The following is a 119,968-nucleotide window of genomic DNA, read 5'->3' as shown; positions in this document are numbered from 1 at the left end:
GTCTAAGCTTTCACACACGGAAACGGGAAAAAAATTGCACAATAAAATCAACACATGAAGAAGGAAGCAAATAACAATACACTCTGATCAAATGGAGTCTATTCTCGGAACACAAGCTTGGTTTACTATTCAAAAATCATCAGCGTAACTTGCCATATTAATAGATTGAAGAAGAAAATCTACATGGCCACATCAATTAATGAAGAAAAAGCATTTGATGAACTTCAACACACATTCATGTCAGAAACTCTCAGGAATAGAAGGGCTCTACTTCAACCCAGTAAAGAATATCTACAAAAAACCGGCAGTGAACATCATACTTCATGGTGAGAGAATGAATGTTTTCCTCCTAAATTCAAAAGAAGGCCAGAATGTCCTCTTTCATCTCTGCTTTTCAACTTAGTACTGTAGGTACTAGCCAGTGCAGCATGGCAAGAAAAAGAAAGAAAGACACACAGATTAGAAAGGAAGAAATATTCATGTCCATACTCATGGATAGCATGACTGTACTCATGGATAGCATGACTGTCTGCATAGAAAATCCCAAGAAATCTCTAAGAAGCAATTAATAAGTGGCAATTACTTTAACAAAGTCTCAGGATACAAGATCAACACAAAAACATTAGTCATCTTTCCAAATATTAACAATGAACAACTGGAAACCAAAACTAAAAACACAATGCCGGGGCTTCCCTGGTGGCGCAGTGGTTGAGAATCTGCCTGCCAATGCAGGGGACACGGGTTCGAGCCCTGGTCTGGGAAGATCCCACATGCCGTGGAGTGACTAGGCCCGTGAGCCACTACTACTGAGCCTGTGCGTCTGGAGCCTGTGCTCTGCAACAAGAGAGGCCGCGACAGTGAGAGGCCCGCGCACCGCGATGAAGAGTGGCCCCCACTCGTCACAACTAGAGAAAGCCCTCGCACAGAAACGAAGACCCAACACAGACAAACGTAAAAAAAGAAAAATTAAAACAACAACAACAACACAATGCCATACACAATGCTTCCAAAACATGAAATATTTGATTATAAATATTTTAATAGAGGATCTGTATGATACAACCAAACAAGACCTAAATCAATGGAGAGACATATCGCATTCATGGATTGGAAGACTCAACATAATAAAAGGTCAACTTCCAACAGAATTTTTTTGTCAACATGGACAAGCTTATTCTAAAATGTATGAACAAAAGGTAAAGGCAAAGGAACCAGAATAAGTAAAACAATTTTGAGAAAGCAGAATATAGTTAGAGGATATTAAGACCTACTGTAAAGCTATAAGTAAGACAGTGTGCTATTGGTGGAAGGATAGATACATAGTTCAATGAATAGGATAGAGAATACAGAAATAGACACATGCCAATACAACAAACTTTTTTTTTTTTACGTAAGTTAAAAAGCAATATAAAAAGCAAAATCTCTAGTCCTTATAATAACCCTAAAAGGAACACAAATCTGTTAAATGACTAAGCAAGACCATACAGTTAGTGGCAGCACCAGAATCCGAACACAGGTCTACCTACTCTTGCTATGACTGAGCCTCTTCCTCTCCATCTCCTAAATGTCACTCTGAGTTGAAGAGGGGAACGAAATGGGAGGCCACCGTGATGCCACATCCCTGTGCTTTAACAAGTATGTTTCCTTTATATACTGGACCATCTAGTTCAGATTTTATTTGAAGCAAGTTTTGGCTTGCTTCAGTATGTATTTCATTTTCTATTTATTACCCTCTTTCATTCATGGCAGACAGGCTCTAGAGGTCCTGAGAATGTCTGAAACAAAGAATGCTATAAAACACCTTAGTAACTCTCGAAAATGCTAAGTGGACCCTGAATCAAAACTTCAAGTTTCAGAGAACTTACAGCCACTAACGATCTGCAAAACAAACAAATAAACAAACAAACAACCCCACACCCTAGCAACTCTCAACCTTGGATCAAACTACAATCTGTTGGAAGAGGTATTACTGAAAAGAGCTTGAAAGGGCAGCCTAAAAGGCAGAGGGTACAGAACATGGGCCATGTCCCTGTAAAGGGAACATGGTTCATATTATTGTGAATCAAGGGGCTGGTTCACAATACTGGTTATGATGTTCAAAACTGTCAATCAAAGAGAGGTACATTATTATATATTTGCTTGTTGCTATTGCTTTTCTGATTAGAAGATACAGAGTCACTTTAGGTAACTTCCATTTAATTTAATATTTGTCTTCATTTTATATCCAGGTCACATTTTCTACATTAAAATATAATCATGCTGACTCCCTCCACCCCCTACACCCTCAGAGAAAAAAAGTGAAGAACTTTACACAACTTGAAAGAAAGATGGAATGCACAGAGAAGTTGCTATTGCACCCAAGTAACAAAGAACACAGAGAGACCAAACAGTAGACAAGTCAGAAGTGCATAGAAGACAGCTCAGGGCTCGCAGCAGGAAGGAGGAGGAATTAAAAGACTAAAGCTTTTAAATGCTATCACTTGTGCCACAAGATTACCCTGAAAAGGCAGATAGGTCAGAAAGCAGGACCAAACAGGGGATTTTCCAAAGGCTGCTATCTAACAGAGTTTAAAATATCCACAGATTATATATATAAAAACAATTCCATACACAGAAGAGCTTTCTCTTCCCCACCTTGCCTCTAGCATCCGGTCAACACTATAGAAACTTAAAACCACTGTTAGCATGTCCGAATGTAGAACCGATATAGGTTTTTTTCTTTCTTAAAAAATTGTATCCCAACTCTTTCCAACCAACAATTCTATTAATTATTTTCATTATGATTCCTCTGCATGGAAACCCAGTAAGGGATCATCAAGACAGGGCATCTCACTACGATCAGATCAATGCCAGTTGGGCAAAAGCGACAAGATTCTGTGTTACTCAGAGGGAGGGAGAACGGTAAGACACAGGAGTTGAAACTTATCCGCACCAAAGAGGAAAAGGAAACTCCTTTTCTAATCTATTCATTAAACAGGAAACAGCAGGTGGACAGGAAAAGCCGTCTGCCTAGAGCAGACCCAGAGGCACACCGAAATCTAAAAACAAGTGCTCAGCAAAGCATCTTGGCTCGGAGAGGAAGCGTCTTTCAGACCCTATCTTGTCCCTAGTTTGGAGATCAAAGCATCAGAACTTCAGATAGTGATACTCTGGAGGGGGTGGACAGGGAAGGTCTGAGAGACCCAAATAATGAGGACACTAGGCAGCTAACTACACCACTACGTACAAATACACACATCAGTACGAAAACCTCACCTCCAACCCTCAGCTACTTTAAACAAAGCATTGCAGGTCCAGGTTTTCTGAACAGGGGATATTTTAAAGTCTGTTAGCAGTTTAAAACATTGCAACACTGGCACAATATGTTACCTATTCTTTGTTTTTAATTACAGGGCAACACAGTAAACTCCAACACAAAGGTGGGGATGGGGGAGTGCAAAAGGAATAAAGAAAACAGAACCAGTATTTCACAAGAGCATCGAGCCAGCGATGAAGTAGCAGCTACTGCTTTGCAGACTCTCGAGGGTAGAGTTCGCTCAAGGTGCTCTGAGGGATTCTCTTCAGCATTTCTTTGGGGAAGAGTCGGAGCAGTTGCCAGCCAATGTCCAAAGTCTCATAGACAGTGCGGTTTTCGTAAGGACCTTATAAAAAATTGAGACTAGATGAATAAAGGCCAAGTACTTCCAACTTATCAGCGTTCTTCAAAATTTATTGTTATGGGTCTAGCACTGTGAGCATGAAGTATAAAAAAGAGACACAAAGCAGTCAGGTCTCCCAGGACTGGATGTGACCAAATGTGGAAATGAGGGTCTAGACAGTAAGTACCCCTGGGAAACAGAGAAAAGGGAGAAAGTCCGCAGGTGAGACCTTGGGCGCGTGCGTGCGTGCGTGCGTGTGTGTGTGTGTTTAACAACGGGTGGGATCTAAAAACACCCCACTGAATAACGGAAACTAGACCCAGAGTTTTGTCCAGAGAGTAGTGAGGAAAGCAGTTTCCCAGCAACACAGGCTGACCTGAAGGAGGCTAGTACAGATACTTAGAAGGCCTTAAATGCCAATTAAGCACCTGAATAGGTCCACGTGAAAGTTTTCAAACTTGCTATTGCTATTATTATTTTTAATAGCAGAATCATTCTTATCCTGCAAATAAATCTCATTTTTTAACTAAGGAGTTAGAGTGGCTAGAGTTCTGCATTCTTTTCTCTACCAGAATAATTTTTATCTTTTTAAGATATTAAGCTTCTGCATAAATTTTTTTTTTTTTTTTTTTTTTTTTTAGAAAACCCAACAATCCTATGTTCTGGGGATTTTAATAGTACTTAAAAAATGTATCCTACAAATAGAAAAGTGCACAAATCCTAAGTGTGCAGCTGATGCATTATTCCAAAATAAACACATCGTTTGTAAGTATCACTGAGGTCAAAAATAGAGTTTACCAGCATTAGCAGGGGTGGCAGGGAAGAGAGCAAACAAAACAGCTTGAAAGCCCTACACATGCTATGTAATAAAAACCATTATAGACTTTTTAACAGAAGGACAATCAATAAAATTAATACTAAATTTACCCCGGCAATGGCACATAGAGAGTCAGGGAGACTGGTGAAGATGCTGGCACTAACGGCCAAGGATGATGGGACAAAGGTCTAGACTAGGTCTTGGGACACAAAGAGTGGTCAGAGATCAGCAGCTTCAACATCGCCCAGGAACTTGTCAAAATACAGGCTTTCTGGCCCCACCCACACCTACCGAATCACAATCTGCACTTCAACAAGATCCCTGGTAGATTCAAAAGCATATTCAACTTTGAGAAACACTGGCCGAAGTTTTTTTCATAGGAATGGAAAGAGAACAGGATAAGATGTTTCAAAGGAGAACAATGCAAATTAGCAACTATTTGATGACTGGAGAATAAATGAAGAGGCTTAAGAATGCCCAATTCCTGAGCTTGGGCTAACTAGGGTAATGGTCATGCCAGAGGTAGACAGAAATTGAAAAGGGAATTGCTAGGCAGGTGGTCAGTTGGGAAAAGACTTTGGTTCTCACCACGCTGAGCCAGAGAGGATGGCGGCATAAACACAGGCTTCCTAGCTGGAGATGTGGGATTAGAGCTTCAGAAAGAGGGTAAAGGCTCATACACAGCAAGTTAGTCATCAGCATAGGGGAAAAAAAGCACAGAAAGAACAGGTAATTAAGCCTTTGGGAACATTAACAATTAAGAAGCAGGAAGATAAGAAATCAGGAGGATGAAAACGGATGGACTGGGAAAGTCCAAAACCCCCAAAGCCAGAGGAGAGCATTGCAGAGAGGTTAAGAGCGAGGAGAAGTGGCAATGGAGGTAGGAGAGCAGAAGGCCGGTTGTGAGGAAGATAAAAAATAAGACAGGAGCTAAATAAATGGATAAAGAAATTGAAGGTAGAGGGGAAGGAACCAGAGGGCTAAGAACGAAGACATGGCAGGCGGCTGAAAGAACCTCTTCTCTAATCAGAAGGAAAATTGTATGGAGACCAATGTAAATTCTCTCAGACTAGGAAAGAAGTCCTCAAAACTACATATGATGCTGTTTCTATTCATAGGAAAATAGTAATCTTACCCTGAGCAATGAAGTTCCTCTCAAACTTCTGCAGAAATTCCAAGTAAAGCACATCATCTGAGGTAAGGGCTTCTTCTCCAACTACGGCTTTCATGGCCTGCACATCCTTACCAATAGCATAGCATGCATACTAAAGAGAAAAAAAGGTTTACATGAACCTTTATAAACGGTAACGGTACTCTGGGCATTATAAGTGTATTGCTGTAGCTATCTTCACAGTATTTCACATTATTTCCAAACATAATTCACATATGCAAGTATTGGAAAGACTCTATTATACAGCAGTCTCACTAAGGAAGGAGTCTTCAGGCATGCAATACATAGACATTACTAACACTCTACAAAAAATACACTCCCTCAATATATCAATGAGCTTCCATTTTGTAGAGCATTTAAAAATCACAACTTACACAATAGGAGAAATCCATCTCTAAATTCTATTCCAAAAAAAATATCTGGGTTATCAGTAGGTTTATTTATCATTTCTACTTTAAGGTCAAATGTATTTTTCTTTAATTATGCTTGGTATACAATCTCAGGACCATAGAAACCAAGGATTTCATAGAATATACACAGCTGTATCCCTTAGCGTTCTGGTGATTGCCTAATATGTTAAACAAAAAATTAGTTAGAATAGTCTTTCAGAAATACTCTATAATAAAGGTTACTAATAAAAACTTAATCGTCTTATGCCTTTTTAATTTAAAAACTACCTCATACAGCATTAGAGGTGGGTTTCAAGCATGTGATCTTTAATCTTTGTCATGAGCAGTTATCCTTATGAAAAAGACTGTTTGGCTCTAATAAATGTTTCCGTATTCCAGTATTCTATATTATATATTCTATATTAAAATTCTACTTTGATGGGGGGAGAAGAAAAGTGATATGGAAGAAAGACAAGAGGTATAAGACAGCAGCATGAACTGAGAAAGTATTCATTTCTTTGAACACAATCCTGGAGAAAACATACGTACCAGCTGGTTAGATACATCGGCGTGATCCTTTCTGGTCATACCTTCTCCAGTAGCAGACTTCATTCACCGAGACAACGAGGGCAGCACATTAATAGGCGGGTAAATCTTGGGTAAAAGGGGAAGGGGGAAAATATTATATTTAAGTACAAAATTCAAGCTTTACTGGTAGTAAAGGAGGATTTTGAAACTCATCTTTATTGCTTAAATTGCATAAAACTGCTACATTTGTTTCCTAGATGATTCCTAATATCTCTTCCTGGTAAAAAAAGGAAGTAAGAAACATTGTACAGGTTAAGATTTCTTTTTGAGAATCAAATCCAAAAAGTAAAATCTACAAAACAGTACAAGATTCTATTAAAAAACGGAATTTTCAACATCTGCCTACAGTAGCAAATCCAAATGGTCTTCTGAACTCTGGCTCATAAAATCACACATAAAAAGATTAACAATAATTTCACCTAAAAGCTGATATCAGAAGCTGGCATCTACTAAAGAACCAATAAAAAATCTGTTTTTGATTATTCAGTCATAAAAAAGAATGAAATCTTGCTGTTTGCAACATCATGGATGGACCTTTAGGGCACTATGCTAAGCGAAATAAGCCAGACAGAAAAAGATAAATACCATATCATCTCACATATATGGGACCTTAAAAAACAAACAAAAAAATGTCAAGCTCACAGATAGAGAACAGACTGGTGGCTGCCTGAGGCAGGGGATGAGTGAGCCAAATGGGTGAGGGAGGTTCAAAGGTACAAACTTCCAGTTATAAAATGAGTAAGTCATGGGGATGGAACTTTCACAGCATGGTGACTATGTACGTTAATAATACTGTATTGCATATTTAAAGGTAGCTAGAAGAGTGGCTCTTCAAAATTCTCATCACAAGAAAAAAAGTGTTGTAACTATGTGAGGTGGTGGATGTTAAGTGGACTTATTGTGGTGATCACTCTGCAACATATACAAACATCAAATCATGACATTATACACCTGCGACCGATGTAATGTTACGTCAATTATACCTCAATTAAAAAAATTTTAACAATAAAAGACAAAGAAAAAACTCTGAAAAATCTGTTCTTGTATTAATAACAAAAGTGTGTGTGTTTAACAACGGGTGGGATCTAAAAACACTCCACGGAATAATGGAAACGAGACCCAGAGTTTTGTCCAGAGACTAGTGAGAAGAGCAGTTTCCCAGCAACACAGGCTGACCTGAAGGAGGCTAGTACAGATACTTAGAAGGCCTTAAATGCCAATTAAGCACCTGAATAGGTCCACGTGCAAGTTTTCAAACTTGCTATTGCTATTATTATTTTTAATAGCATCAGTCTTATCCTGCAAATAAATCTCATTTTTTAACTAAGGAGTTAGAGTGGCTAGAGTTCTGCATTCTTTTCTCTACCAGAATAATTTTTATTATTATATATATTATTATTATATGTGACCTGGAGGGAGTCACTCACTCTTTGAGACCTTGTTACAGGGAAGAACCAAATCTGACTACACGTTGGATCTGTTTCTTTGACTTTAACCTTTGCCTTCCGCTGCTTTTGTTCACTAAAAGGATACTTTCTGTACATAATGGCCTGCCTCGGGGGAACCCTGTTCCTCTGCCTGAATGTTAAACCAAAGTGCCTTTGTTCAGGGAAACATACGGACTCTGTCCACCTGTGGATGGCTGCAATTAAAAAGAAATTAACACATCCCCTCCCTGAGGCTGGCCATTCCAGGGGATATTCGCAAAACTTACGGCCCTTTTACTTTACCTCCTCATCTCCTCCCCATCTCTGTGCTATAAAAGAAACTAGCATCCAAACCCCGATGAGATGGTTATTTTGAGACTTTAATCTGCCGTCTTCTCGGTCTGCTGGCTTTCCGAATAAAGTCGTATTCTTTCCCTCAGTGCGTCATCTCTGATTTATTGGCCTGTCGTGTGGCAAGCACAGCAAGCTTGGACTCGGTAACAACCTTAGTTTATCCGGATGCGGGTGCTTTGTACCAGGTGAACTCTAAAGTTTTCCCTTCTGTAGATAAGTTTACCTCAACACGTTCCAGAAGGTAAAAGAATCATCTCTCCTTCTGCTTGATTAAAGTAAGCAAACATCTACCTAAAGTGCACTTAAAATATTTGCTTTCCAGACATTTATGTAATATATTCCGCCATGAAAATCTCAAGTTGTGGTCAATGTGTTGGAAAAAGTATGCACTTAATCCGTATTTCCAGTTTGGGTTTATGGCTTCTTGGTGGAAGCAAGTCAGGAGAGTCAAAAGCAGAAAGAGATAACCATCTCCGTGTTTCCCACCACCTTCTCCTACAGCAAGAGGGAACCCACCTGCCCCATGGCTGAGCACAACTACACCACACAGGAACTCACAGCGCCTGGCCCTGAAATAATCCGAAACCCAGGGCCAATGCAGATCTGTGAAACTGGGTCCTAAATGCTGCTTTTAATTGACATGCTTCTGTTATCTGTATTGTTTAGACAGCTGCAACGTAAGCATGATAGAAACATTGTTGAAATCAAGTATTTTTCAAACACATTGCTACAGTTATAGGCTTTTACTTTTTTTTTTCCCTCCTGCTTGAAATATTATTAATCTAGGATGGAACACAGCTCACCCTTCCTGTGTAGCGAAAGTACAGCTCAAGTTTCTCAATACTCTTTCTTTCCCAATCTTTCTAAATGATCAGGAAGAAAACATTTTAGAAGACATCTGGGAACATATCTTTTGCTGGCAAAGATGTTGAAAACAGAGAAAAAGTCCGAAGAAAATTACTTCCAATGACATCAAGACCATATTTTGAAATTGTTACCGACCAGGGTTCTTGGCGTCCTTAAACAATCAAAATTGATCAAAGGCCAGACAAGAAATTCAGGCAAGGCTTTATTGGGGCCCCTGCTGCAGCAGGGGGGAGCGAGAACAAACAACAGGCTCCTTTGCTTGCGTGCTCCCTAAGCGGGGGCGAGCTTGCTGCTTAGATGGCAGTGGTCCCCAAACCTTTTTGGCACCAGGGACCGGTTTCATGGAAGACCATTTTTCCACGGACCGGCAGGGGGTGGGGTGGGGGGATGTTTCAGGCAGTAATGTGAGCGATGGGGAGCAGGAGATGAAGCTTTACTCGCTCCCCTGCCACTCACCTCCTGCTGTGCAGCCTGATTCCTACCAGGCTGCGGCCTGGGGGTTGGGGACCCCTGTTATATGGCATGAGGGCAGGGGTGTGTCCAGGGGTCGGGCCAGAAGGGTGGCTTAAGTGGTTTGCCCACCGCTTAGGTGGTGGTGTGTGCAGGGGGCACGTGCAGTACCCTGCTTTTGCTCTGGGATCTTCAAAAGTGGCAGTTGGGTTTTTTGGTCTCTTTGTATCTTTTGTCCAGAATTTGCCCCAACTGGGCCTGCACGTCGTTATTTTTAGTCCCATACAGTTTCTTTGTTATTTCGTTGCTTGAGGAGAGGTGTGTCGAGGTGCAAGCACTGCAACACTGCAGCAAAGGGCCCCAGGTCCCAGCAAAGGGTCCCAGGTCCCAGCCTGTCTCAAAATCAATATATGGCTGTTGAAAACAATACTAGAACACTGCAAATAAAAGTATGTTATTTGATACATGGCACAAATTTAGTTCTGACAAATGAATTGGCTTCTAAACTTCAAGAGTAACACAAAAGAAGAAAATGAAGTATGGTTAGTGTTATTAAGGAATGCCTCAAAGGAGTGCTGGGTAGTGGGCATATTCTATCAGCAGCTTCAAGGAATTAAATAAATTAATGAAATTAAAGGAATTAAAGTGTTTAACTGTGAGTCTAGACTGTTTTAGGACTACTGGGAGAATAGCACTAACCCAGTGGCCTCCTGTATATGTTGAAAATAGTAATATGCAAATTGGGTCATTTGTACAAAATTTAGGAAAACTTCTCATTAAGAAGTTCCATTGACTTAAATTGATACCAATATGTGTTTAGTTCAACATTCAACTACTTCAAATGGTAGGGAATTCCTTTAACCTACTGTTATGTTGAAGCCCTAACCCCCAGTACCTCAGAATGTGACTGTATTTGGAGAAAGGGTCTTTAAAGAGGTGATTAAGATAAAAGGAGACCATTAGGGTGGGTCCTAATCCAATCTGACTGGTGTCCTTACTAGAAGAGGAAATCTGGACACAGAGAAGCACCAGGGAAGTGTGCACACGGAGGAAAGACCATGTGAGGACACAGCAAGAAGACAGTCATTTGTCAGCCAGGGAGAGAGGCCTCAGAAGAAACCAACCCTGCCAACACCTCGATCTGGGACCTCTAGCTACCAGAACTGTGAGAAAATAAATTTCTGTTGTTTAACCGTCTGAATGTGGCATTTTGTTACTGCAGCCCGAGGAAAATAATACTCTTAGCTTCTGGATTGGCCTGTGGTGGCCTTGCTGAGTGACTGGGATCGGTGAGTCCCTTCCGGCTCAGCCACAATCCGTTATACTCATGACCCTCAGGGTCTCACAAGGTTTGTACGCTGGGTGGATGCCATGTTGGCTACCACTCTCTAAGTCGGCCTTATTTCCAAAGGAGTTTAAGTTCCTCCTCAGACCATCACTGACCAGTCTAGTTCTGGCAAGCAGAAGGCACTCGGTGGCATTGTTGAAATTCAGGAAGTTTTCAAGTTTAATTGTGTCTGCCAGTTGAATTCCCGGAAGAGTTTGTGTCTGAGAAGGACCACGATGGTACCTCCTAGCTAACTCAGACCATCCTTAACCACATTCCACACCGTCCGTGCCTAACAGACACTTGTTCACTGACTCAATTTTCAGGGCCAACTGGTCATTTCTAGGCCTTTCCATTCTTTCTAGCACAGGCTCCTTGTTTTTTCCTATAGAGAGGGCCAGTTCAGAGGTGTCCTCTATGAGTCATCACTCTTAAGGACTCAGGGAAATCACCCTGAGTCCTTAGTTTTGAAATGTGGCGTCACTTATTTTTGAAATGTGACAGATTAAGCGCCTTACTAGGGAATGACCATTTCTTAGGTAATGAATGAAGGGCCTTGGTCGTGCCCTCCTCAGGAGCAGAGCCTCCAGAGCTTCAGAAGGACTTGGTGTGTTCTGTCCACCTTAGCACAGGACCATGCTGGTATTTTCATGTAAGAAACTAAGGGTGTTAAATCAGATCATCTTATTAAAATAATAGAATATAAGATTGAAGGTAAGAAAGACTGAAGGAAAGGAAGAAAAAAAATCAGAACCAAAAGAGAGAACAGTGATAACATCGCAGGCCTGAGTCACCATCCTGAGAAAGGCTTGCTGGTGTCTAGGCACCTGAATTTTGGGAGGGCTTTCACCACTCCCAGAATTGAGAAGAGTGGCTCACTGCTGCCTAAGATGTTTATGCAAACAATGTGGGTGGTGCTGAACACTTGCTTTCCTTCTGGAATCTGGGATTTTGATATGTACCAGGGAGAGGGTGCCTACATGACCATCCCCCATAAAAGCCTGGGCTCCTCGGCTGAGGCTAAGCTCCCCTGGTTGGCAACATTTCCCACATGTTGTCCTCACGGCTGGAGGACTGAAGCGTGTCCTGTGTGGTTCCACCGGCAGAGGACTCGAGGGAGCTTGCCTCTGGTTCCCTCCAGACTTTGGTCCACTTGCCTTTTCCTTTGTTGACTGTACTTTGTGTCCTGCTGCTGTAGTAAATCACAGCTGTGAATATAACGCTAGGCTGATTCCTATGAGTCCTTCCAGTGAATCATGGAGCCTGGGAGTGGCGTGGGGGACCCCAATACAGGAGTGATCACGGAGAACTGCCAGAGGCAAAGAACCCAGAGTGGAATGCAGCCTGGAGACATTCCCTATAGGACACAAGTCACCTCACCTCCATGAGAACTGCACAGAACAAGCTCTTAAGATAGCATCCTCCTTTCCACCTGTCACAGATGGGCCTTTCATAATAACAGGAGATCTGTTCTGCATTTCCACACTTTCAAGTAACAATCACAGGTCACAGGAAGACGCGTGACACAACATACTTATGTATTCCAAGCGCTTTATCTAGTAACAGGGCAACTCTACGAGGCTTTCTCAAGATTTGGCTCTTTCGGTGATTTCATTGCTTCTGAGAATGAGATGATTATCTTGTGCTCAATAAAACATACAAACAGATAAATGTGTTAATGTCTTTACTAACTGTTAGATTTGGGTAGACTAGTATAGGCTATGTGTGGTAGGATTAATTCTTAGATTTGCCAAAGTCCAAAAGAAGAGAGCCAGGTAAGCATCAAACTTCACACGTGTCATCACAAGAAAAAGAATGTGTAACAATGTGAAGTGATGTTTGTTAACTAAACTCACTGTGGTAATCATTTCACAATATATACATACATCAGATCATTAGGTTGTACACTTTAAACTTACACCATGTCATGTGTCAATTACGTCTCAATAAAACTGGAAAATAAATTTCACGCTAATGGTAGACATCTTGAACAAAAATTCCATTTTCAAATAATTTGTGAGGAAGAGTGAAAGCCACTGAACAACTAAACCCTTCTGAGACATTCCGTATGGATTTTTAACCTCTTTCAAGAGGCTAACTGTCCATTTTAATATTAGGGAAAAGTAGACAATCCTGCAACAGTGGAATGAAAAATTCCTCCATTCAAAATTTTCTTCTCAAATCAGAATATTTAGATTTATCCTACACTATGTTTGTAAGGGAAACATACTTACTACCACAAGATTTTGCTCTCATTTATGCAAAAAATAGTAGCTCTCTTACAGTGTTTGTCACAATTCCGATTTCAGAGGAAGTGTTAACTTAAATAGGATTTAGCCAAATATGTTTAAAAATATGTCAAGATCGGGACTTCCCCGGTGGTCCAGTGATTAAGACTTTGCCTTCCAATGAAGGGGGTGCAGGTTCAATCCCTGGTCAGGGAGCTAAGATCCCACATGCCTCAGGGCCAGAAAAGCAAAACATAAAACAGAAGCAATATTGTAACAAGTTCAATAAGGACTTTAAAAATGTCCACATCAAAAAGCTCTTTAAAAAAAATATGTCAAGATCAAACAGCTGTTTTTAAACTAATTGTGTATTTAAAGCTGTTTTGGTAGTTTTAGTGACAAAATAGAGATGCTTTTTTCTCAGCATTTTAAATTTGAGTTAGCAATACTGTTAAACCAAAATGATTAGGGTCATACGGTTCACACTGTAATTTCAAAATTAACTCTTACACAAGAGAAGTTAATCTTAGAATAGGACAAAGAAATATACATTTGAAAACTAAGTTTAAGTAAATGTGAAATAAGTCCTTTGCAACATATAATTGCCATTTCATAAGAAAAGTAAAAGGCTGTGTGTTAGTCAGAGCAGAGGTAAGACAATTCTCCATGGGTTTCTCACATTTCTGCACATCTCACAAACAGAAGCACCGACAGCCCTTTATTCTCAGCTATCTTTCCAAGGATGTTTAGATAGAAAACAGCCTTGTAAGATAATGTCTTCTTCCAGAGGTAAGGGCAAGCATGCTCACCTCCCAAAAGATTCTGGTTCCCTGAACTCTTGTCTTATAACCCGCTGTGCGTGCAGGCATCCATCTGGGCCTGTCCACACAGCCCCTGTGTGCCTCAGGGTCAAGGAGAACCAAGGCAAATATTCGGATGCCCATGCTGGCTGCAGTGGTTTATGAGTAACCAAGTAAGTAATAGAGTCCTTTGTTTCTGACCCATAAGTCTTCTGTCTTCTACCTGCATCCATGGAAAACGGCAGCTTAACTTGTTGCAAATAGGGCAAAATCTCAGATACTCCAAAGTTCTGGATGGAAAGATTAAAGTTCATCTCTCAGAAGACTTACTATAGAATGCATATGAAAAGGTCTATGACTAAATAATCTATTTATTTCAGGTCACTATGCAAACATTTATATATTTTAACATATTGATCTGCTCAATATGTTAAAATGTATATGTATGTTTGTGCTCTTTTGTTTTTTATTGATGCATGGTTAGAAATTCTTCTTTGTTTCCTTTTTAAAAATGGTATGTATTGCATTGTTTTTTGATAGAAAATAACAAGAAAAAAAATGTAGTCTGGGGTCTCACTAGTCAGAAAATCCCTGGTGACATGAAAAATAAATAATAGACATAGGCACACTTGGCTAGAAAATTCAAATAGTACAGAAAAGCTTAAAGAACACAGAAGCCACTCTTTCCAACCCAGCACCAACTTAACCATTTTTATGGTTTATTAAAATTGTCTGGGCTTCCCTGGTGGCGCAGTGGTGGAGAGTCTGCCTGCCGATGCAGGGGACACGGGTTCCAGCCCTGGTCTGGGAAGATCCCACATGCCGCGGAGCAGCTGGGCCCGTGAGCCACAACTACTGAGCCTGCGCGTCTGGAGCCTGTGCTCCGCAGCAAGAGAGGCCGCGATAGTGAGAGGCTCGCGCACCACGATGAAGAGTGGCCCCGGCTCGCCGCAACTGGAGAAAGCCCTCGCACAGAAACGAAGACCCAACACAGCCAAAAATAAATAAATAAATAATTAAATAATTATTTTTTTTAAAAAAAAGGAAGGAAATTCTGACGCATGCTACAATATAGATGAAACTTGAAGACATTATGCTAAGTGATGTAAAGCAGTCACAAAAATGCAAATACTATATTATGAGATATCCAGAGTAGTCAAACGCATAGAAACAGTAAGTACAACATGGCGGATGCCAGGGAGTAGGGAGACAGAGAAATGGAGAGTTGTTTGATGTGTATAGATTTTCAGCTTTGCAGGGTGAAAAAGTTCTGGAGATTGGTTACATATCCATGTGAATATATTTAACACTATTGAATTGAACACTTAAAAATGATTAACATGGTCATTGTTATGTGTATTTTACCACAATTTAAAATTTTTTAAAATCAAGTTCCAAAAAAAAGAAAGAAAAAAAAAAACCTTTACCCAGATATCACCTGCCTCCTCCCCTCTAGTGTGAATTAACTACTCCTTTCTTCATGGCCCCACTTAATTCCTGCACATACCTCTAGTAGCGTCTTATCACATTTTTGGTAATTCTTTGTTTGACAGGATAAGGGTTACTGTCCCATGAGTGAGATGAATACCCATCCACTTCTAGGCTCTTGACCAGAAGCTAAGAAAATATACTAGGGTCTTTAGTAAGATGGAGAAAAGAGACAGTAGCCCTGACGGCATAATATGCCACAGGGGATACTCAAGAGTATACCTTGTATGTGTAGAGGTGTCACTCTGAGGCTAGATCTGGAGGGGCTAATGTCCTTCAGCCATCCTTCTGTAAGCAGCATCTGAAAGGCCTGAAGAGCACGTCCTCCCACCTCCAACAGATGAAAACATCTCCTTCTCTATCATGAGTCCAACCAACTGAAATGATTGGCCACACCCAGTCTGACCTGTTGGCAGGAAGAGAGGAAGATACTCATTTCAGATAGAGCCAAGATAAAGTAGCTTATGTAACAGACAAGGTACTCTGGGGCCACATAAAGAACTGTTTTGCTGCCTCCCCTGAACTCTTTGTATGTACACTTGATGCCTAACAAGATTTTTTTTTTTTTTTTTTTTTCTGATAACGGACTGGACCTTCCTACCCTTCCCAGTTCATAGCCAAGAGGTAACACTTGTTTGATCTGTCTTCCCTCCTAGATGAGGAGCTCCTTTAGGGCATGGACCACACCTTATTCGTCTTCGTATCCCCTGTGTGCACCAGTGTTGGCACATAGCAGGACTGGTACACACGGCCTGCCCAACAAAGGACTGAATGGTTAGAGTGAGGGTGTGGTGAGTCATTACAATAATCCAGAGAGAGGCTTTTGACAGAGCAACTACTCCACCCCTAGAGAAAGGACAGTCTGAATAGAGAACCACAGGGAAGATGTGGGTCTGGTGGCTGTGGGGAGCAGAGGGGGCATGAGAAGAAAAAGTGGTTCGTTATAAAGCCAAGGCTGAGCAGGCTGATGAAGTTTATGCCCTCAAGTCTCATGTTCTGTTGTCTCACTGGTCTAATGACGGGGCCGGCGTTTATCTGGTCGTCGGGCAAGTGTCCCTTCATTCTATAATTTCAGCTCCAACTAAAGCAACACCGTAACACTGGCTCAGTGGCCACCATTCCACAAGCCACATACGTTGCTTCAGTTTTAAATTAGGTATTGTTTTTTCTGGCTGATTGGACTGATTCTGGTCTACTAACAATGAGATGCTCATGTATGGCTCTTTCATGTAGTCAGTCCTTGGTAATGTTTTTCCCTCTCTTGTAACGCTGGAAAGGATTCCTAACAAGTTGATCCAAAAATCAGCTTTCTTTGTCAACATAATGGTATCCTTTCAAACTCACATTTATAGACTTTGCAAGCTGGAAAGAAGAACAAAGCTTACTTCCTGGTAAGGAAATTTGTCCCCAGAGGACGGAGTTGGGTCACAGTGAATTAGAAGTAGAATCCAGAGCCCCTAGCTTCCATTCGTGGCCCCTGTCCTTCTGCTATCCGCCGCAGGTGCAGCCACAGCTGCTTGGGACACGGCCAGCTCGCCCTCCTCTGCACTTCGGTGCGATCAGGGCTCCCTCTGGAGAGCTCTAAATTATCCGCGTTGGGAGGGGAGGATTGAGCAGACACGATTCTTCTGAGGTTAAGTTTCCTTGGAATATGCCAGGTGATGTTTTTCTAAAGCTCCATCTCAACGGTGCTGACTTCGAGGCTTAGCAGACCGTGCAGAAACGCACTAGTTAGCGGAGAATTTGCCACAAACAGCTGCGTGGCCGATGGGCCGCGCAGTGGCGGCGCACTACTGTATACTAACCAGCCCCCAAACCATTTATTCATCATCTAATAGGCATTATTTGAGCCCCTACTGTGTGTCTGGCTGCAAGCTGTCCAATAAGGAGTTGAGCGGCTCGGGGCTTTGTGACCACCTAGAGGGGTGGGATAGGGAGGGTGGGAGGGAGACGCAAGAGGGAGGGGATATGGGGATATATGTATACGTATAGCTGATTCACTTTGTTATACAGCAGCAACTGACACACCACATTGTAAAGCAATTATACTCCAGTAAAGGTGTTTTATAAAAATAAAAAAAAAAAAAAGAGTTGAGCGGCTGCCTGCAACCCGCCCCCCCCCCCCCAGGCCCAAGGAGCCATAGGAACCGGGAGACACAGGGACTTGTGATTCTCAACTCAGATCTGGCCTTACCTTGTGTTGCGACCTGGGGCAAGTATTGTAAATCCTCCAGCCCGTAGCTTCAAAGCAAAAAGAAGTCTTTTCAAAAGGGAAGGGTATTTCTGGGAACCGGAGAAACAGACAACAGCTGCAGAAGTGCTGTGAGCCCCTCTGCAGGCTCCCTGACCCGGGAACCACCGCTTACCCACCCGCGGGCGGAGGCTGCCCGCTGCCTGCCGAGCAGGCTGCCCCGTCCGGCCCCGGGGAGCCCGGGCAGCGGAGGCCCAGGGGGCGCCTTTCTCTTTAAGAGCCCCACAGGCGATGCTGATTGGCTGTAGCTATGCGGGTCTTTCTTCCCAGCTCCCTCCCTCGGAGCGCTCCCTCCTCCGCCGCTTTCTCGGCTTTTTCCACACCCCCCACCCCCACCCCGCTGCGTACCCTCCAGCCCCTGGCGCTCGCCTCTGGTTCCTCGCCGCAGAGTTCAGCCCCAGCAGCGGTAGGGGCGACTCGCTAGCAATAGATGCCGGGCGCCAAGATTTGCACCCTTAAGCCGCGCTGAACTCCAGAAGAAGAGAGAAGGAAGCAGAGAAGCCCCGGGAAGGCGGGGACGGGAGGTGCGGAAATCCCCGCCTAAAAGGCAGAAGCCGTCGCCCCCACCAGAGAGCTCTGCGCCGGCTGCTCGCCGCTTGCTGCCGCTGCCACGAGCGCCCGCCTCTCCCCAGCCATGCCAGGCCCGGCCGCCGACGAGGGGAAGGTCCCCTTCCGCACCGCCAAGGAGGAAATCCGTGTGGGCTTGGGGGTCGAGGGCTCGGAGGGCGGCGGCGGCGGCCGGGAGAAGCCCGGCGCGCGCGGGCGGCGGCAGGACATCGCCTGGAGGAACGTCTTCCTGCTGAGCCTGCTCCACTTGGGGGCCGTGTACTCCCTGGCGCTCATCCCCAAAGCCCAGCCGCTCACTCTGCTCTGGGGTAAGTCCCGCCGGCCCCCCTGCGCCCCGGGCACCGAGGCGAGGCGGCGCCGGGGCGCGCGGGGGCGCGGGTCGCCGCTGGCTTCGGGCGGTGCGGAGCCCCTCTCCGCTCGCCTCCCCACCACGCTCCCCGGCCCCCCGGCCTGCAGTCGTCTGGCCTTTGGGACAGGCAGGTATTTCTGTGCTGGTATTTTCAACTTCTGCCTCCCCCGCTGTCTGCTTGACTAGGCGCCTTTGGCGGCGCCTGGACGGACTCGGGGCCCTTGGGCGCCACCGCTGTGCGCAGAGGCGCACCGGCTGAACCCGGGTTCCAGGGCGGGAAGACCGGTGGGCTGATTGTGTCGCCCAGGCGGGTCCCAGGGGCGCTCCTTTCTGCCGCCCTTCGGCTTCTCAGTCTCCTCTGTGGGCCACGGACCTTGGGGCCGAGTTAAGGACAAGAAAGGGAGTTGCAGCGGGGGTGGAGAGACCGGGCACCGGATCAGTCTTGATGTTCGCGCAGGAGATGGAAGACACCAGTTCCCTTCCTGCCCCTTCAAGGCCCCCATCCCTGCCCCCTCCGTGATCTCTTGTGCCCAGTTGCACTTCTATGGTCCCAGAAGTTTCTCGGCGAGCACACCAACCCCGCGGCGAGAGCGCTCTGCCCCCGGCACAAAGCTTAGACCGTGGCCGAGCAGATCCCCTCCCGGACCTATTCCTTCTGACCAGTGCCTGTCTGTCACCGCACCTGTAGCTCTCCCTCTCGCCACCCTCTTTCCTAGCACCCCCAACCCTGCCGGCATGGGAGGGAGCCCAGGAGCACCCCCCCTCAATGTCCCCCACCTCCCGGGGCCCGGGGGCCGAGTGCCTGCCCTACGTGACTCCAGTGGCTGACCTCAGAACCACTTCCAACACCCCCTGCCCCAGCAACTGGTTTTGGCCTCAGTCCCTGCAGTGGCCACGTTAGCCGGGACAAAAGGCGCTGGCCTTGATATCCTGGGCTGAGAATTGGACGAGATGATCCAAGAAGCCCTTTCAGCTCTCCTCTCCGAGATCGCCAAGGAATGGCGGCAGGAGAAACACAACCTACCTTTATTCCCAGAGGGGAAGAGGAAGGAAGAAAATAAGAAAACCTCTTTCTGCAAGGCGTCTTATTTAGCATAGTGCCAGCTCCAAACGCCTGGGTTCATAATGGGGCCACTCGTTTCCAAGCCTTCCCCTGAAACTCTGCAGTCCCTTCTCTCGGAAGCAAACTCTTCCAGAAGATGGGGGCCTCTTAGGGGAGTGTGGCTGAGCAGAGCTGAGGAATGATGAGAGGGGCGGGGCGTCTGTGGGGATCTGTGAAGCCTCCCAGAGCCGCCTAAGCTTTGGGTAACCTCCCTGCTCAGCCCTCCCCTGCTCAGTACACCTCCTCAATTCAGTGTCCTTTCCACCATCTTCTTTACTGTTATGTGTTGGTTTCATTCTCCCTGTCTTCCTTCTTCCTTTACTTCCAGATGACTAGATCGTGAGATGCTCAGTCATTGCTTCATGGACACACTCCCCCCACCTGCCAACCAAAACCCTTATTGCCCTGGATCCTCCAGGGAGCTGCTCCCTCTCCACCCCACTCCTTCTCCCTGTAGGGGCAGGACTGTGCCTTTGGACTGCAGAGCTCACCTGCCTCCAGGGGATTGGGGCTTAGCTTTAATAGCAGCAGTGTCAGAGAGCTCAGGGAGAAGTGAGCACTTAAAATATTGTCTTACATGCCTGGAGCTCCACAGACCCACAGGCTCCATCCCTTACAGCCACCCACCCGCTGGTTCTGGCATCCCACCAGGAGCCACAAGGACAAGGCCCCCTCTCCAGGTTTGCCAGTCACCTCTGCCCTTTCCAGGCCACTCACCGTGGTGGAGACAGAATCTTTCTTCTGAAAGACCTTGGCCAGAAGACACCGTCCTCGGCCTCAAACTCCTCCAGCTTCCCCGGAGAAGTCAACACACTGCAGGACTCTGGGTTCCCCTTTGTGGGTGATGTTGCCAAGCCCATCCTTGTGCCTTCCTGCATAGTCTATTGCCTTAGCTACTTTTGGTCAGTTCCATTCCCTGAATCTTGATTCACTCCCTACCTGGGTTTCATTGCTGCCCCCCTCCAAAAACCAAACAAACAAACAGAAAAAGAGCCGACAGTGGTGGATATTGTAGTTTCAGGATTCAAACTTGTGACTTAGAAACATTCCAAGTAAGTGAATGTTATCTGATGGATATCTTGTGAGGGAAGAAGTGAGGGAGAGAGACAGCTAAGATCAGTGTGCTGATGGCTAGAATCTATAGGGAGACTGTTGATCAGGGTTATTTTCATTGAAAGCCTTGGTGCCTTGAGCTTCAAATTTCTCCCCACTGGATGCCCTTTTCATCATCTCTCCCACTGGCTCTGTGTAGTGTTAGGACTGAGTTCATGCACCAGTGGGCTGTTCATCCACTTCAGGGACCTGAGTTGTCAAAGCAGTAGGCTTAACTAGCCCGTCTATTATTGCTTGCCACCCTCCACCCCAGGTATGGTTGCCCTGGAAACAGGAGGCATCCATGCAGAGCACCCAGCAGAGGATGTTTTAGGTGTTCAGTTGTGCGAAGAGTAATTTGCGTGGCAGATTATGAAAGATGTCATCCATGAAAGATCCCATCAAGTTGTTCAGTCCAGACCTCCTCCACTGCCTCACTCCCCACCTTTTATGACTCTCCGTGGGCCCAGAGCAAGTTGTTTTCTCTTCTTACCCTTGCAGTTTTCTGAGTGGGCAGGCTGTCAGAACGGAATGCTCTTGGTGCCCGCAGGTCCTGAGGGATGAGTTTATGACTTTTGAGCACAGAACACGACCTCCAGCTGGAGGAAAAATCTTCACCTGAAGCCTTGAGCTCACAAAAGTGCCTGCTTTGAGGGTTTTTGGCCAAAGGGGCAGTTTGTTCATGCCCTGAATCCCAAGACGAGTGGAATAGGGGAGTGAGGAGCTGCAGCTGTGGTGTCGAGGTCAGAGTCCTGGCGCCTCTTCCCAGCAGCTTTGCCCTGTCTCCAGGCGTTCTGGCCCCTGGTTTCCAAAAACATGAGGGACTTTTCTGGTTTCCCTTGAAATGTCATCCGAGTCCCCTAAATATGCCTTGGTGACATCATGACAATTTCAGTGACAGTATCAGGCATGCAAAACAGTAACATGCCCTGCTCCCTTCCATCTTGCCCCAGGGCAAATGTGACCATTGCTAAGGTAGATACAGGATTCTCTGGTGCCCTTCAGGTTGCTGGAACACAGCCTATGGTGAGGAATCTGAGCGGTGGCAGGAATTGACTGAGGCAGTCTAGCAGGAGGGAGGGTCAGGAGAGGCTGGGGTTTGGAAGGTACTGGTCCATCAGTCAAATTCTGTCCAATTCTGAGAGTTGCCCAAAGATGAGCTGTCTTCTGTCAGGCCTTGGGTAACCTGAATCCACACCTTCGATGGTCCTGATGTCGTTGTTGTGCTTCTTTTTCCACCAAATCCCTAACATTGTTGAGGCACTCCAAGAATGCGTGGCCATGGACTTCTGTTTTACCTCCGGGTTTGCTAGGGTGAGCACAGCTCAGAAGAGAAACAACTGAGAATGTGAATCCCTGCTCTCCTACTTACTTACCAGCTGCATGGCCTTGGGCAAATGAACATCTCCAGACCTCAGCTTTCTCACCTGTAAAATGGGTATATCAATACTTCTTGGGCTTCCCTGGTGGCGCAGTGGTTGAGAATCTGCCTGCTAATGCAGGGGACACGGGTTCGAGCCCTGGTCTGGGAGGATCCCACATGCCACGGAGCAGCTGGGCCCGTGAGCCACAATTGCTGAGCCTGCGTGTCTGGAGCCTGTGCCCCGCGACGGGAGGGGCCGCGATAGAGAAAGGCCCGCGCACCGCGATGAAGAGCGGTCCCCGCACCGCGATGAAGAGTGGCCCCCGCTTGCCGCAACTGGAGAAAGCCCTCGCACGAACCGAAGACCCAACACAGCCAAAAATAAAATAAATAAATAAATAAAATCAAGTAAAACTTTAAAAAAAAAAAAAAATACTTCTTGCTCATGAAGTTGTGAGAATTAAATTCGATAATAGGTGTAAACTACTTAGCACAGTGCCTGGACCTTGGCTGATGTCCAGTAATTGTTAGCTGCTCTTATTATTATTGGTCCTGATACCGGTTTTTTTCTTTAGTAGAAGGAAAAAAGGCCCTCTTGCAGCACAATCAATTCTACAAAGCTGGCACACAACATGGCTTCGTTGCCTCTCTTGCATAGAAAAGATTGCTTTGGCTTGGGAAACAAGGGTTCTTTCTCAAAGTCTCCAAAGAGAAATGAACACAGATCCCCCTGTCCCTCCTCCCTCCCCCATTCCCTTCTCTTTCATCCTCTCTTCCTCCTATTTTCCTCCAGAAGGCCATTATTTTGTAAAGAAGAATCTTTTTGTTCAGCTGATAACTCACCTGGTCTTTAGTGTCTTCTTTGGGGCTTTTTGAGCAGAGCCAGTTAAATTGCTGTAAAAACAGGGCCAAATCATTTCTCCTAAATGTCTTAGGGTGTCAGTTTTGACTTTTTTCCCCGTTTTTGTCTCCTTGAATTATCTTTTTTTTAAAAAATCTTTAATGCTCAAACTACTAAAAAACTGAAAAACATAAATGAATCTTCCTTTTAAATCTTGTAATTCCCAGCCCATTGTTGCAACTCTTGCATTTTTAATAACCAGGCAAGCACTAAGAGCCCTACCCCAGGCTGGGTGGAGTGCAGCGAAACCCGAGAGAATGGTGTGCTTTTGCTGGCTTAATAGTCCCAACAAGCATAAATATAGGTTGAAGTTAACATTATTAACTCGGTTTTTTTCTAACAACACTGGTCAAGGTCACTGCCAACTGCACTGTCATCCTGAAATGTGAAGTCGCTCTGCAGAGTGGAAAGCAGAGCGGGAATCCCAGCATTGCCACTTAGTTCAACTTCTGGCAGGCCCCTTTCCGGTGTGTGAGCCTCGGTTTCCTGGTCTCTGAAATAGGGATGGTAATACTGAGCTGAAAGTTGTTTTAAGAATCAGGGCAAATGTCAAACTGGTGCCAGAGGCTAGACATGCAGTGCCCTCTGTTCCTACCAACCCCACCGTGGGCCAGGCGTCAGGGAACCCGCAGGGCTTCCGTGTCTGTTTGTCTGGGACTTGGAGTTCTCGTGGCTCAAATATAAGGCATAGCCTTTAAATCCAAATAGATTATCCTGACCTCGTGTAACATTTAGTTCTCATCTTGTCCTGATTTGTGTATTGTATAACATCATAATAATTGCTTGGAAAAGTCACTGAGAGATTTACAAAAGGGTGACACCGTCATGGTGGTTTCTCTGAATTTTTATAAAAGGCAACATCGTCTTTGGTTGGCATTATTCTTGTCGAGCATTTATTTTGACATTCTGTAGTCTCTGGTGTGCGGTCTCGCCATCCCTCTGCTGTGACATGTCCTGCTTCTGTGGAAGTGCCACCCTGGGGTTAAGAGTGTGGACGTGAGAGTCAGAGGATCTGGGTTCAAGGCCCAGCCCACCAGCTATAGCCTTGGGCAGGTCGCTCACCCCCCGTAGCCTCAGCGTCCCCAGCTGCACAGTGAGAAGAGCGGTACAACCAGCAGCATGTCGCAGCTGGAGTGAAAGGAACGAGAGTGAGGCACTTGGCCCTCGGTGCTTCCCTTCGCGCCTCCCTTCCTTTAGCTCCCCCTTTGGTGGCTGGGACTTGTTCCGGCTGCCCCCTGGTTGTCAGAAAGCCCTGGTCAGGGGTAAAGCAGTTGGTTTTCTGAGTTTGTTTTCCCTGGCAATGGGTTGGTGGCCACCCCAGCAGGGACCCGCTATCCTCCCTCATCAGTGTCTGCCGTTTGTTCACTCTGAGTGTGAACGGCCACGAGAGCGCCTCACAGCTGCACGTGCAGTCACATATTCACTTGTCCACTAATTCATTCATTCTTTTCCTTTTCAACTATTGTCAAAAGATATCAGAATCACTTGGGGCTCTTTTAAAATATTCAGAAGCCTGGGCGCACTGCCCCGCCCCCGGACCTACTGCACTGGAATCTCTAGGAGTGAGGTCCTGGCTTTTTTGAAAAAGGCATTAAGGTGTTTCTGATGCACAGCGGGGCTGAGAACCATTATTTAATTCCCTTATCCATATTCAGTTATGCTTATTACTCACCCATTACTTGCCAGGCACCGACACCGTCCCGACTTCACGGCACTTAAGGCCAGATGGAGAGACAGACGGGTGCACCAGTGAGAACCGCCAAGGCAGCATTAGCTGCAGGTGCCAGCCTGGGGGAGTTGGGGAGGCTTCCCGGGGGAGGAGGTGGCTGGACTGAGCCTCCAGGAGGCCCGAGGCTGGCTGGCCAAGGGGTTTGGGTGAGATGGCACTGTAGCCACAGGCTACAGAGCTCCCGAGGGGAGAGGGGAGAGCCAGTCAAGGACCTGGTGGTTCAGCGAGGCTGAAGGTGATCAGGGCCCAGATCCAGGGCAGGAAGATCCAACAGGACCAGGAAGACTGGGAGGAGATCAGGCTTTCGGAGGGGCTGCCCTTCAGCCTCTACCTGCCTCTCACCTCCTCTCACCCATCACACACACCAGCCTCTCTTGGTGTATAACTTGTAGACCAGACACATGGCAGCGGGATGAGTGAGTCTGAAGATTTTCGGGAAAGACCCTGAGGCAGACGCCTTGGAGCAGGTGTGCAGTGGGGCCGGGCACCTCTCTCAGGCTGGTCAGAGCTGAGGGAGAGCTAGAAATAATGTCTCAGCTGGGCCTTTGATCTCACAGATTCAGGGGTATTGTCCCAGGACTAAATTACTAAAATGCCCCAAGGGTATAATAGCACAGGCATACCAGACCCAGGGCTCTCTCCTCCTCCTGTGTTCCTCTTTCTTGTTTCTCAAAGGTACAGGTGTGTAGGGGAGTTCTTCTCACCTCACTTCCTCCCTTGAACCTGAGCTTAAACAGCTGGTTCTCACTACCCTCCTCAATGTCCTGCTTCCCACTTCTGCAGCTTATTACGGAGGGCTCTGTGGGTCCCTGCAGGCTGTGGTCCAGCAACATCACCTGGGAGCTTGTTAAAAAGAAAGACTCTCAGACCCCACCCTGGACCTATTGAATCACTACCTGCACTGACTGATAAGGTCTCCAGGTGACCCATCTGCACTGAACTTAGAGAATCACTCCCTCAAGTCAGGCCACAGGCCGACGGGTCAGAGAAGCTGCACATGGGTGGGATTTGGCAACTCTTTCTTTTTCCGTTTAATGGCCTCCTCCTCTTTGCCTCCCCTCCTCCCCTCCCGCCTCCTTGTAGCTTATTTTAGAACATGTCGGGATCCTGCTTCTCTTGCCAACAAAAGGCTGTTGCTAAAATCTTTCAGCCAGCAGCAGTGATGTTTAATTCATGGGCTAGAAAATTAATTTTATTTTCATGAGTAGAGCTGGAGAAAAATAACAGGAAGTCTCTGTGCATGGCCCTTGGGAATTCAGCATGTCTGTTTAACTGGTAAAACAGTTAACAGTTCATTTACCAGATGAACTGGTAAAGGCGAGGGGGCCTCAGGAAAGGGCCACCTTCCACAAAGGATGCTTTTGGCTGCAAGTAGCACAAAACTCAACTTAGGATGGCTTAAAAGATAAGGACAATTTCTAATTTCACTGGTAGGTAATCCTAAGGTAGGGCACTTGTGGGATGACTCAGTAATAACATCAAAGTGCAGGTTTCACTTCTGCCATGATGGCCTTGTGGAATTTAGTTTTCCTTGTGGTTACAAGGTGGCTGCCAGAGTTCCAGGAGTTACAACAGTGTCCTACAGAAGAAGAGAGAGGCTGCCCCTTCCTGAAGTCTCATCAGAGAGAAACTCCCTCCTGGTCATCTCACAGCTGATGTCTCCTCAAGTCTCACTTGCAGGATTGTGTCCCAAGTCCCTTGTTAAACCATCACTGGCAAGGGATTCAGGATAATCAGTGTTAGCCACTGAGCCACATGCCACATGAGGCGGGGGTTAAGAGCCAAACACAACCCAGGCTCTGGGGGAAGGGAGCAGAGGGCATGGCTGCTGGGACAGCCCACACCTCTGCTCCCGGGCCTGCCTTTACTCCCTCTCATGACCTTCCCTCTTTGGTGTCCCCTCCATTCCCTGGAAAGGCTCTGATTTCCTATTTTAGCTCGCTCTTCCCCTCTACTCCCTACCCGCTCCGCTTGTCTCCAGTCCTGCTGTCATCTCAGCGAGGTGTAAACGTCGGCCTTTTCCGTGAGGCTCTGCGCTCTCCCGTAGCACATCTGCCTCCCCAGAGCCTGGCAACGGCCTCTGCTCAACACACACTGTGCTGGGGGATGGATGCAGGAGGAGACGAGTGAATGAGTTTAATCTTTGTGTGGCCTTCCTTTCTAAGGAAAGTTTTCATGTTGTTTCTTAACTTTGAAGATGTTTTTGCCCCTGTAAGCGAACTTTCCATGTGATTTGGGGAAAGGACTGGGGAGCGAGAAGCCTTTCTCAGTGCCCCAGGAACCTGCATGCCCCTCTGCACCCGAGTCCACCTGGGAGTCACCCTGACCTCAGTGGGGACCTTGCCGAATTCTCTATCGCTCCTCTGGGTTTTTATGGGGTGAGACGGGGCTGGGGAAGGTTGCTCTGGGCACAGGGAAGTGTTAAATGCCTTGTGGGAGAATGGATTTAAAAAGAAAAAGATGGACAGTGAGTGACTTAGAATGTGTTCTTTACCAAGGTTTTCCATGGTGACACACTTTCCTCAGGCTGATGAATGGTTTTTTTGGCTGGTCATTGTCTTCATCGTCCAGGTGACGCAGAACGTCAGTGATGACGTCACGGTCAGATTTCTGTTCTCTTGCCTCAAATTTTACTTAAAAGGGCATTTAAAAGTCCACTTAAAAAAAAAAGTCCACTTAATCTCACCCAGCAGGTACTCTTTTTTAAAAAAAAATCAATTTATTTATTCATTTTTGGCTGTGTTGGGTTTTTGCTGCTGCACGCGGGCTTTCTCTAGTTGCGGCGAGCCAGGGCTACTCTTCATTGCGGTGCGTGGGCTTCTCACTTCGGTGGCTTCTCTTGTTGCGGAGCACGGGCTCTAGGCGCGCGAGCCTCAGTAGTTGTGGCACACGGGCTTGGTTGCTCTGCGGCACGTGGGATCCTCCTGGACCAGGGCTCGAACCCGTGTCTCCTGCATTGGCAGGCGGCTTCCCAACCATTGCGCTACCAGGGAAGCCCTGCCCTTAAAATGGAAAAAAACCCAAAAAATCCAATACCAGTCGACTTGGAAATGAAGAGGTACAAGAATAGAGTTTAGAACTCAGGTTTAAATTTGTTTTCTTCCTGTATCACTGTCTGTTGTATGAATACCATCATGCCCTCGCAATTTGGCTGTATTGGTTTTAGCTCGGTTCCCTAAAGAGACAATGACTGTAAATGCAGCCTGTGACCTGAATGAGCAAGGCCATCTCCCAAAGCATCCTCCACCTCATCGTCAAAAAACATTTATCAAGCAGGCAATTAATTTCCTATGGTCTTGAGCCAGGCACTGTGTAAAAACACAGAGACCTGGTCTCTACCCTCCTACCTTTTATAACTCAGAGGAACAGCTGTGATTTTCCCCAAGTAGTGCATCCAATTTAATGTTCTCTTGGCATGAGTAGAAGTGGAAAATACTCTTACTTCTTTAAAAGTTCTATGCATGAAATTAGAAATGAATTTCTAAAATGTAACTTTCCTGGAGTAGTTTGTCGGTTCCCTCCTCTAACAAATACATTCATAAGAAGCTTTTGCAGATGGTTACAATGAAGATCGTCTCTATTCTCAGCCTGTGAGTCACTGGAGTGTCCCTGAAAGCATTTGTTTTGCCCTAGAGTCTCTATAAGCAAAAGAAGGTATTTATTAGCAAGTGTGAATAATGCCCAGATATCTCCCCCTCCCATCGCCCACCCCCAAATCCATTGTGTTTGGCTCCCTGGCTCCTGACAAGTGGGTGAGTCATTAACATTTTTGAGCTCTGCTTGAATTACTCGGGGGTCTTGACTCCATCTGTAGCTACCCTCTGAGCATAGACTGGGTATGAACCTCAACTTGGCAGAGCTCCCAGGAGGGTTGGAATAAACCATAGTTATTAGAGCTAATATTCCTTCATGCACAGAGCTGGTAGTCAGTCAGTGTTCGCCCAGTGGTTAAAATCATTGGATAACTGTGCCTTCCCTGGTGCTCCTGGAATTCCCAACAATCCAAAAGCTAAAGGGCCAATACCTGGCTCAGTTGCAGGGCTTAAATCTAAAAATAAATCTGTTCTGATTGATTGGTTTTGATTGGTTGGTGCCCTTGTGGGTTGTCAGGTTTTTTTTAATTGAAGTATAGTTGATTTACAATATTGTGTTACTTTCACATATACAGCAAAGTAATTTGGAGATATATATATATATATATATATTCCTTTTTTGATTCTTTTCCATTATAGGTTATTATAAGATATTGAATATAGTTCCCTATGGTGTACTCAAATATTTTTAATATCATCTCTGCATATGCATTTTCTTGTTATCATATGATTCATATAATCTTCAGCTTCTATCCTTTTCTATTTTAACTGAATGAGAACTTTGAAAAAATCAGTCAGTCATTCTGGCTTAAATTTATATCCTAAATCATGTAAGGAAAGGTATTAGGGCCCAATCTAAGTTCTGGGGTTGAAAGTAAATCACCTGTCCTAATAAAAACTTCTTTTGTGATAGAGGCAATGTGTGTCTAAAAGGTGATTTTTATTCTCTAGTTTATAATTGCCTTTATGTAAGATTCTCCCCGAAAGATTTGATATTAATCATCAGAAAAAAATAACATTGGAAAAGTCAGATTGTGAAGGTGTATCGCTAAGTGTTGGGAGTTGGGAGGACAGAACGTGGAGGACCTTACCGCTAATCCAGGTGGTACTCCTAGCTCACAGGTCATTGCCCATGATGTTGTGGACGGTGTCTAGGCTCCCAGCAGCCCAGGGTCGGTGCCACTCAAACCATACCTGAGGCTTGGTACAGGGAATTGTTTTAATGATAGAAAATTTCAAACATACATAAAAGTAAAGAGAATGGAGTCTCTATCCCCACACCCACCCCTCACCTGGGGATTTTTTTTTTTCGTAACTTTTTACTTTGATATATAATTTCAGATACATAGAACAGTTGTAAGAACAGTACAGGGAACTCCCATTTACTCCATGCAGACTGAACAATTTCCATCTTATCCCATTGGCTTTATCATATTCTCTATGTGTATATGTATACATATGTGTGACTACTATTTTTTCTGAGCCATTTGAGAATAAGTCGGAGATATTGTGTCCTTTTATCTCTAAATACTTCAGTATGTATTTCCTAACAATAAGAATACAACCACAGTACAATGTTCAAAACCAGGAATTTAACTTTGATATTATCTTTTTTTTTTTTTGCGATGCCCAGCAGCATATGGGATCGTAATTCACCCACCAGGAATGGAACTGGCCCCCGCTGCTTTGGAAGCACAGAGTCTTAACCACTGGACCACCAGGGAAGTCCCAACCTTGATATTATCTAATCCACAGTGGATAGCCGAATGTCATCAGGTATCCTAGCAATGTCCTTTATAGCTCCCCCCCCCCCTTTCGGATTAGATTGAAGCAAATTCAAGACAATTGCATCTGTATATACTTAAGTATCCAGTATTAGTTGGGGTAATTCTGGCTACATTGTCCTCATGGAAAACCTCGGGGGCCACCTTTCCCCTACCAACTTCCCCCAGCTCTTTGCGGGAAAACATTTGTGAGGGGCAGTTTTCAGAAGCGGGAAGGGGTAGAAACTGAGAAGCAGACATAGGTAATGAGCGAGGCAGTAGTCCTCAGGCTGGTCTGCGGACTGTGTATTGGGGGTCATCTGAGTTGCTCGTGCAACGTGCAGATCAGGGGGCTCTACCCAGACAGGAGCTCCACCCAGGCCCTACAGGATGAGAACCTCTGGGAGCGACCCGGACTCTGCATTTTAACAGGTGCCACGGGTAGCTCTTATACCCTGTGGGTTGGAGGTGCTCTGACCCGGAGGCAGGTGACCTGGGAGTGATGCTGTGTCCCTAGCAGTTTAATGTCACATCCCCACACACCTGCCCCATCTCAGAACAGGTGCAAGGCTGTTACATTGCCTCCAATTCCACTAGCCCGAGATTCCTTAGGGTTGATAAGAGGCAGCATTTGGGGAATGGGAATAGCTGCAGGGGCTCCTCTCTCAGCACACAGCTTCTTACACAGGGCTGATCCCGAGGGGGTGGGAGTTTCACTGGAGAGAGGAGAGTTAAAGCGGAAGGAGACTGTGATCGGACCCGGACCCGGACCCGGAGTGCTTTGTGGTGTGGAGTGAGCTTGTTTTCCCGGGGTGGGGTGGGGGTAGGTGCTTGGATCATCCCTGGGGTGGAAGGCTGTTCAGAAGAGGTGAAAAAAACCCAGGAGAAAGCCTCAAACAAACAGCCCTAGGCAGAAACCTCCACCTGCTTGGAAGAGGGCCCTGAAACCTTTCTTACGACTGCGGAGGGGACTCAGGTGCGGCAGCCAACTGCGCAGCCTCAGCGCCTCCCTTGCCCGATCTTCCCCTCCGGGAAGGCAGCCCCGGTACGAGTAGCGGTGGCATCATTATTATTATTATTAATCATTATTAGTTCTTAGACAGGTAAAACCTTCCAAGATTGAACCAGGAAGAAATAGAAAATATGAACAGACCAATCACAAGTAATGAAATTGAAACTGTGATAAAAAATCTTCCAACAAACAAAAGTCTAGGACCAGATGGCTTCACAGGTGAATTCTATCAAATTTTAGAAAAGAGCTAACACCAATCCTTCTCAAACTCTTCCAAAAAATTGCGGAGGAAGGAACACTCCCAAACTCATTCTATGAGGCCACCATCACCCTGATACCAAAACCAGACAAAGACACTACAAAAAAAGAAAATTACAGACCAATATCACTGATGAATATAGATGCAAAAACCCTCAACAAAATACTAGCAAACAGAATCCAACAACACATTAAAAGGATCACACACCATGATCAAGTGGGATTTATCCCAGGGATGCAAGGATTCTTCAATCTATGCAAATCAATCAATGTGATACACCATATTAACAAATTGAATAAAAACCACATGATCATCTCAATAGATGCAGAAAAAGCCTTTGACAAAATTCAATACCCATTTATGATAAAAACTCTCCAGAAAGTGGGCATAGAGGCAACCTACCTCAACATAATAAAGGCCATATATGACAAACCCACAGCAAACATCATTCTCAATGGTGAAAAACTGAAAGCATATCCTCTATGATGAGGAACAAGACAAGGATGTCCACTCTCACCACTATTATTCAACACAGTTTTGGAAGTCCTAGCCACGGCAATCAGAGAGGAAGAAGAAATAAAAGGAATACAAATTGGAAAAGAAGATATAAAACTGTCACTGGGGCTTCCCTGGTGGCACAGTGGTTGAGAATCTGCCTGTTAATGCAGGGGACACGGGTTCGAGCCCTGGTCTGGGAAGATCCCACATGCCGCGGAGCAACTAGGCCCATGAGCCACAACAACTGAGCCTGCGCGTCTGGAGCTTGTGCTCCGCAACAAGAGAGGCCGCGATAGTGAGAGGCCCGCACGCCGCAATGAAGAGTGGCCCCCGCTTGCCACAACTAAAGAAAGCCCTCGCACAGAAACGAAGACCCAACACAGCCAAAAATAAATAAATTAAAAAAAAAAAAACCGTCACTGTTGCAGATTACATGATACTATACATAGAGAATCCTAAAGATGCCACCAGAAAACTACTACAGCTAATTAATGAATTTGGTAAAGTTGCAGGATACAAAATTAATGCACAGAAATCTCTTGCATTCTATAGACTAATGATGAAAAATCTGAAAGAGAAATTAAGGCAACACTCTCATTTACCACTGAAACAAAAATAATAAAATACCTAGGAATAAACCTACCTAGGGAGACAGAAGACCTGTATGCAGAAAACTATAAGACACTGATGAAAGAAATTAAAGATGATACCAACAGATAGAGAGACATACCATGTTCTTGGATTGGAAGAATCAATATTGTGAAAATGACTATACTCCCCAAAGCAATCTACAGATTCAATGCAATCCCTATCAAATTACCAATGGCATTTTTTACGGAACTAGAACAAAAGTCTTAAAATTTCTACGGAAACACAAAAGACCCTGAATAGCCAAAGCAGTCTTGAGGGAAAAAAATGGAGCTGGAAGAATCAGACTCCTTGACGTCAGACTATACTACAAAGCTACAGTAATCAAAACAATATGGTACTGGCACAAAAACAGAAACATAGATCAATGGAACAAGACAGAAAGCCCAGAGATAAACCCACGCACCTATGGTCAACTAATCTGTGATAAAGGAGGCAAGGATATACAATGGAGAAAAGACAGCCTCTTCAATAAGTGGTGCTGGGAAAACTGGACAGCTACATGTAAAAGAATGAAATTAGAATACTCCCTAACACCATACACAAAAATAAACTCAAAATGGATTAGAGACCTAAATGTAAGACTGGACACTATAATAAAACTCTTAGAGGAAAACATAGGAAGAACACTCTTTGACATAAATCACAGCAAGATCTTTTTTCTAACCACCTCCTAGGGTAATGGAAATAAAAACAAAAATAAACAAATGGGACCTAATGAAACTTCAAAGCTTTTGCACAGCAAAGGAAACCATAAACAAGAGAAAAAGACAACCCTCAGAATGGGAGAAAATATTTGCAAACGAATCAACGGACAAAGGATTAATCTCCAAAATATATAAACAGCTCATGCAGCTCAATATTAAAAAAACAAACAACCCAATCCAAAAATGGGCAGAAGACCTAAACAGACATTTCTCCATAGAAGACATACAGATGGCCTAGAAGCACATGAAAAGTTGCTCAACATCACTAATTATTAGAGAAATGCAAATCAAAACTACAATGAGGTATCACCTCACACCAGTTAGAATGGGCATCATCAGAAAATCTACAAACAACAAATGCTGGAGAGGGTGTGGAGAAAGGGGAACCCTCTTGCAACTGTTGGTGGGAATGTAAATTGATACAGCCACTATGGAGAACAGTATGGAGGTTCCTTAAAAACTAAAAATAGGACTACCATATGATCCAGCAATCCCACTACTGGGCATGTACCCTGAGAAAACCATAATTCAAAAAGACACATGCACCCCAGTGTTCATTGCAGCACTGTTTACAACAGCCAGGTCATGGAAGCAACCTAAATGCCCATCGACAGACGAATGGATAAAGAAGATGTGGTACATATATACAATGGAATATTACTCAGCCATAAAAGGGAACGAAATTGGGTCATTTGTTGAGATGTGGATGGATCTAGTGACTGCCATACAATGAAGTCAGAAAGAGGAAAACAAATATCATATATTAACGCATATATGTGGAACCTAGAAAATGGTACAGATGAACCAGTTTGCAGGGCAGAAATTGAGACACAGACGTAGACAACAAACATATGGACAGCAAGGGGGGAAAGCGGCAGGGGGGTGGTGGTGGTGGTGGGATGAATTGGGAGATTGGGATTGACATGTGTACACTGATGTGTATAAAACTGATTACTAGTAAGAACCTGCTATATAAAAAATAAAATGAAAAAAAAATACTAACTGAATTAATAAAGATTATCAAAAAAACCAAAAGAAAACTGGAACAATACTGTAAAGATGTCAATGTGTGGAATCTGGGCTTAATCAAATATACGGTAGGGAACCTGTACATTATTTTGACTAAAATTATAACAAGTCTAAGTTTAGGAAAAGTAATCTGGCAAGATGGATGTGAGGGAGACAGAAAGTGAAATCAGATGGAAGACAACCAAGTAGGTATGAAACTATTATGGGAATGAAAACAGACGTGTAAGAACAAATTACAAAGCAGACCTGCCCAAAGGTGGCATGTAATACAAACGATTAACTGGACAAGCACAAGGGAAAAACATTGACATGAAAATGACAATAAGAAATAAGTCCACTTAGAAATAAATTCAGTGAAATAATACAAATGGCAAAAACTGTAAGAGAACTTAGAGATGATTAAAAAAATGACAGACTTTTGAACATCCATTTCAAGTTAATTAATTCACTTCAAATTAATTTATTCACTACTGAACACCTATTAGGTGTCAAGCACGTATAAGATAGGATGTTGACTCCTTACTACTCACATTTGTTGTGATTCATAACCAAAATTTTTTTAATTAAAAGAAAATTAAATATGTGTACAATATGAAAATAGGTTTTAATGGAAAAAAAACAAGAATGAGTTTAAAAATCTATGACACCATAAACATAGTACTTCAAACATGAGCTAAAGTTAATATCATACAGAACTCCACAAACTGGTTAAGAAGATTCTAGAAACTACAAGAGGTAAAAAGTGAACAACCTGATATACACACTTCATTAATGATAAAAGGGGCCAACAGGCTTCCATGCACCAAGAAATTCATAAACATATTGAGTTACTGGTTTTTACAGTAAGTACACTGTACATACAAATTCTGTGGCAAGGCAATCTGACTTATTTTAGGGACAGACAATTCTGCTCTACCTTATTTCAGGGACAGACAATTCTACCATACCACCATACCAAAGATCAGACTAAGCGTTTAACATTCCTACAAGCTTCTTTAAAATCTCTATAAACAAGAAAAGAACGAAGTTATCCATTAAAATATATTAAGAGTAGTCATCTCTGAAAGATAAGGTTTTTTTAACCTTCTTTTCCTACCTCTTTCCTACAATAAAGATATTTTTGAATTAGGACAAGCCAAAAAAATTTTTAAGATTTTCCATTTTAAGTATTATGTACTGAATGCTAAGGAACTTCTGACTGTGAATGAGAACTGTTGAAGGATTTTAAGCATTGAATTGACATGTCATGGACAAACCCTTGAAGAAACCCTTGGTACATAAACTTCAAGGGCATTTGAAAACTGCTTCAAGCACATGACTGGATATCATAAACAAGCTTTTACATTACCAATTCTGCATCATTTTGGACAGATTTGCATCCTGAGTTGAAGACATAACTAATCAGATTTAGAGTTAAAAGAAGACATCTAAAAATGGAAGGTCTATCAAATCACAAGCTCCTCCATGACAGATGACTTAGCTATCAAGGGTAGTTTAGCAAAATGGAAGTTTGAGTCAAAGGCAGCATGGTATAGTGGGTTTGGGGTCATAGACCTGGATCTGATTCCCAGCTCCAATACTGAGTGCCTGTCACTAACTCAAGCATGTCATTTAACCTCTGAACTCCAGCCTTCTCATCTATGAAATGACAGCACCTACCCTACAGAATTATGGTAGTGATTAATGCTAATCACTAAGCCTGGCAAACAGTAGATGCTCAAATCAGAACTTTGTTACTATTACAATACTCACTCCTACTCAAAGAGCCAATGATTCTACGATTAAAAGCAACAGTATGATTTAAATTAGTTTAGCAGGATTAGATAACAGAAATAAAAAGTAATACAACTGGAAAACTAGTCTTTCCTTATCTGTATACTGACTGGTAATACCTAGCAAAATATCCCATTCCTTCCCCAAATCAAGATCAGCATGAGTGCTCTGCCCAGGTGGAGGAAACGGACAAAGGGAGAGAACACAAGAGCAGAACATGGAAGACAGGAAGACAGGATACAATAAAGAAGATCTGGGCCCAAAACTGGAAATCAATACTGCTGCCTTGACTTCCCTGCCAGCCCAGTGGTCAAGATTCCGTGCTTCCACTGCAGGGCGTGCAGGTTCGATCCCTGGTCAGGGAACTAAGATCCCCACAGGCCACACTGAGTGGCCAAAACAAACAGACAAATATTGCTACCTTTGTCCAGGTAGAGATTTCAACAAAGAAATAAATGTACCAGAAATGTTAGGATTTTTAGTTAAAAGGCTATCTTCCTTATTCACAGGAGATTCAACTAGCTCAAAGCTGGAAACATAATTGGTGTTTAATAAATACCTGTCGACTGATATGTACACATTTTACTTCCTAACCTAAAGCTTTTTATAAACAGACTAAGTTGGATACTGGGACACTGCTGTAAAGTTCAGGTCATCAAACATTTTTGTGTACCATGTTCCTGAATTAAGAGGTATATTTAATTCCATCACGAGTCCCTGAAAAAGTTACATTTCATGTCCCTTCTACTCATCCATACCTACTTTCAAGCATTTAGAGAAGAAAGAATCCACCCCATTCACAACAAAGACAACCACTGCATAAAGAAAAACAAGGGAAAAGCTAGTCAAGTGTGAAGGACACTAGAATGTAACACCATGAAGGCAGGGACTTTCATCTGTATTGTTCACTGTTATCTCTCTAGCATCTAGAACCATACCCAGCACATAACAGTTGCTCACTAAATAACTGCTGACTGAATGAATAAATTATTCTTTGAAAAAATAATTTTGGACAACCAAAACGATTATTTTCAATGTTGATGGCTTTCTTAAGGCTTAGAAGAGTTCTATTATTTTACCTTTTTCCCAATTACTCTTATGGAAGATTACTTCAAAATAAAGAAAAGAGGATTGCTCTGAGCCAAAAATAGATAGCCTTGGAAAAAAACTTTCTATAAAATACTGTTTCAATATAATTTTATTAGCAGTTATTACATCAAAAGTCACATTTACAGGATCCAAAGGACTGTCTTAGAAAATTCTAAAGTATATGTAATTAGACTTTAACAGTAAGATAGAACATATTCTCATAGCACAGCCCTTAAAAAGTCAAGAATTAATACTGAGAATTATTAAGTACAGTTCTATCAAGAACTAGAAATGAATTCTGTGTGCATAGTGGCACTTAAAACAAAGTTCCATGTAAGTATAATACATCTATGGATGTGAATTTCAGTGGCAAACATTAAATTCCAAACAACTGACACCAAAGGAATTTCCAATCAAAACACAAGCATGATGGCTTTCATTCAATGTAGAGCTGTGATAATTCTATAAAGAGACCCTGAATCCTTAAGTCCTATAATATGATTTTACCCTGTGACACTAATACAAAACAAATCAACTCTAATGCACAGATTCTGACACATGATAAAAAGATAGCCTTTTTCTATATCAGAAAATGCTGAGTTCTCCAGTGCAGTATAGGCTGGTCATTGCTGATCTACTGAAATTCTACGTCCTCCAGACTGAGCAGTATTGTAGGACTCACAAATATTACATTTCATGCCTAATATATGGAACTGGACTGTAGATTTTCCATTGCAATCATTGCAGAGAATCTGAAAAGAGATGATTTAAAATTAAGTATACTAAACCTTATAGATAGAAAGTGGCATTATCTGCTCAAAACAATTCCTCGAAAATCATACTTAAGATATGAAAACATACCTTTTATTTGTTCACTAAAAACTCTAATAAGAGAGTAGCTTTGAATTTAGAAAATGAAAATGTGGATTTGAGCTAAGAAGTCTTATTTTAAAGTAGTTCCCAAATAGTATAAATAGTAGTAGCACAAAAATTAACATAGGCATCATAATCAGATCAAGACCTATACTAATTCAAAACAACACACAATTTCATTATTTTTTGTTGACACTTAGAATATTATCTTAGTTAACAAAACAAATTTTTACATACTTATAATATTTTTGCTTATTCTTTAATATACTAAGTTCCTAGCCTTCCATGCCTCAAAAATGAACTAAAGTCCAAAAGAATACTTTCTAAAGTTGAACAAAGAAAAGCTTTTGGCTCGTCCCTAAAATGACAATAAGATGCCACTTAGGAATTAATCTCTTCTAGTACTGAGATCCTGAAAAATAAAAAAGGTGTTAACCTGAAAAAAGATCAATAAATTACTATGTGAGAAAAGCATTAGCTTTAGAAGAGCCACACCATAATAAGTAGGAAACATCCAAATTTTCTCTCAATTATAATTTGGAAAGTAATTCTTTTAAAGAATATGATCTAAATGTAGAAAATAGATTACTCGTTGCCTAGAGCTAGAGGATTAAGGAATGACTGCTAATGGCTATGGGGTTTCCTTTTGGGGTGATGAAAATATTCTAAAATTGATGGTGGTTATGTTTGCACAACTCCAAGAATACACTAAAAAGCACTGAACTGGACATTTTAAATGGATGAGTTGTATGATATGTGAATTATATCTCAATAAGGCTGTTATTTTAAAAAATGATCTAAATAGGACACAGCACACTACAGCCTCTAATAAAACATGACACTACTATCAGTATTACAAAAGTGATCTTTCATTGATCTTACTAACAATTCAATTATCCACATGAATTATGAAATGCTCCAGTGTGAATTAAACAGAAAATAATTTTTATCTGGCTTTGTTAAGTGGTTTTTATCTTTTTGTGTAGAAGTATTTGAAATGAAGATGTTTTGAAAATTTATATGTCGAAAAGTTATTAAAGCACCAGAAAGCTATCTATTTTCCAAGTCTAACCTGTAACTGAATGTACTATGCTGAGACTAGATAGCAGCACATCTCAATTAATGGAGAAAAGATGATCATTCTCCACGAGGCAAAAGGCACAGAAACACCTCTTATATTTTAGATTACAGGCTAAGACCAAATAAAGTCTTAGACTAAAAAGGGTAATAAACATTAAAAACCAAGAAGTAATCTTAAAAAAAAAAATCAGTAAACATGTTTGCCTGAAATAAAATTTAAAATAGTTAAAATTAAAACATAATTAAAATAAAACATCAAACCAGTAATCCACCTCTACTCAGTTACATTACCAACTGACTCTGCTAAGTGATATGTAAATTATTCAGAATAAAGTTTTTGCCTGCCATCTAGTGTTGGGAAGAATTTCACAAAGATATTCTTGGATTTTTTTTCCTGGTCTTTTGAGTTCAGAGTAACTAAAATTTAAAGATTATTCTGTCCTTCCCATTAATCATCACATTGGCATCTACACCCAAATAGTACTTTTTAGACAGATCTGAGCAAAACGGAAAAAATAAACATGAACATCAACAAGGAACCTGAAAAGTATTTTTAAGCATTGATTCTACTCACATCCACAGTCATGTTCTGATATTCTGATGGCATAGGAGTCTGTGCTACCTCATCATCCAGCTGTCTCCAGTACCTAGTCATATCTAAAGCAGAGTGCATACATAATGGACATCTGTAGCCTCTAGGAGAGATAAAAGAGTTATTTCCCAAACATTAAATGGGGAGTATATCAACTCAGGTATACAAGAAGGTGCATGCTAACTGGTACATAAACCATCCAAGATAGGTATTATTTTATATTTCAAGATCATCTTACAAATCTGGAAACTTTCATAATATAAAAGTTTTCAATTAAATCCTGTGTCATAGGGTATTTTTTAAACCTACTCCTTTTTCCTCAGTTCTCTAAAACGAAGAGGAATTACTCAGTATTCTCTGTAGAATATACTCAATATATTTTAAAAACCAATTAAACTGCTTTTTAGCTAAACAGCCTCAATTTCTTAATCTATTCAAGCAAAGGAGAGATTGTATTCCTTAAAACTTATTCAGATCATATTATTTCCTTTCTAAAAATTCTGAAAAAGTTCCCTTCTATCCGGCTCTTGAAGTTTCTACTCATTAGTTTGCAAGACCAAAATACATTTACACAGTCTCCTCTTTCCTAACTATTTGTATCTCACTTTAGCATCCTTTCCCCACAACAAAATCAGCATTACATAAATCTTGTTATCAGCTTTTTTTGGCAGGTCATTATACTGAGCCAATAAAACAACTAAGAATTTTGAGCAACATGCCTCAGCATTTTTATTTTTTACAACGCTATGACTGCCTCTGGCAGAGACTGAGCTCCCCAATAAGTATAGCCAGAAAATGAGAGTTATCTGTCTCAAGTTGCGAGATGAGATAAGGCATAAGAGAAACATGAGGACAAAGGTATAGTCCTATGCCCTCACCATGCTTTTTGCTCAATTTAACACTACCCATCTACCCAACCCATCGCGAGAGAAATATCTACCATGTCCAATATGGTGCAAGTAACTGCAAGGTTTGCCCATTTCCCCCTCCCCTCAAAAAAACAAAAAAAAGGGAAGAAAAGGAAAGAAAACAGAGGTCTTACAATTACAGTTTTTTTAAATCCCATGAAACACTCACTCTTTCAACATTTCTTCATAACACGTTCTGAAAAATATAACATTATTTTAATAAAGCAAAAAGTACCTCCACTATTTCCAAACATTTTTTAGGAAAAAAACCAAAGTTACTTTACCTGTGTAAAAGATGTCCACATGGCAAGACATGAGCAACAATACGGGATGTGTGAATGTCCTGTAAAAGGAAATAAATGTTAGTGCTTAATTACATGAAGACAATATAAATACCCAGTATTTTAAATTCAAGAGGGGATATTTCCAAAACAAAAAATATTTTAAGCTTACCTCCAAACATATTGGACAATTCTGCCGGGAGACATTTTCAATACACTGTTTAAAAGCAAAACTAAAATTACCAAAGCTTAACTAGATGGAAATGATATAACCATAGTATTAATAATAAAAAAACTAACTAAGGAAACAATACCAACTTATTAAAGATAATAATAAACATTAATACATGTTTCTTATATGTCAGACAAAAATTGAACAGTTAACTCTCACAACTATGGCTTTGCACGTTACCTGAAACAATGAAATTGCTTAATATGTCTTAATTATTCAAATTATCTTCATTTTATATATAAATAATAACAGTTCATATTATAGAGATTGTACTACATGCCATATGCCAAGTTCATTACCTGTATTACCTCAATTAATTCCCACAACACTAAATGAAACAGGTAAAATTATTACCCCGTTTTACAGATGATGTATTTGAGGCCTAGAGAAGCTAAAGAACTCCCAAAATTATATGGTAGCAAGAGGTGGAAATATATTTGAGCTCCAACACGGTGCCCACAGGGCCTGAGTTCTTAACTTGACAAGACAGTGTCTGATTAGGTGTGAGGAGGTAAGAGAAAAACCACCAAGCCATGGATGATGCCCAGGTTTTTTAATTAAGCACCTGAGTAGATGATACGACCATTTACTAATATAAACAATAAAAAATAACTGAGAAACAAAATTAAAATACCACAAGAGAAAATGAGTATACAGTTTTCTAAAGACAACACAGCAAGCATATCTTGCTATCACCCTAAACTCAAGTTGGTAAAACCAAACCCAATCTTTTATCTCCTACAAATTCACAATCTGTTAATCAAGTACTTTAAGCCAGCACTAAAAACCTTGGGTGTCATCTTTATTCAGCCCCATTGTTTCTCCCTTATACTCGTCACAATATCCCCTATGTTCATTATTCATCTCACCACCTTAGTATTTTAGGCCAGTTATTATCTAGTATCTATTTTTAAAACACCCTCGTTAGTCTCTCCATTCTCTAAATTCTTAGATAGAATCAGTACTATAAACAATAGTTTATTAGATTTTCTCCTAAGTAATGGAAAATAATTTTTAACAGGCCTAGGATCATGACATAAAATTTCTACATCCAAATGAAAAATATGTGTCTAATTATGAAAGGAATACTGAATTTTCTTGGAATGCTGTGTTAACAAAAGGTTACACTGCTCTGTATTTCTCCTGTACCACACTTTTTAAAAGTTATTCTTAAAACCAGTATCAATGATAAGAATCCATAAGCCAATTTAGAAGTTGTCTACATTATACTAATAACTGGTGGAAGTATTCTTACACACCACAGAGAAGAAAAGGAATTGTAGATCAGATATTCTAAGGTGTATACTTTAGAATATCTACTTAATACTGCTTAAAAATAAAAAGCGACATGATTGTACTCGGTAATATCTGAAAATGAGCATGCTTTTAAACAAATGAGGATTTGAGCTGTTTTCAAAAACACTGTAATACTTTTTAAATCATGCACACTGAATTATATACCTTGTGCTTTCCTTGGAGATTTATTGTGAGGCATAAGTTACATTTCAGACAGTGGAAAAAATCTTCCTTTGGACCAATCCTTAAAAAAGCATGAAAACAAACGTTTTTTACTACAGTGATAATCTGTTCATCATATATAAGTTTAGTTTCACTGTAAAGAAAGTTCAAACCACACTGAAGAATATGAGTAAACCCCTACCTCCCCAACAGCATTCCCCAAACGTAAAAGCACTATAAGCAGAATGGTACCTACCCTTCCATGTCTTTTTTTCCTATAAAATTGCCCATATATATATACAGACACACACACTTTGGGTTTTGTTTTTTACATAGATGGATTCTTTCTATTTATCCTGTTGTGCAACTTTCTGAAGAAAACAATTATTTCCTGAAGAGCATTCTATGTATGAATACATAGAACCACTTTATTCCTCTCCACAGTTTCATAATATTACATGGTATGGATATATCATAATTTTTTAATATCCTTTTATTGATATAATTTATTATCTTTAGTTCATACAATGATACAATAAATATCTGTATACAGACATCACTCAACCTACATGTTGATGACTTTTTATAAGATTCCTAAAAGTGAAACTATGGGGTCAGAGGGCATTGCATCATCAGTTCTGATGCTGCCAAACTGACCTCCAAAGACAGTACAGTTTATACTCCCACCAACAGTGTGCGACAGCACCCACGTTCCCCACACCCTAGCCAACACTGGTTACCTATATGACAGACAAATATGAAAAGTCATTTTAATTTGCATTTCTCAAATGATGAGACAGGGAGCATATTTTAATGTTTATGAACCATTTGGATTTCTCCCGTGGATTGCCTGTTCATGTGTTTGGTTCATTTTTCTACTAGGGTATTTGTCTTTCATCAATTTAAAAGAGCTCTTTTTGGTACTCCCATGGTGGTCCAGTGGTTAAGTCTCCATGCTCCCAATGCAGGGGGCCCAGGTTCGATCCCTGGTCAGGGAACTAGATCCCACATGCCACAACAAAGATCCCACACGCGGCAACAAAGGTCCTGTGTACCGCAACTAAGGCCCAGCACAGCAAATACATAAATGTTTTTTAAAAAGCTCTTTTTTTTAACTGAAGTATATACTTGATTTACAATATTATATTAGTTTCAAAAATATACAGCATAGTGATTCAATATTTTCATAGAGGACTTCCCTGGTGGCACAGTGGTTGAGAATCTGCTCGCCAATGCAGGTGACATGGGTTCGATCCCTGGTCCGGGAAGATCCCACATGCCATGGAGCAACTAAGCCCGTGCACCACAACTACTGAGCCTGAGCTCTAGAGCTTGCGAGCCACAACTACTGAGCCTGCATGCTGCAACTACTGAAGCCTGCACACCTAGAGCCCGTGCTCCGCAACAAGAGAAGCCAACGCAATGAGAAGCCCGCACACCGCAGTGAAGAGTAGCCCCCGCTCGCCGCAACTAGAGAAAGCCCGCGCGCAGCAACCAAGACCCAATGCAGCCAAAAATAAATAAAAATTTTAAAAGAATTTTTTCATAGATTACACTCCATTTAAAGTTATTACAAAATAATGGCTATTATTTCCCTGTGCTGTACAATATATCCTTGTTCCTTATCTATTTTATACATAGTAGTTTGCATCTCTTAATCCCTTACCCCTGTATCTTGCCCCTCCCCCCTTCTCTCTTCCCACTGGTATCCACTAGTTTGTTTTCTATATCTGTGAGTCTGTTTCTGTTTTGTTATATACATTCATTGTTTTATTTTTTAGAGTCTACATGTAAGTGATAACATACAGCATTTGTCTTTATCTGGCTTTTCACTAAGCATAATACTCTTTAGGTCCACCCACGGCATTGCAAATGGCAGAATTTCATTCTTTTTCTGTAGCTGAGTAATATTCCTCTGTGTGTGTGTGTGCATGTTTGTAAGTGATACTGTTCTGAACAGTACCACTTGGGGTGCATGTACCTTTTCAAATTAGTGTTTTCATTTTTTTCGAATATGTACCCAAGAGTGGAATTGCATATAGTATCATATGGTAGTTCTACTTTTAGCTTTTTTGAGGAACCTTATTTAAAGGAGCTCTTCACATATCTTGGGTATTAATCTTTTTCACTTGCATATGTTACAATTATTTTTCTGGTATGTCATCTATCTTTTTTTACATCTTTTGTCATACAGTCATTTTGATTCTTATGTAATAAAGACATATTTCCCTCTATGCCTTATGCTTCTGCCTCTAGTCTTGAAAAGACTTTTGAAACCTACAGGTCATGAACACATTCCTCTATATACTTCTAATACTATGGCTTATAATTTTTATATTTTTCTTTCATCCATTTGAAATGTATTAGGTATGGTAAAGGTGAGACGGCTAGTTGTCCCCAAATTTCTCTTATACCTCTTCTTGCACAACAACAGAAACATTTAGCTAGGCACAGGGCTGTCCAGAATAAAAACTATTTTCTAACTTCTCTGAAGGTATGAACAGAAGAGGCAAATGAAAGTTCTGTCTCATGTCCTTAGGAGAAAAGGGTATATACCTTCCCTTCACCTATTTCCCCCTTTCCACTGACCAGAATATGGACTCTTCTAAACTATGTAGGCAAGAAAATATCTTACGGATGGCAAAAAAATAAGAGGAACCTGGACTTCTGTTTAATTAACTACGTGGTTCAGACGTTTCCATAAGAAACATAAACGTCTACCTTTTTCAAAGCACTTGTTATCTAGAGTTTCTGTCACAACATGCTAAAACCATATTCTAATGAATGCACAGTTTTAGTAATCAATTTTTTGTTCCCAAATGGATAATCAATTTTCCTAATGCCCTTTCCCCTGATCTGAAATGCCACTTTTGTTATAAATTCCTATGTATAAATATGTGAATGTACACACACACACTCACAAACACACTGTTCTTCCCTTTATCTATCTGTCTATTCCTGTACAAAGAACACACCATTTGAATTACTCTAACTTTATCACGTTTTGATCTTGTGGAAAGGCAATCCTCTCCTTGTTATTCTTCCTTTTCAAAATCAGAATCTGCTTAGCTATGTGAATTTTCTCTTCCAGGTGAAATTTAGAATCAGCCTGTCAAATTCCACAGGTAAAACCCTGCAGGGAGGCTTCCACTACTGCCCAAGACAGAATAAGAGAGACTGGATCTACCCTCCTGCCTGAAACAACCACCACAAAACCCAAACAGAATATATGAAACAAGTTTCACTGAACATCAGGCAATGAAGGACAGTGATCTGTGAGGTACAGGAAGCAAATTAAGTGAGCCCTACAGCTGCCCCAGTTTACTGCTTAGAGCACTTTCAGGCCAAACAAGTTGAAGGAAGTAAGGCAGAGCCAAAAAGACTTCCTGACTGAGAAGATGGCTGGAGTTCACAGGACAGAGTACCAGAGAGGACAGAGCTGCACAGGGTATTTAGCAGGATACACATCAGTGCATGCATGTGAGGAAACTACCCAAGGCCAGAGAGAGAACCATCCAAGAGAACTAGAAGGAACAGTGCTCAGCACTCAGACATGGCCAGGATCAGTGCTTACTCCCATCAGCCAGACTGGAAAACCTTAGAACTCATGGGATACTGGGTAGAGTACTCAGGAAGGTACTGAGTAACACCTCAGTAGTGAGGAATAATTATTCCTAGAATAAGCACACCTCCAGATCCATCTAACAAATTATAAAAGCAAGTCCCACAAGGAAGCAACCTAAATGTCCATCGACAGATGAATGGATAAGAAGATGTGGCACATATATACAATGGAATATTACTCAGCCATAAAAATGAAATGGAGGTATTTGTAATGAGGTGGATGGAGTTAGAGTCTGTCATACAGAGTGAAGTAAGTCAGAAAGAGAAAAACAAATACAGTATGCTAACACATATATACGGAATCTAAGGGAAAAAAAAAAAAAGGCCATGAAGAACCTAGTGGCAAGACAGGAATAAAGACACAGACCTACTAAAGAATGGACTTGAGGATATGGGGAGGGGGAGAGTTGAGATGTGACAGGGTGAGAGAGTGTCATGGACATATATACACTACCAAATGTAAAATAGATAGCTAGTGGGAAGCAGCCGCATAGCACAGGGAGATCAGCTCGCATAGCACAGGGAGATCAGCTCGGTGCTTTGTGACCACCTAGAGGGGTGGGATGGGGAGGGTGGGAGGGAGGGAGATGCAAGAGGGAAGAGATATGGGAACATATTGTATATGTATAACTGATTCACTTTGTTATAAAGCAGAAGCTAACACACCATTGTAAGGCAATTATACTTCAATAAAGATGTTTAAAAAAAAAAAAAGCAAGTCCCAGAAGTACCAAACTGTTTCCAAGTAACTTAACTGCATCTCAAAATAAAGCTCACGAAGATTTGTAGGAATATGAAAATATCCCAACAAGGTAAAAATCACAGTGTCTGGTATCCAACAATGACCAGTGACGCAAAGCAGCAGGAAAACCCAACCAAAAAAGAATAATCCATCAGTCAAAATCAATCCACAACTGACACAGATGTTAGAATTAGCAGAGGAGGACATTAAACCAATTATTATTACTATATTCCATACGTTCAAATAGTATAGACATGAAAGATATAAAAAAGACCCAAATCAAACTTCTAGAGTTAAAAACTAGAAAAAGTTGTTTGCTTATGATTGATACATCTTTTGGTATGTTTGTTATCCTTCCTTAAAAACAACTACATAAAAGAAAAGAAAGCGATTTAAAATTCTCCAGTGGGAACAAGGAGAAAGGATTAACATAGAATACTTAAGAGCTCCAGCAGTATTGGTAACATTCTATTTCTTGACATGAGTGGCTTGTTATATTAGTATACTTTAAAACATACACATGTTACATATATGCTTATGTATACATCTAACACTTCAGGATTTTTAGAAAGAAAAAAATTCCTATATATCGACATGTCAATAGTACCTTGTCAGTGGGTGATTGGACTTCAGGCTGTTTTATCAATACTTTCATTCTTTCTACTTTTCTGTATTTTCCAATTTTTAAGTCTGTAGTGATTTTATCAAAACTTTTGACAATTTTTTTTTTAAACTAATCTTCAAAAAGGAAAAAAATCTACCCTAAATTTTTACCTTAATTGCCTACAGAACACTTCATATAAAAGCATATTTTCTACCCCAAAGTCAAAATTTAAATAGGCGCACAATTGTTGATGGCCTAGTTAAATGATGAAGGCATGAAGAAACTTTTTAGAATAATGGAAATTTTTTTTATCTTGATTTGTGTTGGTAATAACACAGTATATATATTTGTCAAAAGTTACTGGACACTTAAAATGAATGCATTTTATAAGATGTATCAATAATTATATTCCAACTAAGTTGATTTTAAAAACTACTATTCCTCAGATATATCAGAAGCAATTAGAAAAGAATACATACAGTACCTACAAATTCCACAGTTTTCACAATGATACTGTTTCTTGTCTTTGTCAAACAGATGGCACATACTGCAATAATATTCTCCAAACAATGTGCTACATTCTTCACAAGTCTGTTGTGCCTAAAAAAAACACGTGTAACTAAAAAATTAGAGTTTACCAAAACATTTTGAATTACTATTTAAATATCCAGAATTTTTATTAATGTACAGTTTTATCTTTACAAGTTTTTATACACTGAAATCCAAGATAAGGCTTACTTTAAGAGCTAAAGAAGTCATACTGGCAATACTCTTGATTAAATTTTTAAAACCACCTTAGGATAATTTTTTTAAAAAGAAAGAAAATAGAAATTTGTGATAAAATCTTACCCGTTGGATTTTTTCACAGTTTATGCACTGCACTTCCTTTACTTTAAAGCGATCTAGCAGATGATCTTCACTGTTATCATGACACAACCGGCAAGAATAAAGCTTGTCACAGCATGGTGCCTAGGCCCCAAGGGAGAAAAACAGTTACAAGAAGCAAGAAAAAACAAGTTTGCAATGCAAAAAGAAATTTCCTTCCTCCTACTCCTTGGAACAAGGTCAAAAGATTACAACCAATAGATCATTTGGTAAACTGACACTAAACATGACATTTCACTGTTTTCCCTTCAACATCTACATTTCTGTATCAAGTTGAACACAACCTTGTAGTTAAAGACAGAAGAACTGTGAAGGATGGAAGTTCCTAGATTGCAAAACTAATCCCACAACACCCTAAACTCATTCTCAGCCTAAATGGCAGGCAGGCAACTTCTACTTAGACATTCCAGATAAATTCATTTACCAACTTCAACCCCGAATTATTAAATACTATAAAGATTATATTTTAGTCCTCTTAAGTTTACTAACCAACAACTATGTATCTGATACTTTAGAAGATGCAATAAACGTAAAAGACAGTCCTTGTTTTCAAGAGCAGCAAAGATTGCCAGTTGTCCAACAAAATCTACTGTCTCCTTCTTCCTGGGCACACGACTGCCCAGCTATACTACAGTTTCCTTGCTGTTACCTGTGACCAAATGACTAAGTTCTTACCAACAGAATACACAACGGAAGAAATCAGGGCCACTCCTGGGCCTGCATATTAAGAAACTGGGCATGCCTCCTCCTCCGTGGCAAAATAATACAATGGAAAAAACTTGTCCCTAGGATGATCATGTGAAACACAGCCTCATTACCAAACTGGATCATTCACCTTGAATTGTTAGGTGAGAAGAAATAAACTCTTTATTCTTTAACTCACATTACTACTGGGTCTTTCTGTTACAGCAACTTAGCCTTACTCTAAGTAGTACATGGAGAAGTCTGCAGGCCAGTAAGGTAACCTGATACTTTCCAGCACACTGTGACCTTTCACATCCACTCATTTCTGAAGACTTCCAATGCCATGACTTCCTATAACATAGCTCATTCCTTTCTTATTTTAACACTCAACTGGCTCCTTTTCTTTCCAATATTACTCTTGTCCTAAATCTTAGTTATCTGCACATCCAACAGTGATAATCCCTCCAATACCCTGAACTCTCAGTTCCCTTTCTCACTTCCAATGGCCTTGTCCTCCAACCCTCCTCAGCCATACCACAAAACAGTGGTTCTCAAACATTTTGGTCTCAACCCCTTTACATATAGTCTTAAAAATTATGGAGGATCCCAAAGAGCTTTTGTTTATGTGAAATTATATCTATTGACACCTACCATATTATAAATTAAAACTTACAGGTTTTTAAAATATTTATTACTTATTTTTAAAATAATAGCAACAAACCAATTACATGTTAACATAAATAACGTATTTTAATGAAAAACAGCTATATTTTCCCCCCAAATAGGTAGATTCTCATATGTGCTTCTGCATTCACTCAGTTTTGGCTGAAGTATATGAAGAAATTTTGGGCTCACACAAATATGTAGTTGGAAGAGGGAGGGGTATTTTAATAACCTTCTTAGAAAATTATGGATATTCTTCTGATACTACACCAAAACTCAACAAATCTTAAGAACAGGTAGTTGCAACATGAAATCTGAAATTCATCAGTGAACTTTTCTCCCTTCCATTGATCTATCTTGCATTGTGAATGGACCTTTTATCCATCCACTGGTCATCTGGAAAATATCAGTTCACTGAATTATGTAGCTCTTCCCAATGTTCCCACATTTGACGTGCAATATCAAAAAATCACATTTGCTAACATCACTAACCATCTTATCAGAAAACTAAGTATTGTGACGCTTTCAAGCTCAGGGGCTAACACAGGTTTTCCAAAACTCTAATTTTTACATGAAAGCTTGAATTTTATCACTGCTGATTGTTTTCCTTGCAATGACAGTCTCACTTCCCTCCTAGTCGAGAAAATGTCCACCAAATACTCAAGTCTGAATAATCATGGTTCAAGTAAAAAAAGGTCCCATTAAAAAAGAAACTCGTTCAGTTCATACTCCAATTGCACAGAGCTTTTCCTCATAACAAGCACCTAATGTAAGCCTGCAAAAGTGCCTGATGAAAACATCCCATTTCAAACATACAAAAAGAAATGTATTCAATAGTTGATATTTTATACAATTAATAATTTTACTGCTTTAATTCTATCAATGACATTCTTAAGTGAAACTGGCTTTTTTTTTTTTTTTTTTAACTATAGGTTTAGTACCGTTCAGTGCCACTGCCTTGATTCATGTTAAGGTGCCAGCAGTTTTAGTCATTAGTTTCACACATGCTAAAAAAGACAAAAATGTCTTAGCAGTACACAGTAGTCTTCTAATGGGCCTCAGGAATTCCCAGGGGTCCCATCACCCACACTTTAAGAGCCACTGCTTAGAACAAGAACGGAATCCTGTTTGTATCTTAATTGCAAGCATTAAATTCTCTGACCACTACCTCCTCCTTTTCCAACTCATTCCGCTTCTTCCATTGCACACACCCTAGTTCCTTCCTTCTCTATTTACATACTCACCGACCCAGAAGCCCAACTCTGCTTAAATCCAATTCTCTCCTACTCAACCTGCATAGGAACACCTAAATATGGCTAAAGCAAAAGCACCCCCACACCGGCTGTTCTCACGTTTAAGTCATAACCCCTAATGAAAAGTGGGCTCTTACTACCATGCTTCCCTAGTCAATTCCTTCATTCTTCCACCGTCTAGGACCGAACACCTAGATGATTATTTCGTATCTTCTCCTCTCTCTTCAAACCTCAAACACCTCTTCTTGCCGCTACACTCTTGCTTATTTCACTATGAAAACAGAAATAATCAAAAGAGAACATTCTCCCACAAACTCTGTCAACCTACTTGCAAATGTACCTCACACTGTCCTTCTGTTACAGTCTACAGTTCATGTTTTTATCTAAGGCCAACTCCTCTCCTTGTACACTGGATCCCATCTTCAGTTTGGCTACTGAGAGACAGGGCTCCTACGGTTTTCCCTCTCCCTCCTGCATGATAAATGTTCTCATTTTGGGGGGTCAGTTCTAAGAATATACATACATGCTGCTACGCCTCCCATCTTTCCCTCCCATGGGGAAAAAAAAAAAATCCCATGATCCCACATCTCCCAACAACCACAGCCTCCATCTTTTTTTTTTTTTTTTGCTCTCTTTTACAGCAAAACTCCAACAATTGTAAATAAAGGCTACGTCCATTTCCACTAATCCCATTCTCTCTTGAATCCACTCCAATCACACTCTGTCCCAACCTCTCCACAGAAACTTTTCTCCTCAAGATCACCAGTGACCTCCTTGCCAAACTTAAAGGCAAACAGCAGCCTTTAATTTAGTTGATTACTTCCTCCTTAAAACTCTTCACTTGGTCTCTGGTATTTAAGGGAAGGGAGGGGAGGCAAAAAAGCATTTGATACTCAGGGTCAACTACCTGAGTGCTATGAAACACAGAGGTATTTGTGTGATTTCTTGGGGGGAGAGGAGAGGAAGACGAGGATACTGAATTCAGTTTCAGACCTGAAGTCTGAAACTCTAACACATCTCAATGGAAATGGAATCACACGGATAGCACTCACTCTCCTTAAACAACACCTGGTGAATGACCACCTTTGAAAGAGCTTTATCCAGTGCAGTGGAGGAATGGTCACCAAACCACCGCCTACAAAAAAGGCTTCAGGTTATCCTTACAGGCCTCATACTTTTTTATGAAACAGGAACTTCTATCACCCATATTTTCCATGTGGGGCATTAACCAGTAGTTTTCTCAGAAGTACTGAGTTATCAAAGAGCAGAGCTAAAATTTGGGGGGTAGGGCTGTGGGACTCCAAAGCTCAAGCTTTCTAAGCAAAATCTTTAAACCGCTTCTTGCAAGAAAAATTAATGAACTTTAATTGGATGGATGCGAATTTTTAAAATTCTAGATTGACTAGGAATTTTTCTGAAACAGCTAAAGTAACAGTATATGCATACTAGACACTCTCCTATACATCATTCCTTATTTAGTGGCAATTACATGACCAGCTTCCTATTACACACATACGTTTCCTCCTTGGCAGGCTTAGGCATACTCACTGACTCTCAAACGAAGCTGGCAAGCTGTAAAACTTACTTACGACAGGAGATGAAATCGTATTCTGATTCTCCACTCGCTTACCCCACTTCGCTTATGTCATCACACACCTGAAAGTGATCCTGGAGAAAAGCCGGCACAGGCCTGAGGCTGCCTCAGTCTACTTCCAGCAGCGAGAGACTAAATGAATGAACCCACTGATAAAGTAACCAATGTGCAAGGCCAGGCTCTTCCCAAGCAAGACGAGCTTTGCTCGCAAAGCACAACACAGGAGACTAAGTGGGGCCTGTGCTCGCCTTGCCAAAAACGTTCTCTACAGCAGGAACCCAGTGAAAGGGGAAGGTATCCAGACAACAGCTTAACCTCAAACTTCAGCCCAAGCCTAAAACCGCCCTGCCTGCCCACCCCGCCCCCAGCCCAGCCCGGCGGAAGCTCTTAGGGGAAGAGCCCACTTAAGTCCTCACCTTCAGGCGACATCCTCTGTCATAGTGCTCGCAGCCCCGCCGTCCTTGCGCTTGACCGCGGGCGCCGTCTTCCCACGCCGAGGCCGCCATCTCCTCCACCTGCCCTCAAATTCCACGGACCCTTCCACCAGGACGAAAGCTACGCCCTGAGAAGCATCGCCGCTCTACCCTACCCCCTCCCGCGTACAGCTTCCACCGGAGCCAAGATGGTGGCTGGGTACGTGACCCGGGGCAACCGGATTTCCGGTTCCTGAGCTGACGGGACGGAAGTGAGGGGAAGCGCAATCTCTGTTGTCGGTGTTAGTTGCTGCCTTCGCCGCTAACGGTAATGACTCTTAGGTTGCCTTCCCTTTTCCCCCCCACTTCGCTACCCGCCCATACCCTGGGCGTGGTTCGGGGCGAGGAGGACCGCAGCGGCGCGGAGACGCCGCTCTCCGGCCGCATCCGCACCTGTGACAGGGCAGCCCCTCCCTCTCCCGGCGGCGGCCGGAGCCTGGAGAAAGGGGCGGAGCTCGGCCCGGCTGCCTGGCTCTGAGCGGGTCCGGCGGGCGCGCCGCCGGCTGCTAGGCACCCAGGCGCTTCTCAGCGCCCCGAGCTCCTTTCTCACGTCCTCATCTCCTTTATTTCCTCTTCATTCCTTCAGTATATATCCTAACATTTACTTTGTGCCAGTCACCAGCTACGCCGTGGGGATCAAAGAGAAAAAACGCACGCCCCACCCTGCACTCAGGGAGCTCACAGACTGGTGCCGAGAAAGATGTTCATCGGGGACTCTGAAATAAATGTAGGATTAGAGCTTTGAGAAGTGCTAGGAAGGAGACGTGTGTGCTCCCGGAGAGCTAATCCTAGAGGGGATCTGACTTAATCTGGCTGTCAGGGAAGGTCTCCCTGGGGAAGCAACGCTTGGGCTGGGAGTTCAGCCTAGGTTAGGGTGCCAGGAGGAGTCAGTGTGCCAAGGCGTGGTGGCGAGGGAACAAGGTGCCTGTACGAAGCGGTGGGAGGGACATGTACCGGCCTCCTAAATGGAAACCGGGCGCCTCGGTGCATCGCTGAATATGACTTGCCTTATTAAAGAGCCAAACCCCTAGAAAATTGTATGAGCAGAGCTGCAGGTTTTGGAAGAAAATATTTCCCTTTGGCTTTCTAACATGATTTCATGTTACCTAAAATATACTGGAAGGTACCGGGAAAGGTAACTATGTTCCCCTTAGCTTTGGAGTTAACTAACGCTTACCCTTTTAATTTTCTTTCAGTTCTGGTATGAGTTGCTAAAACCATGGTGAAATGTTGCTCGGCCGTTGGATGTGCTTCTCGCTGTTTACCGAATTCCAAGCTAAAAGGACTGACATTTCACGTGTAAGATTCTGCTGTAGTTAAGCCAAGTACTTCTGACTGTTAGAAAAAGCAAAAGACAGTTCTACTTAAATCATCAGTTTTGCAGCCAAATGCTCTGCCCCTGAGCTATACGCCCTAGACGTTCAATTTTGAACTTTGGTTCTCAGGTTCTTTTTTTTTTTTTTTTAAACATCTTTATTGGAGTATAATTGCTTTACAATGGTGTGTTAGTTTCTGCTTTATAACAAAGTGAATCAGTTATACATATACATATATCCCTATATCTCTTTCCTCTTGCACCTCCCTCCCTCCCACCCTCCCTATCCCACCCCACTAGGTGGTCACATCAGGTTCTTTTTAAATAGCCTTTTGAGTTGAATTTGAAATGACAGTGATACTTTTACACTTTTATCATTTCGTTTAGAAGCTTAAGATACCTGCAAAGGTATCACAGGCTGATTAACAAAAATATCATCAACCTCATTTTTGCTAATATTATTACTTTGTATTTTAACATAACTTCTAAGAGGTTCAGTGTTGTTTACGTATAGCTTACAATCTGAAGGATCTTTGCCTAAATATATTCTGTCCTTTAGAAATAGATCAAGTTTATGTTGTAGAGAAAAAATATAAATTACAAGTTCAGGATGGTCGTGAACCAAATTACAACCAAGATGGTCCTAATTTAAAATTTTAGTCATTCTTCTGACAGAATAGGAAAGGAGCAATAAGATTTAATAATTATGCATTTGCTAAAGGTTTATTTTGCTGCTTTGGGGCCAGGCACTGTGCTGTGTGCCAGAGAAAGACCTGCTAACTACTTTGCTAGGTATAAGGAAATCAAAAATGAGTATGTGTACCCTACCGTATTCCAAAAAGGATTTGAACCCGCTGGAAAAATTGGAAAAGATATGGTTATTGGCCTCCAGATCTCAAAATAATTCTGATCTCCAGAATTCCAAACTCTGCAGGTGTTCTCTGCATTCATTCACTAAGCATTTATACCCCTGTTTTGTATTAAATGCTGTACTAAGCAATTTTTTTGATGCTGACGGAAGAATGAAAGAGCAAGTGTCTCTGTTCACCTGGGATAAATTCCTCAGATAGGAAAAAGGCCCAAGTGATATTCTTTATCATCTACAGATGAAGAAAAACCTTCAATTGTGGATCTTACTAAAAGGTGTTAAATGTCCTTTGAAACTTTTCTTCTTTATAGTATGATGAAAGATGTAAATGAGGGCCATATGCCTGCAGCATGTTTGGTGGAAAAATCTGACTATGAAAACTGAAAGTTAAGAAAGCATGAGTCATGATGGTTTCCTGAATATCCCAGTTCCCAAGAGTAATACCAAGAATCAATTTAGGCACAGCCTTAATTCAAGTATATATCTATAGTGTTTAATTTTAAAATACTTCTTGTATGTTTTTCTAGATTCCCCACAGATGAAAACGTCAAAAGAAAATGGGTATTAGCAATGAAAAGACTTGATGTGAATGCTGTAGACACTTGGGAGCCTAAAAAAGGAGATGTGTTGTGTTCAAGGCACTTTAAGAAGACAGATTTTGATAGAAGTGCTCCAAATATTAAACTGAAACCTGGAGTCATACCTTCTATCTTTGATTCCCCATCTCACTCACAGGTTTGTTTATGAGATACTGCTTAACCATCATTACCCACTTTTTATGGTACTATTTAAGAAACTTCACCACACTTGCTACCATTTTTATTGTTTGCTTATTAATTTGAAGCCCATGCTTTAAGTTTTTAGATTTGTGAACTGCTGCTTAAGCTTTTGTCATGAGTTGTAGGAGAATTTTACCAGTATCCACTCAGAAATGTCTGTATATTACTAAGGTTTGGTGAAGTGGGCTACCTTAGGAGTTGGTATAGCTCAAGATTCGTGTCTGAAAACTGGAGGAACATGAGAGGGTTGGACTGAAGTTCCAGGCTGGCAGTGCACCTCACACTGCAGCAGAAGTCAAGAGCACAGCCTCTGACAGCCCCGAAGTATACTTTTAGAGCCACACACATTCAAGCTTAAAGCCTAGGTAGGACTAGAAGGTAGAAAACCAAAACAGGAGAAGGAAAGGAGAAGAGAGGTCAGAAAAAGACAAAGGATTGTTGAAGTAAACTCTAGTTGAATTCTGTGTTTTTTCCTCAGTGATGTTAGTGCCGTGGGTGGGCTGCTTCACCCTCAGCATCTCACTTGACTTCGTATACCTGAAAGTGTATTCGCGTCCAGAAACTATAGAGACTGACTGATTCCAGTGTGGAGAATTCAGGGAGAGCCTGTGGGTTCCCACAACAATAGTCGTGAACCTCCATTGAAAGGTGTCTCCTTCCTGACAGCTGGAAACAAGGGAATTAGTCTAGAAGAGTGCCTGCTCCCAGGTGGCCTGGGTCACGTTCGCGGGTGTTCATATTGCAGTACCTGAGCTATCCGGTGGAGACTGCCTCACTTTCTTCCATATTAATAAGTGAACAGTATCTTGTGCAATTTGCTCTCAAGGGTTTGTTTCCTATAGCAGGGAGTCATCTGTAATGTTAAGAGGACCTTAAGAAATATGGACATACTAAATCAAATAAACCATAAATTACTAACTTTCAAAAGCTATTTCCTAATAACACATTTTTTATTATAGGAAATTAGATGATACAATCAAAAAGAAAATTAAAATTAACAATAATCACGTAATCCAGAAATAATATTAACACTCTGATGTGTATCTTTCCAGTCGTTCGTATGTATATGTTTGTATATAAGTTCATCTATGTTCATATATTCTTACAAAATAGAATTATACTGTATATGCTTTTTATTTTTTGCTTCACTCTTTCGTTTTTTCAACATTCATATAGTGCTGGCTGTGTGCCAGGCACTATTCTAAGCACTTTACATATATATTAACTCTTTTAGTCCTCAAAACAACCATAAGAGTTAAATACTATTATTATTCTCATTTAACCACTTGAGAAAACTTAGGCTCAGAAAGCTGGAATACATTCCCCAAGTCACACTGCTGTTAAATGGTAGAGGCTGGATTTGAACCCAGGCATTTTGGCTCCAAAGTTCACTCTCAACTACTGTTTTCCATGATGTTAAATATTTTTCCACAAGGAGACTTCCCTGGTGGTCCACTGGTTAAGACTCCACGCTTCCACTGCAGGGGGCACGGGTTCGATCCCTGATCAGATCCCGCAAGCCATGTGGCATGGCCAAAAGAAAAAAAAAAAAAAGACACGAGGACAGTGTGACAAATGTCCTCTTAAAAATACATATTTTTTCCACAACAATGGCTTTCAAACTTTAGTCTACATAAGTATTATCCAGGGAGCTTGCTTAAAATGCAGAATCCTGTGCCCCTCTCCCAAAGAATTTGATTCAGCAAGTTTGGTTTGGAGTCTAGGAATCGGCACTTTTTAACAAGCACCCCGCATGATTGTGTTGCAGCTCAAGGGATCACGTTTTTAAGAGAAACCTGTATGGAACATCAATTTTTTAACTAAACTTTATAGTGAAGTCAACATATATAAAGGCCCACCATAAAGCTTATACCAATCTGCTCCCCTACTACTTATGCATAAAAGTGTCTGTTCACCCTAATCCTCAATGTAAGTTGTGATTTTAACCTTTGGTAAAATTGATAGGCAAAAATGGCATCTTATTGTTTTAATTTATCTCTGAATATTAGAAAATATTAGAATATGAATATTTCTAATATGAATATTAGAAAATGTGTTTCTGCATTTTTTCATATGTTTATTAGACATTTTTATTTCTTCTCATGTGAATTACTTATTCAGGTCCTCTTCTATTTTCGTCTTTTTCTAAGCTGTTTTGGAACAACACTAGATATTGAGGCTATGAATCATTTAACTGCCATCTATGTTGCAGTTACTTTTTGTTATTTGTCTTTAGCTCACATTATGGGGTTGGTTTGTTTTGTTTGAAATTCAGACTTTTTTTTGAGTAGTCCTATATTTTCTCTTGTGCTATCTGACTTTAGCCTTCCCCTTTAAGATTATGTAAATATTTCCCATGTATTTTTCTACTTCCTCATTGTTTTCATTCTTACATAAATTTTCAGTATATAGAATTTCATTGTGACTTATTATACATAAAGGATATAACTGTTTTTCATAATTAGTTCATTTTTTCATGATTTATAGCCTTTCTCCACTTATTTAGAATGCCACTTTTTATCCTAAAGGCTCTTATCTACATGATCTATTCAGATTTTTCTAAGAGAGTAGTACACTTTTTAAACTATTCTTACTGAGTAGGGTATTTTTAATACTTTGTAGGGTATATCTTCCCTCATTATCACTCTTTTTTTTTTTTTCCAGAAAAATTCATGTTTCCAGATCAACTTTAGAGTTACTCTGGGGAAGTTCCTTTAAAGTACTCTCAGTGAATTTAAATTTTACTGACCTTTAAAAGCAATTTCCATAAAAAGAAATATATTAATTTTACTACATAAAGTTAAGAAGGTTAAAATTTTTCAAAAGGACAGAAAATCTACAATGATTGTTATTAACTATTCTTAACAGGGGAAAAGACAAAAGCTTCATTGTAGGAAAAACTTCACCCTCAAAGCCCTTCCAGTCACCAACCACAATCACCAGCTTGTTGGTGCTTCCTCATGTATCGAAGAATTCCAGTCCCAGTTCATTTTTGTAAGTAAAATTACTTACTGGGCTAATGTTAATATTATTAAGATGACCATGTCCTCTCCATTAGGATTAAGTTTTCAAAATCTTATTGAAAAACTAGGAGTTTAGGTGTTTGAGATTTTTTTTTAATATGTAATATCCAGAAATATTGCTTCCCAGGGCCATTATACTTTATATATTTGCAATAACGATCCACAGGTAGTTAATCTTTTGTTACATAGTTCAAAGAGTGCTTTCACAAGGATATTTCAACCAATAAAATACAATAATTAATTCCTCCCTTTAGGTACTGTAGTTTCTATATGGAAATATCTAATTTAAAAAATAGTTATGTCTTTAGGTTTTCTTAAAGGACAGTCGTACACACACAGTATTGAAGCTTTATTCATCTCATTGCCTGTTGATGTTAGAACCAGGCCTGGAATCCGGATCTGTTTTACTGTCTTGATTACTATAGCTTTATAATAATTCCTGAAATCTGACAGTGTTAATCTTCCAACTTTGTTCTTTTTCAAAGTTGTCTTGGATATTCTGGGTCCTTGGCATTTTCATATGAATTTTAGAATTACTTAGTAAATTTCTACAAAAATCCTGGAGTTTTGACTGGGATTATGTTGAACCTACAGATCTATTTGGGGAGAATTGACCTCATAATAAGACTATTTTAAGTCTTCCAACCCATGAATTCATTGTATCACTTCATTTATTTAGACCTTTACATTCTCTCAGCAGTGTTTTGTAGTTTTCAGTGTACAGGTCTTTCACTCCTTTTATCAGATTTATCCCTAAATATTTTACATATTTGGATGCTATTATAGACAGTGTTGTTTTATTTACTGTTAATGTGGGGAAATAAATTTACTATTTTTTTTAATTTTTTTTTATACAGCAGGTCCTTATTAGTCATCCATTTTATACACATCACTGTATACATGTCAATCCCAATCTCCCAATTCATCACACCACCACCCCCACCCACCGCTGCTTTGCCCCCTTGGTGTCCATACGTTTGTTCTCTACATCTGTGTCTCAATTTCTGCCCTGCAAACTGGTTCATCTGTACCATTTTTCTAGGTTCCACATATATGCGTTAATATACGATATTTGTTTTTCTCTTTCTGACTTACTTCATTCTGTATGACAGTCTCTAGAACCATCCACGTCTCAACAAATGACCAAATTTCGTTCCTTTTTATGGCTGCATAATATTCCATTGTATATGTATAACACATCTTCTTTATCCATTCGTCTGTTGATGGGCATTTAGGTTACTTCCTTGACCTGACTACTGTAAATAGTGTTGCACTGAACATTGGGGTGCATGTATCTTTTTGAATTATGGTTTCCTCTGGGTATATGCCCAGTAGTGGGATTGCTCGGTCATATGGTAATCCTATTTTTAGTTTTTTCAGGAACCTCCATACTGTTCTCCATAGTGTCTGTAACAATTTACGTTCCACCAACAGTGCAAGAGGGTTCCCTTTTCTCCACACCCTCTCCAGCATTTGTTGTTTGTAGATTTTCTGATGATGCCCATTCTGACTGGTGTGAGGTGATACCCCAATGTAGTTTCGATTTGCATTTCTCTAATAATTAGTGATATTGAGCAGATTTCATGTGCTTCTTGGCCATCAGTATGTCTTTGGAGAAATGTCTATTTAGGTCTTCTGCCCACTTTTGAATTGGGTTGTTTGTTTCTTTAATATTGAGCTGCATGAACTGTTTGTATATTTTGGAGATTAATCCTTTGTCTGTTGATTCGTTTGCAAATATTTTCTCCCATTCTGAGGGTTGTCTTTTTCTCTTGTTTATGGTTTCCTTTGCTGTGCAAAAGCTTTTAAATTTCATTAGGTCCCATTGGTTTATTTTTGTTTTTATTTCCATTACGCTAGGAGGTGGATCAAAAAAGATCTTGCTGTGATTTATGTCAAAGAGTGTTCTTCCTATGTTTTCCTCTGAGAGTTTTATAGTGTCCGGTCTTACATTTAGGTCTCTAATCCATTTTGAGTTTATTTTTGTGTATGGTGTCAGGGAGTGTTCTAATTTCATTCTTTTACATGTCGATCTCCAGTTTTCCCAGCACCACTTATTGAAGAGACTGTCTTTTCTCCATTGTATATCTTTGCCTCCTTTGTCATAGATTAGTTGACCATAGGTGCGTGGGTTTATCTCTGGGCTTTCTGTCTTGTTCCATTGATGTATGTTTCTATTTTTGTGCCAGTACCATACTGTCTTGATTACTGTAGCTTTGTAGGATAGTCTGAAGTCAGGGAGTCTGATTCCTCCAGCTCCGTTTTTTTCCCTCAAGACTCCTTTGGCTATTCAGGGTCTTTTGTGTCTCCATACAAATTTTAAGATTTTTTGTTCTAGTTCTGTAAAAAATGCCATTGGTAGTTTGATAGGGATTGCACTGAATCTGTAGATTGCTTTGGGTAGTATAGTCATTTTCACAGTATTGATTCTTCCAATCCAAGAACATGGTATATCTCTCTATCTGTTGGTATCATCTTTAATTTCTTTCATCAGTGTCTTATAGTTTTCTGCATACAGGTCTTTTGTCTCCTTAGGTAGGTTTATTCCTAGGTATTTTATTCTTTTTGTTTCAGTGGTAAATGGGAGTGTTTCCTTAATTTCTCTTTTAGATTTTTCATCATTAGTCTATAGGAATGCAAGAGATTTCTGTGCATTAATTTTGTATCCTGCAACTTTACCAAATTCATTGATTAGCTCTAGTAGTTTTCTGGTGGCATCTTTAGGATTCTCTATGTATAGTATCATGTCATCTGCAAACAGTGACAGTTTTACTTCTTCTTTTCCAATTTGTATTCCTTTTACTTCTTTTTCCTCTCTGATTGCCGTGGCTAGGACTTCCAAAACTGTGTTGAATACTAGTGGTGAGAGTGGACATCCTTGTCTTGTTCCTGATCTTAGAGGAAATGCTTTCAGTTTTTCACCATTGAGAATGATGTTTGCTGTGGGTTTGTCGTATATGGCCTTTATTATGTTGAGGTAGGTTCCCTCTATGTCCACTTTCTGGAGAGTTTTTATCATAAATGGGTATTGAATTTTGTCAAAGGCTTTTTCTGCATCTATTGAGATGATCATATGGTTTTTATTCTTCAGTTTGTTAATACGGTGTATCACATTGATTGATTTGCGTATATTGTAGAATCCTTGCATCCCTGGGATAAATCCCACTTGATCGTGGTGTATGATCCTTTTAATGTGTTGTTGGATTCTGTTTGCTAGTATTTTGTTGAGGATTTTTGCATCTATATTCATCAGTGATATTGGTCTGTAATTTTCTTTTTTTGTAGTATCTTTGTCTGGTTTTGGTATCAGGGTGATGGTGGCCTCATAGAATGAGTTTGGGAGTGTTCCTTCCTCTGCAATTTTTTGGAAGAGTTTGAGAAGGATAGGTGTTAGCTCTTCTCTAAATGTTTGATAGAATTCACCTGTGAAGCCATCTGGTCCTGGACTTTTGTTTGTTGGAAGATTTTTTATCACAGTTTCAATTTCATTACTTGTGATTGGTCTGTTCATATTTTCTATTTCTTCCTGGTTCAGTCTTGGAAGTTTATACCTTTCTAAGAATTTGTCCATTTCTTCCAGGTTGTCCATTTTATTGGCATAGAGTTGCTTGTAGTAGTCTCTCAGGATGCTTTGTATTTCTGCGGTGTCTGTTGTAACTTCTAATTTTCTTGATTTGAGTCCTCTCCCTCTCTTTCTTGATGAGCCTGGCTAATGGTTTATCAATTTTGTTTATCTTCTCAAAGAACCAGCTTTTAGTTTTATTGATCTTTGCTATTGTTTTCTTTGTTTCTGTTTCATTTATTTCTGCTCTGATCTTGATGATTCCTTTCCTTCTGCTAACTTTGGGTTTTGTTTGTTCTTCTTTCTCTAGTTCCTTTAGGTGTAAGGTTAGATTGTTTATTTGAGATTTTTCTTGTTTCTTTAGGTAGGCTTGTATAGCTATAAACTTCCCTCTTAGAACTGCTTTTGCTGCATCCCATAGGTTTTGGATCATCGTGTTTTCATTGTCATTTGTCTCTAGGTATTTTCTGATTTCCTCTTTGATTTCTTCAGTGATCTCTTGGTTATTTAGTAACGTATTGTTTAGCCTCCATGTGTTTGTGTTTTTTACGTTTTTTTCCCTGTAATTGATTTCTAATCTCATAGCATTGTGGTCAGAAAAGATGCTTGATATGATTTCAGTTTTCTTAAATTTACTGAGGCTTGACTTGTGACCCAAGATGTGATCTATCCTGGTGAATGTTCCATGCACACTTGAGAAGAAAGTGTAATCTGCTGGTTTTGGATGGAATGTCCCATAAATATCAATTAAATCTATCTGGTCTATTGTGTCATTTAAAGCTTCTGTTTCCTTATTTATTTTCATTTTGGATGATCTGTCCATTGGTGTACTGAGGTGTTAAAGTCCCCCACTATTATTTTGTTACTGTCGATTTCCTCTTTTAGAGCTGTTAGCAGTTGCCTTATGTATTGAGGTGCTCCTATGTTGGGTGCATATATATTTATAATTGTTGTATCTTCTTCTTGGATTGATCCCTTGATCATTATGTAGTGTCCTTCCTTGTCTCTTGTAACATTCTTTATTTTAGAGTCTATTTTATCTGATATGAGTACTGCTACTCCAGCTTTCTTTTGATTTCCATTTGCATGGAATATCTTTTTCCATCCCCTCATTTTCAGTCTGTATGTGTCCCTAGGTCTGAAGTGGGTCTCTTGTAGACAGCATATATATGGGTTTTGTTTTTGTATCCATTCAGCAAGCCTGTGTCTTTTGGTTGGGGCACTTAATCCATTCACGTTTAAGGTAATTATCGATATGTATATTCCTATGACCATTTTCTTAATTGTTTTGGGTTTGTTTATATAGGTCCTTTTCTTTTGTGTTTCCCAGTTAGAGAAGTTCCTTTAGCATTTGTTGTAGAGCTGGTTTGGTGGTGCTGAATTCTCTTAGCTTTTGCTTGTCTGTAAAGCTTTTGATTTCTCCATTGAATCTGAATTAGGTCCTTGCCTGGTAGAGTAATCTTGGTTGTAGTGTCTTCCCTTTCATCACTTTAAGTATATCATGCCACTACCTTCTGGCTTGTAGAGTTTCTTCTGAGAAATCAGCTGTTACCCTTATGGGAGTTCCCTTGTATGTTATTTGTCGTTTTTCCCTTGCTGCTTTCAGTAATTTTTCTTTGTCTTTAATTTTTGCCAATTTGATTACTATGTGTCTTGGTGTGTTTCTCCTTGGGTTTATCGTGTATGGGACTCTCTGCACTTCCTGGACTTGGGTGGCTATTTCCTTTCCCATGTTAGGGAAGTTTTCGACTATAATCTCTTCAAATATTTTCTCTGGTCCTTTCTCTCTCTCTTCTCCTTCTGGGACCCCTATAATGCGAATGTTGTTGCATTTAATGTTGTCCCAGAGGTCTCTTAGGCTGTCTTCATTTCTTTTCATTCTTTTTCTTTGTTCTGTTCCACAGCAGTGAATTCCACCATTCTGTCTTGCAGGTCACTTATCCATTCTTGTGCCTCAGTTATTCTGCTATTGATTCCTTCTAGTGTAGTTTTCATTTCAGTTATTGTATTGTTCATCTCTGTTTGTTTGTTGTTTAATTCTTCTAGGTGTTTGTTAAACATTTCTTGCATCTTCTCGATCTTTGCCTCCATTCTTTTTCCGAGGTCCTGGATCATCTTCACTATCATTATTCTGAATTCTTTTTCTGGAAGGTTGCCTATCTCCACTTCATTTAGTTGTTTTTCTGGGGGTTTATCTTGTTCCTTCATCTGGTACATAGCCCTCTGCCTTTTCATCTCGTCTATCTTTCTGTGAATGTGGTTTTTGTTCCACAGGCTGCAGGATTGTAGTTCTTCTTGCTTCTGCTCTCTGCTCTCTATTAAATAAATTGACTTTTGTGTATCGATCTTGTATCTGTCAAACTTGCTAAACTCACATATTAATTATCAAAGCTTTTTTTTAGAGGTTATCAGATTTTCTACATAGACAATCATGGTGTCTGTCATTAAAAACAGTTTTAGGGTATTCCCTGGCGGTCTAGTGTTTAGGACTCCACGCTTGCACTGCCGAGGGCCCAGGTTCAGTTCCTGGTCGGGGAACTAAGATCCCACAGGCCATGTGGCATGGCCAAAAAAAAAAAACAGTGTTAATTCTTCCTTTCCAGTATGAGTGCCTTTCATTTCTTTTTCTTGCTTTATTGCACTACCTTGAACCTCCAAGGTTATGCTGAAGAGAAGTACTGAGAAATGATCTTTATGCTTTGCTCCTGATTTTAGGAGGAATTTGTTCTGTTTTTCACTATTAAAGATATTCATATGGTATTAAATATGATGTTAACTGTAGGTTTTTCATAACTGCCCTTTATCAGATTGAGGAAGTACCTTTCAATTTTTTTCTTTCAGTTTTATTGAGATATATTTGATATATAGCCCTGTATAAGTTTAACGTGTACAGTAATGTTTTGATTTACACATATCAGTAAGTGATTATCACAGTGAGTTTAGTGAACATCCATCATCTCATATAAACAAAATTAAAGAATAGAAAAAAAATTTTTTTCTGGTGATGAGAAGTCTTAGGATATACTCTCTTAACAACTTTCATATGTAACATACAGCAGTGTTAATTATATTTGTCATGTTGTACATTATATCCCTAGTACTTATTTCTCTTATAACTGGAAGTTCTTACCTTTTGACTGTCTTCATCCAATTCTCCCTCCTCCTGTCCCCTGCCTCTGATAACCACAAATCTGAACTCTTTTTCTATGAGTTTGTTTGTCTGTTTTTGAAGTATAATTGACCTACAACATTATGTTATTTCTTGTTATACAACATAGTGATTCCATATTTCTATACATTTCAAACTGATCACAATAAGTATAGTTACAATATGTCACCATACAAAGATATTACATAGTTATTGACTGTATTCCCAACACTTGTACATTTCTTACCTTTGACTCATTTACTTTGTAACTGGAAGTTTGTTCCTCTTAATTCCTCACCTGTTTCTTTCCTCCCCACCCCCTCTAGCAATCACCTGTTTGTTCTCTGTATCTACAACTCTGTTTCTGCTTCATGTTTGTTCATTTGTTTTGTTTTTTAGATTCCATCATACAGTATTTGTCTTTCTCTGTCTGACTTAAATTCACTTAGCATAATACCCTCTACGTCCATCCATACTGTTACATAGGAAGTGCCTTTCTATTCCTACTTTGCTGAGAATTTTTATCAGAAAGGAATGTTAGTTTTGTCAAATGCTTTTTCTGTGTCTGTTGAGACATCATTTGGGTTTTATTTTTTAGTTTGTTAGTGTGATTAGTTACATTGATTGATTTGTTTTTATTTTTTTTTGGCCACACCACATGGCTTGTGGGATCTTAGTTACCCCACCAGGGATTTGAACCTGGGCCCTCAGCAGTGAAAGCAGAGTCCTAACCACTGGACCACCAGGGAATTCCCCAATTAATTTCTTAATGTTAAACCAGCCTTGCATTCTGGAATAAACCCTAGTTCTTCATGATGTTATCCCTTTTATATATTGTTGGATTAGATTTAAAATTTTGTTTAGAATCTTTCTGTGTATGTTCACAAAGAATATTGGCCTATAGTTTTCTTTCCTTTGAATGTCTTTGTCTGGTTTCAGTATCAATAATGCTAACCTCGAAGAACAAGTTAGAAAATATTGCCTTATTTTTCAATTTTCTAGAAAAGTTTGTATAGATTTGCAGTTATTTCTTCTTTAAATATTTGGTAGAATTCCCCAGTAAAACATCTGGGACAGTAATTTTCTTTGTGGGAACGTTTTTTGGTTTTTGTTTTTTTGTTTTTTTATTTTTGGCTGTGTTGGGTCTTCGTTTCTGTGTGAGGGCTTTCTCCAGTTGCGGCGAGTGGGGACCACTCTTCATCGCGGTGCGCGGGCCTCTCACTGTCGCGGTTGCGATGCGCAGGCTCAGTAGTTGTGGCTCACGGGCTTAGTTGCTCCGCGGCATGTGGGATCTTCCCAGACCAGGGCTCGAACCCATGTCCCCTGCATTGGCAGGCAGATTCTTAACCACTGCGCCACCAGGGAAGCCCCTGTGGGAACGTTTTTTAAGGAGCTTGTTATCTTCCAAGGGATTTGTCCATTTTATTTCAGTTGTCAAGTTTATTAGCTTAAAATTATTCAAAACATTTCCTTATTTTTTCAATATCTATAGAATCTGTAGTGATACCATCTGTCTCATTTCTGGTATCAGTAATTTGTTTCTGTTCTCTTTTCTTGCTGATCAGTCTGCCTAGAGATTTATCAGTTTTATTGATCTTGTCAAGAACTAGCTTTCACTGATTTTTCTCATTTTTCTTTTTTGTTGTTGTTTTTATTTTCTACTTCACTGATTTCCACTCATCTTTATTATTTCCTTTTACTTATTTCAGTAAAATATGCTCATCTTTCTAGTTTCTTAAGATGGAAGCTGAGGTCATTGATTTGAGGCTTCTTCCTTTCTAATGTTAGCATTTAGTGATATTAATTTCTTCTTAAGTATTGCTTTAGCGGCATTCCACAAATTAAATGTGTTTTCATTTTCATTTAGTTCAAAATACTTCCAAATTCCATTTTGATTTGTTCTTTGATCCATGGGTTATTTGGAAGTGTGCTATATAGTTTTCAAATATTGGGGAATTTCCCCGATATCTTTCTATTATTAATTTCTAACTTAATTCTTTTGTGGTCAGAGAATATACATTATGTGACTTGAATGCTTTTAATTCTTTTTTTTGAGACTTATAGCCTACAATATGGTCTGTCTTGGTAAACGTTCTGCATGCATTTGCAAAGAATGTATAGTTTGCTGATGTTAGCCAGAATGTTCTATAAATGTCAATTAGGTCAAATTGATAATGTTCAAATCTGCATTCTTAATTAATTTCTGTCTACTTGCTCTATCTTTTATTGAGAGAGAGCTGTTAATCTTCTAGTATAACTGTGGATTTGTCTCATTCTCCTTAAATTGTCAGTTTTTGTTTGTTACATTTTGCAGCTGTTATTAGGTACTAAATATTTAGTATTCTTACGTCTTGATAAATTAACCCCTTTATTTTTAAGAAATGGCCTTCTTTATCCCTGGTAATATTCATTGCTCTGAAGTCTACTTTGTCTGATGGTAATATATCCACTCTAGTTCTCTGTTAGTGTTATTGTAGTATATCTTTTTCAACTCCTTTACTTTCAACCTGTTTGTGTCTTTTTATCTTTAAAGTGCTTTTTTCTATGCAGCATGTACTCTTGGGTCTTGATTTTTTTAATATAACCTGATAATTTCTGCCTTTTAATTGGATTATTTAAACTCTATACTTAATGTGATTATTACATTACTTTAAATTTTTTTATATCACATGACTTAATGTGATATGGTTTGGTTTAAATCTGTCATCTTACTTATTTCCTGTTCCATTTGTTCTTTGTTCTCATTTTCTTCTTTTTTTGCCTTCTTTTGGATTAACTGAATTTTTTTTACAATTCCATTTTATCTCCTCTTTTTCACTCATTAGCCATAACTCTTTGATAGTTGCTTTTAGGTTTATAGCATCCATCTTTAATTTACCACAGGCTACATGATAAGTGATATTATTCCACTTAGCATATAGCATATAAATCTTATCATAGTATACTTTATTTCTCCTCTCCAACCTTTTCTGCTACTGCTATCATACATTTCACTTTACACATGCTATGAACCCCACACTACATTTTATTATTTTTGTTTAAACAGTAAATTATCTTTTAAAGAGATTTAAATAATAGTAAATCTATTATTATATATTATTTATTATGATAATAAATCTATTAAATTTATTATAAATAAATTTAAATTGTAAGTTTTATGTCCAGGTATCCTATTTGATTCTTTTTTAATATATTTCATGTCTCTGCTTAACTTTTAAACATATATAATACAGTTTTAATAACTTTGTTAATTCCCTTGTCTGCTAATTCTAACATTTGTGAGTTCTGGGTTGGTTTCTATTGATTGGTTTATCTCTTATTATGGCTCGTATTTTCCTGCTGCTTTGCGTGCCTGGTAAATTTTGAGTGCCGGATTTTACTTCGCTGGATGTTGGATAGTTTTTTGTCCTGTTTTCTTGAGCTTGGTTATGGAGTTTGGTTATTTGGGAACAGTTTGATCCTTTCAGGTTTTGCTTTGTTAGGCAGGACTAAAACAGTGCTCAGTTGCGGGCTGTTTGTTCTCCACCACTGAGGCAAGACTTCTGTATACTCTACTCAGTGCCCCATGAATCTGGTCTGGCTGGTGGGAGTAGTGTCTATGCCCCGTGAGCTCAGGGCACTCCTGATCTTTTCTGGTCACTCTTTCCTCAACCTCGAGCAGTTTCCTACAAGGAAATACTTGAGGGGGAGCCTGTGAAGATCTCCAGCGTTCTCTCTCTATGTAGCTCTTTCCTCTCTAATACTTTGCCCTATGAACTGTAGCCACCTTGGTCTCCCTGGATACTTTGCACTATCTCCTCAACTCTATCTACCAAGCTCTACCTGGGTTTCCTCCCCTTACACTGAGGCCTAGAACTCTCTCAAGGCAGTAAGCTGGGCAATCATAGGACTCACCTCTTTGTTTCCCATCTCTCTGCAGTATCTGCCTTCGTTGCCTGATGTCTGTTTATCTTCAAACATTTTTACATCTTTTGGCCTTGTGTTGGGGTTTTTTTAGATAGGAGTCAGTCCAGTCTGTGTTATCTCATCTTGGCTGAAAGCAAAGTCCTCTTCACTAATTTTAATTTTAAGTAACAGCTTTTCAAAATTACTTTATGTTACATTTATAAGATATGTCAGTGTTGTTTTTGGATGAAGAAAAGTCTACCCAGCAGACATAAACATAACCACAATAAATACTGAGAACTTAAATTATCTCTTTAAAACCCCAAGACCAGAGTCCTCTCTAAATCCATAACACCCAGCCTGAGGACCTGCTTCAGTGCTCCTTTCCTGTCATACCTTATAAAGTGAAATATTCATCAAAATAAAGCAATTCAGTTAAAAGTTTAAAAATTTAAGTTTTTGTGATAGGTAAAACTTAAACTTAGCAGCTCCACACTTAGGGACCAAAAGCTGTATAGTCATTGTGAATGTCATGCTGTTCATAAGCAGATACCTACCTCCAGGTGAGAAGTACTTCCCATCCACAGGATTCTGTACTCCTCATGTATGCCTGGCCTTAGACAAAGAGGGAGGCCCTAGGCACCTGAAATAGTGTTCTACCCCCATCCTCTTCCTATGTTCTTTAAACCTTTTAGTATCACCAACTTAAAGATCTTCTCTAAGTATAGTAAGTGGAGAAATAGCTGAGGCCTAGTTATAATTTTTTATCTCACTGCTTGTCTGTCTGGTTTAATAACTTGGTGTTTATGTTTTTAGGAACATAGCTACAGTGTGATGGACAGTCCAAAGAAACTTAAGCATAAATTAGATCAAGTGATCAGCGAGCTAGAGGATACCAAGAAAAGTCTGCAGAATGTTTTAGGCCGACAAAGACATTTACAAAAATCACTGAGGAAGACAATCAGGGAATTAAAGGATGAATGTCTCATCAGCCAAGAAACAGCAAATAGACTGGAAGCTTTCTGTTGGGAGTGGTGTCGGGAGAGCATAGAACAAGACTATATTTCATGAAATAATTTCATGTTATGTTCTACCTAAAATTGTTATTGGTACAGCTTTTCAGAAAATGATTACCATCATTAAATAATATCCGTCATTTAGAGTGCTTCTTCGGATCCTCCGCAGCATTACGCATTAGTGTTATTATCCAAAGGCTTTTTTTTTTCAAAGATGTGCAGAAATTTGTGCTGGTTCTCAAGTTTTTGGGTGACTTGTGACAATTATGTTTTTATAGACCTAAACTAGTGCTAGGTCACTATTGTAAGATGTTAAAAGATCAAGAAGATTCTGTAGGACTAAGGAAATGATTTCAAATCAGCCACATTAGGCTGTAATAGTAGAAACTGGACACTTTAGCAGCATCAGATTTTTGGCTTCAAAGGAGTACCTTTGCTTATGTAGGTTTTATGGTAAGTATGTTGAATTGTACTTTAACTGTATTTTACCACAAAGCAGAATTCATTTATAACACATGTCCATCTTGGATCCAATCCAAGGTGCTTTTGTTATCAGTAATACCAAAAGATCTTTTTACAGGGCATCCCATGGTACTGACCTTGAGAACAACATATGGTGCAGATCTTTTGGCTTTTAAAGTTGTTCAGAGCCAAGTTAAGAAGACCCCTGATGAGGTCTTGTTTTTTCGGTACAGTACATCATTTCTCCTCACTAGGAGTACTTTGATGTAAACCAGCATAGCTTTAACAAATTTTTAAAGAGGGTCATAAATCTGATTTTCAAATGGTTACTCTGACAGTTCTGAACAGTTTGTTTCATGACTGTTATTTCATCATAAAGGTATATCTTCAAAATCTGAATGCCAGTAGTAACTGGATACTTTCAATGCTGTTTGGTATTTTACAGAAAGTAGTGTTACTAACATTTTTTTTAAATACGAAATACAGAAGAAACCATTAAAAATAATGACATGGCTTTTCTAGTTAAAATAGGAATTGGAGAGAGATTTATAATATTTTCCTGTAATTAGGAGAGTAGATTACTATCCAAGAGCTTTTATTTAGAGAAATAGATAAGTAAACAGCAATTTTAGAATAGCTTCTTACTGAATTTACAAAAGAATAACTCTTAGTTATTTTCTGATTAATCCAAGGGTCAGAAATTTAGGTTTATCTCCCAATTTCTTAGTAAAAACAACTGAAATGAAGAGTCATAAACACTGTGGATCAGAATAAAATTACTAGCCCAAAGCCAAATTCTACTTTGAAGCATGTGTACATTCATGAACTGCATTTACACATCCATGCTATAATAGTTACAATTTGAATATCAGTTATTTCAATGTGTTAACTAGAAATGAGCTGCATTTTTTGCCAATGTTCATTGTAATTTTATTTGTGTTATATTAATATCAGTAAGGATATGATCACTTGAATTTTTTTATATTTAAGAATTTTCTGTTTTAATGCACATTACATTTTTATGTAGGATTCCAAACCTTCCCTCTAAATGGGATTTTACCCACATTTGAAAGATTAGCATTATGCTAAGAAGAAATCACGGAGGTCTTATCTTTTTACTACCTTAAAAAAAACTCATTACCTACCCATTATTTATTTGAGTTATTTAATTTTGAATTCATAGTGGACACTCTAATGGGAAGTTTGGGTATGATCTTAAGTTTTATGGAGATTCTGTGATAGAGATGGAGACTCTTTCCCTCAACCTGATTTTGAGTAAAAAAAAAAATTAAAGTCAGTGGACAGTGGAGAAGACTAAGAGGATAGATCCAAGCACAGTATGTCCAAATCCTAGATCTCTACTGGCTGCTTAGAATAAATCAATCCGAGAAGACCTTTCCAAGAATCCGTTCCCAGTTTCTGCCACTATCGTCACAGTTGCCGCAGTCACTTCTACTACTAGTGTTCACAGTGAACTCAGTTTTTGTCTTCTTTTTCATTGGTCTTAGTATCATCGAGAGAGAGAGAACTGTGGGCAAAGTATTGGTATCATCAAGAACCCAGAGCTGCCCACTTGCCATTTATTTTTATGGAGAAATGATGACCAATAGATAGAAATCTGACATAAGAGATAGGGTCCTCCCCACCTGCCACCCAAACAAATGCCTGAACATGGTACATCCCTCAGTCTACTGTTCCCAGAGGTTCCAGCTTAGCCTGAGAAGGAACTGTCCTGTGCAGAGCAGAGCCAGTCATCCCCCATCCAGAGGTTCCTTAAGCAGCCAAGGCCAACCTAAGGATATCACTTCGCTTTCAAGCTTGTAGTAGCCTCTGGATCCTGGAACAAACCCAACCTCAGCACCAAATCAGGTACAACCTGATTGTACCTGATTGTACCTGTACCTCTGGATCCTGGAACAAACCCAACCTCAGCACCAAATCAGGTACAAAGGACTTGATATGGCATTTTTCTCCATATCAAGTTTAAATTTCTGGAAATAGATTTTGGTTGCTAAAGATAATCACAATTATACCATAGTCATTCATTTGAGAAAAGATGAAATGTATTAAAAATATATGTTTAGTTTTAATAAAAAGATAAAATTATTATAGAAATAATTTGGTGAAGAAACCATTATATATTTGAAGAATAAAATTTTTTTCCAGTAATGTTCTCTGTGGTTTTTATACATTCAGTTATTCAATAAAATGAGCAGAGAAAAATCAAGAGTATGTATACAGTGGTTTTGCTTTAACTTCTGCTACATTTTTTCCTCCACCAATAACTGTAATATCTTAGAGTCTGCTAGGTTAGGTGACCCAAGCAGCAGGCCTGCTTCCACCACAATATGAATCTGCCATAGACCTCTTTCCTGCTTTCAGCCTCGCTCGAAACTGGCAGCCTCATGTCACCAGTATATAATTGAGAGCAGTATTCTTAGATTTGTAATATACTGCCGTCAGAACCCAGAGAGGCTTATTAGGCATTGTGCTTCCTTATTCATAGTGGGAGATGCAAGTTGTACTAATTTGTCTTTTACTTCAGAGGGCATGTCCTAGCGTGCCCCTGGTCACTGGACCCTCCTCCCCCAAAATTTTACTCATGTGGTAGGCCCCTGAATTTCATCTCACCCTCTAGAGCATATGTACTTTATCAAGGCCTCAAATTTACTAGTCACATCTTGCTCATCCCATTTGATTAACATAATCCATCAATATAGTGAACTAAGTGATTTTCTGTAGAATATCTACCTGGATTAGGTCTCTTTCAGTTATAACAGAAGCAGGAGAGTTATAACGTAGGCTGTTAACATCGCTTTTTACTAATGCCATGTGAATGTGAACAGTTTCTGATCTTGTTTTTTTATAGGGATGGGAAAGCATGCACCCAACCGATCACTGATCGCATACCATGTACCCAGAGCCATGTTAATTGACTCTAGCAAGATGTCACATCCGGCACACAGCCGTAGTCAGGGCTACTACTTGGCTGAATTTGCTTTAGTCTGCTGTCATCCTGCAGCATCTATCTAAATTTGCGGGAACCAGAGTGGTGAATTAAGTGGAGATATGATGGGGGCCACTGCTCCTACATCCTGTAAGAGCTGTAAAGGTGGCACACCCCACACACAAATCTGAAGCTGAGGGGTCTGAAAAAAAAGGAATTAACATAGCAGGCCTGAGACTGCTGTCCGTAGAAAGACCTGATTGCAAGGTTGGCTCTTGGCTGGCATCTGGGAATTTGGATTTCAGAAGGGTTTCCACCATTCCCTAACTGATAAGGGGGGCTCTCTGTGCCTCAACAGCTTGTAGAAACAATGTGGTTTATGCCAAGCACATTTGATAATGTGCTGATATTGAGGAATATCTTAGGCAAAGAGTACCTACATGAGCAGCCCCCAGGAAAACTTGGACACTGAATCTTTCGTGAGCTTCCCTGGTAGGCAGCATTTCCTATGTGTTGTCACAATTCCATGCTACAGGAATTAAGTACTGCACTAAGAGAGGACTCTTGGAAGCTTATACCTGATTACCTTCAGACTTGGATTCCTCCAACTTCATTTCACCATACTTCTAAGAACTGTCACATCTCCCTTTTGGAGATTTGCTCAGGAGAAACAATGGTACCCATGCTCCCACATCCCTCACCTTCCTCCCAGCTGTACTTCTGGTCATAGAATTATGCCTGATGCAAAGCAGCAGCTGGAAGAGATGGAGTTGGGAGAAGGAAATGTCGGACCAGTACAAGGAAACCTCAGAAGCAGAAGCCAGATACAATCTGTCACCTAAGAACCGCATGGGGGGTCCAGAGTGAGCACCAGGAGCAGCAGTTTAAGAGGAAATGCTGAGAACGTAGCACATTCAACAATTTCACAAGTATTTTTCAAGTTTCAGGAACTGTATGCCAGAAAATGTAGGCACTGGAGAACCAATAAAAGACCAGTTCCTGCCCTCAAGGAAGTTAGAGACTACTAAGACGTTCCAAAAGTCATAATCCAGGGACACCAAGGAGTGCATTTCAGGAGGATGGGCTGCCTGATGCCTTTCTCCTCACTATGCCCTGCTTTATTAGTAGACACACATGCGCAATAGAATTCATACCGCAACATCTTAAAGTATAAGTGCTTCAGTCTCAGTCTCATTCATTTAATATTTATCTTAGGCACATAAAGAAGTTTATAGACTAGCATATTTAACATCATAACCCATCAAGTGTGCCGCTTTCAAAGCCCCATACACTGTTGCGAGGGATACACAGATGATTAGATGAAGGAATTCACAGCCTACAGGGATGCACATGTGTGTAACACAAACACAGAGAAGTGGGCAACATGGCAGGACCGTGGCAATTAAAGTAGGTGACTATGAAATTAATGGAGCCTCCAAGTTCCAAACTGGAACTTAAGTGTGTCAGTGTGGGCACCTTAAAAGCTTCTGTCCCAGGGCCTGGATTCTGTTAGCACCTTCCTCAGATGTGAGAGTAGGAGACCCAACAACCTGGGGCGAACCAAACAGACCTGGGCTCAATTCTCAAGCCTGTCAGTTTATTACATATGGGACCTGGGCCAAGTTACTGAGCTTCTCTATTTACAAAGTGGGCAGTAATACCTTCCTCACCCTGTTGTAGTGAGAATTATATTTAACTGGTTGTAAAACATAGACGATACAATGAGCTTTCCATACATTATTTTTCTCCCTTTAAATGCCATGGCAGGAGCATGGGAAAAGGAGATAAGAACAGGAAGAAGGGCAAAACACAAGAAGGGAAAATGAACTTGATAGGGAGGTAGGGAATAATAGTAGTACAGGCAACAGTGGCCAGTTGAGCTATTTGTGCCTTAAATAAACTTTCCCTCTCTGTGGCAGCTCAAAAGCAGGCAAGGAACATTGTTCCACTGAAAGGGAAAATTTTATTTAATCATATCCTCCCACGTCAACCCTGAAAAGTCATTTAATCTATCTTAGATATGTCTCCATTCATTAATTTATTCATTCTATTTCATAAAGCACTTTAGACAGTGCTACTCATCATGTGGTTCAGAGACCAGTGTCCAAGTGAAGGAGCTGGCACCAGAAAGTAAATCAACTACATCACCAAGCCCACTATTTAGTCAACATTTTTTCATAGCAAGATTTCCTCCCTGAATGAAACAACGTGTTGATTTACATTGTAGAATGAGGAGCACCTTATCTCATTCTGGACTAGCTACTTTGAGTAGCACTGTCTCAGAGTACCCAGTCACTTACTAAACAGACAGTCTTTGAACTAACCTTAGCTGAGGAGTCCCCGACAGATTTGCGTCAGATAATAAATTTCCCAAATCCTCGTGGTAGAGCTCGTGCCGTTAAAAAATAACATCACATATGACTCGGAAAATCTGGCCTCATGCTTTTTAAAAGAGAAGTGTTTTATCAAACAAAAATAATGAAGCATACAGGCTGTGCAGAATGCTAACCACAAATACTAGGGGTGAGCACCTCGTGGAGATGGGCATCAGTTGCAGACTTGCCAGCAAAGTGTACTCAGCACAGAATTTAATTAGAAATGAACGGTACTGGTGCCTATAAAAGAGGTAGACTTTATAATGGTACAAAGTGCTGCCAGGCTATACAGCTGAAGGGAATGACCTCTGAAATCCTGAGGATTTAAAAAAAATGTTTTGGGGCTTCCCTGGTGGCGCAGTGGTTGAGAATCGGCCTGCTAATGCAGGGGACACGGGTTCAAGCCCTGGTCTGGGAAGATCCCACATGCCGAGGAGCAGCTGGGCCCATGAGCCACAATTACTGAGCCTGCGCGTCTGGAGCCTGTGCTCCGCAACAAGAGAGGCCGCGTTAGTGAGAGGCCCGCGCACCGCGATGAAGAGTGGCCCCTGCTTGCCGCAACTAGAGAAAGCCCTCGCACAGAAACGAAGACCCAACACAGCCATAAATAAATAAATAAATAAATAAATAAATAAATAAATAAATAAAATTTAAAAAAAAGCAATCTGAGAACATAATTTTTCATTCACATAGAGGAGTGTTAAGGACCCATTTCTAATTCTAAAACACAACACAAAACAATAGAGAAAAATCCATTTAGTCCAATTCTCTAGGACTAGCCTTAAAACCTTACAAGCAGTGATGCTGGTGTTTCTAATTCCTGCCAGTGGTTCGGTTATATAGAGGAGCATTTAGAAAACAAGTGAAGCACATTTTTCCGTCTAGTCTGACTCATAATTTAGTACAGATCCAGCCTTATATTGTAGCACAACTAAAATAAAGGAACCGGAGATTAACCAAGATGGCGGAGTAGAAGGACGTGCACTCACTCCCTCTTGCGAGAGCTCCAGAATCACAACTGGCTGCTGGACAATCATTGACAGGAAGACCCTGGACTTCACCAAGGAGGATACCCCATGTCCAAGGACAGAGGAGAAGCCACAGTGAGACGGTAGGAGGGGCGCAATCAGAGTAAAATCAAATCCCATAACTGCTGGGTGGGTGACTCACAGACTGGCGAACACTTATACCACAGAAGTCCACCCACTGGAGTGAAGGTTCTGAGCCCCACGTCAGGCTTCCCAACCTGGGGGTCTGGCAACGGGAGGAGGAATTCCTAGAGAATCAGACTTTGAAGTCTAGTGGGAATTGATTGCAGGACTGTGACAGGACTGGGGGAAACAGAGACCCCACTCTTGGAGGGCACACACAAAGTAATGTGTGCATCGGGACCCAGGGGAAGGAGCAGTGACCCTGGGGGAGACTGAACCAGACGTACCTGCTGGTGTTGGGGGGTCTCCTGCCGAGGCAAGTGGTGGCTCTTTTTCACCGTGGGGATAAGGACACTGGCAGCAGAGGTCCTGGGAAGTTCTCCTTGGCGTGAGCCCTCCCAGAGTCTGCCATTAACCCCAACAAAGAGCACGGGTAGGCTCCAGTGTTGGGTTGCCTCAGGCAAAACAACCAACAGGGAGGGAACCCAGCCCCACCCATCAACAGTCAAGTGGATTAAGGTTTTACTGAGCTCTGACCGCCACAGCAACAGGGAGGGAACCCAGCCCCACCCATCAACAGTCAAGAGGATTAAGGTTTTACTGAGCTCTGACCGCCACAGCAACAGTCAGCTCTACCCACCACGAGAGCCTCCCATCAAGCCTCTTAGATAGCCTCAACCACCAGAGGGCAGACAACAGAAGCAAGAAAAACTACAATCCTGCAGCCTGTGGTCCAAAAACCACAGTTACAGAAAGACAGAGAAGATGAAAAGGCAGAGGGCTATGTACCAGATGAAGGAACAAGAAAAAACCCCAGAAAAACAACTAAATGAAGTGGAGATAGGCAACCTTCCAGAAAAAGAATTCAGAATAATGATAGTGAAGATGATCCAGGACCTCGGAATAAGAATGGAGGCAAAGATTGAGAAGATGCAAGAAATGATTAACAAAGACCTAGAAGAATTAAAGAACAAACAAACAGAGATGACCAATACAATAACTGAAATGAAAACTACACTAGAAGGAATCAATAGCAGAATAACTGAGGCAGAAGAACGGATAAGTGACCTGGAAGACAGAATGGTGGAATTCACTGCTGCAGAACAGACTAAAGAAAAAAGAATGAAAAGAAATGAAGACAGCCTAAGAGACCTCTGGGACAACATTAAACGCAACAACATTTGCATTATAGGGGTCCCAGAAGGAGAAGAGAGAGAGAAAGGACCAGAGAAAATATTTGAAGAGATTATAGTCGAAAACTTCCCTAACATGGGAAAGGAAATAGCCACCCAAGTCCAGGAAGCGCAGAGAGTCCCATACAGAATAAACCCAAGGAGAAACACGCCGAGACACATAGTAATCAAAGTGGCAAAAATTAAAGACAAAGAAAAATTACTGAAAGCAGCAAGGGAAAAACGACAAATAACATACAAGGGAACTCCCATAAGGTTAACAGCTGATTTCTCAGCAGAAACTCTGCAAGCCAGAAGGGAGTGGCATGATATACTTAAAGTGATGAAAGGGAAGAACCTACAACCAAGATTACTCTACCCGGCAAGGATCTCATTCAGATTCGATGGAGAAATCAAAAGCTTTACAGACAAGCAAAAGCTAAGAGAATTCAGCACCACCAAACCAGCTCTACAACAAATGCTAAAGGAACTTCTCTAAGTGGGAAACACAAGAGAAGAAAAGGACCTACAAAAACAAACCCAAAACAATTAAGAAAATGGTCATAGGAACATACATATCGATAATTACCTTAAATGTGAATGGATTAAATGCCCCAACCAAAAGACATAGACTGGCTGAATGGATACAAAAACAAGACCCATATATATGCTGTCTACAAGAGACCCACTTCAGACCTAGGGACACATACAGACTGAAAGTGAGGGGATGGAAAAAGATATTTCATGCAAATGGAAATCAAAAGAAAGCTGGAGTAGCTATACTCATATCAGATAAAATAGACTTTAAAATAAAGAATGTTACAAGAGACAAGGAAGGACACTACATAATGATCCAGGGATCAATCCAAGAAGAAGATATAACTATTATAAATATATATGCACCCAACATAGGAGCACCTCAATACATAAGGCAACTGCTAACAGCTATAAAAGAGGAAATCGACAGTAACACAATAATAGTGGGGGACTTTAACACCTCACTTACACCAATGGACAGATCATCCAAAATGAAAATAAATAAGGAAACAGAAGCTTTAAATGACACAATAGACCAGATAGATTTAATTGATATATATAGGACATTCCATCCAAAAACGGCAGATTACACGTTCTTCTCAAGTGCGCACGGAACATTCTCCAGGATAGATCACATCTTGGGTCACAAATCAAGCCTCAGTAAATTTAAGAAAATTGAAATCATATCAAGCATCTTTTCTGACCACAACGCTATGAGATTAGAAATGAATTACAGGGAAAAAAACGTAAAAAAGACAAACACATGGAGGCTAAACAATACGTTACTAAATAACCAAGAGATCACTGAAGAAATCAAACAGGAAATAAAAAAATACCTAGAGACAAATGACAATGAAAACACGACGACCCAAAACCTATGGGATGCAGCAAAAGCGGTTCTAAGAGGGAAGTTTATAGCTATACAAGCCTACCTAAAGAAACAAGAAAAATCTCAAGTAAACAATCTAACCTTACACCTAAAGAAACTAGAGAAAGAAGAACAAACAAAACCCAAAGTTAGCAGAAGGAAAGAAATCATAAAGATCAGAGCAGAAATAAATGAAATAGAAACAAAGAAAACAATAGCAAAGATCAATAAAACTAAAAGTTGGTTCTTTGAGAAGATAAACAAAATTGATAAGCCATTAGCCAGACTCATCAAGAAAAAGAGGGAGAGGACTCAAATCAATAAAATCAGAAACGAAAAAGGAGAAGTTACAACAGACACCGCAGAAATACAAAACATCCTAAGAGACTACTACAAGCAACTTTATGCCAATAAAATGGACAACCTGGAAGAAATGGACAAATTCTTAGAAAGGTATAAACTTCCAAGACTGAATAAGGAAGAAAAAACTATCAACAGACCAATCACAAGTAATGAAATTGAAACTGTGATTAAAAATCTTCCAACAAACAAAAGTCCAGGACCAGATGGCTTCACAGGTGAATTCTATCAAACATTTAGAGAAGAGCTAACACCCATCCTTCTCAAACTCTTCCAAAAAATTGCAGAAGAAGGAACACTCCCAAACTCATTCTATGAGGCCACCATCACCCTGATACCAAAACCAGACAAAGACACTACAAAAAAAGAAAATTACAGACCAATATCACTGATGAATATAGATGCAAAAATCCTCAACAAAATACTAGCAAACAGAATCCAACAACACATTAAAAGGATCATACACCACGATCAAGTGGGATTTATCCCAGGGATGCAAGGATTCTTCAATATACGCAAATCAATCCATGTGATACACCATATTAACAAATTGAAGAATAAAAACCATATGATCATCTCAATAGATGCAGAAAAAGCTTTTGACAAAATTCAACACCCATTTCTGATAAAAACTCTCCAGAAAGTGGGCATAGAGGGAACCTACCTCAACATAATAAAGGCCATATATGACAAACCCACAGCAAACATCATTCTCAATGGTGAAAAACTGAAAGCATTTCCTCTAAGATCAGGAACGAGACAAGGATGTCCACTCTCACCACTATTATTCAACATAGTTCTGGAAGTCCTAGCCACGGCAATCAGAGAAGAAAAAGAAATAAAAGGAATACAAATTGGAAAAGAAGAAGTAAAACTGTCACTGTTTGCGGATGACATGATACTATACATAGAGAATCCTAAAACTGCCACCAGAAAACTGCTAGAGCTAATTAATGAATATGGTAAAGTTGCAGGTTACAAAATTAATGCACAGAAATCTCTTGCATTCCTATACACTAATGATGAAAAATCTGAAAGAGAAATTATGGAAACACTCCCATTTACCATTGCAACAAAAAAAATAAAATACCTAGGAATAAACCTACCTAGGGAGACAAAAGACCTGTATGCAGAAAACTATAAGACACTGATGAAAGAAATTAAAGATGATACAAATAGATGGAGAGATATACCATGTTCTTGGATTGGAAGAATCAACATTGTGAAAATGAGTATACTACCCAAAGCAATCTACAGATTCAATGCAATCCCTATCAAATTACCAATGGCATTTTTTACGGAGCTAGAACAAATCATCTTAAAATTTGTATGGAGACACAAAAGACCCCGAATAGCCAAAGCAGTCTTGAGGCAAAAAAATGGAGCTGGAGGAATCAGACTCCCTGACTTCAGACTATACTACAAAGCTACAGTAATCAAGACAATATGGTACTGGCACAAAAACAGAAACATAGATCAATGGAACAAGATAGAAAGCCCAGAGATTAACCCACGCACCTATGGTCAACTAATCTATGACAAAGGAGGCAAAGATATACAATGGAGAAAAGACAGTCTCTTCAATAAGTGGTGCTGGGAAAACTGGACAGCTACATGTAAAAGAATGAAATTAGAATACTCCCTAACACCATACACAAAAATAAACTCAAAATGGATTAGAGACCTAAATATAAGACTGGACACTATAAAACTCTTAGAGGAAAACATAGGAAGAACACTCTTTGACATAAATCACAGCAAGATCTTTTTTGATCCACCTCCTAGAGTAATGGAAATAAAAACAAAAATAAACAAGTGGGACCTAATGAAACTACAAAGCTTTTGCACAGCAAAGGAAACCATAAACAAGACAAAAAGACAACCCTCAGAATGGGAGAAAATATTTGCAAATGAAGCAACTGACAAAGGATTAATCTCCAAAATATATAAACAGCTCATTCAGCTCAATATCAAAGAAACAAACACCCCAATCCAAAAATGGGCAGAAGACCTAAATAGACATTTCTCCAAAGAAGACATACAGACGGCCACGAAGCACATGAAAAGATGCTCAACATCACTAATTATTAGAGAAATGCAAATCAAAACTACAATGAGGTATCACCTCACTCCTGTTAGAATGGGCATCATCAGAAAATCTACAAACAACAAATGCTGGAGAGGGTGTGGAGAAAAGGGAACCCTCTTGCACTGTTGGTGGGAATGTAAATTGATACAGCCACTATGGAGAACAATATGGAGGTTCCTTAAAAAACTAAAAATAGAATTACCATATGACCCAGCAATCCCACTACTGGGCATATACCCAGAGAAAACCATAATTCAAAAGGACACATGCACCCGAATGTTCATTGCAACACTATTTACAATAGCCAGGTCATGGAAGCAACCTAAATGCCCATCAACAGACGAATGGATAAAGAAGTTGTGGTACATATATACAATGGAATATTACTCAGCCATAAAAAGGAACGAAATTGAGTCATTTGTTGAGACGTGGATGGATCTAGAGACTGTCATACAGAGTGAAGTAAGTCAGAAAGAGAAAAACAAATATCGTATATTAATGCATGTATGTGGAACCTAGAAAAATGGTACAGATGAGCCAGTTTGCAGGGCAGAAGTTGAGACACAGATGTAGAGAATGGACATATGGACACCAAGGGGGGAAAACTGCGGTGAGGTGGGGATGGTGGTGTGCTGAATTGGGCGATTGGGATTGACATGTATACACTGATGTGTATAAAACTGATGCCTAATAAGAACCTGCAGTATAAAAAAACAAACAAAACAACTAATACTAAACTTTCATTGGGTTATTTGTATGGAAATATGTTAATATAAATGTTTCAGACATTACATGAAATTTCTAAAAATGTTATATTTGTATTTGTATGGAAATATGTATGGAAATATGTTAATATAAATGTTTCAGACATTACATGAAATTTCTAAAAATCTTATATTTGTATTTGTATGGAAATATGTATGGAAATATGTTAATATAAATGTTTCAGACATTACAGGAAACTTCTAAAAATCTTATATGTTCTGGTATAAGGTTATAAGTAATAATCCTAGTTATTACTTTAAAATGTATATCTCAGAAATAACTAATTTTCTTGTCAACTGCATTATTATGAACTTTCATCAAATCTTTAACCATGGTCATTTTTAAGTCTTCTGTCATTTACAGACAGTTCTGGGTGTACTCTGATGATTTTGCAAGTATGTTCCTATAAAAGGGTTTCATCTTCAAGAAATTCATGGAAAAGACTCTGACAAGTACAGGTTTCTGGTAACTGACTGTACTGCTGAACTGAATGAATAAGCATTTTTAGAACTCTAATGAAAAACTGATGAACTCATAAAAGTGCTAACAAAAGATCAAGATGAAAAAAAAAATTAATTACATGGGACTGAGTGAACTGATGAGGATGAGTATAATTTTTGTGACTTTCTGTCTGAATTAAAAAAAAAAAAATCCCACAAGGACTCAGAGGCAAAGAATATACAAATCAATTTTCACTGCAAAGTAAAGGAGCTGTTACAGTGGAGGATTACTGGACTGAATGTCAATATTATGACATAGTATGAGTGTGTTTCATGTTTGGTAATTGCAATCATTGTTGCTTTTGTTGTGGTCATCCATGTACAATGCTTGGTGTCAGTCTATTTATCTCTTGTAAAAATAAAATACAGTGTGTGTGTGTGGGAAAAAAAAAAAAATAAAGGAACCAATAATGAGAGAGTCACATAAGAAAACACATCTTCTGTGTCCCCATTTCTATAGGAAGTCAGCTATTATAAACAAGCAAGGATTCTCAATCAGGAGAACCAGGTTCTAAGCGTAAGTCTGTCACAACTTTTACCAGGTCATCTTTACAAGACATGCTACTTTAGGACCAGGTTGCTTGTATCACTGGCTGTACAAGAAAGTTAACTTGCCACCCCTATACACAAAATTTCAAAAAGAGAATTAACAGATTATTTCAAACTTATTTGTTAAAACTGTACAGTGTTGTATATACATTATTCATGGTCTCTTAAATAAATTCAAGTAAAAACCATGTATGGAGCTCAGTAAGATATAATATTTATTAATTTTAAAACATACATACACACAGCAAGCCCACTTCCCCCCACCAGTACATACACATATTTTCTATTAGTAAGTGGCTTAATCATATCCTTGTGAGACAAAATAAAGTAATCTTAAACTGAAAAAAGGGATTATTTTGGTTCAGTGTCTATGGCCCCAATTTGCAAAATCTTCTTTTTCAAGTTCTGCCAAGGTCCTAACCAGATATGATCCTCAAGTCTCAAGTTGGACTTATAGTGAAGAACTTTTAGTTCTTTAATTCTGAAGTTCACAAAATGTTTTAACAAACAAAAAATACCAAAAGCAAATGAGAAGGTAATTGATCTTGGACCCTCAGACACTGGGGTGATATTTTCACACTGATCTTTAAATAAAAATAACATTGAAATAAGCTAGAGAAACACTTGGCTTTTAAGTATTATCTGCTTTCCATGCTAGAGTCTGTTGACAATATTTTTCAGAGTAAAAATAAAATAATAATACTTTAATGTGAAGCCTACAAATACTTATACACTAGTTTCGTTCAGCATGTTAGCCACACCAATCTAGTCAAACACCTGGTCAGAGTGTAAAGATAGAGCTTCAAAACCAAGACCAAATTTCAGTTGAACCACCTATAGACTCTACATTGGAGCCCCTTATTTTGCTTCCTCTGGAATGTCCTACTCTTTTGAAAGCCCAAGTGTCTAAGGTCAGAATTTCAATATTAAGCTCCCTAGAGTAATAGAGAAAAGTGCTAGTTAAATGTTTGGGTTAAGTTCTAGCCAATGCCTTTTAGAAAAAACAACATATTGCTCATTGGTTAAGGCAAAAAAAAAAAAAGTCCACACAAGTTCTGGTCCCCTTAACAACCATCCTCTAAGATAATGAATGCAGAGCACGACTTACAACCCAGAAACCAAAACCTGCAGTCCAATTGGTTTCACTCTCCCACCTAAAAGTTGTGGACCAGTGCATTAGAAAAGATGCGTGGGCTGTAGGTAAATGATTTTGCACCTTGTGAAAAGCTTTGGGGAAGGCCTTGGAGGACCCAAGGAGACAGGAACGTCTCTAGGCTCTGTCTGATATCACCTTCAAACTATCAGTGGGACAAGAGTGAAGTCCTAACAGTGGATATTCCCTCCCTAAAACTTCTCAAGCTGGGGAGTTCCATAGCAACTGGCCCAGAAAAGAGTAATCAGCCCTAGTCACTTGGTAACCCAGCTTTCATCCCCAAATTTTGTATGTCTACCTCTTTTTTTTTAATGAGAAGCACAGTATGCAGCTCCAAGGTAAACGTACAAAATTCTCCTTCACCACTCTTGTTCCAATCACGTTCCTACACACAAGAACATTAGCACCAGAATCTTATAAAACAGAGGACTATCCAACGCCAGAGTCATACTAGGTCATTAGAAATAAAAGGTTTCTTTGCGACATTTGCTTTAGTGTGGTTCTTAGAAGATCAGCAGAGAGGCCAGATTCCCACAACAACACTGATCAAACATCAACAATAATCACCGAAACCAAAGATATACATCTATCCATAGAGAGCAGTTACCTTTCTCCTTAAAGCCTAGAAACAAGCAAGATTTTTAAATGTGTTTTATAGTTAAGTTAGGGTAAAGGAAACATTTTCTCCTACTGATCCTAGGTTTTTTTCATTTTCTTCAACTGATCCTAGTTTTTATCACCTACCACCACCAAACCACTCCCAAATAAATGTACACATTTATACAAATAACACACAAGATTCAATGCATAAATAACATGACCTTTTAAATGCTTCTCTCTTTCTCCCTTTTTTTTTTCACTCACTTTAAATACACGATCTACTAATATTAAATACACATTCATGTAACAAGAACCCTGTCACTATTCTTTCATTGGATACATCTTGAAATAGCATCAGTGGACTTGAAAAGTGATGGGATAACAGTTGGGAAGGGACAGTTGTTCAATCTTCCTTTGAAACACATGGATGTCTTTGTCTTTTCTTCTGCTGCAAGGCCTTTCTCAGAAAATGTAGGCAGTTCAGAAGTCAAGGCTCAAAACCACAAATCTCTGCTTCTAGGATATCAGCACTTTTGTTGCACAAGGATGTCATCTCAAGTGCTAGGGCAGCATCTAAAAGCAAACGGGGATATATGCCACCAAATAGTTTACATATATTCTTTCTAGAAATTGATTTCTACCTCACTTGCTTTCTCATATTGTATATATTGACAGTATTGGTAGGTATTACATGGTCTAAGAAAACCTTAGATCATATGTATCAAAAACAAGATTTTAAAGACAGTCTTCAGGATAATTATCCACCAAAACTATCACGTGTAGCACATCTCCTTTTGTGTAAATAATGACTAATTTTGACAAAATAGATACAAGTTTTATAGAGCTTGCAGTTTATACAGTACGTATAGCAAATACATTGCAATGACTTCTACTAGGCCCTTGGGAGGGACCTGTAAAAATGAGAAACTAAAACTTAAGATTTGTGCACATCACAGTAAATTCACATTTGATGTCACAGACATTCAAAATGCTTTGTGGAGGTTAACAGGTTAATTCCAGCAACACAGTTATAAGAATGCAGGATTTTATTTTTGAATGACTTGTGTGAACTCACATAGCAAATTATCACCCCAAAAGGTCTGATTTTTTCTCTTTTTTTTTTTTTGGTTTTAGTTTTTTAGTACTAAAAAGTTATAATTAAAAGGAAGGCAATCACTTGGTATGGTGCTGATCCCTCTTTATTAGGAAAAAGATTACCAAGCAATCATTTACTCTTTCTTGCTTTACAAACCCAAAGGGCAAATGACTGATACGGGAGATAAGTATATATCCTTCTGGAGCACTTGTCACCCTAAGTTCACATTACTGTATCCAATAAAATACAGGAGATTAGTTTAAAAGCAAGAGATGCAAGCACTATGAAAAGGGATTTCATCCCAGAGACAAAAGCTACTCCTGTTTTTTTAAGTAGTACAACTCTTTGTCTATCAAGAGTTCTCATAGAGTCAATCATTGGAGAATGTTTCAGCTGTAGAATTTGTTGCTTCAGCAAGCTACAAAATATTTCCCATGAAAGGTCACACAGCTTCAAGGGTGAGAAATCAGACCTACCCAGCTCAGAACCAAAATGAGTCAGTGCTGGTGTTCCACTCGAGGCAAATTGGCCTCTGAATCATCTGACAGGGGAGATCCTGATACCTACAAGTTAATAATTGAGCATTATAATTGTCTCAGTAATTGTAAAAGTCCTACTTCCTCAAAATCCCAATTCTTGTTCAAATACCAGATGGATTAGAACTTGAGAACTATTCATAGCTCAAGTTGCTTACACAGAAGATGAAGTAAGGGCTTCATCTTATTCTTTGACCTCTTTGTTGATACATATGTTAAAAGATACTTCTGATATGCCAGGGCAATGTAAACCCCACTATAACCCATGTCTACCTATCACCAAAATAAATGAATAAACAAAACAAAACAAAACCCTTTAGAAAAAATAGAAAAACAACTGAGGATTAAGGACAAGAGGCAAAACTTGGAGATGTATCCCTTCACAAGGGGGTAGGTTTCCAATTTTGTTTGTTTTTCACTTCTGTGACTTTGCCCAAGGGGCAAGCCCTAGTCTCAGAGTCGTAAAGAAGTGCAAGAAGCTAAAAGTCTGAAAGGAATCCCATCTTTATAGTCAGAGAAACCAGAAAAAGGGGTCCCTGCAGGGCAAAAAGTATGGGGGGGGGGGACTCCGGAGGGAAGAGAACTAGAGAAGGGGACCCTCTAATTCTATGTATAAACCCACAGAAGTCTCAGTCCAGTTCCTGAAGTATGCATGCATGGGATAGCTCCAAACAGCATAGCAATTCTCTAAATTCAATTTAGAGAAGTGAATGAGATTTGAATCACTTGTACAAGCCTCCAACTAAGCCCTGAACTACACAAGTGTAGGACAGATGCAAACTAGGATGACAAAGACTTAGAGAACTGAGATTTAAACCACCTCTCACAGAAGATAAGGCAGAATTTACAGTGTAAACAAAACTTGGGTGACTGCTTACTAAAATAAAAATTTCAACATTCTCCTGAAGATTATAACAAGACCCAGAGACTATACAATACAAGGTTTACAATATCCGAGATGCAATTCAAAACTCCTGGACATAAAAATATCCAGGAAAGTGTGATTCATTCTCAAGGGAAAAGGCAGTCAAAAGGCAATAATAATAAAGGCAATCCTGAGGTGGCCCAGATGCTGGAAATTTATACATACTTGAAATGAATGAAGGGACAGGAATTCTTAGTAGAGAAATAGAATTTCTAAAAAGGAACTAAGTGGATATTTTAGAACAAACACACATACACAAAAAAATACATTACCTGAAATTTTAAAATTAATAGCAGAATGGAAATGACAAAGTAGTCAAAGAACTTGAGGACAGATCAATAGAAATTACTCAGTCTGAAAAATAGAGAGAAAAAAGATTGAAGAAAGTGAACAGTCTCAGGAACCTGTGAGGAAATACCTACCAAAAGGTCTAACATATATGTCATTCATTAGAACTTCAGAAGTTAGAAGAGAAAGAAATTAGGAAGGAAAAAAATGTTTGAAGAAATAGTGACCAAAAACTTCCCAAATTTGGTAATAGAGATAAATTTACAGATTCAAGAAGCTTAGCAAACTCCAAAAGGATCCACTCAGAGAAAACTATGCCTAGACATATCATATTCAAACTAATGAACACAAAAGGTAAAGATTAGATCCTGAAAGCAGCTAGAGAAAAATGAAACATTACTTACAGGGTAACAATTCAAATACCTGAGAATTTCCCACCAGAAATCATAGAGATCAGAAGACAGATAAATAATACCTTTATAGTCCTGAGAGAAAAAGAAATTTTTTAAACCTACCAACTCAAATTCTATATCCAGTGAAAATATATTTCAGGAAAGAAGGCAAAATAATGTCATTCCCAAATGAAAGAAAACTAAAAGAGTTTGTCACCATCAGACCTGCTCTGCAAGAAACACTAAAGGAGGTCTTTCAGATTGAAGGAAAATAATACCAGAAAATAAAGCTGTAATCTTTAAGAACGAAGAACAACAGACACAGTAAGTAGCTAGGTAAACATAGAAAACTACTTTCTTCTCATAAAATACTTATGACTATTCAAAGCAAAAAGTATAACATAGTATAGTGAGGTTTTCAATGTATGTGAACAAAATACAAATGCAAACTGTAACATAAAGTTCAGGTGGGAGGAAAGGAAATACATTTGCAAGGTTTCTACATTTTATAAGTGGTACAATATTTACTCTAAGTAGACTATGAAAGATTAGTTATGTATACTGTAATTCCCTAGAGAAGTCACTAAAACATAATGCAAAGAGGTATCTCCCAAAAGCCAATACTAAAAATATTCAAATACAAAAGAAGCCTGGAAAGGGAAAACAGAGGAACAAAAAACAACTAATAAAAAGATAGAGCTAGATCCAAACATATAAATAATCACATTAATGTTAATGGCCTAAATATTTAGTGGTAAGCAGGATTCTAAAGATATTCCACTAAGATTCCTGTCCCTGGCTAGTCAATCAAACTAATTTAGCTGTTGCTGTGAAGAGACTTTTCACACGCAATTAATGCTACTAATCAGCTGACCCTAAGATACGGAGATTATCCTGGTGGGCCCAAGAAATCACATGTGCCCTTAAAATGGGAAGAATGTCAGAAAGATGAGGCAGAAGGGGACATAAGAGAGAGTCAAGGAGAAAGAAAGGTTCAACCACTGTTGCTGGCTTTGAGGATCATGGAATTAGGCCAGGAGCCAAGGAATGTGAGTGGCCTCAAGAAGCTGAGAATGAGAACAACTCCCAGGCGCCAGCCAGCAGGGAAAGAGGGACCTCAGTCCTACAACCACATGGAACTAGATGCTGACAACAACTTGAATGAGCCTGGAAACGGATACCCATCCCCCACCCCCCCCAGCCCCGAGCCTCCAGAAGGAAATGCAGCCCTGCTGACATCTTGGTTTCAGCCCATGAGACTCTTAAGGAGAGCAGCAGCTGTGCCTGGACTTCTGACCTATGGAACCTATAATAAATGGAGATTGTTTTAAATTGGTAGTAATTTGTTAGCAGAAATAGAAAACAAACAGACATTCCAATTAAAAGAATCAGAATTGAGAGAATAGCTACCAAGGGAAGACCCTAATTTATATGCTGTTGGCAAAAGAAAACACTTTAAATATAAAACCAGATGGGTTGAAAGTAAATGAAAGTAGAAAGATATACTATGGAAACAAATAAGTAGAAGTAGGTTGGAGTGACTACTTTAATCTCAGAGAAAATAGACTTCAAGGCACAGAGCACCATGAGAGAAAGAGACATTTCATAATGATAAAAGGGACAATGTATCAGGAAGACAAAGCAAGTATAAATGTGTATGTATCTAATAAGACAGATTTAAAATACATGAAGCAAAAATAGACAGATGTAAGAGAAAAATAGACAATTCCACAATCATAGTAAAAGATTTTGACAGCACTCTTTCAGGAACTGATGGAACTAAACAAAAAAATCATCAAGGATATAGAATGTCTAAACAACACTATCAACCTTAATTGGATTTCACATTTATAGAACACTATATCCAACAAGTAAAGAATATACATTATTTTCAAGAGAACAAGGTTCATTCACCAAGATAGACCACGTGCTGGGCCATAAAACACATCTCAGTGAATCTAAAAAAATCAAAATCATACAGAGTATATTCTCTGACCATATGGAACTAAATTACAAATTAATAATAAAATATCTAAGGAACACCCAAATATCTAACTATTAAACAACACATTTCTAAATAATTACTGGGTTAAAGAAGAAATTACAAGGAAAAATGTTTTAATGTTTGAATGGAATGATAATGAAAATACAACATACCGAAATCTGTGGGATGAAGAAAACAGTGCTTAGAGGAAAACATCTGAAGCTATGTCTGTAAGTACATAAGACGTGTAAGCATGTAGGGCGTGAGGGAGTGGAGACAGATTCCATGGATTAAGTAATATTTTACTTACAAAATCTATCTTACAGATTGTTCCAGAGGTACATAATAGAGTTTTATAAATGTGAAAATGTTTGTGTTAGGTACAGAAACAAAATGTAGTTCAGTGCATAGATGAATACCATAAAGTAAGACCGCAAGGCAGGTCACGGCCTCTGCCAGCGGGCCTTTTGCTTTCAGTCTCCTGTTCTCTTTCCACTCAGATTTTCCACACGTAAGCTCGTGTTACATTGCTGTTAATTTGTGTTTTTCACTACACCTACTTTCTTCTTTATTTTAAATGCAAACGGAAATTTAACAAATAAACTGAGAGTAAAAGCGCAGAACCAGTTTATAAATATAAAAGGATTAGTTCCGAACAAGAAATAAAAATATTGAAGAAGTGGGAAGGCAGCCAAAGCCTTTCTTCCATTGCATGAAACTAGATTGAGCTATGTCAACCCTGAAAAGCGATTTGAATAATAGTGTGCTCACAGAGAGCAAGTGGAAAATTCTGCAGCTTTAAAATCCATATTTAAGTTGAGAAGTATACAGGAATTTCCTGAGACTCTGTAGTCCCTCAATGTAAAATCTGTGGCAGTGATTCATCTTCACACAACAGGAGTTTGTTTAGCTTTGATGATGTTGTCCCCGAAATTGCTGGCAAGAGATAAGGCAAAAGCAGCAGCAGTCTGTAAATGTTGTTTTCAGAATCACTGGGTAACTGCCTCTGCCATTTGTTATCCTCAACAATATCATTCCCCTTGTTTGCAGAGCTCTATAAAATAATTTAAAGAGTAACAGTAGGAAAAAGCATCGGCATAGAGAAGGAGGCTACACACAGGGGCTGTCTATGAAATGGAAATACTTAAACCATGAGGATGGAGAATTCCAAAACAAAAGTTGCCTAGCATCAAGCAAAGGTGAAAATCTGCTTGAAGAAGGAAAGGGCAAGTTCGATGATTCATATCCCAAGTTTGTAGTTAGTTATGGATGGCTCAGGAGATTAAAAAGTTTGCCAGTTTTCTTAGTGATATGACTGTTGTTGACATGAAAGTAGCAGAAACATAAATATTCTGAAGAGAAAAGAGGAATTATAGAAAAAGACTATATGGAATAGAAAATCTTTAGCAAGGATGGAATGGATTGCCCCCGGGGAAAAGTGTCAAATGGAGAATACATTTTAAGAGAATAAAAACTATTCCAGAGTGTCACTCTTTGAAAGGTAATAACTTTGGTATTAATGCAGTGAAATATCATAAACTACCATAAAGCCTATAGTTATATTAAAGCGATAGCTGGGCTACACACACACACACACACACACACACACACACACACACACACACAATTTTTTAATCTATAAAAAATTGATCACTGTAAGCTGGGAAATGTTTATGTAAATATATATGTAATAAGGGTACTCAATGCAATGAACCATGAAACAAAATTTAACAAGCAAAATTTTATAGATCCCACTAATAAACCTGCCCAATTCTTAAGAGCAAACTCTCCATAGGACACTTTAAAAGGAAATATGAGAGAGACCCGAGTTCCATGCGTCCTACAGAGAGTATTTCTATACCTGATGTAATGCAGTATTGAAGGTGTGCAAGTCAATAGCGACCAGAGAAGGAATTCGAGATTCTGAAAGATTTTTGTTCTCCTTCTTTATTAGCCTGGAATTTCGAGCTAGATAAAAATAACCATAAACACAGTGAGAAAATCAGACGTTTTTGTTAGTTCTTCACATTCAGTATCTGTCCCTTGGTATGTACTTATTGTACATAAGTCTGTACATTTTCACATACTTAAATACGTAAAGTTACTATAAATTTTTAATATTCTATTAGTTTATTTAACATACATTTTAAATAATGTAAACAAAAGGGCTGAAAAAGTAAAAGCGTTACAAACATACCGATGCCTTCCAAGGCTTTTAGTTCAGGCAGATGATTATAGTTTAGTTCAGGCAAACGGACATCTCTCTTTGAGTATTCCCTTCTTTTCTTATTTGCCTGAAGTAGACTCTTTTCACTAGCAACCTAATATCATCAGAACGGTTAACACAAATGAATTAGCTTCCAGGTAAGCTTGCCCCCTTTCATAACTACTATGTTCATATCCTAAAATTTATAGAATTGAAAAGCTAGAATAATACAAAATTTGAAGAACACTAATAACATACAAAACAATTTCATCCAGTTATTTCAAACCTCTTCCTCTTTAAATCTATTAAAATTACTAACAAGCAGATTGGTTGGTTGCTATGAGTTTCTCCTACTCCCTCCACCAACCTTCAGTGTAAGTCCTGGCAAGCAGTACAAGGTTAAAAGATGGGCATCAGTGTCCTGGTCTTTCAGGCCAGCAAGGTCAGGTCTTATGACACTTGCTGGGCTTTTCAGCATAGTTGCTGTTGCGACATGAATTTTGAATAGTTCACCTTGTCACGTATATCACATCTCCTAGCACATTTTTCACTTTCCCAATAATAATCTTGTTACTCATTTTTTTACATCTGTCCTTGTCTTGCTCCTTACTGTCAGCAAATATTATTTTCCTAGAAATACAGTTTATTAAGTATAAAATTATAACTTCAATTATATTCCTAATCTTTCTAAGCACTATTACTTCATATTTGATAAAGTCTGGAAAAATAATAAAGAGAAGAACAGCACAGTAGCACTGCAACTCTGCACCTTTATGAATTTGACATTTTCCCAATCTGTTTCATTTGAGAATCACAGAAACTCTACATTCTTTTCCACATTTTCAAAACAGATGATACACAGAGAGATTATATGATTTACTAAAAGGAAAGAAACCACATATAGATAATGAAATCCTATGTATGTCCATGTATATTCACATATATGTATGTATACCGAAATATACACACACAGAGTATAATGACAGTGTTAAGCCACTGAGATTCCAGATACCTCGAGTTTAATATTCTGTGAATTATACTACTCTGCCTCCCAGAAAGTCTTCAAAAGTACTGTAGTGAGCTTTTGAGTGTCTTTCTTTTGGCTGTTTCTATTTGCTCCTTTTTTTTTAAAATAAATTTATTTATTTTTGGCTGCATTGGGTCTTCGTTGCTGCACGCGGGCTTTCTTTAGTTGCAGAGAGCTGGGGCTACTCTTCGTTGCAGTGCGTGGGCTTCCCATTGCGGTGGCTTCTCTTGTTGCGGAGCACGGGCTCTAGGCACGTGGGTTTCAGCAGTTGTGGCACATGGGCTCAGTAGTTGTGGCTCATGGGCTGTAGAGCACAGGCTCAGTAGTGTGGCACACGGGATTAATTACTTCGCGGCATGTGGGATCTTCCCGGACCAGGGCTCGAACCCGTGTCCCCTGCATTGGCAGGCGGATTCTCAACCACTGTGCCACCAGGGAAGCCCCCTCTATTTGCTCTTTTAATAGAATGAGTGCTAAGGCTCAAGGTTCAAATCAGCTGTAAAATAAAATAATTAGTTTAAAAAAACTATCTGTAAGTATAAAACAATAAAATAAAATAATGAGTCCAAACTACTAGATTTATATACTCAAAAAGTAACACATGGACTTCCCTGGTGGTGCAGTTGTTAAGAATCTGGCTGCCAATGCAGGGGACACGGGTTCGAGCCCTGGTCCGGGACGATCCCACATGCTGCAGAGCAACAAAGCCTGTGTGCCACAGCTACTGAGCCTGCGCTCTAGAGTCTGCAAGCCACAACTACTGAGCCCATGTGCCACAACTGCTGAAGCCCACGTGCCTAGAGCCCGTGCTCCGCAACAAGAGAAGCCACCGCAATGGGAAGCCCACGCACAGCAATGAAGACCCAACATAGCTAAAAAAAATAAATAAATAAATTTACCAAAAAAAAAAAAAGTGACACATAAAATACATAAGAGATGATTATAATAATATATATATTCACATCTCAGAATCAGGGCATAAAGCACGGGAGAAGGCTATTGATGTTCAACCTAGAAGTTGAAGAAAGTTTAGCCTTAGTTCTTCCTCTGTTAATTTTCATTAAGAAAAGACTCCAGTGGGTCTTCTCCCCACTAATCTTTACCTCCTTTCTTGATTGCCTATTCCAAAGAAGGATAAACAGAAATGAGATCTAAAATGATCAGCCAGCATTGATTATGCAATGCCTGAAAGAAGGCTAATATCAACTCCAGCAAAACGGTATTGAGCCAGCTACTTTAAAAAGCCTTGCCGATCAAAATAATCTTCCAAAGCAGACCAGGAATGTAAAACACAAAAATATCCACAAATAAATGAGTAGGGTATATCAAAAAGGAAAGTATTATGGGTACAGAAATTATAGGCTAAGAATAGTTAAAAGAAAAACAATTGCAATCATGAGAGATATGAAAAGAAGGCTATATTTTTCAGCTCTGAGGATAATGGGAGAGGTAGAGAAGGGAAACTTGTGAGAAAAATACTCTTTTGGGAATACATCCATACCTCCCCTTCCCTGGCAGAAAAATCTATTCACCACATTTCTTAAGCAGCTTCAATGCGTTAGACACTGTTCTAGGTGTGGGGCAGAGCAGTGAGGAAAACAAACCAAGCACAAATCCTTCCTTGGAAGTTTACATTTGGGGTGGTAGGCAGGGGGAGGGAGAGACAGACAATATATAAATAAGAGAATAAAGGATGCCGGGTAAGGCAACGGAAAAAAAAAATTAAGCAAGGGGAGGGGAGAGAATAATAGGAGACAAAATGAGTTAAAATATTTGGGAAGACCTCACAATAAGGTTTCATGTAAGCCAAGGAGGAGAAAAAGCAAATTCTTTGGATTATCTGGGGAAAGAATGTTCTAAAACAGAGGAAATAGCAAGTACAAAAACCCATATGTGGGAGCATGTCTTGCCATGTTCCAAGAAGAACAAGGAAATCAATGTGGTTGGAATGGAGTGATCAAAAATGAGAGTAGCCAGGGGTGGGATAGAGGGATGAGGGAGTGAGTCACTCAGGGACTCATAGGCCCTAAAAGCACTTTGGTCTTTACTCAGAGATGAGAAGCCAGTGGAGGGTTTTGAGTGGAAGAACGACGAAGATTCAACTTAACTTTAAAAAGAAGCATTCTGGCAGCTGTGTTCAGCATAAGAATGCTCCTCTGAACCTTCAGAAGACCTCTGAATCTTGACATGCTTCTACTACTGCAATCTGACACTGTTTTAATTTGTTGATTCTCTACTAAACCACGAGATTCCTGAAGAGAAATACTGACTTATTCTTCTTCAGTGACTTAAACATAATAGATAATCAATATTTATTAAATGAATAAATAGAATATTTCCACCAGAAACCTGGTGTGGGTGAGACAAGACAACTTATCTTCTCATCTACTCTAAAAAAGAACTGATCACCAAGCATTAGGTTAAGAAACTTTACCATTACTGAAAAAATTAAAACAGATGTCATTTTAATAATAACATCTTTTTTTTATTGAAGTATAGTTGATTTACAATGTTGGGTTCATTTCTGCTGTACAGCAAAGTGATTCAGTTATACATATATATGTATCTTTTTTATATTCTTTTCCATTATCTCAGGATATTGAATATAGTTCCCTGTGCTACACAGCAGGATCTTGTTGTTTATCCATTCTATATAATAATAACATCTTATATTTAAATTTCTGAACTTATGAAACTTAAACTTGTCTTTCACATTTATGATTTTGACATGCTGGGATGATATATCCATAATTAAGTTTCCACTTTATGATACGTCTCCCAATAAAACTCTCAGTTCTTCACTATTATATTTACTATTAATGAAAGTCTAGAAATGACTAATGTTTGCTCTTCTGCCTCTGAAATAGTTCACTTACCGATGTGGTCACATTAATATTATAAACTCCTGCTGGAGAATGTTTATTTGGTTTAACAAATGGAATACAATACTTCTTGGTTTTCTCATCCACTCTGTAACAAAAGCAACAAAAAAATTCGCGTTAGACCCAGCAGTAATTATTTTTTTCAAGCACAAAATCAAAAGACCCAATACCAAGTGACATGCAGTTTAATCAGAATTTAATGCCTATTCTTAAATATACAATGCTCATAGATCTGGTGAAACATTCTGTCCTTTACCACTACCCTCATGCCTCCCACCCAGCCTTCAATGCCAATAAATTACCTTCCTTTCCGCGAAATTCCCAACAGGAGCTTCTTCGTACAATTAAATGCCCACAGCCATGCCATGCGGCAGCAGATGCTCAAAACCAATTATCTCTTTTATAATGACAAACCCCTTTTGTGTTATTAGACTAAATAGCTATAGATTCTCTTCACTTTAAACAATACACCCCTATTTTCTTAGGACTCAGGTAAATGTTTTGATCAAATGCTAATAATTTTTATCACATCAGCCAAGAAGTCTTTTGAAACAGTAACCTGACAAGAATGAAAAGGATTCAGAAACCTGAGAGTAATAATACATGTGGCTGAATTGATAAATATTTGCAATTTGTAAAGATGTCCTTTCCCTAGACAACATTTTGTTCTTATTTTCCTAATTCATACCTGTAACTCTGAGCTCTGGAGATAGTTCCCACTCCAGAATTAATAGTGGGAGCCACTGCAGAAAGGTTGTACGTAAGTGGAGGAATTGCCATGCCTGGATTTCTTGCGTGGCCCATGCTGCCATTGCTGAAATCTCGGAGGCTTGTTGAAGGCACTGTTTTGATGAGGCTCATCCCATTGTCACTGAGACAGCTGGCATTTGAAGCTCGACTGACTTTTTCAACTTTTTCTCCATCCATTTTTGATCCTTTTATTTTAAATGCTTTAGAAGCCTTAATTTTGGGATCAGCATTTGTATCCTGTTACAAAAATGTTAATAACATTAATGATCTGAGGAGAACGAAAAATCACCTTTTCCTATAAAGTACTTATCAACGAAAGCAGAATTCCAGAGATATCACCTTTTTTAAAAAAATTTTTTGGCTGCGCCGTGCAGCATGTGGGATCTTAGTTCCCTGACCAGAGATCAAACCAGGGCCCCCTGCATTGGAAGTCTTAACCACTGGACTGCCAGGGAAGTCCTAGATATCATCTTCTTGTGCTCTAGTTTTTCTTATTCTACCTGTGGAATTATAATTAAACCCGGGATTCTCAGTCAGACATCTATTTCAAATGAAAATGAGACTCACACTAGCTCTGAGATATATATATATATATATATATATATATATATATATATGTATCAGATTTAATGATATACACACATACCACATTTATATTTCAGTGGAAAACAATGGAAGAGGACTCAAGCATGCTCGCTTTTGTTCTCATATTTAGAGTCAGGGAACACAGAATTGAGGACTCTTTCTTCTTTGGGTTCACTTGAGAAAATGGGAGTGGGTTGGTGGTAGATTTGAATTATCTTACCAAGAATAGATTCTGGAGAAATTACCAAGAAAAGTAAACTTCAAATAAATTGAGTACCCAAATCTCAATTTTTAAATGCTCTACTTTATATAAAATTCTAAAAATTATATTTTTCTCTCCTATCATTTAAGGCAAAAAAATGGTGTGTGCATGTGTTTGTGTCCATGTGTTTGCATGTGGGTGTGCACACATGTGTCTAAATGCTCTTGGATGCGTGTGATTTCCTGACAAGCCCTATTGCACAGACTGGCATACAGTAGGCACTCAGTACATGATATGCTAAGATTTTTTTTAAACAGGTAATGTCTACAGAAAAGATACATTTTTACAAATAAGCTAAAAGTTAACTTGTTAGCCACTCAGGAAACTTTTAAGATCTTCATTATTCCCTGCCCCCCACCCCCCAATTTAAGGATATATTAAATTTAAAATTTAATACACATTAAAACATGGAAATTTACCTGTACCACAAGTGTTTTTCTCTCTTCACCCAAGGAATCATCTTTTTCCTTTTCCTTCTTTCTGTTTTGGGGTTTTTTAGATAAAGAAATGTTTCTGGCATCTTTCTGTACTTTTAACTGCAGTTCCTGAGAAAACCTACATAAAAATACATTTGTCAATAAAATAAGATTGTATGAGACAGATAAATCAAGAAAAAAAATGGTTTTCAAGATATTTATTTTTTAAAACTGAGTATTAAACTCAACTGTGTTATTCAAAACATGAAATGAGGTAGTCTGCAGAACTGGGAATCCCTGAGAACATTTCAGGAGGTTCACGAGGTCAAAGCTCTTATCTTATTACGAAGGCGACTTCTTTTTCACCATGTTGACATTTGCACTGATGGTATAAAAAGCAATGGGGGGTAAAATTGCAGGTGCCTTACCAAGAATTGAAGCAGTGGCACCAAACTTTACTAGCAGTTATTGTATCCTTCCTAGCCACACATTCTCAGGTTAAAAGGTGGGGGGCAGTTTTGTTTAAGAATGTCCCTGATGGAGCAGTAAAAAATATATATACTTATTTAATTAAATCTAACCCCTTGAACATATCTTTTTCCCCATTCTGTGTGACAAAATAGGAATACGCATAAAGTACCTCTGCTACAAATCAAAGTGCAATGGTTGTCTGAAGAAAAGCACTTGTGTAACTGGTTGAGATACAAGCTAAACTAGCCACTTTTTTCATGGGACAACATTATTACCTGAAAGACTGACAGAAAAAAAAATTATTATTATTATTCAGGCTTGGGGTATTCAGCAGATATTTTCTTTTTAAAAAATGAACAAAGGAGATTGTTACCTCAAGGAAAACAACTGATAATATTTGCATCAATGATAAAATTCAAATTTTTATGCAAAATTAGAATCCTGTTCAACTTGTCTCCACTACCATGAACTTAGCAGATTCCTAATACTAAAGACTTTTCTGATGAGAGAGAATACGACTTTTTGATATTGTATAATGAAATGTCAACATTTTAAAGCTCTGCATAACTTAGCAAAACAATATTTTCCAAATGACTAATGCATCATGCTACAGAAGCATGCATGGGTAAGAGGTCAATTCAAAGTGCAAGTTAGATAAGTGGATTTTAATGTAATGGGATAAGAAGTTCATTGATACGGTTTCAGATTCCACAATGCAAGCAACGTTAAAGAAACTACCACTGTCAGTTCTGGTATAGAATCAAAGAAGAATACCCACAGTAATCTAAAAGGGCTATTAAAATACTCTTCCATTTTCCAACTACATATTTGTGTGAGGCCAGAGTTTCTGCATTTATTTCAACCAAAACAACATATCACAACTAATCGAATGCAGAAGCAAATATGAGAACCCAGCTATCTTTTATGCAGCTAGATAGTAAATAGATTTGCAAAAATATAAAGCAATGTCATTGCCACTCATCTCACTACTTTCTGTTTTGTCAGCTGCACTGACGCCAGCAGCTGGAACAGCACAGGAGACCATGCCAGCCGCTCTGGCACCTACAGGTCTGGCACACCAAGGTCTCCAGCACATCAGCAGCGTCAGCAGTGTCATAGGACTGGGTGTGGTATGAGTTCAGCGGCAACAGGAGATGGCGCCTTTGCAAATGCATCAGCACCCAAGATGATGGCATCACACAGCTGGTAGCAACACAGAAATCAGTGACCTGAGTGGTAGATGTCACCAGGGGAGACAGAAAGAAAGCATGAAGGGACTGCTTTGTGAAAACCAAGAGCCCTAATTTACTGAATGCAGGGGACCGCTCTTAGGAATGCATTATTGCTAAGGGTGAATGGAGGTAGGGTGGTAAATATTTGAGCTCCTGTAATAGTAGGTGGGTAGAGTAATAAGAGAAATACTGTTTGTTACTGTTATGTACTGTTATGGGGACCTTACTTTAACTCTAGGTTGATAGGACCTAGAAAACACAGTACTGTACCTCTCAGCAAATCCATCCATATGAAAGAAATCATGGTGCAGGAGCTCAGCACAGAAGGGCCTTTTGTCTGGGTCAATATGTAAGCATTTCTGGGAAACCAAGGAATACATACAGTTCATATCAAAGAAAAACTGCCTACGTTTACATTTCTAAATATAGAAAATTCCTTTTCACAGTCAATGAATTTTAAACATCTATAATAAATGATAAAGAATAAAGCACAAATCTAGACAATGACTACCAATGATTGTTAATATCACAAAAAGAAAGAACACCAGACATTCAGTGTCTCTGGACAGAAATATACAAACCTCTTATGAAGTAGTCTTGCCAAAAAATCAACCTGACTCTGATCAAGCTCTAGCTCTGCTGTGAGTTTATACAAAATACAGGACACAAAGGAACATATTAAACCACACTATGTGGAAAATTCTAAGGGACAAACAACCTATTTTCTTTAACAGATAAATGGCAAGGTTTAAACAAAAAACAAAGAGATGAAGAAGAGCTTGTAAATTAAGAATCTTAAAAGACATATCAACTAATTGCAAACTCTAGTCTTCATGTGGATCCTAATTCAAACTATATAAAGAAATTATGAGAAAATTAATGAAATTTTGAGCACTGATTAGACATTTTATGATATTAAAGAATTTTTGTGAATGTTTAAAATTTAAAGTACTTACAGAATGGAAGGGAAAGAACCTACTCTGTGCTATTACTGTGCTAGATACTTGACATAGATCATTTTATTTTATCTATGTTCTTTCTTCTTTCATTTTATTATATCTTGTTCTGATTCATTGGAACCACTCAGCCAGTAAGAATAGAAGGGACTCAATAAGTAGCTTTAAATGAATAAGAAAATTCTACAAATAATTAAGCCATTTATAAGTGAAATAATATAATATCTGGAATTTGCTTCAAAATACTCCCCCCCAAAAAAAGTTGCTGAGTGGACAGGATAGATGAAATATTTTCCAAATACTGTTAATTGTTGTAGCTAATGACTAGCTCGAGAGGGTTCATTACACCACTGTTTTTTCTACTTTCTTTTCTATGTTTGAAATTTCCTATAATAAAATGTTTAAAAAGTTATATGATTCTACCATAAGGGACATGAGTTGGACAATATTGTTTTACCTTTATTCCCTTTAAATCTCTTCACAGACAGATCATAAAGCTTGTCTCAATGAAAAATATTTGTATCTGTTAGACTATGTAGAAAAGTAACAATGTATTATTCTAAGAACTTGTTATAATTAGTTATAAGCTTACTAAGCTTTTTTTTTAATTTATTTTATTTATTTATTTATTTTTGGCTTTGCTGGGTCTTCGGTTCGTGCGAGGGCTTTCTCTAGTTGCGGCAAGTGGGGGCCACTCTTCATCGCGGTGCGGGGACCGCTCTTCATCGCGGTGCGCGGGCCTTTCACTATCGCGGCCCCTCCCGTTGCGGGGCACAGGCTCCAGACGCGCAGGCTCAGCAGCTGTGGCTCACGGGCCCAGCTGCTCCGTGGCATGTGGGATCTTCCCAGACCAGGGCTCGAACCCGTGTCTCCTGCATTAGCAGGCAGATTCTCAACCACTGCGCCACCAGGGAAGCCCACTAAGCTTTTTTTTAATGAGTTATTCAAAGAAGTAAAAAAGCAAAAAATATCTTGGGTAAATGTTATGTGACCCTGCTCTTTTAGAGATACTTAGTTTATCAACACTTTAGGACAATCCTAACTAATAAGAAATTTTTGAGCTAATAATTCCAAAAGGTCCACTTTTAGAGACAGTTTGATCCAGTGAGAATCTCCCTAATATCTTCCTCAATCAAATACAAGGCAAAGGTGATGATCATTTAAAAATTAGCTTCAGTGAATCTAGTGGTTAAGCAAAAGTCCCTTTTTAACAATACACTACAGGCCATGAGCCTATGCCTTACACTTTAATATTTTCCTGCTTCTCTACCCTTCTTTTTATTTTCTTACCCTATTTTTCTTCTCTTTTCCACTTACGCAAGGCTTGCATTTTAAATGTTAAACATTAAAAACATCTCATTATGAGAATGTTTTCACACTTAAGACTTGCCAGATAATATGAAATGGTTTCTTAAAACAAGCAAAATTTTCAGGTCTGTATCTCTGAAGTCCCTCCATCCTCACGCCCACCAAATAAAACTCTTAATGTACAAAAATTTAAATCATCGGAGGAAACTGTTGTCCTGAAAGATCAACTGGACAAGCAAAAAAGAAGAAAAATTCATATCTCCATAATGTAAATTCCCTGTCAGAAAGCGCAAAGAAAAAGTACGATTACCTTTGCTAAATCTATCACAACTTCAGGGAGCCTGGGATAGCGTCTTTCAAGAGGAACCGTTTCTTTGATTTCGGGCAACCTTACTCCAGCAAACACAGGATTTTTATAAAACAGCTCCTGATGTCTTGGAATGAGATTACCTGGCAGTGAGAATGGTACACATCTCTGTCATTACGCATCATGGGACAGGTGGTGTGGAGTAGAGATGAGGGTAACACAGCTGGTAGAGCGGGGACTCTCTCCGCATGCGAAACCAATGAACACAACAGTGCTCTTATTGTGGTGGCGCCTGGCAGTCTTTAGGTGGCTTTGACATATGTCAACACGAAAGAAATTAACATTCTTATCTCAACATACTCATTCAGAAAAGTTCACACGCTACTATACATAGAACTGAAGACGCAAGGGAGCATAGGAAAAGCACAGGTAAAGAACATTGTATAATTTCTTAGATATAAGTACCAGCACTGCATTTCTAACTACAAAGCATTAAGTGCTGACCAAAGATGAAAATATTAACAGTCATATGGTGAGAATCTAATCTAGATAAATAAGTTCCACCCTTTGAGAATTTAATTTTTGCCCAGTGTATCTGTATCTAAGGGCTGATTTGATCACTTTTATCTTTTCTCTCAACTTTAATACCTAACCTAATATAAAATACATATGAAAATTCTGCAATAAGAAACCATTGTATTGTTTATTGAACTTCTAACCTGGAAACTAAAATCTAAGAGTTAAATAACCCTCAAGTAATTACCCATTATTTCCATTTTACAAACTCCATCACCCAACAGAAAGTTGATATTTCAACAAATGTAAGATGACTTTGATAGTCTAGCTTTGAAATTCTGTCCAAAGCACTAGCAACAAAAGTCAGAACTGCAGCAAGATTAAATTACTTTGGAAGTCCCTGTGTCTCTCAGTTTGAAGATGAGAATGAGGGTAATAGTCATATAACACCAAATGCTTGTTGACCCAAAGATAATATGATCATTTGTATTCTCTCTACATGTGATTTATTGAATGCAAAAGTGCAGACAGAATGCACAATGTTTGCTCTTTTCTTTAGGGGGGGAGTTGGCAGGAGGGCAGGTGAGAGCATGATTAGAACCATATGTCAGATAGACAAAAGCCAGACTGAGAATGACTGAATGAATGAATATATATAAAGAGAGAGATAGATGAGGTTTTCCTACTTGCTCTCTACAACCATTCAAAACACGTGTCATCTTTAATGTACCAACAGCTTGTAAAATAAATATAAACCAACAAAAACACAGGGAAAAAAATCACTAAAATTTAAAATGCAGGTGTATAATCTTACCCAAACACACCATAATATGATATAGCTGATCGATATCAGAATCTCCAGGAAAAAGGGGTTCCCCCATGAGCATTTCAGTTACCAGACAGCCAATGGCCCACACATCAACAGCCCTGAAAGAAAAGCAATGTGGTGTAAAACCTGGTATCCTAATATGTTTACTATGACTGAATCTGTTCTGCATATTACTATTTGGTATTCTTGGTACTGAAAAAAGTAGTAGTAAGCCTTAAATTACTCCACAAAATACATTTTCCTATAAACTTAAAGTACTAACTTCCAATTTTACATAAATCAAATTTCCAGAAACTTCAATCATGTGACATGAGGGAAAAGACCTCCGAAGAGTCAAAACAGTTGTTAAGTATACTTTATTCTGAAAATAAGCCTTTTGGGTTTCCATTCAGTGGCTATTCATTTTTTGTTCACACATGATTTTGACAAGGTTCATCAGTCTATCCCACTATACGCTGAAAACAGCATACCAGAAGGAGACGGATGTTGTGAACACAAACAACATGGAGAACTGAAAGCTAATAGGGAGAAATAGAGAAACTGTCTTAAAAATCGGTCACAAAAAAAAAAAAAAAAAATCGGTCACAAAAACTTAAAGAATATTCCGGCATCATTACCATAGAGACAACTACCTTGAAATTGCTTAAGGCCATAGTGGAATTATAACATGGTACAAAAGTGACAGTATGGCGGTAAAATGAGAGCTCAGAGTAATTAAGAAAATATTAAATGACGTGTACTCTGAAAACAGAGAAATTGCAAAAAAATAGAATGATTTCTATCAAAATCAGTAAAACTTCCAATCCCTTCCTCTTTGAAGAATTCATTTATGAAGACGATTTATGTTTTTAAAACTATTCACACAGTTCCGTTTCTACCCTCACCCTTGCCCACGCTACTTTGCCTCACTGCAAGTGTCAGACTTACCCGGTCAATGTTACCTCTCTTTACAAGTGATAAATATACCTCTTTCTAACTTACTATTAAAAACAGACCACTTACCTTGATTTCCCTACCTTTAAAATAATTATACTCACGCCAACTTGTTTCACAAGAATGTTTAAAGGGGAAGCACCAAAAATGTTTACAAATAACTTTATAAAGTTCTCTAAACTGAAAACTTCCATTCAGTGTTAGAGGGATCTTTCATCATACTAAAAACATGTTCATGTGGAACCTAGAAACATGGTACAGATGAACCGGTTTGCAGGGCAGAAGTTGAGACACAGATGTAGAGAACAAACGTATGGACACCAAGGGGGGAAAACCGCGGTGGGGTGGGGATGGTGGTGTGCTGAATTGGGCGATTGGGATTGACAGGTATACACTGATGTGTATAAAATTGATGACTGATTAAAAAAAAAAAAAAAAGAAATGGGTAATGGAGTTGAATAGACATTTCTCCAAACAAAATGTACAAATGGCCAATAAACACATGAAAACATGTTCAACTTCAAAAAAAAAAAAAAAACATGTTCCATTTTATCAAGAAAAGAGAGTTAAATCTGCCCTCCCCACCGCCCACCTTGCTGATGTCTTACTTGCCATACTTGACATCACCAACCAATAGTTCTGGAGCTCTGTACCATCGGGTTGCCACATAATCAGTATAAACCTCCCCAGGAGCTGCCAGTGTCCGTGCAAATCCAAAATCACATAACTTGACAACACCAGACTGGGAGATTAATATATTCTCTGGCTTTATATCTCTGTGTATGATCTAAGACAAAAAGCAGAGTATGACATATATTGGCACATCAAGTTAAGCAAACTAATTACTTTTGAGCACCTGTCATATGCAGGGCACTATAGTAAGTACAAATAAAAGCCTATAAAACTGTTCCTGGCTTTAAAGAACCTGGGACCTAGTTGGGAAAAAAAGAACATTTATGCTTAAAATTTTATTTAAACGATCAAAGATATTGGATGAAATATATATTATTAATTACCAAATCAATTGCTCTGATAAGGACTGCTCTCAAGACTAAGAGAGTAAGGCTGTCATTGAAGACGGGGCTGGTCAGGGAAAATTTCTGTGGAAAAGGGTGGGCTCTAAGACAGGTCTTTAACACTAGTGTGACCTGGATAAATGTAGAAATGAAAGGGCAACCCAAGTGAGGGTAACAAAAAGAGCAAAAGAGTGAAGATGGGAATAGATCAGGAGATGCTGGGGAAATGTTTTTTCTGGAGTAGAGGTTATGTACTAGGTTATGCCTCAACTGCCACCCTGGGAAGTCTGAGCTTGTGTCAGGGCCATGGGAACCCATGGAAGTGACATGACCAACAGGGTGTTTAAAGAAGATGTTGGCCATGAACAAGGTAAAGCAGAGAGGGGGACTAGAAGTGGGGAGAACAGCAGTGGGACAACTAGGAGGTGATAAGGGCCTAAACTAGTCTGGGGCTCAAAGGAATGGAAAGGAAGAGGTACAGTCTAGAAATATTTTAAATCATGATCCAACAACTCTGCTACAACCTACACTGCACATCTAAAAGAAATGAAAGCAGGGATTTGAACAAATATTTGTACACCAATGATCATAGCAGCATGATTCACAATAGCTACAAGGTGGAAACAACCCAAGTGTCAATCAACCGATGAATAACAAAATATGGCATATACACACAATGGCATTTATTAAACCAAAGAAGGAATGGCATTTTGTTACATGCTATAACATGGATGAACCTTGAAAACATTATGTTTAGTGAAATAAGCCAGACATAGAAGGACAAACATTGTATATTCCACTTACACAAGGTACCTAGAATAGGCAAATTCACAGAGACAGAAAATAGAATAGAGGTTACTAAGGGCTGGTGGGAGGGAAAATGGGGTTGTTACTGTTTGATGGTTACAGAGTTTTTGTTGAGGATGATGAAAAAGTTTTGGTTATAGACAGTGGTGATGGTTACACAACACTGTGACTGTACTTAATGCCACTGAACTGCATATTTATAAATGGTTAAAATAAATATTATTTATGTATATTTTACCACAATAAAAAAAAGAGGAATAAAAAAAAAAAGAATCAACAGAATTTAGGAAGTAATCTCAGATATTTTACTTAAACCTGGGAATCTAAAAGAACAGTGGGTCCATTACCAAAAATACAAAAGTCTGGAAAAAGTTAGGTTTGATTAAGAATAATTAGTAGTTTAGTTTTAGCCATATAGGCTTTTAAGTGGATTTCTGAGTACCCAAGTGGAGGCACTCATCAAGCAATTATAAATGTAAAGAGGCTAAAACAAGGTCAGTTGGTTATGATTTCTAAAAGAGAGACTATGGAAGGAGAAAACAGGACACTGGGAGACAATGTTAAAAATTCTAGAGCTGGGCAAAACAAATTATTAGGCCTAGTTCTCTAATATAAGTAAACTGCATTTTGAAATTTTAAAAAATATATTTATTGTAAACTCAGAGGACCAGCATCCTAATTGGCATTGCTGAGCATTTTGCATAAGCTACCAATTTCTATTACATCCTAGACATCCATGGTAAAGGTCACAGGGCCAGCCCCACATCTACCATTAGCATTTGTTACTTTTATAATCACACAAAAAATGTCACTTAAAATATTTTGTAAAACTGGCAGAATCAATGTGTTAGTTATTCATTTTATACTTTGTGTCATTTTACCTAGAACTGCTTTTCTTTTTTTTAATTAATTAATTTAGTTAGTTAGTTTTGGCTGCGTTGGGTCTTCGTTGCTGTGCACAGGCTTTCTCTAGTTGTGGCGAGCGGGGGCTACTCTTCGTTGTGGTGCGCGGGTTTCTCATTGCGGTGGCTTCTCTTGTTGCGGAGCACAGGCTCTAGAGCGCAGGCTTCAGTAGTTGTGGCTCGCGGGCTCTAGAGCGCAGGCTCAGTAGTTGTGGCGCACGGGCTTAGTTGCTTCCCGGCATGTGGGATCTTCCCGGACCAGGGCTTGAACCTGTGCCCCCTGCATTGGCAGGTGGATTCTTAACCACTGCGTCACCAGGGAAGTCCCCTAGAATTTCTTTTATATGATTCTCAAAGGATATAAAATTGTTGTGATAGACAACAGAGTAATAGCAGGGATTTTCATATTTCACAACTAGGCAAGAGAATCTGAACTAACAAATAAATGGATTCTTAGGTGTATGTATCTGCCAAAACTCATTACTTAAAGTTTGTGCATTTCACTCAGTAAATGTTACCTCAAAAAAAAAAAAATCTGCAAACTCTAGTTAATGACATGCAGAGCTGAAGTATTTAGAGTTGAAGTCTGCAACTTACTTTAAAAAATGCATAAATAAGGGCTTCCCTGGTGGTGCAGTGGTTGAGCGTCTGCCTGCCGATGCAGGAGACACGGGTTCGAGCCCTGGTCCGGAAAGATCCCACATGCTGTGGAGCAACTAAGCCTGTGGGCCACAACTACTGAGCGTGCACGTCTGGAGCCTGTGCTCCGCAATGAGAGGCTGCAACAGTGAGAGGCCCACGCACCGCGATGAAGAGTGGCCCCCGCTCGCCACAACTGGAGAAAGCCCTCGCACAGAAACGAAGAACCAACACAGTCAAAAATATATAAATAAATAAATTTATTTTAAAAAAAATTAAAAAAATAAAAATAAAGGCTTAAAAAATGCATAAATAAGACAGATTAATAAGTAGATAAATAGATGAACAGATATATAACTACGTCATAAAACAAATATAGCAAAGTGTTCACAAGTATAGAATTCAGCGGTAGGTATATGGGTGTCCATTGTACACTCTTCTAACTTTTCAACTTTTTAAATAATTGTTTAAACTAAACACTTACATTGTGACTGTGACAAAATCCAATGCCACTGATAATCTGAAACAAATACTTCTGAGCTAGCTGGTAGTCTAGTCCATTTGGAAAGAGCTCCAAGTCATCAAGAACTGTATGGTCAACAAATTCAAAGACTAGGTACCATCGCTTTTTTTTCTTACACACTTCCAACAGATTCACGAGATTTTCATGCCTCAGTTGCTGTTATAAAAAGAAAAATACAAAATAGTTTTTACAAGATCAAATTACTAGTAATTAGTCACAGTCTAAAAGAGATCTTAGCATGAGAAAAACATGTAAATAAAATGCATAAACGGTATAAATTGTGAAACTATATTTTGGTTTTTAAATTAGAGTCAAAAGGGCTTCCCTGGTGGCGCAGTGGTTAAGAATCCACCTGCCAATGCAGCGGACACAGGTTCGAGCCCTGGTCCAGGAAGATCCCACATGCCGCGGAGCAACTAAGCCCATGCGCCACAACTACTGAGCCTGCGCTCTAGAGCCCGCAAGCCACAACTACTGACCCCTTGTGTCACAGCTACTGAAGCCTGCGTGCCTAGAGCCCATGCTCCACAACAAGAGAAGCCACTGCAATGAGAAGCCTGTGCACCGCAACGAAGAGTAGCCTCCACTCGCCACAACTAGAAAAAGCCTGCGCTCAGCAACAAAGACCCAACACAGCCAAAAATAAATTTCTTTTAAAAGTAGACTATATAGAAAAATATTTTTAAAGTAGTAATAAAATACATAATATTATAAATAATAATAACTAACCCCTACATAATGCTTACTATGTTCCATTACCTTATGGACAAAAACCCTATAAAATAGTTGCAATTATTATCCTGTTTTACAGATGAGGAAACTAAAGCACATAGAGGTTAAGTAACTTGTTCAAGGTCACACAGCAATAACTGGTAGAGGAGAATTAGAACCCAGGAATTGTAGCCTCGTCTTTTCCTGAAAACATTTCAGTTTTGTTTAGTTCCTTCTTCATGTACAGAACATCTGCCTTATAAACACACCCAGACCTGCAGCTGACTTGTGTACAAAATATTTAGATTTCTTATTGTTTTTTTTTTTTTTTTTTAGATTTCTTATTCTTAACCACTAAGCCATGCTGACTCTAGAGGGGAAAAAAAGGAAAACTAAGACCAAACTTATGTTACATCATAACTATAAATGGGCTAAACTTAGCTATTAAAACAAAAGATTCCAGGTTGGATCACAAAGCACTTTCCAAATATATTAACGAATTAACGCATATCCATACAATGAAATAAAATGCAGCAGTTAAAAAGAACAAGGCAGTTTTATGTCCACGGGTATGCAATAATCACTAAGCTACATTAAGTGGAAAAAAGGCAAGATGCAGGTCAGTGTGTAGAATATGCTGCCATTTGATATATGTACACACACCAGAATTCCTCTGATGGATACAGTTGCTTATGGAAGGTATAACTAAATAGCTGGTACACAAAGGTGGCAGGGAAATGCATTTTAATTTTATAGCATATTCATATGTTACCTTTTCAAAAATTAAAATAAGTAGATAAATAAAATTTGCATCAGTGTGTTAAAAGATAAACACGCTAAAATTGACAAGAGTTTATTTGAGCAAACGTTGATTTAAACTGGGCAGCACGATACTGAAAGAGGTTAGGAACATTCTACTGGTAGAAGCTAAGGGAAAGGGTTTCCCTGGTGGTACAGTGGTTAAGAATCCGCCTGCCAATGCAGGGTACACAGGTTAGAGCCCTGGTCCAGGAAGATCCCACAGGCCGCAGAGCAACTAAGCCCCTGTGCCACCACTACTGAGCCTGCACTCTAGAGCCTGCGAGCCACAACTACTGAGCCCTCGCTCTGCAACAACTGAAGCCCGCGTACCTAGAGCCCATGCTCTGCAACAAGAGAAGCCACCGCAATGAGAAGCCTGCCTGCCACAACGAAGAGTAGCCCCCGCTCGCCACAACTAGAGAAAGCCCATGCGCAGCAATGAAGACCCAACACAGCCAAAAATAAATAAATAAATAAATTTATTTTAAAAAGAAAAAAAAGAAGCTAAGGGAAAGGCTTTTATAGAGCAGACATGGAAGCAAAGCAAGTAAATTATTTGATTGGTTCCAGCTTAAGTGGTTGCTTTACTTGGGAAAGCCTAGTTGACTGTTTGTGACTGGTTGTGCTTAACTTACAATGTCTTAACCTTGAGCATTTACAGGAATTGGGTCTGGCTTAGGTTTCCTTTGATTTGTTTACATAGGGTGCCAAGGCATTAGCGCCACCTTAGTCTAATGGCTTATTGTTTCACTTGGTTTTTTATTATAAGTACACACACACACACACAAACTTCTAGTAAACTTAAATTTTAATAGGTATGTAGAGAATTCCCTGGCAGTCCAGTGGTTAGGACTCCACACTTTCACTGTTGAGGGCCCAGGTTCAATCCCTGGTCGAGGAACTAAGATTCTGCAAGCCTCGCAGCCAAAAAATTAAAACATAATAAAATAATAAAAGGTATGTAGACTTCCGGTTTCCTGTTCTACATGTAAGGAGCTTGGAAGTCTCCACTCCACCCTAACAAGTAAAAAACTGAGTAGACTAAAAAATCCACAACTCTTTTTGGATTCATAAGAGATGACAGGATGTAGGGCAAACCACCGGCTCCAAGATTGGAGAGACAAACCAGCAAACACAGGGAGTCTCTGCTTACTGGAACAGAGACTCACAAGGGCACAGCTCTGTGGGAACCAATGCCAAGGTAGGAAAACCTGAACTGCAATGGATAAGTTATCGGAAGCTCAATGCGGCCAAGCCCGAGAGTTAAAAACTTCAGGGGAATCCACACAACACTGTAAGATGTTATTTCTAGGAGCTCAGCCAAGTTCCGATGGTAAATTTCGGAGAAGAATCTCCTTCAGCTTTCACAGGGAGAGGAAAAAAGGAACCATTTGGAAATATGCCACCGCACTCTGTCCTTAACAAGGCCTGCCCTTGGGGGGAACTAGTTAAGCAGAGCCCAACCAGCTGAGGAAGGGAGATAGCCAACTCCAGCCTACTGTAGCCATCTTATCCCACCTAAGGAGGGGAGAAAAAACCTGAAGAACACTTGTAAAGTTCACAGGCTAGCGGCATAGGCTCACTGAAAGACTGAGACCTAATCATGGCACTACAGAACACTTCCCTTCCCCCAACCTCACCACCACATTACTAAAAGCCTATTTACAGCACTTCCTTTTACCTGGTACATCATGCCCAGCTCTGAAGAAAAAAATTACAAGGCGTACCAAAAGACAAAAACCACGATTTGAAGACACAGAAAAATCATCAGAAGCAGACGTGGCAGGGATGTAGGAATTATCAGACCAAGAATGTAAAATAACTATGATTAATTTGCTTAGGGCTCTAATGGGTAAAGTAGACAGCATGCAAGAACAGATGGGCGATGTAAGCAGAGAGATGGAAATCCTAATAAATAATCAAAAGAAATGCTGGAGATTAAAAAAACAAAAAACAGGGACTTCCCTAGCAGTCCAGTGGTTAAGACTCTGCACTCCCAATGCAGGCGGCCCGGGTTCGATCTCTGGTCAGGGAACTAGATCCTGCATGCCGCAACTAAGGAGCCCGCATGCCGCAACTAAGAGCTCTCGTGCCTCAACTAAGACCTGGTGCAGCCAGGTTATTTATTTTTTAAATAAAAATTAAAAAATAAAAAAAATTTAAAAAACAAAAGCACGGTAACAAAATAAGAATGCCTTTGATTGGCTTATTGGTAGACTGGACACAGCTGATGAAAGAATCTCTGAGCTAGAGGATATCTGAGTAGAATGCTCAAAAACCAAAAAGGGAAGAGAACAAGGACTGAAAATCTTCTCAAGCATATAGAAATAGACCTAAGAAGATAGCGAGGAAGAACTGGGTCAAAATCAATAACAGGAGAACAAAGAGAATTAATCTCAGGACTCAAAGCTGATTTTGCTGTGAAGTAACAGATATGGAACTGAGGTTAGATTTTTGTGTCCTCTTGGGACTAAGAGGGAAGGAAGAGTCAAGTCTAAATGCCTTGCAAAGGCGGGGTCTTTCAGAAACCACCTCCAGTTTAAGCTGGGACCCTAAGGACTACACCTTCCCCAGTGAAAATGAACGGAAATGAACCAGTCCAGGCTTCACATCACCTGTACCTTGAACTTGGATTAACATACTAGACTGGGAGCATCCCCATGCACCTGGCAGAAGCAAATGAATATCCTCTCTGGAAGAAGATAACTTTTATCTATCTTAGCCTCAAAACATTTCTACAAATAAATTTCCAAAAACAATATCCAATATAAACAATAATGAAGAACACCGAAAACAAGACACTCTAAGCAAGTACTTTGAACTTACTGAGGAGGCCCTGGGCTGGTAGTGTGCCTGTACCAGGACAGGGAAAATTTAATGTAGATCAGTGTAACTAGTAAAGGTAGTTAATCCCTAAGAGGGGTAAGAGGAATCCAAGGGATATGTAAAAATATAGCAGGGGCTTCCCTGGTGGCGCGGTGGTTAAGAATCCACCTACCAATGCTGTGGACACGGGTTCAAGCCCTGTTCCGGGAAGATCCCACATGCTGTGGAGCATCTAAGCCCGTGCGCCACAACTACTGAGCCTGCGCTCTAGAGCCCACAAGCCACAACTACTGAAGCCCGTGGGCCTAGAGTCCATGCTCTGCAACAAGAGAAGCCACCGCAATGAGAGGCCCGTGCACCACAAGGAAGAGTAGCCCCCGCTCGCCGCAACTAGAGAAAAGCCCGCGCGCAGCAACAAAGACCCAACGCAGCCAAAAATAAATAAATAAATAATTTTTTAAAAAAAATAAAGAAACTCAGGAATAATTGATAAATAGTGGAAAGGATAAATATTAGGTATTTATTCGAAGGAATAAAATCTTACATAGCATATACTCAGATCACAGGGCAACTGGGTCAAAAGTAAATAACCAAGGAGAAAAACCTAGAAATTTTCCACGTTTGGCAATTAAGGAAAATGAGAAAATATTTTGAACTGCTGATCAAAATTTCTAGGATACATACCAAGCTGTTCTTAGAAGGAAAGTTATAACCTTAAATGCATATATGAGAAAAAACAACCTAGAAATTAAAGAAGCACATAACTCAGAAGTTTAGGAAAAAGAACTGTAAAATAAACCCAAAATAAGTAGAAGGTATGAAATACAAAAGAACAAAAATTAATGAAATAGAAAAGAAATACACAACAGGGAAGATCAAGAAAGCCAAACATTGGTTCTTTCTAAAGATAAATAAAATTGATAAACTTCAGGTTAGACTGATGGGGGGTTGGTGGCGGGAGGGAGTTAATATAGCAGGTCTGAGACTTTTATCCCTAGAAAGTTGGATTGCAAAATGAGCCCTTGTTCGCTACCTGGGTACTTGGATTTCAGAAGTGTTCCTTCATTTCCAGAACTGATAAAGTGGCTCACTGTGCAAACAACATGGTTTATGCTGAATACCTGCATTTCTTCTGAGAGTCTGGGATTTTGTTATGAGCCAGGCAGGGGGTACCTCTGTGACAAGGCCCCAGGAAAATTCTGGGCACTGAGTCTCTAATGAATTTCCTTGGTGGACAATATTTCACACGTGTTGTCATAACTGATTGCTGGAGGAAATAAGTGCATCCTGTGTTAATCCACTGGAAGAAAAGTGACAGGTTTCCTCTGGAATTCACCCCATGTGCCTTTTCCCTTTGCTGATTTTCCTTTATATCTTTTCTCCATAATAAATCATAGCCAAGAGTACAACTGTTTGCTGAGTGCTGTGAGTCCTAGTGAATCATCAAACCTTGGGGTGGTCTTAGAGACCCCCAACACAGTTATTGGTAGATAGATAGATAGATAGGCAGATAAGAGAGAAGCAACAAATAATATTAAAATCATGTTTATACTCATGAGATAAATGAATATGTATATGTAATCTTGTTGTTTACTGCCAAAAAAGAAGAAATTTATACTTTAAACCAAGTTATGGAAATAAAACAAATATAAAAACAGCATTTTTTTTAAAAAAAATTACTGTCACTCAAGAAACAACTCATTTTTTTTCAATTCAATATATGTGATAACTTACCTTTAGTAACTTGATTTCTCGCATAGCAATTTTTTTAACCATTTTGTCATCATCACTTTCTAAGAACTTCTTAATGGCCACAATTCTTCCACTATCTTTATTCCTACACTTCATCACCATTCCATAGCTCCCTTCTCCAACCAATCCTAGGTTCTCATATTTTTCCATTTTAATTAAAAACCAGTAGGAATTTTTCTTGCTGTGGAAACCAAAACATAGAGTTAATTATGTTGAGTATATTAATTTCCTTCACCCTCCCAAATTAATTCTTCCACACCTGTTTTCCATATTAGAGTAGACACTGCATCGATGGCTGTCCTGTGTAATGTTTCTGCATCTAAGTTATGTTTTCAAAATATTCACATACAGTTCATAATAGACAAGGCAAATGGAATTGAAGCCATTAACTTCAAATTTAAATGTCATGTTAATGAAATTTCAATATATTTTTAATTAAGATAAAGCAATACTTGAACTATTATACAAAACAATAACAGTTTACTTTAGAAAAACACAATTCCTTTTCACTTTAAGGTGAAAAAGGCACAAGTGAATTTGGTTACAGTGAAGATAAAATTTATTTTTTTACATCAGGTTTAAAAGATCAAAGTTGAGGATCTTTATGCGCTTTCTAGTCTATTGGGAAAAGTATTACCAAGTTAACACTAACAACTTCTGATCAACTATTTTTCTTTACTTTTATTACCATAGTAATTAAATTCCTATGTTGAACATATAAAATAACAGCAATGACATCACAGTATGTAAGCAGATTTTTAATAGTTAAATGTTAGTGCACCAAATACAGTATTTCAAAAATCCTTTTAATGATTAATCACTATAAGTATGATTATTTGAATTTTGTGTGTAGAATTCTTTTACATCCCATTATATGACATTTTCTGGATGAAGGCAATCCTAACAAAATCTTTCTTACTTTACTAATAATTAGTGAAGGACCAGCAATCATTCCACTACATATTTTGGTATAGCAAAAAACTTTTCAGCCCAGATATGGTTAGATTTTAATTCATAAGTTTTGATCACCATGAAATATAAAAGCTAATAACTACAACTTCAAAGTTAAATTTATTTTTACAATCTGATTGTGAAATTAAATTCCAGAAGCAAAGAATAAAAAATGTTTCTGTTAATCCCAACGTGGTTCTAAAAGTTTTGGGAGGAAAAAAATAGTCTATTGGTAACTATATATTCAAATGATGATTCATAGTTGAATTTTTTTTTAACCTGACAATATAAAAGCACTCATTCAAAAAACTTGGAAAGAAAAAAAATTCTTACCTATAACATTAGTAGTGTACCTATGGCAACCTAAAATTAATTTACCCAGATTGTGAATTGTGATGTTTTCCTTGCTTCCCTATGGGTACACTGATGACAAAGACAAAACAAATATCCTCTTTGTTCTAGCAAACTGTGATAATCCAATGTATACATTTTCAACAGTTTACATTTGACAATTTAGGGGATATATATATATAATTATTATATATATAATAATATAGTATATATATAGTTATATATATATATAGTTATATATATATAGTATATATACATGGAAAGTCAGAAGACTGATCTTCGGGAGGGAAAAAATAAATAAATCCCAGTCAACACCAACCCAATTATTTCCTTATTTTACTACCAGCTTTGATAGTAGGTTCTACTATAAACTGTTTACAGAACAGTGTCTCTGACACTAACTTTCTATACATTTGACATTTTAACTTCCATTTAACCTCTATTAACTATTTTTAAATAAAATGTCAGTGTTTGAAAAAAATTTCTCAATGTAATTCTCTCTCTCCTTTCTTTAATTTTTTTTTCCTTCCACTAAAACAGCATATTTTATTAAGGACTAGACTTTAGGCTTATCATACCAAGGACAAAAATAGCTGGAATCTATAACCTGGATCATTTTAAAACATTTGCAATTAGTGTCCTCAATATTTGGAAATGCAAAGTGAACACAGTTAAAATTACCTTAAGCATGTCTAAGAGGTTCTGAAGCATGTCACAAGCTAACATTCTGCAAGTTGACTACTCCAAGTGTATTCTCCAACCAACTGCACATTTGGTCACAGCACACTGAACACACCTGCTTTTTCAAGTGGCACTTCCCACAAATACTTTAAAAGTATCAAGGCTTAAAAAGCCTCTTGTTTCCTGAAACAGTTACTCATAAACCATAACTTCTCATGCCTTCTACTTGGGAATGTTAAGGGTTATACAAACTAAAAGGAAACCTGGCCAATTGGCAATGTGGTAGTTCTGGACATGTGTCATGGAAGCATATGGTTCTCATACTAATAATTTAGATAATTAAAAAATGCTATTTTTTATTTTGTTAAAGACAGGTTGAAATCTCTTATAGATAAAAGAACGAGATAATAGAAGCTTTCAAAAGTATTATACTTACTGTTTCTTTTAAATCCTTTGGCGTGGAAATATCCAAAGGTTTTCAACTTGGAAACAAAATTGAGGTGAAATGCATCTCGTTCGCAGGTCTAAAAGATGCTGACTAGCAAACTAGCAATTCTACTGCTGTCGCGATTTCTTCCGCAGACACAGTCAGAGGTCCCAGGTGAAGTAGGCAAGGAGGCCGACTGGCCTCAACCCACCGCAAGTTCACACTCAGGAGGACCGCGGGCCGCATGCTGTCGTCGTCAAGGCAACGACCTCACTCTGTCCCCAACCATAGGCACAGAGTCTCCAGAGAGAAAAGGCCAGGGTCTAAATGCGTCCACGGCAGGCACCAATACCTGTTAAGGCCAAGGCCTGTAGGGAAGTTAGCTGGGGTGCTAGGGCACCGCCTCCCAGCTCCTAAGGCGCCCGGTCCCTGGAGTCTGTGAACCTGCTCGGCTCTAGCTAGCCCTGGGCCAAGGCTTGGCCACCAAGCTGCAAGGGGCGGATCTTCACCCGCCCGGGCCCGCCCCCGAGTGCGGCAAGCCTCCTGTGTTCTGATTGGCTGGGTTCTGTCGTCGAGATCTCTGATTGGCTTAGCGCCAACCACCCATCCAGTTCACCTGGGGCTTGGCTCAGGTTCTGATCACTGATGCGCAGACGCCAGCATCAGCACACACCTACCTTCTCAAGTAAGGAAGCACCTTTCTGCCTTCACCGGGAGACCGCTCTTCGCGACTGAGGACAACAGGCGATTCTGGTGCTCACGGAGAGGCTAAAAGTGGTGGTGGTTTTGTAGGATTGGGTGAAAATGGAAGGGGGTGACCGTGCAAAGAGCGCCATGAAGCGTTCTTCAAGCTCCTCGGCTGGGCCGGGGAGTGGGCTCTGAAGCCCCTCAACCGGGAATGTTCGAGCTTGACGGCGATTCGACGCTTCCTTTCCGGTCTGGGCAGCGGGGTCAGTCTGCCAGGTAGGAGATGAGAGTGACAGTCTAGGAGGTGATAAGTAGGCGAGGCAAGGTGAAAGTAGGTAAACGATGACAGAACTGGCGTTAGAAGGGACCCTGGGGAGGACAACCTGGTTAGTGAAAGTGAGGGAAATACTTGGAGATAACGGAAGGGGAAGAGAGGACATGAATGAAATAAGAGGAAAAGGGCTAAGACGGTTGGGGAACTAAAAGACATGAGCAATACTGGCGTATGACACACAGCCAAATAGGGTGCAGCTGGGGATGCGATGTTTAAGGCACAGATCAACTCAATCCGTGATTAGGCAAGACGGGTAGGTCAGAATCATGCACATGCTGAAGTCACACAAGAAACAGGGCTTTCCTCATTTTCAAGGAATT

General features: G+C 39.5%; 5 protein-coding genes across 10 annotated transcripts; 2 read left to right on the top strand and 3 right to left on the bottom strand.

Annotated features, from left to right (window-relative positions):
* Positions 1-3,083: 3,083 nt before the first annotated feature.
* On the bottom strand, positions 3,084-17,965 carry LOC130708220 (V-type proton ATPase subunit B, brain isoform-like). 2 transcript variants are annotated; one of them, XR_009008322.1, is made up of 5 exons: positions 17,739-17,965; positions 15,767-15,950; positions 6,565-6,669; positions 5,591-5,720; positions 3,084-3,641 (listed from the first exon to the last, which is right to left on the bottom strand). XR_009008322.1 is itself a non-coding variant. In XM_057546468.1 (4 exons), exons 2-4 carry the CDS (start codon positions 6,625-6,627, stop codon positions 3,502-3,504), a joined length of 333 nt encoding a protein of 110 aa, XP_057402451.1. In that variant the 5' UTR covers positions 6,628-6,669; positions 9,708-9,726; the 3' UTR covers positions 3,084-3,501. The 2 variants fall into 2 exon arrangements, 1 of the variants encoding a protein (XP_057402451.1); XM_057546468.1 differs by lacking the exons at positions 15,767-15,950; positions 17,739-17,965 and adding an exon at positions 9,708-9,726.
* A 447-nt stretch (positions 17,966-18,412) lies between these two features.
* LOC130708243 (stearoyl-CoA desaturase 5-like) lies at positions 18,413-34,248 on the top strand. Its single transcript, XM_057546795.1, has 3 exons — positions 18,413-18,670; positions 30,125-30,267; positions 31,347-34,248. Exons 1-3 carry the CDS (start codon positions 18,430-18,432, stop codon positions 31,359-31,361), a joined length of 399 nt encoding a protein of 132 aa, XP_057402778.1. The 5' UTR covers positions 18,413-18,429; the 3' UTR covers positions 31,362-34,248.
* Positions 34,249-37,360: 3,112 nt separating this feature from the next.
* RCHY1 (ring finger and CHY zinc finger domain containing 1) lies at positions 37,361-53,297 on the bottom strand. The gene is made up of 9 exons (XM_007165549.3): positions 53,159-53,297; positions 48,513-48,632; positions 48,148-48,263; positions 42,697-42,775; positions 41,176-41,220; positions 41,007-41,065; positions 40,892-40,918; positions 39,797-39,917; positions 37,361-38,021 (listed from the first exon to the last, which is right to left on the bottom strand). The coding sequence occupies exons 1-9, from the start codon at positions 53,246-53,248 to the stop codon at positions 37,893-37,895; spliced, it is 786 nt and encodes a 261-aa protein (XP_007165611.1). The 5' UTR covers positions 53,249-53,297; the 3' UTR covers positions 37,361-37,892.
* On the top strand, positions 53,240-70,954 carry THAP6 (THAP domain containing 6). Of its 4 annotated transcripts, none has more exons than XM_057546794.1 (5): positions 53,240-53,375; positions 54,412-54,514; positions 55,926-56,133; positions 59,046-59,171; positions 70,612-70,954. In XM_057546794.1, the coding sequence occupies exons 2-5, from the start codon at positions 54,435-54,437 to the stop codon at positions 70,864-70,866; spliced, it is 669 nt and encodes a 222-aa protein (XP_057402777.1). In that variant the 5' UTR covers positions 53,240-53,375; positions 54,412-54,434; the 3' UTR covers positions 70,867-70,954. The 4 variants fall into 4 exon arrangements, with proteins under 4 accessions (XP_057402777.1, XP_007165608.1, XP_007165610.1 ...); XM_007165546.3 differs by having other exon boundaries at positions 53,348-53,483; XM_007165547.2 differs by lacking the exon at positions 53,240-53,375 and adding an exon at positions 53,586-53,942.
* Positions 70,955-84,809: 13,855 nt separating this feature from the next.
* CDKL2 (cyclin dependent kinase like 2) lies at positions 84,810-119,056 on the bottom strand. 2 transcript variants are annotated; one of them, XM_057546211.1, is made up of 14 exons: positions 118,637-119,056; positions 116,200-116,398; positions 110,089-110,283; positions 106,849-107,027; positions 105,293-105,405; positions 103,966-104,105; positions 101,662-101,750; positions 99,692-99,827; positions 98,364-98,662; positions 97,670-97,763; positions 93,758-93,881; positions 93,422-93,528; positions 87,912-87,998; positions 84,810-86,912 (listed from the first exon to the last, which is right to left on the bottom strand). In XM_057546211.1, exons 2-13 carry the CDS (start codon positions 116,365-116,367, stop codon positions 87,933-87,935), a joined length of 1,710 nt encoding a protein of 569 aa, XP_057402194.1. In that variant the 5' UTR covers positions 116,368-116,398; positions 118,637-119,056; the 3' UTR covers positions 84,810-86,912; positions 87,912-87,932. The 2 variants fall into 2 exon arrangements, with proteins under 2 accessions (XP_057402194.1, XP_057402195.1); XM_057546212.1 differs by lacking the exons at positions 84,810-86,912; positions 87,912-87,998; positions 93,422-93,528; positions 93,758-93,881 and adding an exon at positions 95,220-95,289.
* Positions 119,057-119,968: the final 912 nt, after the last annotated feature.

Source organism: Balaenoptera acutorostrata, chromosome 5, assembly GCF_949987535.1.
Source record: "Balaenoptera acutorostrata chromosome 5, mBalAcu1.1, whole genome shotgun sequence".
Taxonomy (NCBI): Eukaryota; Metazoa; Chordata; class Mammalia; order Artiodactyla; family Balaenopteridae; genus Balaenoptera; species Balaenoptera acutorostrata.
The sequence above is the reverse complement of the archived record's forward strand: the minus strand, read 5'-3'. Positions and strand labels throughout refer to the sequence as shown.

What these genes read in the sequence shown, in the direction of transcription:
- LOC130708220 (XM_057546468.1), bottom strand. Translation starts at nt 6,627, where the DNA reads ATGAAGTCTGCTACTGGAGAAGGTATGACCAGAAAGGATCACGCCGAT. An exon ending in CCGATGTATCTAACCAGCTG is followed by an intron (nt 5,721 to 6,564) that starts GTACGTATGTTT and finishes TTTTCTCTTTAG; the next exon opens with TATGCATGCTATGCTATTGG. An exon ending in GAGGAACTTCATTGCTCAGG is followed by an intron (nt 3,642 to 5,590) that starts GTAAGATTACTA and finishes ATTTTTTATAAG; the next exon opens with GTCCTTACGAAAACCGCACT.
- LOC130708243 (XM_057546795.1), top strand. Translation starts at nt 18,430, where the DNA reads ATGCCAGGCCCGGCCGCCGACGAGGGGAAGGTCCCCTTCCGCACCGCC. An exon ending in GCCGCTCACTCTGCTCTGGG is followed by an intron (nt 18,671 to 30,124) that starts GTAAGTCCCGCC and finishes TGCGATGCCCAG; the next exon opens with CAGCATATGGGATCGTAATT.
- RCHY1 (XM_007165549.3), bottom strand. Translation starts at nt 53,248, where the DNA reads ATGGCGGCCTCGGCGTGGGAAGACGGCGCCCGCGGTCAAGCGCAAGGA. An exon ending in ATTGTCCAATATGTTTGGAG is followed by an intron (nt 41,066 to 41,175) that starts GTAAGCTTAAAA and finishes TTCCTTTTACAG; the next exon opens with GACATTCACACATCCCGTAT. An exon ending in TGTGGACATCTTTTACACAG is followed by an intron (nt 40,919 to 41,006) that starts GTAAAGTAACTT and finishes TATATTTTTCAG; the next exon opens with AACGTGTTATGAAGAAATGT.
- THAP6 (XM_057546794.1), top strand. Translation starts at nt 54,435, where the DNA reads ATGGTGAAATGTTGCTCGGCCGTTGGATGTGCTTCTCGCTGTTTACCG. An exon ending in AAAGGACTGACATTTCACGT is followed by an intron (nt 54,515 to 55,925) that starts GTAAGATTCTGC and finishes ATGTTTTTCTAG; the next exon opens with ATTCCCCACAGATGAAAACG. An exon ending in ATTCCCCATCTCACTCACAG is followed by an intron (nt 56,134 to 59,045) that starts GTTTGTTTATGA and finishes TATTCTTAACAG; the next exon opens with GGGAAAAGACAAAAGCTTCA.
- CDKL2 (XM_057546211.1), bottom strand. Translation starts at nt 116,367, where the DNA reads ATGGAAAAATATGAGAACCTAGGATTGGTTGGAGAAGGGAGCTATGGA. An exon ending in GAAAAACACTTGTGGTACAG is followed by an intron (nt 98,663 to 99,691) that starts GTAAATTTCCAT and finishes TTTTTGTAACAG; the next exon opens with GATACAAATGCTGATCCCAA. An exon ending in AAAAGCCTTGGAAGGCATCG is followed by an intron (nt 93,529 to 93,757) that starts GTATGTTTGTAA and finishes ATTTTTATCTAG; the next exon opens with CTCGAAATTCCAGGCTAATA.